Here is a 144,179-nt window from a genome sequence, read left to right on the forward strand (position 1 = left end):
GTTTACAAAAATGAAACTGCAACGTGTAATAAGGCAAAGTGAAATAAAATGAGATATACCTGTATACACCATCCCATTATAAATTAGAAACTTTTCCTGGTCTATTAAAAAAAGAAACTAAACCCAGCAAACTCCCTTCAACCTCACTCCTCCCTGCAGCAAGAGGCTCCCTCCCTCTCAGCCTTCTTTCCTAACACACTTCTTTGTTAGCTGTCTCTAACTCCTCACCTCCTAGTCACTTCTCAACCCACTGGCACTCAGCCTCTGACCCACCCATTGCTTTGAAACTAAAGCCAAGGAAGTGTCTTGGTCATCCCCTACTTTAGCCTGACAGCATTTGTTTAGCTAATCACTTACCTTCTTCTTGAGACCTGAACCGTTGTGATGTAACAGTTTTATGGTTTTCCGCTAAACTCCTTGCTGTTTCTTTTCATGAATATTTTATTTCTATTAGCTTTTTACCACTGTGTAACAAGTTATTGCAAATCTAGTAGTTTAGTAATTAGGTTTAAAACAACACAGCCTTAAGGTCGCTGTTTCTGTGGGTCAGGCGGGCAGGTATAGCTCTCCTGGGTCCTCTGCTTGGATCCCAGAATGCTGGAATCAAAAGACTGGCTGGGTGTGTTCTCATCTGGAGTCCTGACTGGGAAAAATTCAGAACTGCAGTCAGTCAAGCCACTGCCGTTTCCTTGTGACTGTATCCCTGAAGGCCCATGCTTTTTGCAGGGTACCGTTGTAGGCAGCTCTTAGGTCCTAGAGGGCCACTCACAGGTCCTTATCATGTGGCTTTCCCACGGCATGGCAGCTTATTTGTCAAAGCCAGCAAGAGTCTCTCACGCTCATCTTCTAAGGCAGAGTCTTATATAATGTAATGAAATTATAACAGGGACGTCCTATCACCTTTGCCATAAGACATAACCCAACCATGAGAATGGCAATCCGTCCTCTTTACTGTATTCTATAGGTTATAATTAAGTCACAGGTTCTGCTTGAACTCATAGGGAGGGTATCAAATGACTTGACTCACTGAAGTTTACTTTAGGATGTATCTGCCACATTATTATAAAATATGATAAATGCACAGAAAATCAAAGGAAGTAACAGAAAGGATACTCGTCTATATATTATCTTGATAGCTTGCCTTGTTTGTTTCGGAATTTTTTAAAGTAATGAAACAGAGTTTCAGCCCCTGGAAATGTTTGTCCCCTTCTTAATTTCTTTCTTTTATCCAAGTAGTATTCAGTCTCAGAAATTGGTTATTTCCCATCTCGGTTCATGATTTTTTATATAGTTTCTACAATAGTATGTATGTATGCAGAGAAACTTTATATAAATGGAATCATATGGTACATAGGTGTCAACTTTCAACATTCCCTTTTTGAGGCCTATCCTTATTAACACATGTAGCCTTAGTACATCCATTCACTTTGCGGTATAGTATTCTGTTTATCTGTTCTCCTCTTCATGGGCATATAGATTGCCTCTAGTTTGTTGCTAATGCAATAAGGGGAAATAAACATTGCTGTATCCATCTCTTCAAGCTTATATGAGGTTTTTTTCTTTCAGCATACACGTGGAAATAGAATCACTCGGTTGCAAGGTAATGCATCATTTATTTTTCTAAATGGTGCCCAGTTTCTCTTCAAAGTGGCTGTATCCATTTTCACTCTCACCAAAAGCCCTTGTCTTTTCTATATCCACCCAATACTTAAGGTTGTCTATTTCTTTTAATTATTATCAATCTGATAGGTGTGAACATTGTTGATGTCTTAATAGTCATGTTTCTGATTTTTTAAACTGATAAGAACAGATACTACACTTGATCTTAGCCAAAAGGCTGAGAAGCGATGTGTTTCTGATTTTTAGTGAACTAGGGCTTGCTTTTATTATTAGCCATCTGAGTTTCTCCTTTATTAACTGCCTATTCATAGTCAGAACTTTCATATATTTTTTCCCCCAAATATGTGCCTATGTGACTTTTCCAGTAAGAGGGACCATGTCCCACCTCTACTGGGAAGGGGCCCTGTTCCAGCTCCTTGGCGGCCTTTTCACGTGGCCTCTGTCAACAGTGGCTGCAATGAGGTCCCTGAAGTTCTTTATTATTGGGAGACATCAGCATGGAGGACCTGAGGCAAGAGAAGAGGAATGGGTGTGTCGGAGGCTGGGTGGCAGTGGGTTGAGAATGAGGAGGAGGTGAGGAGCTAGAGAGAATTAGCCAGGACCCCACATGGACCTGATCACTGACAGATTGAGAATATGTGAAGTGACTACAGAGGCTCCCAGGATAGTGAAGGAGGCATCTGTGTGAACACAGGCAAGATATAAACATTTTGGAACATTATGATTAGTGCAGCATCTCAGTAGTTTTCTGTGTGTCTGGAAGATGATGAAGCAGGAACATATTTAGATTATTAAACATGTTAGCCTTTTCTGGGCTGTGGATAATATGGCACCCATTAAATCCTTTTATACCCCTAAGAGCATGTGTGTAAACCAAAGGGAGAAGTTAATCTCTCAAAAATACTGCTGCTTCCCCAGGCAGGGAATCTCTTATCATAAAGATCTGATTCTGCTCACTTTCTCTTTGGGAGGGATGGAGGAAGTCTATGGCTGTGTTGGCCTTGTTTGGGAGTATATTCTTGTTTGACATTTCAGTTCAACTGAGACAAGATGGAATATTTAAACAGGGCTTTGCTAAAATCCTGGGATTATAGCAGGAAACTAACCAAGAGAACCACAAGGAGCTGGTCAAGCTTTAAGTAGAGCTGCTGCTCCAAGTATACCTTTTTCATCAATAGGGCCTCAGGATAAATGGCCCATCCCAGTCCTTTTCCTTCTGGCTTCACACCTTATCTTTAACATCTCTGCCCCAGGAAAACTACTGCTGATATCTAAACTGTCCAAGTGAAGACAAAGAGAATCTAAGCCCTTTCTCCTACCTTCCCAGGCACATTTCCTTTCTCCCTGTGTGATGACTTGCTTATTCCCCAGATGACTGATGCTATGATGACCCTGTCCTTTCCCCTCATGGTTGTGGCCTTTCCCTTGCAGATCTCACTGGCACAGCAATGTCAGAACACATCAACATGCCCCAGCAATCAGATACACTAAGAGGCACACACGTATGGCAGTAGGGAGTCATTTCCTTACAAATTTTTAGAAATCAGATATTTACAAGATTAATTTACAATAACAAGAAGCCCTTGTCTCCAGCTGAGGAATATTTGTATCCTCACTCAGAGCCCTAGAGACGTACTTGACATAGTGGGGACATACAGGTCATCTGAACCAACCTCCACCCACCAACAGGAAGGACTATTTCCACTTTTCTCATCATTAGAACCAAGTGATAGCAATTCTAATAAGATGGGCAAGTGGCCTTTATGTAACTGCCATCATATTGTCCCTAAAGGCTGAAGTTCTGCTCTAGAGATTAGCAGTGGATGCAAACTGTCTGAGAGAAGGAATTAAGGTAAAACTAGAGGCTACATTTCATTGAAAATTGGAACTGAGTATGGAATGAGTATGGGCTTCCCTGTTGGCTGAGTTGGTAAAGAATCCACCTGCAGTGCAGGAGAATGCCTACAATGCACCCGGGTTCAATCCCTGGGTCAGGAAGTTCCCCTGGGGAAGGAAATGATAACCCATTCTAGTATTCTTGCCTGGAAAATCCCATGGACAGAGGAACTTGGCAGGTGAAAGTCCATAGGGTCTCAAAGAATCAGACATGATTCTAAACCACCATGGATTAATTGGGGGTTTCCCTGGTGGCTCAGTGGCAAAGAATCCACCTGCGATGCAGAAGACGCAGGAGATGCAGGTTCAATCGCTGAGTCAGGAAGATCCCCTGGAGGAGGGCATGGCACCCCACTCCAGGATTCTTGCCTGGAGAATCCCATGGACAGAGGAGCCTGGTGGGCTGCAGTCCACAGGGTCACAAAGAGTCGGACATGACTGAGTGAGGATGAGCGTGCATGGAGTGATTGATGGCCTGCTTCTAGTCTTCCATATCTTTGATGGTGTATCTTTTTCAGGAACTGTCACTGGATGACTGCAATGAATGATATTCTTGTTCTACATTGGAAAAGAGAGAGAGCTGGAAAATAACACAGCTAAACCCCTTTTTCCTGGGAGAATCCTCATCATTGTAAAGGTAACCAAGCTTCCCAGAGAAGTCCTGGAATATGCCATGTTCTTCTTGTCCTTTTCAAAGGGAACTAAATAATAATGATAATGATACAGTTTATTAATAATACAAATATGTTCTAGACACTTAATAATATTATAAATATTTCAATATTTCTCACTATTGTTATTTCATTTGACACACTATCCAACAGTAGCTCAGAGACTGGGAGTAACTCGTCCGATGTCACTCATCTAGAAAGTGATGGAATCAGGATTTGAATCCAGATCTGCACAATCCATATCCTTGCAAACCAGAAATCTGGCTGTTTGGGGGTTGCAATGTTATGAAGATGTCTGGTATTGACACCATTTTTTCACTCCTAAAAGTGCTATTTGGCATCCTTATTTTAATTAAAGTCAATCAAAATTATTTTTGATTTCAGAGCTTTTAGGTACCTGTGTGCCAGCTCTGAAAGATGGATATACCAGGGTCTGGAATCTCAGACCCTGAAGATTGAATCATGCCTTTGGAAGCACCCAATAGCCCTAATTTGAAGACAGTGAAGCCCTAGGTAGATCAGAAGAATCTTTTCTTGCCTTTTCTCAAAGTATTTTAACAGTACAGCACACCTGATTGTCTGTCTCCTTGAGGGTTGTGAAATTCCCTGAGTCACAGTTGTGAAATTCCCTAGGTCATGAGGAAGTGAGTATAGGGGGAACTGTTTTTTCTAATAGTTCTAGTTGAGCCCACAATTTAGGAATTCTTAATCTTACAGTCAGAAGTATTTGGAATATAACTTCTCTCAACCCTTCTCTTTCCTTCCATCCTTGATGGGGAAGGAAAGCCTTGAATGATTTGTAGGACTGGAAGAAGGAACACAACATACACGAGAAAACCTCCTCCCCTCTATTTCTCAGGTCTCTAGAACGGAGAAATTCTTCCTATGCCATCTCCCATATTGGAACCCTAACTGCATTGTGATCTACGCTTGGCTTCTAGAGGAGGGTGTGGATGTCCATCTTGAATTGTCCCCACTAGTAGGGTTGTACTTGGGGGACAGAAACTCTGCCTGCAATCATCTGGGTAACTGTCTTTTGCACAATTCCAGATTCCCTCAGGGATGTTTGAACCAAGATCTAAACTGGTTGGGTAGGAAATTCATTGACCCTGAATTCAACTGAGGTTTTCCAACCTATGTTCCAGTAATAGAGCTGATAATTGATCTTCACTAGTATATTTCTTTTTTTGTGTGTGTGTGTGTGTGTAATAAAGTTTTATTAAAGTATAAAGGAGATAGAGAAAGCTTCTGACATAGGCATCAGAAGGGGGCAAAGAGTACCCCTTTGCTAGTATTAGCAATGGAGTTATATACTCTCCAATGAATCCAAAGAATGTCTGGAGGTTGTAAAGACCACACCAGACCTACTCCCATAATTTACATTTTAAGATAACAGAGTTGGCCAGAAGGTTTAATCCAAAGATTGTCCTCAGGCAGGATACATCCTTGTAAAGACCAGAGCTACTCCCATAATTTATGTTTTAAGATAACAGAATTAGCCAGAGGGTTTAATCCAAAGACTGTCCTCAGGCAGGATACATTATTGTTATATCTGAGTAAGTAGGTTGGGCCATTTGGCAGAACCAACTTGAAGATAGAGTCATAGCTGAAGACAACATTTCCATAAGAAAAAGAAATGTATTGGTTAACTCAAGGTTTGAGAGTAGTTAGCTTCAGGTGAAACCAGGTGTCATGGCAACACAGCACTTTAAGAGAAACCTCCTTTTAAACTTGTATAGAGAAAAAATATCGCTGGTTTGTTTCCTCCTGCTGCTTAAAAGAGATAAAAATGTCTGGCACTTGCAGCCTCTTTCCTCCGTTTGGAGACCCCTGGCCTTCTTGCCTGTTACCCTCTCATTCCCCCCTTTTCTTTTAGGAGAATTATGTTGCCTAGGGAAAAGGGGCATTGTTCTCATTCCCTAACTGCTTCCGAGCTGACAAGGGGCATTGTCCCTAAATTGGTGAGGCAACATATTCTCCTAATCCTCATAGTGAGGATGTCTGATCCAGGGGCCCCAAATAGTAGTCGGAAGAAGCTGCATTGATAGCAGGAGTTTGAGCAACCATTTGTAACTTAAAAGCTTTCATGCGACTAGAAACAAATCCAGTTACACAGTCACAGATGCAGGGAGCAAACAGCAAAAACAAAACAATCAGAATTATTGTAATTAAGATAGATTTCCACCATGGGGAACTAGTTAATGTCTCCCAAAGTGAGACAATAGAGGCTTCAGGAGTATCCATGGCCCCAATCATCTTGTTCATGTGTTTAGTAAAATGAGTAACATTAGTGCTCGTATCAGGTATATATGTGCAGCACTGAGTATGAATGATGGCACAAGTTCCTCCTTGGGCAGCTGTCAGAATATCTAAAGCCAATCTGTTTTGTAAAACCACCTTTCTAATTTGTGCTTGTTCAGCATTAAGAGCTGAAATAGCTTTTTGAGAATCTTGTAATGCCTGTTGAGTAAAATTAGTCAAAGCATCTACTCATAGCATAACATCTGTAGTCCCCAAAGAGGGGACAAACACTGCAGCCAAATAATCATACCAGTGAAATACAGAACTTGTCCACCAACTTTTAAGGTGGGGTAAATAAGCAGGCTTTTCTGGAAGCTCTGAAAATATAAAGCCGTGGGTAAAGGCTAGACCCCCCCTATCCAGCCAGGGGGAAGCCAAGCCCACAGGTAAGAGCCACATATCCAATAAGTCCCATTTGGAGCAAGCCAGCGTGACTGAGATATCCAGTCCCAATTAGTGCCTGGCCAGACAAAGGGAGATCCTGAACTGGGGTTGGAAAACACGGGAATGATTACGTTACATATTTCCTGAGGCAAAAATCCCAATTGTTTTCAATCATTGTAATTAAGTTGTTGGCTAACTTTGGGGGATGGCTCTGTTTGTTCCCAGCATATAGGGGCAGTAGATATTAGACGTCCTTTTTCAGGAGTTAGCCATATAACCTTATCCCATATTTGATAAACGTCAGGTAAAAAACCATCAGATCTAGACCTATTTGTCTTATGTGCAGCAAAATAGTCATTAAACTGAGACAGTGTATAATCAAAATTAAAAGTTACGTTATGTCCAAAGTTAAGGTACAAAGTATTGCACCAGTCCATTCTAGGGTTGTTAGATGTCATCAGACGAAGAAAAGGCATCACATGTGATTGTTGTCGAAGGTATTCGCAGACCTGGAGAAAGTCTTTTCCTTGAAGTGGAGATGTCCACCATGGGAAGCCTTCCACTGATGAAGAGGGGAGTGCTCCGCAGACCCAGCAGTTAGACCGACTGTGGAATGCAGCATAGGAGTAAGCCCAGAACAGGAAGGCATTGTCTTGAGGATCAAACGGCAGACTCAGGATTTCTGGAGTCAGCAGAAGTAGGCTCACATAGATTATCAGGCCCATCTTGTCCTGAAGGATCCCGGACGAGGCCCCAAGATGAAAGGTTGTTGCTGAACGATGAGATGCGGGATTCTTGGCCTCCGGAGGAGATGAATTCAATCCAGGGCCAGAGACCAGGCTGGATCGCTCAGAGCTTTTGTGTAATAAAGTTTTATTAAAGTATAAAGGAGATAGAGAAAGCTTCTGACATAGGCATCAGAAGGGGGCAAAAAAGTACCCCTAGTATATTTCTTAAATCAATTTCTCAGTTGGTTCCACAATGACAGTGAGGAGGATAGATGGATATGACTTGTCAGCCCCTCATTCTTCAACAGTGAGAAGTGCAAATGCCATGAAACATCAACAAACTGTGGAGAGTTTGAATGAGGGAATTGGCCTGATGACAGATTATTTGGGAATGCTATGTTGTAATTTCTCAGTTCTTACAGTTCTTCAAGTGTTACCAAGTAGACAAGCAGGTTCTCAATTCTGGATGTACATCAGAAGCACCTGGAAGTGTTTTAGAACATTTTGATGCCTTGGGCCCATTCCCAGAGGTTCTGATTTAATGCATATGGGAGTAGAGTCAGGACATAGGCATAAAAAACTCTAGGTGAGTCTAAAGTTCACCTGATATTGGGAATCACTAAAATAAAGAAGCTGCTGCAGACTCCTGTGTTTCTCAAAGTTTAGTGTTCATAAAACAAAGGGTGTGTGAGTGGACTGAGATGGCCATCACACTGAAGCACACTCTGAAAAAAATTCTACCTTTCTATTTCGCTATTAATTCTTCTGCTTAGATTAAAGAAAATTCTCAATATGGTGGTAGTAGGCCCTTAACATCTACCTTTTTTTTTTTTTTAAACAGAGAGTAGATATCAGTTTCTGATAATTATGTAAGGTAAGAATTACTGACAGTCTTTGATCTTTTTATTTAATGGTGGTTATCTATTTACGGCAGGTGATACCAGTTTTAATTTATGATAGTGACATAAAGTTTTCTTTGGAAAGAATCTTCCACTGAGAAAAGGAAACCCTCATACACTGTTGGTGGGAATGTAAATTTGTGCAGCATCTGTTGAAAACAGTATAGAAATTTCTCAAAGAAAAAACAAAACAAAAACAAAAAACTAAAAATATAATGACCATATGATCCAGCAATTCTACTCCTGGGGATATATCCAAAAAACTAACTTAAAAAGATACACACACCTTAATTTTCACAGCAGCATTATTTACAACTGCTAAGATATGGAAGTGTTCATGATGAATGGATAAAGAAGATGTGCCATATATGTATATGCACATACATACACATAGTGGAACATTACTCAGTCTTAAAAAGAATGAAAACATACCATTTGCAGCAATATGGATGACCTTGGAGGATATTGCGCTAAGTGAAATACGTCAGACAGAGAAAGACAAATAATTATGATATCACTCATATGAAAAATCTAAAATATAAAACAAACTAATAAATGTAACAAAAAAGAAATAGACTCACAGGTATAGAGAACGAATTAGTGGCTACCAGTGGAGAGAGGGAAGTGGGTAGGGGTAAGATAGGGGTAGGAGAATAAGAGGTATAACCTATTATGTATAAAATAAACTGCAAGAATACAATACCATATGAGTACAACACAGGGAATATAGCCAATACTTTATAAGTGGAGTGTAAACTTAAAAAATTGTGAATCACTATATTGTATACCTGTAACTTATATAATAATTGTACATCAACTATACTTCAGTAAAGGAAAAAAAAAAAAACAACTCCTTCTTGGCTGAACACTAGAATCATCTGAAGAACTTTAAAAAATACTGCTCTCTGGATTTCATCTTGGGATTGGGATTTTCAAAAGCTTCCCAATAGTGTGAAACCACTGTTTAAAAGTGCAACAGTGCAGTGTTCCCCAAACTTTAATATGTGTGTGAATCACCTGGGGATTGTATTGAAATTCAGATTCTGGTTCAGCAGGCCCATTGAGGTCTGAGATTCTACATTTTTTTTTACATATTCAGCCCATGCAATGCTCCTGTGAAGTAGAAGAGCAAGACCACAGTGGATTTTGTTTCTGTAAGAAATCCGATTTAAAATTGCTTCATAAAGTAAACAATGCTGTCCCAATACCTTTTTTATGAAGGGGGGGCACAAAATCTGAATCTTCATACATAAAATCTTCTTAACATATATTACCTTTAATGCTTAAACCAAATTTGTGGCCCAATAGTGTCAGCACCTTGGACAGAAGCATCGACTTTTTTTTTTTTTTTTTTGGAAAGACCAGTACTTAAACTGGATAAAGATTAAGAGTTGAAATCTGCACACAAAACCACTTACAAAACACTGACATCAAAAATATTACCGAGGGTGGTGCAAGAAAGTTTTAAAAAGTATATACTTAATGCCTTGCTCACTGGTAGTCTGTATCATTTTATCCATAATCTTATTTGGCTGATACTCTGTCAGATTTCATGAGGCAAATGATTCGGATCATAAAATAGAACCACATGATAATATGTGGTTTCTGAATCCTGGTGGTTTCTGAATCCTCATTACTGGAATTAGAGGATGACTTTAGCTGAAATAGCAACCTTGGATGGTGAAAAGGCTGATGGGAACAAACTGCTAATTCAGGAGAGTGTTGGGATGTCAAGAAAAACGTGTCACAGTGGTCTGATGAAGTGTTTCATGGAACCAGACAGGACTGGGCTTAAATAACAATTCATAAGTTACTCACTGTGACCTTGTATTAAAACAAGCTTAATTTAATCCTCATGAGATTTAGCTTTCTCATCTGAAAAATGGAGGTAACAACATTTTCAGAGTTATACTGATTAAATGAAATAAGATCATATCAACTTCTTGATTAAAATTCTCCCTTGTCTTCCCACAAATTCCTCACCAGGGTCCACAAAGCTCTATGTGATTTTGCTCCTGCCCACCCCTCCTTGTCTTGTTCAACACCATTCTCTACTGGATCACTATGCTTCAGCAATACTAGTCTTCTGCTTATTCCTTGGGTATTCAAAGTTATTCCCATTTTAAGGACTCTGTCCTTTCCACCTTAGCCTGGAATGCTCTTTATATGGCTGTTTCCTTTTAATTTGGATTCCAGTTCTGTTACCTTCTCAAAAAGATCTGCCCTGATTAACTTGTCTGCTGTTCTTTCTGTGTGACCCGTCACTTACTTTTATTTATTTCTTAGACTATATCACCATCCCAAATAATTTTATTGGCTTCATTGTGTATTGTCTCCCCTGCTAGGGCAGGGACCCTATCTGTCTTGTTCACTGAATCTGTCTTGAATCACCATGCCTAGAATAGATCTTGGCACACAGTGTATTTCAATAAATATTAGTCAAATAAATCAATGACCATGGGAGTGCCTGGGACACATGGATATTGAATAAATGCTCACTCTCTTGATACTCTTCATTTGCATTCCTAGACATATTCAAGTTGATAGTCTAGTCATTGGAGATGCTGAAGATTAATGAAAGAAATTTCTAATGATGAAGTTTAGAAAGCAAGCTTGTATAGGTCTATAATATATGTTTCTGGGAATGTGCTAGGAAATCATTGGATACTGGGCCTGCCAAACATGTAGGTCATGTAATCTTGAACAAAGGGATATCTTAGCTTTCTTTGTTTTTGATATTTGAATGAAGTAATCTCTAAGATCTCATCCAGCATCCAATGATAGTAAAATAAGAATTTAACATTTGCTGGTTATTCTGTAATTGTTTCCTATCTCACTTTACCTTTGATTGTTCACTGCCTTGTGCCTTGGGATCTGGCCACTATGGACTATATCACCTGCACTTTTCCTGGATGACTTATCTTTGAGTTCAGCCAGTGGAGTCATCTGTATGATATCAGTGGGAAGGAAGAAAGAGGTGGGGGTGTCACTTACTTCCTCTCTGGCATTATATCTCTGGCAGGAGCATGGCACCTGCTTGCTGGAGGTGCCCCTTCTACAAAGCACAGCCTACTTTGAGCTGCAGTAACAACTATTTCCTCTCGTTACCCCATCAGGCCTAGGAAGGTAAGGCTTCCTATTATCTCTAGTTCCTGGGTTCCACAATAGCTCTTTTTAGAGTTCCCAGGATCTTGCTCAGACCATTATTTAATAGTCTCTTTGTTAAAATCTTTTTATTGAAATCATCTGAGTGAGATTTGCTTCTCTCCAAGACTCTAATTATTATACAATTCATTTGGAAATACATCCAGAGAAGCAGATTCTAAGAATCCCCATGGAAAACCATTTGTGGAGTTAATAGACATCACTGCAAAAATTTCTTCTTTGGTTTGATCTGGGTCCCTTGTACTGCAGTTTAGGTCTCATTCCCTCTTGTTCTATCTCCAGTGGAGAAAAATATTACATTTCTGCCATTCACTAGGTAACAAAGCCCCACAGACATGGTAACGCCTCATGCAGAGTTCGTCAGGTGGCATCTTTCTTTCCTGTAGACTTGTTGTGTTCCTTTTTAATCAGAAAAGTTTTCTTTCTCTTTTTCTGGCATGATGGTGACATATTCTCTCAATAAACCCAGGAAATTCACAGTGTCTATTTATCCCATAGACATGAAACTCTTATCCCCCTTGTTGTGTCTGGCAAGTACTCAGATTAATTGCACACCCTCACAGAGGTTGAGCCAGCACAGTTAGCCAAGTGTACTACTAAAAGGATTATTATTTAGCAGTTCAACCTCCTTCAACTCACTTTTATCCTGCCTTCCTGAGTTGGTGAACAAAATTAATGAGAATAATGTGGCCATGCCTACCAGCTTCTGTTTGCAACCTTCTTGGCCAAATCTTTGCTTTTCTGTAGTTCCCTTTCAATTTGTAAGTTACTTTCATTCTCCAAGTTGATGCAAAGATAGGTTATGACAATAGTTTGTTGGTGGCTGTCAGAATTGATAGTGGTATGTGTGGGAAATGCATAGCTAGTTTTAGAGCTGTGGTTAGGATTCCTGATAGAGTCAAAAAAATCCTACCTCACAGGGAAAGGTCAAATCAAGTGTTTTAATTATGATGTTGTTATAATATATCTCATGCTTGGATGACCTGTATCTGAAGAGTTGGAAAACTAGGAAATATACTCTAAAAAGGGTACAAAAATAATGTGAACTTTGGAAGGGAAGAGTCAGAATCTTGCAGAGATGCAGTGAGGTAGAGTGGAAAGGATGTAGTGTTGGGTGACTGGGGTTCTACTCTGGACAAATCATTAACGTCTTTGGGCCTAGCATCCTCACCTGTAAGAGAATGTACAATGGAGGCTCTTTTTAACTGTACTATTAATAATCACCACCCCATGAAGTACGTACTAGAATTACTATTAGCCCTGTTTTATGGAGAGGAAACTGAGACTCCAAAAGATTGCAAACATTGCCCAAGGCTACACAGCTAGAAAGTGGTAGAGCCTGCAAAGTTATAGCCGACCATAACTCACTCCAAACCTTGGTTTCCTGACCTTGAGAGTGTCTGCTTACCTTGCAGTTACCTGGGAAAAGTTAACTTTTACACCACTTTCTACATGAGGATGATATTTCAGAGGTCTTCAAGGACTTGTTCAAGGCCACCCAACTAGTACGTGGTGAAACTAGGACTTGAACTTGTGACCATCTGACTTCAAAGCCTAAATTCTTAGCTGTTATACTAGATTTCCACTATGGTTACAGCCCTCACTATCTCAAAGATGCCTAGAGAATGTAGTCAGAGAGAATTTAGATTTATTCCCTGTAAGCTACGTAATTTAGAATTTTTAAAAAAAAGCTTATTTATTTGGCTGCATCTGGCCTTAGTTGCGACATGGAGAATCTTTCATTGGGTCACACACTGGGTCAGTAGTTGTAGCTCAGTAGTTGCAGGGCTCAGGTTCTGGAGTGTGCAGGCTCAGTATTTGCAGCTTGTGGGCTTATTTGCTTCATGGCACGTGGGGTCTTAGTTCTCTGAACCTGTGTTCCCTGCATTAGAGGTGGATTCTCAACCACTGGACTACCGGGGAAATCCCTAATTTAGGATTCGCGAAAGCAAAGTTCAATAGTCTTCAATTCTGGAATATACCTGGATAACCAGGGGCATGTGGGATGCAGATTTCATTCTAGCACCAGCACAAAGTAGAAGGAAGATACTTATTTAAAAATTTTAATTGGAGTTCTGCCATTTCTTGAGCATATATGCATATACGAAACCCCAATTGTGCACCATGTTAGAATTTATTATAATACAAACAAGTCCAAACACAATATAATATCTAATTAAGAAAATATGAACATTTACTATTTTTTTATGGTAACATTTTCCCCATTCTTTGAACTGGAATAACCAATATTAGAGTCTCTTATTCACTTCAGATAGGCCCCTCAGGTGGGACCAGTAGGCACCAACTGTGCAAAGTAACATTTTCCACTTGCAGAGTGTTTGCAAAATGAAACTTCATGCCTTCTCATGGAATGTCTTTTATGGTTTGCTTGTCATCCTCTTTATTTCCTTCCCATTAGGCAGTTCAGTCCTTGAGTTGTTCAATAGAAAGACACAGTGTGTACGTGTGTAGCATCACTGCACATCCAACCAAGGACACAGATGATACAGGAGGGATGCTAGCTAACAGTCTTTGAAAGGGGCATCACAAAAACCTGATATAAGGCAATTGCTAATGTGCCATCAACAGCAGCTGTTTATGTGACAGGCTTCAAAATTCAAAGCTATATTTTCAAAACTGGCCTGAAAGAAAAGGCTTAAAAGTTTGTTTTCTCTTTAAAAAGCTTTTAAATTTTGTCCACAATTATTACTATAAATAAGAATAAATTAAAAGTCCTTATATTATTTGACATAAATTTTAGGAGATATGTATCAACCTAAGCCAACAGGCATTTGTATGCATTATAACCAGAAGACAACACCTCATGGACTGCCTTCAAAAATCAGAACTCTTTTAAACTTTATTGTATCAAAATATAAAATACAGTCAGAAGGACAAGAGAACAAATACTAATTGGTATAGCCTCTATTATTAAGAGAAGTAATAAACAAGTGTATGAGGAAAACATTCCAAATACACATTCAGCTTTTACTTTTTAAACATCAATAATTAATTTTTACACACTCCTAAAAATGTGGAGCAGAGAGCATTGAGATCCACATACATATTTTTCATCTCACATTCATTCTCAAAAAGGAATTGCTTAACCATTCTAGATATTGCACGGTGACTCATTCATGTATAGCTCAAACTAGCATTTTTCAGACCTATTGTTTAAAAATAAATAATCAAATAAATATTTATATATATTAGGTGTAGGTAGCCTTTGGTTCATTCACAAAGGGGTGTGATGGAGTCATATCATACACACAGTTAATGAACAGGTACCCGACTGCACATGCTTGGCAAAAAAGAAACAGAAATGCAACTTAAGGGGAAATCTGCCCATCCTCCCACACAATGCACATTGACCTGGGAAAAGTGTGACCTGGGAGATGTGAATCTGCTCTTCTCTCATTCGAACTCCCATGAACATCTTTTAGTGGGAGCACCTTTCTGCACCAGTGTGATCCTAATGTTCTAGAATACAATGGAGTCACACAATACAGTCTCTAAATGTAAGTCAATTCTGTCTTGTCTTCAGTGGAAGAAACAGCAAACTGTTCCAATGCTGGGAAAAAAACTTATCTGAGTTAGGAATTTTAAGGGGTAGAACATGGTCTCCAACATGGATCCTTCCTGAGAACTTTGCAGAGGTAACTTTGGCTCTGCCAGATTTTTTCCATTTGCACTGACTTCAGAACTAATCTTTGGATGAGACGAGACTCTTCTGCAATCATTTAAACAGAGTAGGAATTAGGATCTTCAGGGTGAATGTAACCTAAAGTTGTACTGATTTAATGCTGAGGGCATTGACTGAAGTTTTGGAGCCTTTTCTACCCTGCTTGTTTATTGCAAGTTCCCTTTAAAAGGGTAGATGTGTCTTCTAATTTAGGGACAAAAGTGCAGTAAAAATCCAGCCCGAGGAGCCAAGTGTTTCAAGTGGACTCTGCTTTTTGTTGGGTCACCAAACATACCATACAATTTCAAAATCATGTTGTAATACTTCTTTCAGAATAGGGATAACTTCAAATACTGGGAATCTGGGAGAAGGTTAAAAAAAAAAAAAAAAAAACTGAGAAAAACTCCAGCATAGATTTTTCTTTCAAAACACATCATGGGGTACACAGGAGCCTAATGTATTCAAGTCTGTGTGTATGCACACATGAGTGGTAATTCCCAGGGAAACCTCCATTAATTATACCCTAGAACTATTCTTGCCTTCTCCAGGCAAGGGCAGAATAAATAAATTCATATTTTATTATTTTGCAAAGGATCTGGGTTAAATAGCATCATTGAAAACTGGCACCACCCTTTTGAGCCATATGCATCAAAGGGCAGACATGCAGACAACATGGGCACCTTCCCATCACCATTTGTGGCCAAATGGCAAAGCCAGCTGGACTGTGGGGTGGAGCTGAGATTGCCTCCCTTCACACCTGGAGAGCTACAGTTCCTGACCCTCGAAAATTAAATCCAGTTCAAAAGTCACTTCAAATAAAACAGTTTGGTGAGGGCTTCAGCAAGCAGGGTGGCAGGGTTGGCAACTCTACACATAAAGGCTTCTCCAGGAAGCTTGAGTGCCACGGCAACAAGAAGCTATTTCAGTAAAGAGATCATACACAGCTGACTCAAGGGTGGATTGAAACAATGGCAAGAGTGGGCTTATTTTTTGTTTTCTGGGCTCAAGAATTCCTCCTATGGCCCTGCACACCAGGGTTGTTTTGGAGGTGTTAGATAAAACCTATACATCATGGCAAATAGAAAGACTGCATCTTAGACCCTTGAGGGTCCGAGGGTCATGGTTTTGTTGGTTTGGAGCATTTTCACAGAAACTCTGGCCAGATTCAATCATGGGCAGGATTCAATCCTCCCCTGCCCCCTCAGTGTCATTCTGCAGATAAGTATTTCAGGGCCACTTCAAGACCAAAACCCTCCCTAGGACAAAGGGAGCCCTTGGAAAATTCCCGAATTTGTCTGCATTGTTAGCTGCTGGTAACAACACAGGGAAATGATGGATGACCTCAGTTCTTGGAAGAAGAGTGTGGGCTCAGCTATGTGCTACTGTGGCGTGATGTGTCACGTAAAGGAGCAGTTCCCAATGACTGTGGATGATGCTAAGCCTAAGTCCATAGACTATTTCTTTCTGGTGTGTCCTTACAGGCCACAGGAGAACGACACAACCTCCAATGACATCTTCCAACTGGTAGAGACTTTTGCCGTCTACATGACTTGGTGGAAACAAATGCATAAATGAAAACAAGATTCAAGCTTTTGTTGTTTTTCTCCTCCATCTCTTCTCATCTACCAGTCTGAAAGTTGCTCAGTCTGTGGAGACAGGAAATCAGGTTAGCACTCTTAAGGAGAGCTCTTCAGCCACAGGATGGGCCACATTCCCATCTGGAAATGGATTATGCAGAGGCACTAGGTGCCGAACCTACGGGGTCATGGGGATACTTTTATAGGTTTTCCATTTTTGTCATACTGGTATACCAGCATCTTGATACAGTGTGAGTTGGCCGGTGAGATCCAGGGGCTACTTGTTATGGAAAAGTTATGGTTGGTGTAGAACTGGACGGGCTGCTTCTGGCACTTGAAGAAGGCCTTGAGAGTAGCGGCCGCCATGGTGCGGAACCGCTTGCTGATGAAGCAGTAGAGGAAGAAGTTGATGGCCGTGTTCAGAAGGGCCAGCATGTTGGCCACATCGGACATGATGTGCACCAGCCAGGGGTTCTGGATGGGCGCCCCATAAAGGTGGTAGAGGATCATGATGATGCGTGGGGCCCAGAGCGTGGCAAAGATGGAGGTGATGGTAAACAAGATGGCCGTGGTCTTGCCCGTGGAGTAGCCACGGAGGCGAAAATTGCTCTTCCTCCTGAGCTTGTACACAATGATTGAGTTCAAGATGAAGAAGATGGAACAGGGTACCAAGTACACAGTGAAGCAGTGAATCCAGATAAGGACATGATGCACAGAGGTGCTGACGTAGTCTTCAGTCCAGAGGTTGGGCCACCAGTAATAGGGGATGCTGGTCAGGAAGCAGGTGACGTAAACACTTACGATGACTTTCCGGGTGCGGGCTGGGTAGGAGACTGTGTGGTACTTGAGCGGGTGGCATACTGCGATATACCGGTCAATAGTTAATGGAACAGTAATCCAAATGGAAGTGTGGATGGATGAGAATTCCAGCACTTCTATGATCTTGTCGGGTACCTGAGGCATCTGCATGTTCAAGATGAAATCTTCCAATAGGAAGTCCACGAACACAATGAAAAAGAGGACCAAGATGTCAGCAGCAGCAAGTGCCAAAAGATAGTTGTACGAAGACTTCTGTCTCCTAGCCACCAGCTGAGAGAGGATGATCACGGTTAGGATATTTGCTGTGGAGAGAAGAGAATCTGGTTTACATCTGAAGCAAGATGTCTTCATTGGTTACTAGGGGCCCCTTAGGAATAGTGTATTGGGCACTCCCATGGAAATCAAAGGGACTGAACCCATGTTCTTGAGGGAAACTTCTGTACTGCAGTTGCATCTCACACAAACATCTTGATACTATTTTGACAAAATTTCAAGTTCACATTGTGCTTTATCTGTCCTCACACAATCATGACAGTGGTGCTGCTGTTGTCCTCACTTCAGAAATGAAACTGAGGCTCAGAGAACTTAAGGAACTCACTTAGAGTCAAGAGTTAGTAATTCATGGTGACAGGATCCAAACTCATATCCCCTAATCCTTAATTCTGTGCTCTTTCTTTTGTCTGGCTTCAAGGAGGATATGGGGCTGGAATGGCGTTTTCTGTGCTCAGGCAGGAGATTGGACTATATGTCCTCTTAAGAATCTTTAGAACTTAGATTTTAAGACCTTTCCTTTGTAAGTGGGTTTAGAATGGAGAAGGTTATGACCTTTAGATTATTTTTAAAATAAATTATATATATTTTAGAATAAGTAGTCTACACACAGGGTACATAATTAAAGTTAAAAGCAGAGAAATGTAAAATTTCCTTCCACTCTTATTCTCCAACCCAATTACCCTTCCCTCGGGGCAATCATAGTTAAATAATTAGTGCTTTACATGTCTGTGTAATACATATGTATATAGTTTTGCAAAAAGAGTAGCAATACATTTTTCTGGGGATCAGAATTGTTTTGAAACGCATCCACATAATTTCTGATCAATTTTAAGAAGCAAATGTCTCTCTGAATAAGATACATCTGGCAAGTCATTAGGGACTCATTCTAAAAGGATATCCCAATGGATAACATCTGAAAGTCATTCTACACTTTCATTAACTCATAACCAACTCTGAAATTTGAACATGGTTAATCATATTTTGCAAACAAGGGTCTCAGAGAATTTATGTCCCTTGTTTGAAGTGCAGTGGCAAGGCTGGTATCCAGGGCTGCCTTTCTTGCATGCATCTTTAAAGTTATTTCACAATAGTTCACAAGTGAAAATGTCTTTGATATACATACCCTGGCGTATTCATCACTCAGATTAAACAAATGTTAACATCCTGCCACATATGCTTTAGTTTTTTTTTTAAAGAAGAAATGACGCTATAGATGTAGTTGAAGTCTTTGAAATTGTTCCAGCTCATCCTTTCCTTCTCCTGTTCCCTCCCTAGAGACAGCCACAGTGCTGTCGTCTCTAGGGCCACGTTTGCACAATCTTAACTTTCTTTTATGCAGAAGCTGCCACTCTACATGGGGATGTTTTTCACTCAACAAGATGCTTTGAGATCTATTTTTATTGATACATGGAGATCTGTTTCACTCATCTTAATGACTATAGAGCAATTCCATTAATAAATTTGCCACAATTTATTTATTCACTTATACATAGACATATTTATGCATATACAAACATGTCTATACATGTCTCTATGTACATATACACATACTACATAGACATATACATCTAGCTGTCTATAGTGTATATGTATACTGCCATATTATATAGACATTTATATATGTGTATATATATACACACACACACATTTAAACTGGTTTCAGGATTTTGCTCTTTCAATCTGCTATAGTTAATACCTTGACACGACTCTCTGTGAGAGGTAGCTACGTGTGAGAGTTTCTCTCAGGTAGTATACATATTAGAAGTGTGTTTACTACGTTTCAGAGTACTTGCATCAACGTCTTTACCAGATATTGCTACACTGCTCTGTAGAGTGATTTTACTAATCTGTACTCCCAGCAGTAGCGTATGAGAGTTCCGGTGGCTCCATAACCTCTGTACTTGGAACTGTCAGGCTTTTGATTGTTTGTTTAAGTCTGTGCTGTCCTTGTTCTTGTTCAAAACACCTTGAAATAACATTCGGAAGTGGTGGAGAGTTAAGGTACCAGTTATATTAATTATCCAATATTCAAACCCAGGACTAATACCCAAGCTCGAAACCATGTGATAATATCAATACTTCTAAGCAGGGGTGGGAGTAGCATGCAGGTATGTTACACCCTGTATAATAAAGAAAAATTATAAGTAAACTTTAAGTCAACACCTAAGAAAAGAAGCCCATTGCAAAATTCTTTGCATTGTTAATCCTGAAATTTCAAATATTTACTTATCCAGCTTTGTCTGACTTTATGGCATCTCAAGTTCCACTTTGTTTCAAGCCAGAGAAAAGTGATTCCTGTTCTCTAGGCTGCCTCTGACTTAGAAAAGTGCCAATGTTTCTCAGAACCTCTTTTTTCCATTCATTAAATAATGCCCACACACTCTCTCATATCCCTGCTCTGCTCCCGACTTATAAGGGGGGACAGAATGAATAAATGCTGAGGTCTCTCCAGAAAAAAATGTTATACAGTCATCCTTTAGTATCCACAGGGTATTGGTTCCAGAACCCTCCTGTGACACCAAAATCTGTCAGTGCTCAAGTCCTGTATATAAAATTGTAGAGTACAGATGGCTCTCTGACTCTGTGGGTTCCCATTTACAAATACAGAGAGCTGACTGTATATATTCTGCAGAGAGTGACTCTTCACCACCATCTCTTACTTCTTCATCGAAACCTATTTGTTGTGTAGTGCTAAAAATTTTCCATAACCAAACTCTTTAAAATTATTCAAGCTCCATCTAATTAATGCTTTAAGCCAGGCAAGTCATCAGCTCCAAACGAAATTGCCAGCCATTCATATTTGACATTTCCTTAAGTTCCTAGTAATTGCGTCTCTCAAGAAACTAACCCACAGCCATTGAGTTTCCCATTTCTTTCATGCAGGTAGATTTGCCCCTAAGGCAACATCAAGAACACTTAAGACATCCTTGGGATGAGAGAGATGTGTGAGCCACAGAGACCCAGAGGGGAATGGAACAGTGCCTGTGTATTGATTTTCTGAAAAAGAAATGAGGAGGTAGAATTTTCAACTCTTAAGGTTTGACATTTGCTATAATTCCTCACATTGAAAAATCCTTTCATTTCCACTGTGACAGTTTTTTTTCCCCAAAGAAAAGGAGTGGTGTTGACAGGGCCTGTGTGTATTTATAAAGGTTGAATAAGCGAAGGAACCCGAGTCATCACTGCCTGAAATTCCATTTCTCAGTTTTTTTTCTCAAACTAACTGGCCCAAGAATCTGTTGTGTGGAAACCCAACCAAATCCCACCCAAGCAAGTCCCCATGGACTTCATGATCAAAATGTCAATGCTTCTAAAAAACAAATCCTTTCTGTCAATGTTGTCTTTGGACAGGTTTAAGCTCCTGGGTAATATAAAGCCCACGTCTTGTGATTGCAAAGCTTCTTGGTTATATTATTGGGGGAATTCATTTCCTATACTTCGCAGCTTACCATACTCAAATTTGAGAGGATTTGGGGAACAGCTAAAAGAACAACACAGGTCAGACTGTCAGACCCCACCACTGGATGGTTGACTGGAGCAGAGGGGAAGGGTGAAGGTCTTCCTGAGGTATTTTCTATGTCTATGAGGACCAAGAGTACCTTCAGATTCCTCAGAAGAGCCCTGACTGGGAGTTCTGAGTTTACATCTCTGAATTCTGCTACATGTCTCTCTCTTTTTTTTTTTTTTTGGTCTTTGAAAATTATTTTTTTCAGTTATAAAAGCAAAATATACTTGTAAAAATTAAACAAATCAGTGTATAATAATATTATTATCTCACTTTTATTGAGCATTTATTTTTAAGCATCTTACACACAATACTTCAATTTAATCTTTACAACCAGGCTGAGGTCATAACAGTTATCTGAAAGCTTTGAGGCTCAGAGAGGCTATAAGTAACTTGTTTGAGGTCACACAGAAAGTGAGTGGTGAGCCAGGACAGCCAGGCTCTTTGTCTCCTGCGTTTGTACATTTAACTATTACATCAGACACTGGAAAGTGAAAGTCTGTTCAAATCCCATTTTCTAGAAACATTACAATATCTAATTGCTTAGATGACCCTCAGTGAACCACCTCCTGGTATTCATGCCTTTGTGTAGTCTCTTCCTTTTGATTCCGAGTTGGTCCCGTGACTCACTTTTAACCAGTAGACTATTGTGGGAGTGACACTGTACAACCGGACTGCAAGTTTTTCAAAAGAAAACTGGCTTTGGGATGCTCTATCTTGGAGTCCAACTGTGAGAAGTCCATGTCACTTGCAGAGGCCGTGTGAAGGGACTCTGATTGAAAACCCCAGGTGAGCTCATAGCTGACATCCAACATCAGTTGTCACGTGAGTGAGCACTCTTGGATGTCCAGCTCAATGGAACCCCCAATAACTGCAGTCCCAGTTAACTGCCCCTCTGCTGCAACTGCAAGAGACCCCAAGCAAGAGCCTTCCAGCTGAGCCCAGTCAGCCTAAGAACCAGGATAAGTAATCCGAAACTGTTGTGTTAAGGCTCTAAGTACTGGTTTACAATAGTTTACGATGCTGCAACCAGAACAGAGGTTAACCATTTGGCATTTGTTTCTCCAGGATATTTATATGCCTATAATGATAAATATAATTAGTAATATGATCATCACCACAAAATGAGATCATACACTAATACTGTTGTGCAAGCTGGTTTTTTTTTTTTTAAATTAGAAATTAGAATTTTCCTATGTCAACAATATTAATGAAATACTCACCTATGACTCGACAGTCCTTATTTTATTATTTTGGCCACTACAGAGCTTCATTAAACATCTTTGCATATTTCTGTAGAATATGTTCTCCAAAGTAGAAATGCTGGTTTAAAGGATAACACATTTTTTTTCTTCCCCTCTCTTTCCTTCCCTTCCATTCTCCCTTTTCCCTTCCTTCCACCCTCCTTCCCTCCCTGTCTGCCTCCTCTTTTCCTAAAGACAGCTAATAGAATTTGTAAGAAGGAAAGGAGCTCAAGCTGAAGCTACAAAAAGATTTAGGTTAGACATCAAAGAGCACTTTCTGACTGCAGTGGCAGTTATGTGAACTAGAGCAGGCCACTGATACCACAGCTGTTTGGTCCATGCAGGTCTTCCAAAAAGAATAGAGAGTTGTGTATTTGGGCTGATTAAATTCCTGGGATTACCTTCTGCAAATCCTCTCTCTCTGCATCCTAAATCATGTTCTTGCGAATATCCAAAAAGAGAACCATTCAACCCTTTCAGCCACCATCCCCTGTGACTTAAATGAACCCCCCCTTCAGATGTCCATCTTTTGCACTAGAAGAGGCAGTCCTCATGTCCTACAGATACAGAAGGACCCCCTGACATTCTGAGCAATTCCAGTGGTGTTATTTATGTGGCTGCTGGAAGGTACCTCAAGGACAGATTTTTAGGAAAAGCAATTTCCAAGTCCTGCAAGCAAGAAATCAGCACTGTCCTTGTTTAGATCAGCTGTGGGGGCTGAATTGTGTGAATGGACATCGCCTCTTTTGGGCTGTCACTTCCCTTGCTGTTATCTTTTCAATTACAGATCTTGGAGTGGAGAAAGGGGAAACAAAATGATGCTAGCTCTGGAAGCCTGAACCAAGTTGCTGCTACTGCCCCGGATCCCCTGTGGTGGGGACGGCACCAGGTTGCTGCGTCTAGAGGAGCCAGAAGTGGAAGGAGGCATTGTTTCCATTGCAGCTGCCCCACCCACGGTGCAGAGCATCCGGTGTGTAGTGGCGGGTGATGGGGCTCAGAGCTACACAACTGATGCCTCCTCCGAGGAGTACAGCTCCGCAGTGTTTGATGATTACAGTGCTCTGAGGGCATGGTGGGCCCAAACCTGTGGGATGCAGGGCCAGGAGAAGTACGACCCTCTTGCACACTCTCCCACCCTTAGACCAATGTCTTTGTCATCTGTGCCCCCACTGCAGAGAATGTGTGGCATCAGTTGCATCCAGAAGTGTGTTACCACTACCCGGAGGTGCCCAGCCTCCTGGTGGATATCAGGGAAGACCCGAGAGCCCAGCCTGTTACCTGTGGCTCCTCAAGGAGCAGAGCAGACCCACACTGTGTGCTATGAGGAGGGCTCAACTTGGTGGCAGGACAGCACTCAGCTTGGGACACCCCCCGCCTCTAATTAGTTGTGCCTTGAGTGCCCCAGCTGAGCCTAAAGGGCAATTCTGAAACCCCTGGGGGTGTTCCCTGAATGCCTTTAAAAGAGGCCCACAGGGCTTTGGGCTCTGCCCCACTCTGCTTGGGAACACCAGGTATTCTTGAGAGCTCAAGCCCAAGAAGCAGCCCAATGCCCCTCCCCATTTTCCTACACAGACATTGCTTCCTAGGTGCTGTGTCTTCTCAGGTTAAGAGCTCTCAGCTGTCTTATCCTTAACTGCTCCCTCACTGCTCTTCAAACCGTTCCCCACTCAAGATGCTCTCTCCTTTCCCCAAAGAAGGGGCCACAAAACCCAAGGAAAACAAATGCACCCTAACCTACCCCCACATGCCCAGACTGCTTCTGCATCTGCTGACTGACTCTGCCCCCACCCCCTCTGGACCTTTCCTACCCCATCAGTATCAAGAGAATCTCCTGTCTCCAGTGGAGGCGGGGTGGTGGGGAAGATGATGCTGACAAGACTTGGTATTCAGTTTTTTTGACCTCTGTGGATGGTGTCAGGAGGTCTTCAGGAGGTTGTGCCCTCCTGAGGGCTCCTAGGAGAGGAGCAGGGAAGGGTTTCCCAACCCCAGGCACTGCCTGCTGGCCAGTGGCCATCCTTGTTTCCTGTCGTTCCACTTGCTCCAGGGCAGAAGCCAGGGAATGTGGAATGTCCTTCCTGAAGTTGGTTGTTAGAGGCATGAACCTGACTGTGGCTGGTGGAGTGGAGATCAGGCAGTGGGGCCCCACCTCGCAGGAAGGTAATCCCTGAGAGATGCCTTCAAGGTTCCTGGAAGGGCCGTTTGTTCCTTTTGCTCTTTGCAGGCTAAACGTTGCAAATCATAGTGGAAGAAGTTATGAAGTAGAGTGACTAATCTCCCTGAGCCTCAGTTCCTACATCTGTGAATTTGGCATCAATATAAATGGTACCATCATAGACTTGTTAGGTAGTTAGAATAGGAAACAGGAGTCCAGAATGGCAGTGGCTAAAAGACAAGGAAGGGAAAAGCCTGCAAAAATAGAACAAAGGAAGGTCCAAGGACCAGAGTGAGGACCTCAGGTAAAACAAAAAACACTCCTGGCTAGCCCAATTTACGTAGAGCAGGCCCGGGGCAGGGCGGGGGGAAAACATATAAAAAAAGAAGCCAAAGGGCTGGGTGGTCTCTCCCTCTCTCTCCCTCTCTTTCCTGCACACTGGGGCACTCTTCTCTTGGCGTCTTTGGGTCAACATGCCCTCACGCCCCGAGGATGGATTTTCCTGCTATTATCTAAATAAAATAGAGCTGTAACATGGAGCTGTAACACTGATTTGTCTAAGAGCTATAACATGGTCCGTTCGAGACCTGAGAGCTATAACATGGTCTGTCCAAGACCTGAGATCTGTGACACGCCGAGGGCTTTAAGGTCCGTCACTCCAAATCTTGGTTGTGATGAGACAGAACCGAGGAGCATACACTCGCCTGACAGACTGATAGAAAGATAGAGGAAATAAAGTGTGTAAAATGTTCCCAGAACATGGTGAGCACTCTGTAAACATTAGTTGTTACTTTTCATACCTGGCCTGAACACATAGTTCAGTTCAGCAGACAATATTGAACTAGAGGCCAGACCCCATGCTGGAAGTAGAGCTGAATAGGAGAGAATCTGAGCTCTCAGTGAATCCATAGCAGAGTCCCATTTACCTCTATGGATCATTCCAGGCATTACAGTCCTGTCACCTTATCTGAAAATTCTTCATTCCCAATCCCTCTAGCTGCATCTGTATTTCACCTTCAGCCTCCTCTTTGTTTCTCTGTTTGGTGGAGAAAAAACATTGTGCTTTACTACTTGATTCAGTTGTCTCTTCCATTCTCTGAAATAGCCTTTGTTCTTTTTAAATTCTAGTTATTATTTTGATAGCCCTTTAATTTTCTTTGTAACTTTACTATCATGCCCTTCACTGTTATACTATTTGTCGCCACATTTAGCATTTAAATATTCTTTTCAAAGTTGAATCAGTGTTTCCCGCTTTCTTTGAATCCCTCTAGGATCTCATGCCTAGAGTGAGAGCACAGCTTGAGGCAGGGATGACAGAAATATTAAATCTTCAATTGATTGATCGGGGCTGCTGGGCATCATATTGAAAATTTTCCCAAAACCACACCTGTGTTTGGTAGTGCTGTGATGGATTGGTGATGTCTGCCGTCATGGGGGGAAAAAAAACCTGTTGTGCAGATTTGCCGTGAGGAAGTCTTAGGACCTGGATCCATGGTGCAGCTTTCCTTTCCCTCAGAACTTAAGGAAATAGTAGTTCCCGGTGTTGATCAGGACTAGTTGAGACCTAGCAAGACAACCTACTCCAATATTCTTGCCTGGAGAATCTCATGGACAGAGGAGCCTGGCGGACAACAGTCCATGGGGTCACAAGAGTCGGACACAACTTAGCGGCGACTAAGCCACCATCAACCAAGCCTGCCTTTGCGGTTGCCTAGTCAGCAAGAGCTAAGATGGCTGCCGCCCCAGGCCAGCCTGACTCAGGGCAGTGGGGAGAAGGGAGTCAGCATCTAGGCCAAAGGCCAATCAGTTGGCCTTCTCTTGACAGTAACATTGATTCTGGCTTTTTGACCAGAGGCAGCTTCTTTGGGTAACCATGACAACTACTAGATTCTCAACTGGGAAACCACGTTCAAGTTGGCCAAAGACTCAAATGTTTTCAAACCACACTTCTCAGTGCCAAGCTTCATTTTCTTATGACTGCCATATATTGAGCATCTACTATATGCTGGGTGGCTTTGTATAGATGAGATGATTTTATGAGATTTGCTGATGAACATTTTTACTTTCAAAGTTATGCATTTAATTTAAATGGTATTAGAGGACTTCACTTTCACTTTTCACTTTTATGCATTAGAGAAGAAAATGGCAACCCACTCCAGTGTTCTTGCCTGGAGAATCCCAGGGATGGGGTCACACAGAGTCGGACACGACTGAAGTGACTTAGCAGTAGCAGCAGCAGAGGAATGTTATTTTTCCATTTAGGGCAGTGATAAAAGCCTGTGCATAAAATAACTTTATTTAAAAAGTGAGTTGGTTTAGAGAAGTATATAAAATGGCAGTGTGAGCATTCTCTGATCTCCATTTTACAAATGAGGAGAAACTCATATAAAGAAAGGGTGAGCCACCTGCCCAAGTTGGCATAGCTGGGAAGTCTAAGAAGCATTTCGAGAGCACTTGATGGTGCCATTCTGGGTCAAGTTTTGTACCGAGGGAAGGATGCAGCTGTGTTTTCTCAGCTCTGGGGCTTTTGTCACAGAGACACATGTGGGCAGGGCTTGAGGTGACTGGCCAGAAAACACAGAGCAGAAGAGTTATCAGAAAGGATGGGCTTGGGTTAAAGTGAGAGGCATGAATTTTGGAGTCTGGAGGAGCTGGGTTAGCGCTCCAGATCCTCACATTTCTCACTGGCACTCTTGGGCAAGTAAATTAAGGGGGAAATTGATAAATGAGGGTAACAGTGGTGTCTGGTTCAGAGGGCTATTTTGAGGGTTGGAGGGAAGCACACACAGATAAAGCTCTTGGCATGGTGCCTCGAACAGGGAGAGCGTGTGGTAAGTGGTCTCCGTTAGTGTCTTTGAGTGTGATGACCAGTCCTGTGATGGCGACAAACTGAACCAGGCAAAAGCCTGATGCAGAGGCAATAGCACAAACCTAGGTGGGGCTTCTCCCAGCATAGTTCTTGAGGTTTGGAGAACTGGCTCTGGAAGAGACCTCTGACTCACTTTTCATATTCGGTCAGTGAAAATGTCCTTCAGCTGCTGTATGTTACATATGAAAGTTAAGAGGGTAAATCCTAAGAGTTCTCATCACAAGGAAAACTATTTTTGTTTCTTTTTCTGCTTTCTTTTCTTCTTGTATTGCATCTGTATGAGATGACGGATGTCAACTAAACTTATTGGAGTAATCATTTCATAATATACGTAAGTCAGTCATCGTACTGTACACCTTACACTTATGCAGTGATGTATGCCAATGATATCTTGATAAAACTGAAAAAAGAAAGCATCCTTAGCCTTTCCAATTTTGTTAGGAGACCCCTTGGGATTAGACTGAGTTCTCACATAGATGCTTCTATGCTCCTGGACAAGTCACTTCCCTTCTCAGAGCCTCAATTTCCAGATCTGCAAAGTGAGCCAATTAGTAAAGCAAAAATTAGAAAAATAGTATCATAGCTCTCATTTGGTAAAGATGGGCAGAGGTTTCACAGGTACACAGGGAAGGGCTCCCAGAGAGTGTGACCAGTATGTGCCAAGGCAAAGAGAAGGAAAGAGGAAGATCCCTCACCATCCTCTCAGGGCAGCTAACAGTTATTGAGTGTTTACTGTGTGTCGGGCCCTGAACTCAGCTCTTCGTATACATGAAGGATATTTCATGTCTATAACATCAAACATTATCTAATATTAAATATCCAAGAAGGCTTCCTGAGTGGGCTCAGATAGTAAAGAATCTGCCCACAGTGTAGGAAACCTGGGTTCAATTCCTGGGTTGGGAAGATACCCTGGAGAACAGAATGGCAACCCACTCCAGAATTCTTGCCTGGAAAATTTTATGAACAGAGGATCCTGGCAGGCTACAGTCCATGGGATTGCAAAGAGTCAGACATGACTGAGTGACTAACACTTTCACTTTCAAATATCCAATATTTGCTAATAAAGTAGGTACTCTTTTCATCCCTTTATTATAGATGAGAGAGACTGAGGCTCAGAGGGTGAAGAAGTTGACTGAAGTTGGATGCAAAAGGGTCAAATGCCTCTTCCAGTTCTTCCACTCACACAGATCTGTAATACAAGGACTGAGCATGTGCAGTAATAATTGGGACATTTATTAATAGTGATTCCCTTTACCAGGCACTTGCTATTGTGGCTCACTTGTTAGAGTTTTTACTGGAATCAAATTTAATCCTCACACAACATTAGGAGATAGATACTATTTATTGATAGGCCCATTATAGAGTTGAGAACATGGAGGCTCAGTGGGTTAAGAGTCTGGCCCAGATTAGATATCAAATGTGTGCTGGACCTAGAACTCAAAAACAACTTATTAGACTTTAGAGTCCATTTGATGGACCTGTTCATTCAGTTCCTTCCATCATTAGCTCGAGGGAACTGACCATTAAGTAGAAATGGGTCAATTCTTTCTCTGTTTCTTTCTTTCTTTATTTTTTTAACAGTGAGTATCAGCTGGCATGTATATGGCATGAGGTAGCTGAGGGAAAAATTCCCTACAGAGGATTTGTAAGTCCTTCAAGAATACTCACCAACTGGTATAGCCACTATGGGGAATGGTATGGAGGTTCCTTATAAAACTAAAAATTGAGCAGTGCCACTTCTGGGCATATATCCTGAGAAAAACATGATCCAAAAAGGGTACATGCACCCCAATGTTCATTGCAGCACTGTTTACAGTAGCCAAGACATGGAAGCAACCTAAATGTCCATCGACAGAGGGATGGATAAAGAAGATGTAGTACATATATACAATGAGCTATTACTCTGCCATTAGAAAGAATGAAATAGAGCCAACGTGGATGGCCCTAGAGATTAGAGATGGTCATACTAAGTGCTGAGTCACTTCAACCATGTCTGACTCTTTGTGACCCCATGGACTGTAGCCCATGAGGCTCCTCTGCCCATGGGATTTTTCAGGCAACAATACTGGAGTGAGTTGCCATTTCCTCCTCCAGAAGATCTTCCCAACCCAGAGATCGAACCCGGGTCTCTTACATCTCCTGCATTGGCAGGTGGGTTCTTTACACTTAGCGCACCTGGGAAGCCCTGGGATTGTCATACTGAGTGAAGTAAATCAGACAGAGAAGGCAAACTATCATATGACATTCCTTATATGTGGAATCTAAAAAGGAATGATGCAAATGAACTTACAAAATAGAAAGGGACTCATAGACTTAAGGAACAAACATGGCTGCCAGGGGGAAAGATGGGGAGGGAGGGATAGGGAGTTTGGGATGGACATGTACACACTGCTGTATTGAAAATGGATAACCAACAAGGACATACTATACTGCATAGCACATGGAACTCTGCTCAATGATATGTAGTAGCCTGGATGGGACGGGAGCTTGGGGGAGAATGGAAACAGGTATACATATAGCTGAATCCTTTCACTGTTCACCGAACCTATCACAACATTGTTAACTGGCTATATCCCAATACAAAGCAAGAAGTTCTTTTTTTTTTTTTTTAAAGAACACCTACCACTCCCAACCCCTGGGAATAAGCAAGGATAAAGAGACAGGGGGTTCATCTCTGCCTCTGAGGGTCTAATTTCTTCCTCTAAGTATAAGGCATATGACTGGGGCCCTCTCCATGGCTCCTCCAGATATGGAATGGTGCTCACATCAGCTAGTCCTCCCTGGGATTCACCCCAGGTGCTTGCCACTGGTGGCTGCTGTGTGCACAGGATGCTCATTTGCTTGACAGTTTTGTGGACCCAGAGTGATGGTCACTGGGTGTCAGGGGACCAACAGGAAATCAGAGGCTTCTGGGCTCTTCATCTGGAGTTCACTCGGGTGTCAGAGGCTAATTGTGGCTCCGCTCAGGTTGTCACTGCTTGATTAAACATCTTGCGCTAAGCACCATCCATCTGTGTCCCAGTGGCTGCTGGGGGTAGGTATTTGCAGCTATGGGCAAATTTCTTATCAATCATGCATATAAAACACAGCCAGTATGAAAGCTTCATTCCTGTTGCCTGTCTTCTTCCATGCAGTCAAGGACAATGGGACAATTAAAGCAGGCTGGCACTCATTTACTCATTTCACAAACATTTATCTTGCACCAGGCAGTGGGTCACGCATTGCACATGCAATGGTGTGCAAACACACAGGTGGAATGAGTCCACAAGGGGCTTACGATCTATTTTAACCAAGTAGAGGTCTGTTCTGCTACCTACTAGTTCTGAGGCCTTGGGTGAATCACATGTTTCTCTGGATCTTTTCTCATTCAAAAAGCATGTGCTGGGCAGGTGTTATGTGGCATTCTGAGGCTGCTGGAACAGGGAGGCAAGTCTCTCTCCACTGGCAAGGGAGGCAGAAAGGGAAAGAGGTTGCATGACTGAGAAGCGAGTGTGACCCAGGGGGCCCAGGCATTTTCTTGGGCCCACAGGGAGAAAGTGGGAATGAATTCTGACTTTGGGGCCTGGGAAAGCTGCATGAAAGTGTGAAGAGCACTGCATGATCAAAGGAAATGGGGCCATAGGTGACCCAGTCAAGAACGAGGAACATAATAGATAAATTAAACAAATAATTCTTCAGCTAATAACCCAAGCTGTCTTTCTAGCCTGAAGGCTCTCTTCCCAGGGGCCATTTCCTAGGGGCAGCTGGTTGCCTTGCAGCCAAAGCCAAGTATAACCTGCAGCAATCAGCTGTCTACTTCGCACCTCCAGCTGCTTTCTAGTATAAGGTCTGCATCAAATGTCTCCAAGTTAAGAGAAGGAAAAGCAATACCATGCGATGCCAAGAAACAAATCCCACTCACTAGGATAACCAAAGTCCCAGGACATGGTGTAAAGGTTAATCTACTTACCCAGGGTTCCATTGCTATAGATACCACCAACACTGACCACAACTCCTACGACCACTTCTTTGATGATTTGGGAGGCACTTCAGGGACTCTCAGTGTCATCCCAGAATGAAAAGAGGCAAAGAGTAAAGATTCTGGAGCCTTGCTGCTAGGGTGCAAACCTGCTTCTGCCACTTTCTAGCTGTGTGACCTTGGACAATTTACTTAACCTCTCTGAGCTTCGGTTGGCACATCTATGTAAAAGATAATGATGCAGTACAGGCTTTTGTGAGCATTAAATGAATTAATACATGGAGAGTGCATGGTACCATATAGGCCACATAATTTTAACACCATAACTATTAAGTTAGAAGTCCAGAAGGGCAGGAAGTGTATTTGCTTATTACCATTAACATATTGCCAACCTCTTACACAGTCCCAGGTATATGATTGTTGTTTAGTCACTAAGTTGTGTCTGACTCTTTTGATCCCATGTACTGTAACTCAGGCTTCCCAGGTGGCTCAGTGGGTAAAGAACCCGCCTGCCAATGCAGGAGACACAAGAGACCCGGGTTCAGTCCCTCGGTAGGGAAGATGCCCTTGAGGAGGGCATGGCAACCCACTCCAGTATTCTTGCCTAGAGAATCCCCATGGACAGAGGAGCCTGGTGGGCTACAGGCCATTGGGTCACATAGAGTTGGACTCAACGGCAGCGACATAGCACGCATGTACTGTAACCCACTAGGCTCCTCTGTCAATGGGATTTCCCAGGCAAGAATACACAAGTGGGTTACCATTTCCTTTTCCAGGGGATCTTCCCAACCCGGAGATCTAACCTGCATCTCCTGCATTGGCAGGTGGATTCTTTACCACTGATCCATGAAAGAAGCCCTAGGCATGTGGTAGGTGCTCTAAATATCTGTTGAATGAATGCATGAATGAATGATTATGAATGTAGATTAATGTGGCATTGTAGACATGCAGGAAAGGGCTTTGTCATAGTTTTGAACAGACTGGAATGTTGCTAAGTGTTTACTGTGGAAAATAAGTCAGGTTATGTGATCAAGGGTAATTGGAAATTAATTTAGTGTTCAGTGGGAGAGAGATCTTTTAAAGACTATCAGCCTCTCCATGTTTTGTGCCAGAATCTTCCATGTGAATCCAATTTCAGTTCAGTATAAATTTAGTGATGCCTAACTATGTGCCAAGCCTGGATCAGTCTCTCAAGGAGTACAAGACCCTGGGCTCAGGGTGCTGAGATCTTACTGAATAAGTCATCCCAAGGCAGCATGAGGAGTCATTCAAACTCCTTGCTCCCTTCAATGACTATGCCATGGTGTATAAACTCAGATGGCACAAGACACCAGGCAGATGACATCAATGTGTGAGGTGAGCCTGCAGGGGCCTTTAGTCAGCTCCCTGGCTTATATCCCCTTTCAAGAGAGCAGCCACTGTTCAGTTCCACCTAGTGGTTTTCCTGATGCTGGGAAAGATTGCAGGCAGGAGAGTGGGGAGACAGAAGATGAGAGGGTTGGGTGGCATCGTTGACTCGATGGACATTAGTTCGAATAAACTCCAGGAGATAGTAAAGGACAGGGAAGCCTGGCGTGCTGCAGTCCATGGGGTTGCAAAGAGTCAGACACGACTGAGAAACTGAACACCAACAAGTGGTTTCCCGAAGGGAATGCCAGCCAACTGCGGCTGTGCCAGTTGGGATCCTCTGTCCATGGGATTTTCTAGGCAAGAATACTGGAGTGGGCTGCCATTTCTGTTTCCAGGGGATCCTCCTGACCCAGGGATCGAACTGCAGGTGGATTCTTTACCATTCTTTCCCACAGGGAAGCCAACTGTGGCTGAGTCATCCAATATTTCAAGATAGACTTGCAAGTAACACACACATACACAAATACACAGAGTGCCCCATGGGTCTCGGATTTGAGGCCTCTGCTCTATAGCAAAATACCGTGTCTTTGCACAAACAACCAGATATCATTAGCACCCTTCTGCATCCCATGCAAATGCTCTTCACTTTATGAGCTGTTGCCCCAGTGTGCAGTGCTTTTTCCTAGCTTTGTAGCACATGATGGGCTATTTCTTCTGGCTGGAATCCTTTCCCTGCCTATACCACTTTGCCTGGCAGACTTTTTATTTTTAAAGCCTTTCCTGTTCTCAATGCACTGAGGTAAGCACCTTATTGGATAGAGTATTTAGAACCTTTTTATCATGATCTCCTTCAAAGTCTTTATCATCCATTAACTGGGAGTCCCTGGGAGGCAGAGACTGTATTTTTTTTCTGTGAACCTCTGGGGCCTATCACCGGGCAGAAAAGAGTATGCACTCTGTCAATGTTAGAGAAATAAAAGGGTGACAGATGGATGGATGGATGGGTGGATGAATGGGTTCCCCAAGGCACTCTCTGTGGAGCATTCATCAGCTGGCTGTCACTCCTCAGGTACTCCATTCTGTCCAGGATGACATGATCTTATCCCGGTCCTCTGTCTTCTCTCTAAACTCAGTCTCTCTAGGTAGCCTCTTGGAAAAGTTTTCCTGTTTCCTCCTAAGATGGTTGATGGATCTGGGTTCAAATTAGCCATTTAGTTGTCCAGGCATGATCTTAACTCGGTTTCCTCATCTGTGCAATGGGCACAATACTGTTTCCCAAAGGGCTTATTAAGAAGGCTGAGTGGGACTTCCCTGGTGATCCAGTAGATAGGAACCTGGCTGCCAAGGCATGCAACATGGATTTTATTTCTGTTCCAGGAAGATTTCACATGCCATTGGGCAACTGAGCCCATGAGCCACAGTTACTAAGCCTGCACTCTACAGCCCGTGCTCCTAACAAGAGAAGCTACCACAATGAGAAGCCTGTGCACTGCAACTAGAGAGTAGTCCCCACTTGCTGCAACTAGAGAAAACCCATGTGCAGCAACGAAGGCCCAATGCAGCCAAAAATAAATAAATAAAATTTAAAAAAAGAAGACTGAGTAACCTCATACAGTAGAGCATTACTACTATGCCTAGCATTTAGTAGGTGCTCAAAAGTATTCATCCCAGGTGGCACAGTGGTAAAGAATCTGCCTATCAAGGCAGGAGACGCAAGAGACATAGGTTCGATCCCTGGGTGGGAAAGATACCAGGGACGAGGAAATGGCAACCCACTGCAGTATTCTTGCCTAAAAAATTCTGTGGACAGAGGAGCCTGGTGGGGTATAGTCCATGGGTCACAACTGAGCATGCACACACATTTGTACACTGGATGTGACAGCTTCTTAGAGCATCAACTCTTTCCCTTGTTGGAAAGCGGGGAGCACCAATTCGGAAACCAGACTTTGTGGACTTAAATCCCAAGTTTGTCAATTCTAGCTTTGTGATCTTGGCTAAGTTACTTAAATACTCTGTGCCTTAAAGTTCCTCATTTGTAAAATGGGGATAATAATTCCTGTCTCCTGGGGTTCTTGTGGGAATTAAATCAAGGGCTGAGAATCGTGTTTGGCACAGAGTGAGTGCTCAGTAAGTGGTCATTTTGTTGCTCGCCAGCTCAACCCAAAAGACTCAGGGGTGAAGAGGACTTTGTGTGTTCACCAGGACTCCTTACTCAGTCCAACTTCCTGCCCCTTCCTACCTCTGGGTTGGCCAAAAATTTCCTTTAGTTTTTTACGTAAAAATAAAAGACACATTTTCCATTTTCACCAAGAACTTTACTGAACAATATATTTACCATTTTGTTCCACTACCTTCTGCCATTTTTCAGGCAACTTCATAATTCCATCTTCCCAATACTTTTATTTTTTTGAGCAAAGAACTGTTCTAAGTGCCTTTTACAGTCTTCTAGGGAATTGAAATTTTTTCCATTAAGAGAATTTTGTAAAGGCCAAAATAAATGAAAAGCTGAAGATGTAATGTCTGGTGAATACAGCAGATGAATCAGAACTTCCCAGCCAAGCTGTAACAGTTTTTGCCTGGTCATCAAAGAAACATGTGGTCTTGTGTTATCCTGTTGGGAGATTATGTATTTTCTGTTGATTAATTCTGAATGGTGTTCATCAAGTGCTGCCTACAGTTGGTCTAATTGGGAGCAGTACTGTTGGAAGTAATTGTTTGGTTTTCGAGAAGGAGCTCATAATAGACGACTCACTTCCAATCCCACCATATACACAACATCACCTTCATTGAATAAAGACCTGTCTTTGGTGTGGTTGGTGGTGGTTCATTTCACTTGCCCCGTGTTCCATTCCACATTATTGTACAGTACAGTATCCATTTCTCATTGCCTATTACAATTTGCTTTAAAAATAGAACATTTTTGTTATGTTTAAGCAGAGAATTACATGTGGAAATACAGTCAAGGAGGTTTTTTTTTTTTTTCATTTAACTTATGTGGAACCCAAACATCAAAGTGATTAATATAACCAAACTGGTGCAAATGGTTTTCATTTCAATATGAATTTCATATTTTGAGTATATTAGCTATCTCCTGTGAAGTATAATGTTGATCGTTCTCAATTAATATCTCAATTTGATCACTATCAACTTCAACTTTTCTATCAAGGTCTTCAGCAAGAAAGTTCATATACCATTTTTGACACATTCAATCAGTCATAACCCCTTTTCCATACACTGCACAATTTTTTTTTTGTATTTCAGTTGTGTTTTTACCTTTCTCGAAATAATAAAGCATAATATGCTAAAAATGTTGCTTTTTTCCCTTCCATCTTCAGTATTAAAATGGCTACATAAAAATTCACCAATTTTGATACTTGAAAAAAAAGTGCATGCTGATATGACAGCCGTCATGATACTATCTAAGAAAATTGTTCTGAATGAAGTTGAAGACAACTAAGGAAATGGCAACCCACTCCAGTATTCTTGCCTGGAGAATCCCATGGATGGTGGAGCCTGGTAGGCTACAGTCCAAGGGGTTGCAAAGAGTCGGACACGACTGAGCGACTTATTCTATTCTTCTATTCTAAGTTCTGTTAGAGCTATCTTACAGAAAAAAGTGGGCTTTCCTGGTGGCTCAGTGGAAAGAATCCATCTGGAATGCAGGAGCCACAGGAGATGTGGGTTTGATCCCTGGGTGGGGAAGATCCCCTGGAGAAGGAAACGGCAACCCACTCCAGTATTCTTGCCTGGAGACTCCCACGAACAGAGGAGTGTGGTGGGCTACGGTCCATAGCGTCGCAAAGAGTCAGACACGACTGAAGTGACTTTGCATGCAGGCACACATGGGAAAAAACCGAACGAACCTTTTGGCCAACCCTTAGAGATATTGACTTCCTGCTGGATACAGGCACCTTGCTACAGCCATGGACGTCCTAGTAAATCAGAGGAAATGGCTTTTTCCTTCCTGGAGCTCCTAGCCTGGCAGAAGCCAGATCGATCCCCAGAGACAAGCTCCACAACAGCAGGAGGAAGCATGCTTTGGCTGTGCTTAGGAAGGGGTGATGAATTTGACCTAGAGAATCACAGACGGGGGCCCCGAGGGGCCGATTTCAGGCTGCAGGTATGTCTTTGATGTTTTTGAATCAGTCGCCATCTTTACAAATTGGAGTATTTCATGTCCAATCAAGGATTTGAGCTCTTTTTGAAAACTGGAAGGGGAGGCCACACTGGGCCCACAATTCTGCTTGGGGCTAGCCTCCAGCTCAGCAAGTCCCCATGGGCCTCACTCATGTCTGCCATCTGCCTGCCCCAGCCCAGAGCTGGAGTGGGAGCTGGAGGGAGCCCTGGTGGGAGAAGAGGTGGAGAAGTAACAGCACTTGATTCTAATGATTTAAACTGGGTTTGAGTTGAATTTGTCCTGAGGCAATGGAGATGCACTGAAGGGCTTTAAGCACTAAAGGGTTTTACTAAGGAAGATGCCTGTTATTTCTGTACCTAACCACAGACATCCCTGAAGGTAGATGAGGGGGTGGTGTAGAACAGAGTTTCCTTTACATACCTTGTTGAAACTTTCAAACACGGGTTGGCACTGTAGCTTCCTCCTATATACAAGTTCTTTTTTCTTCCCATGTCCCCCTCCCTCCTGAACCTCTCTTCCATCTCCCTCCCCACCCCACCCCTCTAGACTGTCACAGAGCCCCCGTTTGAGTTCCCTGAGTCATATAGCAAATTTCCACTGGCTATCTATTTTACATATGGTGTTGTAAGTTTCCATGTTACTCTCTTCATATATGCAATAACTCTCCTCCTATATACAATTTGACAGCAGCAGCAGAAATGCTTAGAGGTACCACCTTCCTGCATAATGTGTCCCCTTCTCCTCTTAGGCTGGCAGGGGAAACTTCCACAGGATCTGGATGTTCAAGAACATCGGAAATTCTCTGATGCACACCCCCTGCATGCTGCACGCTCTTCAAGGCCACTGTCCTGGTGGATGTTCTGTTCCACGATGGGACCTGCATCCCCCCAGCAGATGCGGGGTGGAAGAGGCAGCACCTGTGCCAGGGGACGTGGACGGACAGGGAACAGGCCATGCCCGGAAGACAATGTCTAATTACCCGGGGGCCTCAGGAAGCAATTTTCTCTGCTTGGAGAAATTGGTTTTTGTGCCTCCAGCCCATGCACACAGCTGAATGACATGTAGGTCAAGGAGCTATAATTATATGGAAATGGATTTATGTTTGGGAACTTCTAAAGACCCACCTCTGCACACTGGGAGGCGGCAGAGAGAGATTAGCTACCATTCTGCCCAAGCTGGGTTCAGCAGGTGAAGGACAGTTTGCTTCTTTGTGATTTTGAGGAGGCCTGTATCTTTTTTGGTTTGGGGACACCTGCCTGAACATCACAGGAGAAAAGAAACCAGCAGTGCCCTTACTAGTGCTGTGATGATGAGCTTGGGCACGGGATCCAGATCTGACTCCTACTTGCTGTGTGACCCTGGGCAGGTTACTTAACTTCTCTGTGCCTCCACGTGCGCATCTTGAAATGGAGACAATTGTGAGGACTAAATAAGTTAATGCATTGAAAGTGCTTAGAAAAGTTAGGATTGCATAGTAGACATCATTGGAATTACGACCTCAGCTCCCTTGTCCATCCCATTTCACTCACCACTCCTTCCTTCCCTGTTTTCCGGTTTAGAGGAAACTTGGCACCTGCAGCACCCCAAACAAGCCCACTGTCTCCAGCTTTGAGCCTTTGCCTGTGGAGTTCTCCCTTCCTGTAATACTCCTCATCCATTTCAATAGGATGACCCTTGTCCTTGACCCTTCAGAGCCGGCTGGTTTAGTCCACCCCTCCCCCCATTGATGCCCCTATGGTCTTCCTATGACAAAATAATCTGCCTCTGCCTCTCTTTCTTTTCTTAGCAGAAATACCATTTCCAAGAGAGGATAGGGAAAATGTCAGTAAAAAAAGCAAGTGTTTTTTTTTCCCTTTTAGAAACAAGAGAAAATGTAAGTAATAATAGCAGTAGTAGTAGTAATAGTGATGATGATGATGACAATGAGTGATTCTATACATTTTTCTGTCATGAAGGAAGTGGTCTTTTTAAAAAATATTACTTTATTTCTCCAGGTTTCCACACTGTTTCCGTTTTTTTTTTTCTTTCTTTTTTCTTTTTGGTTGGCCACATCACATGGCTTGTGGGATCTTAGTTCTCTGACCAGGGATTGAACCCAGGTCCTTGGTGGTGAAAGTGCAGAGTCTTAACCACTGGACTGCCAGGGAATGCCTAGAATGGGCATGGGATAATAAAAAGGATAACTTCTACTTAGCAATCTTATGGTAAGGGTTTTACACTCAATTTTCATTGCTAGTTCCCTCACTTTATAGGTGGGTGTTATCAGATCTATCCTATAGAGGAGGGTATTTGGACTGGATTTAGAGACTTGCCCAAGTTTACACAGCTAGTAAGTCACAAAGCCAGGATTTGAACTCAGGTCTGTCCAACTGCAAAGTGTTAACTGATATACTCTTTAAGAAGTCAGAGGGCCTTGGGACCATTGCTTCTACTGACACCAAATTAGCTGCAGGACAGACTCTGTGCTCACTAGTCTGCTGGTCTGCCACTGACATGGGCACCATCCTGGGGTGCTCCCAACACCAAGGTACTGGACCTTCCTTGCTGCCCCAGGGTAAAAGGTCTTTCCCTACCTGCCCAGGGTTTCCCAGAATGTAGAGAACCCTCCTTGGTTGGACAGAGAAGGGATGGGCTTCTTTCTTGGCAGAGGGAACCACAAGTACAAAATCAAGCAAGTGTGAAACCATGCTGTGTTTGCAGAACTGTAAAATGACAGGCTTGGCTAGCATATGGACCATGGGGAAATGAGGTTTGAGAATTCAAGACTGCAGAGTGATAACCTCAGTGAAATTGCTTTGCAAACTCCCAAGGTTGTTGTGGGGATTGAAGGAGACAATGCATGGGAAGCAGCTTTGCAAACTGGAAAAGCACTAGGCAAATGTTAATTATCACAAGATATTTCAGAGGAGCCTCATTGGTATCAGGAATGAGATAGCAGAAAATTAAAATACCTGTTAATTTCTTTTGAATCCACATTTTCAAAAGCATTCATAAATGAAAAATTCCCATTTCCCTGTTCTCAAATCCTTTTTTTTTTTTTCAGGTGAATAGATTGTAATAGATTTTGGAAGCTAATAAAAATATCAGTTGATTTCCTAGTGATTATCAATTGTACTACCAGGTTTTGAGACTTGAAATAATTTTTGTTGCTCACCCATAAGACCACATCCAGCTACTACTTTATCTAAATACTTCCTAGAAGCACCCTGTCTTTTCTCTTTCCTCAGGCAGCCTGACACTGGGAGCTCTGGGGTAGGGGACAAGTGTGTGTCTGCCTCATTTTGTGTCTCTAGCACAATTTCTGGCAGATAGTAGACACTTGACAAATATTCGTTTAGTGCAGCATCCACGTCTAGATGGCATCATATTATACCTGAGTTACTGCAGGACTTCTCAGTTCCACCCTGGCTCCTGCCCCTCTGTTCCTGAAGCCATTTGTCTACATTTGCTCAAAACCTTAATCCATTTTCCTCTGTCTAATGAAATTGGTAAAACTAACTTAACTAATGTTACATACTAATACTACTACTATAGAATCCAAATCTACAGTTTAAACAAAATGCTAAGGTAGGAAACTAAACAAAGAGGTGAAACTATTCAAGAAAGCATAACTGTTCCTATTCTTATTTGCAGATGATATAATAGTATGCTTAGAGATCTCAACAAAGTAGTCAGAACATTATTGGGACCAGCAGCTGAGACCTCAAGAGGACCAAAGTCAAATGTAATAACAATAGTTGATTAGAAAATGGAACAGAAAGAAGATTCTATCCACAGCATTCTAAGCTCCCAAAGGTGGGGAGAATGGTCTCCTTTCCAACTCTTGTTTGTACTTTGTCTTTTGGGTCCCCAAGCAGCCCTGCTTGTGTCTGAAATCTCCTTAAATCTCTCACAAAACTGATGGAAAGTACCATGGAAATCTCCATTCTTGCTGCAACTGACAGATGGGCAAACAGGCTCTGGCTTGTGGTGTCTGGGTCAGAGGTCTGTCTTTGCAGTAGCAGTAACTGCGTGACCCTGAGCCATTTAATCACTTACCTCGGGCCTCAGTTTCCTTATCTGTACAATGAAGGGTAATAACAGTGCCTACTTTACTAGGATTAAATTAATTAATTCATGGAAAGTGCTGGAAACAGTGTCCAACAGGTAGCAGGCACTCAAAGTTCGTTATGATTCTACCATCAAGGTTTCAGTGGTCCTGCTTTCCAAGCTGCAGCTGTGGATTCTGCCACAGGGGGATGGTGGAGGAAGAAGTGTGCTGAGGGTTTGGGATTTTCACGTCACCCTGAGCTTTTCTTTAGTACAGCAAGTTATTACATTATTGGGTAATCGATTGAACCATACAGAATGGACTTTTTAAAAAGTAAGAAGTTGCCAAATATTGACAATTTCACATGATACAACCTAATCATTTTCAATTTACTTGTTTTGTGTACTGGACAGTGTAGTTTACATCTTGAAAGCATGGGAAAAGTTCATTTTCCTTTCTTATCCCCAGTCCTTGGCAGTGGTTCTGATGCTGAAGGAGATGCTCAGTGTGTTTGTGATGAAGAAACAGACTAGTGATCAGAACACACATAGCGTGTCAGGTCCCAGAGGGAAAGAGGGGGTTTCCAGATAGTAGTGGTAAATTTCTGCCCTGACAGCCCCACCCCATCCTCACCATGGCCATCCCCCATCCCAGGACTGCAGTTGATACCTTCCTCTGTGTCCCGTGGTATACCACACCCCACAGATGTATACCATAGAGATGTACCTGCTTTTTCATCTCTTCAACTAGACTCTGCTCTCCCCAAGGACAGGAGCCCAGATCTATTTGTGGCACCAGTAGGGAGCACTCTGTTTTCAAATGAATGAATACTGGACAGTCCTAGCAAGATTCAGAGGGGTGGCTCCACCTTGGGTAGGGGTCATTCCTGTCTTTCATAGCTTTGTGCATTTAGTGGAACACAGAGCCCTGGGTTTGAGGTCCAGGATGTAGTTTTATTTTTTCAAACCTGCCTATTGGGAGTAACTTGGGAAAGCTGTTTGACTCCTCCTAACTCCAGTTTCATAATGGATGAGCAAGCCCTTTGTAAATTTTAATTCACTTTGTATATTGGCCAACACTATATTAACATTAATGGCTATTACTGATGACTTTTTTTAAGCATTAGGAACAGAGCCTGGCACATAATAGGTGGTCAATAAACATTCACCACATGAACTGGGTTTGGAATTCTGAGCACTTGACTGAAGTGAGTTTGCTTCTGGCTGATAAAGGACACCTTGGAAGTCTCTGAAAGGTGGCAGAGTTTTTCAGGGAGTCGTTTCATCACAATATGCTACTTAAAAAAAAGCAGCTCAATTTCCATTTTGTAGGTTAGGTGTGGGGTGGAGAGGGAATTCACCTTCCCGTCCTTGCTTAAAAATAATTTCAAGTAATTAAAGCATCTGCTTGGGGAAAGGGCAATAGGGACACCAGGAAGTGTCCTCAATCAGAAAGGAAGACTTAGTCCCTCAAAATGCCTGCAAAGACCAGGCTGGGAGGGTGAACCAAGGCAGAGGTCTGTAGACACAGCGTTTTTCCTCTTATTCTCTGAATACCAATGTCCACGGCAGGCCCAGTGGCGGCTCAGGCACAAGCAGGGGTGCACAGGATTGTCACAGCTCAGATCTGCTGCTCAGTGGCTGAATTCTCTTGGGTGGCTCACTGTATTTCTCAGAGCCTCAGTTTCCCCACCTGCCACAGAAGTTCCAACCTCAGAGCCATTGCTGTGAGGATTAAATGAGGCATTGTGGAGCAAAGTGTTTGATCTGGTGTTTGTCTCAGAGTAAGTGCTCAGTAATGGCAGTGGTGGTTATGACGATGTTACGGTCAAGATGTATTTTCAGTCTCTTCAAGATTATTAAGGAAGTTACACTTATGGAATTGAGAAGGCAGTCATCTGTTTATTCATCCATCCATCTGTCTATCCATCCACCCATCCAATACTTACCAAACCCATTGGCATGTGCCAATACCAGAGGGCACTGGAATCAAAGAGAGGATTCAGACTCTGTGCCTGCTGTCAAGGGCACATTGCCTAACTCAGTATCTTTTTGCTGCTTCCAGGCAGAGGTAAGTTTGGGTTCCTACATGAATTTCAATGCCTCGCCCTCACTTCTGTTAAAGAATGTGTCACATTGTATTATGATTATTAATTTGCTTTTTTACCTAACTAGAGTGTGAGTGCTTTAAGGAACCATTTCACCTTTTCTTTCCCTCCATCGTTATCCCCTATAACCTTCGGCACAAATTAGGGCCTCATGAAATGGAGCGGGATACTTTATGCAGCCTAAGAGCCCAAGTGGGGATCAGATAGGAAATCCTTGTCAGCCTTATTCATTAAGCACCCGCTACACCCTTGATGTACGATGTCATGTATTCTCAGCAAGGTGGGTACTCTTAACCTTACGTAGTAGATCTGGAAATAGAGGCTCAGAGAAGTTAACTGCATACACCTAGAAAGTCCAGTGGGTCTCAAATCCAGGTCTTAGCAACTTCTTTTCTTGCAATAAAGCATTTAGAATGGTTGGAAAGTGGCTATGAGGTAAAAAGTGTGAGGGCGTAAATGGATATGGGGTGTGTGTGTAGCATGTACATAGCTACATTTGAGGAAAGGCATTAACACAGAAAATTCAAAATCCTAGAGGGGCCAGACAGAGGACATAAGTGAGGGACGCAGGCCAGGTAAAAGAAAAAAATCTTTGCATTGGGCGTGAGTAAGGAGAGGTGGGGCTGAGGTGAACTGACAGCACCAGCTCCCTGCAAAGGTGGTCGCGGCTTCCTGGTTCTGGCCGCTTGACGACAGTCAGAGAGAGCTCAGTTTGGGCAGACTTTAAAATTTCTCAAGAGTCCTGAGAAATGTGAATTGTTATGAGCTTCTCTCTGAAAGTTACTAGGGAAGGTGTTGCTTTTTAAGAAAACCTCGAATAGGCTTCTCTCCTATTCTGAAAGGTCTGAGTTTCCAGTCGGCCGCCGGAAGCTGTGACCCCCGGTCTAGACCTCTTCCGGAAGTGAAACGAGGAAGTGAAACGAGGGCTTTGAGAAGGGTGTTGTTAATCAGCAAGCATCTGACCAGCATTCAGTGCTGGCAGTGATTAAGAAAAAAAAAGTCATTTCATTTCTCAGAGTCCACCTCTTCTGGCCAGAAGCTCTCCCCTGAGAAGATCCAAGAGCCCTTTCTTCCCTCTTCCACACACCTCTCCGTCCATGGTCAAGATGTCTTCAGCGTCTCCACCACAGTCTTGGGGACACTATTCCCTTCCTCCTACTGGACCCTAGTCCTCAGAGCTGAGTGCAGTCACGGTGATGACGTCCTGCTGCAGCGCCGGCCACAACTCGCTCCCGTTCCTTTTTGTCAAGCGACAGAGCTGAAGGTGACTTAACTGCTCTCGCCCAGGCACTCGCCTCCTCTCTGATCAGAACTCTCCGCAACTGACAGCTGGGTCATCAGTGGGACTTGCCAGGGGCCACGACCCCGATCAGGGCTCTTCCAGCGCAGGGTCTCCCATCGCCCCGGAGCAGGCACATGTCTGAGGACATCCTCAGTTGGCTCACTTCTCTTGGCTGCCTGTTTTACTTGGAGACGGAGGACATGGTGGATGGGGCAGGAGTGGGGAGTGGGGTGGGCTGTACACGTGACCTTCGACCCACACTCCCACCGCGTGCCCTGCCCTGTGCCAGCCCCCGGAGGCCCTTCACACCCCTTTCCACGGCAGCCACCTCCTCAGCCTCTCCCCTCCCACCACCTTCCCTCGATTCTTCTCACGGCAGCCAGACAGGTCTTTGAAAAACTCAAATTAGGTCGTGTCACCTGCTTAATGTGTCTTGCGACACTTAAGAGTAAAACCCAAGCTCCTCATTGGCCCCAAAGGCCCACACCTTCCAGCCTGCAACTCCCTGGTCCCACCTCTCCGCGTCACATCCCAGCCCCCAGCCCTGCCTTCCTGCTCCAGCAGCGCACCCTCTCCCCCGCTTTCACACTCTGCCCGCCCCTTCCTTCCCCGCCGCCATGCCCCTCCTTCTTGTCATTCCAGCCTCCGCCCAGACATCACATCAGTTCTCCAGGGAACCCTGTCCTGCCCCCTTCCCTCCCCCACGTCTTCTTACCCTCTCAGACTGTATCAGCATCGAACGTGACTTTGCGGCTGCACTGTTTTCTCGCTCACTGCTGTCTGCCTCCTGGAGGGCCTGCTGCCTCCCTCAGTGCCCACAGGGGTGCCTGGCACCTGATAGGGTGTCCACAGACACATGCGCAGTGGGAGACTGAGGCTTGAAGATGGGGAGAGACCTCATGGCTGGCAAAATGGCACTTAATTCCGAAACCATTGTTACTTCCGTGATCCCTCCGCCCATGAGTAGTGCAGTTCTGGAAGGATCCTGGGTGTGGAGGGCGGACATGTGTGGGAACCGTGCTCTGTGAAGGTCAAGAGCTCGTGCGGCCTGTGATTCCTTTGAGACACATCCATCCCCTCTTTGGAGAAGGCAATGGCACCCCACTCCAGTACTCTTGCTTGGGAAATCCCATGAATGGAGGAACCTGGTAGGCTGCAGTCCATGGGGTTGCGAAGAGTCAGACACGACTGAGCAACTTCACTTTCACTTTTCACTTTCATGCATTGGAGAAAGAAATGGCAACCCACTACAATGTTCTTGCCTGGGGAATCCGGGTGACAGAGGAGCCTGGTGGGCTGCCATCTATGGGGTTGCACAGAGTCGGACACGACTGAAGCGACTTAGCAGCAGCAGCAGCACCCCCTCCTCACAGCACTGGCCCCTGCAATCACCGATCTGTTCTATCACCTTCCAGGGACGCCGCTGCTTTTCTTCCAAGAGGCAGATGATGGCCCTTGTCAGCAGGTTCTGTGGAGCTGAACCATGGGGTGAGGCCAGGAATGCTAACAGCAAGGGTTGCAGTCAGAAGAGAATAACGGGCCATTCTCTTCCTTTGACTATGGAGTATGTGTCTGTGTGGGGGTGTGTGTATGTGTGCATGTCTGTATGTGTGTGTCTATGTGTCTGTTTGTGAGTGTCTGTGTGTGTGCGTACAGGCCCTCAGTTGAAGAGATATGGCTGATAGCTTGCTCTGCATGTAGCTGAAAATGATAAGAAATGTCTGTGGCAGAAAAGCAACTCCCTGGGCTCTAGCAAGAGCAAACGATGGGGAAGGATATAAGTTACTGGTGGACACATTAGTGCTCACACTGCAGAGTGTGTTGTCCCAGCTCAGGATCGGTGTGCATGGTTTTAATGAAACTCTGGCTTTCTGTTCCCTTCTGCTTGCATCTCATGCTGTGCTCTCCCCCTGCCCCAGCTACCTTACTCCCAGACTTGGGTGTGTTTTCTGTTCAGCTGTGTGGGCACCGGGTCCCCTTCTGAAGGGTGGCTTCACAGCCCGCTCCCATTGCCCTCATCCTTCCAGCCTTTCTTTCCTCAGCATCAGGTTTTGGCTGTTCCCCTTGAGGCTCCCTATATGTGCAGGTCTCCATGTGCCCTTCTCTGCTTCATGATCTTTTCACAGGTGACTGCTTACATTTATTAGGGTTTCTGATCATGCTGGTTTCCCCCATCTCTCTCTCTCTCTCTCTCTCTGTCTGTGTGTGTGGTTGTGTGTACATGTGCACAAAGGCAAGGCAGGGATCTCTTTTGGTTTACTGCATGCCAGTACAGTGCCTGGCACTTGGCACTGCCAGTTACATGGACAGGTGGATGGATGGAGGGATGGGTGGATTAGTGAATCAATGAGTGCAGATGCTCTCTGAATGGAACTGTGTTCTCTGGTTTCTCATCTCATTCTTCTTTGTCATGGGGCAATTTGAATACATATCTATGGGATAAAAGCCTACCTTCCCCTAAATGTAGTTCAGCTGGTCATGCCTTTCCTCAAGAGGAGTCCCAGTTATTCTGCTTTCACTTGGTAGGAAGGCCAAGTTCCTAAGTCATCCATACAGAGAGGTTCCTTCCCTTTGAATTCCACTGGGACCCAGGGTAGCCACCTCCTCCCCACATGGTGCTCCTACTTTCCTTATGTTTCCTTTGGTGGAGGTGGACATGGCAGGGTTATTCTCCTTGCTGTGGCCAGAGCTTAATTTGGAATCTGGAAAGTTTGGGGTCAAGTCACCCCTAATTAGCTATGAAACTTTGGGGGAACTTGCCCTTTCTGGGTTTCAGTTTCTTCATCAAGAGCATTCTATTAGATCAGTGTTCCCCAGATTTTAGTAACTGACCCATTAATGTTGTGACTTTTGCCATATTCTGTGTCCTGTGTACTATTATTTATTTAACATCTTGTTTTAAAGTGATATGCCTTTTTTCTTGAATTTATACTTTATACAATACTACTCTCCAATATAAATGTAATGTGAACCACATATGCACTCTCGTTTCTAGAAGCCACATTAGAAAAAAATAAGAAACAGGTGACATTAATTTTAACAATATATTTTATTTAACCTTGTTCATCCAAAATGTAATCAATAGAAATTATCCAGATATTTAACTCTTTTTTCATACTAAATGTCCAAAGTCTGCTATATTTTTTAATACTTCCTGCACATGGAATGCTATGGATGCTAAATTTTCACTGAAAAACCTTGATCTCTGTTTAGATGTCATGAAATGTACAGTTGAAAGAACAGACTCACATACTCATGTTGTTCCAAACAAACAGTTATTTTCTAATAACTGAGTCGAGTATCAGATTTTAATTGTAAATTAATTGAAATGAAATGAAATAAAAAAACTCAGTTCTGCAAGTTGTACTAGCTAAATGTCAAGTGCTCAATAGCCACATGTGGCTGGCGGTGACTATACTCGAGAGCATGGACATGTGACAATCGTACATGTCACAAACAAACCCACCTCCCTGTTGTAAACAGAAGGTAGCCTTAAAAATAAATACAATGACAATACAAGAGTGACATTAAATTCTCGCTAGATACCACTTCCTGCCGAGGTGCTGAGCTCTAGATCTGCTCTGTGTCTGCTAGAAAGGGAGATTTTTAGCACATGTGAAAAGGTGTTAAAGACACACTGGCACCTAGCTGACACTCTCCACTCTCCCTTTGATGGAATTAGAAGGATTAAGAAAACTGAAAAGGGATTTTGATGCTGCAGCCTTGTACCACCTAAAATAATCCTACGTAAAACAACAACAAGACCTCCCCCCCTCCCCCCCACCGCATCTAGATGATCACTCTTCACTCTAAAAGTAGCCTTTTGCTCCTTTACTTTTACCACTTTGTTTCCTCTTCAGAGACCACTAGCATGCGATCTTGTAAAAAGTGAACTAAGCAAGACTTGGAAAAACTAAGTTCTGGTTCAGACTCGGCCATTTCCAGCTCTGTGATTTTGGGTGAGGTCTCAGCTTCCTCATTTTGGGAAATGGGAGTGTTTAGAGTCACCAAAACCCAGCAACCGTGGAGTGGCAGGCTCTGGGCCCTGGCTAATCTCCAATTATCTCATTTTGTCCATACCATCAACCCTGTGAGAAAGGAACTGTTCCCCTCTCTCTGCAGAGAGGAATGTGGAGGTTCAGAGGGCTTTGAGCAACCTGTTAGAGCCCCACCAATAGAAGCCACAAATTTAGAACCTGAATCCATGTCTGGGGGCCACTGAATGATCATTGTCAGATTTGCAGGGCAATTCCCTTCCCCCTAAATGGTAGGCTTTCAAGACACTGTCAGCATAAAGTTTGTGGATTTCTTGGAACATTTCCTTCCAGTTTATGCCAAGTCCCTGGTTTTCTGAGTTGGTATGCTTTTCTGTGGGTATGATTTACCCACACTTTCTTTTGGTCTCCTTCTCTATTATTTTTTGCTCCTCCCTTCAGCTTGTTTTTATTCTCGACTCACTGCGACCTGCTTGACGTTTCTTGGGCCTTCTTGAAGTTCTGCCCACTTTGGAGTTTGTGAATTGGCAGCCTGGTGGGCTGCATCAAACTTGCAGACATGTTTGATTTGGCTCAGGTGGGGCTGGCTCACATAGTGATTTAAAAATTTTTGAATTTCAGTGCCAACATTGAAACACTGGGCATTTCATGTAAATATCTGGATTTCTAGAGTTTTTAGAACAATTTATAACACTGGGCAATTGGCTGGAAAGCTGAGTGGTGGTAGCACTTTCTAATCCCCCAGATCCTCCTGCTCCCTATGGTCTATCACCCCCATCTCTCAGTCCAGACTGAATGTCAGTTGTCAGCTGTCATTGCCCACGTGCTTCCATTTTCTTATAATAAAGCTGGACAGCAGTTCCAAATACTTCTCTGTCATTTTCTACTTGTGTGACCTTGGGTAAGTTACTCATTGTTCTCATCTGAAAATGGGCATAATAATTGTCCATGCCTCAAAGGGTTGTCATGAGAATTAAATAAGCTAGACTGGCTCCAAATCAGGAAAGGAGTACGTCAAGGCTGTATATTGTCACCCTGCTTATTTAACTTCTATGCAGAGTACATCACGAGAGATGCTGGACTGGATGAAGCACAAGCTGGAATCAAGATTGGCAGGAGAAATATCAATAACCTCAGATGACACCACCCTTATGGGAGAAAGTGAAGAAGAACAAAGAGCCTCTTGATGAAAGTGCAAAAGGAGAGTGAAAAAGTTGGCTTAAAACTCAACATTCAGAAAACTTAAGATCATGGCATGTGGTCCCATCACTTCATGGCAAATAGATGGGGAAACAATGAAAACAGTGACAGACTTTATTTCTGGGGGGCTCCAAAATCACTGCGGATGGTGACTGCACCCATGAAATTAAAAGATGCTTGCTCCTTGGAAAAAAATTAAGACCAACCTAGACAGTATATTAAAAAGCAGAGACATTACTTTGACAACAAAGGTCCATCTAGTCAAAGCTTTAGTTTTTCCAGTAGTCATGTATGAATGTGAGAGTTGGACTATAAAGAAAGCTGAGCACCAAAGACTTGATGCTTTTGAACTGTGTGTTGGAGAAGATACTTGAGAGTCCCTTGGACAGCAAGGAGATCCAACTAGTCCATCCTAAAGGAAGTCAGTCCTGAATATTCATTGGAAGGACTGATGCTGAAGCTGAAACTCCAATACTTGGCCACCTGATGTGAAGAACTGACTCATTTGAAAAGACTCTGATGCTGGGAAAGATTTAAGGCGGGAAGAGAAGGGGATGACAGAGGATGAGATGGTTGGATGGCATCACTGACTCAATGGGCATGAGTTTGAGTAAGCTCTGGGAGCTGGTGATGGAGAGGGAGGCCGGGTGTGCTGCAGTCCATGGAGTTGCAAAGAGTCGGATACGACTGAGCAACTGAACTGAACTGAATGTATGTAAAGTGCTTTGGAGAATCTCCAGCACATAGTAAGTGCTACATAAGTGTTAGCAATCATTAAGAGGAAAGGGCAATGTTTTTGGTACATGTGTCTCTATCATTGAGGAAAAATGAAATAGACTGAAAGAGTCACGTGTTTTCAGCAAAACAGCAGGGAAGCACAATTCTTTGGATAAGCGAAACAGTTCTTAAAATGGGCCCATTTTGTTTATTTACACTGTCGGGCTGCCCCATGCAGGTATCTGAATTCAAGACTGCCCCACCCCTAGCACTGCAGAGCCGCATCTCCTATAAACATCATCCACGTATTTCAGATCCACATAGAGGCTCAGTGGCAGGATCTGTGTTCACCTCCCTTCCCTCTTCTGTTCACCATCCTAGCTGCAGCACGCAGTGTGAACTTGCTGGTGGCGCTTGTCATTCTCTTCACTAGTTTTAGCTGAAGACCATTTCATGACCTGGACTGATATTATTTCTGGAGGCTTCACTGAGCCACAGGCAACTCTCTTAGGGGTACAAATTCCCTAGGCTTATGATGGTACTGATTGCTTAATCCATTGGATCATTCTCTCCTAGTTTGCCAGGACACGGAGCTTCATGTTTGGTGGGTACACTTGGAGTGGAATTGTGCATTTATGGAAAAGACCTATGTACAAAGCAGTCTGTGGCTTAGGGGATTTACAATGCTTGAACACGCTGACATGTTTGGCAATAAAAACAATGGGAGCTACTATTTATTGAGCTTCTACAATGTGTGAGGGATCATGCAAAGCCTTTTCATGTTTTACTTCAAATTGCTACGAAACATGCAGGGAATAGAAGGTTAATAACATTTATTGAACTCTTAGTCAGAGGCAAGGATTACAAAGCTACTGCTCTGGACTCCAGCCCAAGGCCAGCCCAGCATAGCTACCTCATTGGCCTGTACTAAAATCCCATCAATGGGCTGTGTCTCCAACTGGCAACACAAGCTGAGTTCAGCTCTCCTGGGCCTTTAACAAACTCATTAAGAATGATTTGTCCAAGGTCACACAGTGGGTTATTACCAGAACCAAGCCTGGAATTCAGGACTCCTCATGCAATGCTCTTTCTCCCACCGTTATAACAAGGATTCCAAGGCCAAACGAGAATTAAGAGGGACCAGACAGGTTACAGAGAATTAGGTGCACCACATAGGGACTCTCTCAAACTGGGGTGCATGTGTTCTTTTGAAGGGGTAACCATTAAATAGATTGGACAAATATACAATGGAATCCTATCGCTTCATTAAAGAAGGAAAAAACATTATATATACTGTTTTGGGTTATTGATATATGAAGTGAGAAAACAGCAAGATATAGGATGGTGTGTATTATGTGCTCAAGAGAATAAAAAAAAAAAGGGAGACTTGAAATCCCCTATTCATATTTGCTTGTATATATACACTAAAAAACCCCGAAATGAATTGGAAACTAGACACTTTTTTTTTTAAATTAAAAAAGCAGACACATCACTTTGCTGACAAAGGTCCGTAGAGTCAAAGCTACGGTTTTTCCAGCAGTCATGTACAGATATAAGAGTTGGACCATAAAGTAGGCTGAGCACTGCAGAATTGATGCTTTTGAATCATGGTGCTAGAGAAGACTCTTGAGAGTTCCTTGGACAGCAAGATCAAACCAGTCACTCCTAAAGGAAATCAATCCTGAATATTCATTGGAAGGACTGAGGCTGAAGCTGAAGCTCCAATACTTTGGCCACCTGATGTGAAGAGCCAACTCACTGAGAAAGACCCTGAGGCTGGAAAAGATTGAGGGCAAGAGGAGAAGGGAGTGACAGAGGATGAGATGGTTGGATGGCATCGCGGACTCAGTGGACATGAGTTTGAGAAAGCTCCAGGAGACAGCGAAACACAGGGAGGCCTGGTGTGCTGCAGTTCATGGGGTCGCAAAGAGTCAGGACGTAGTGACTGAATGACAACAAAGAGATTACTTTGTGTGGTGATGATGTGGCGATGATGATGGGATGGTTTTGGGTGTTGATCAGCAGGGGAAAGGAATGGGAGGGAGACTCTGCAATGTGTGCCTTTTCTATACTATTAGGTTTTCAAGTACTATGAATGTTATTACCTGTTAATGTGCGTGTATACACACACACACACAGTTACATAGGAAAGGCAAAGCAGCCTATTCCTCAGCTCTAGCTGACTGCTACTTTCTGGGAACGTGAGTCTAATGTTTTCAGTTTTGTTTTTTTAAGGGAAACTGGAAATATATTTTTTTAATCCACCCTTCCCACTGCTTTTTTTTTTTTTACAACGTGAGAGTCGAAATTAAGTGGGCTTTTTTTTTTTTTTTCCAGTTTTATTTATTTTTTATTTTTGGCTGTACTAGGTCTCCGCTGCTGTGAGAGAGCTTTCCCCAGTTGCGGTGAGCCGGGGCTCCTCTCTAGTTGCAGTTCATGGGCTTCTCACTGCGGTGGCTTCTCTTGTTGCAGAGCACAGGCTCTAGGCGTGTGGGCTTCAGCAGCTGCAGCGCGGGCTCAGTAGCTGCGGCTCCTGCACTCCACAGCACAGGCTCCATAGTTGTGGTGCGCAGGCTGAGTTGCTCTGCCAGATGTGGGATCTTCCTGGACCAGGGATTGGACCCGTGTCTCCTGCATTGGCCTGTGGATTCTTTACCACTGAGCCACCAAGGAAGCCCTGAATTCTGATTTTTAATTTAAAATTGTCCATTGCTAATATGTAGAAATACAGTTGGGTTTTTGCATATTAACAGCGTGCAAACATTTTGAACTCATTAATTTTTGTCCTTAGGAGCTTCTATTGTGGAGTCTTTGTAACTTTCTCTGAAGGCAATTATATCATCTGTGAATAGAAACAATTTAATTTCTTCCTCCATGTACACCTTTTTCTCCATTTTTCTTGCCTTATTGCACTGGCTAGAACATCCAGTATTATGCTGAATAGGAGTGATGAGAACATCCTTTCCTTGTTCTAGATCTTAAGGGGAAGGCATTCCATCTTTCTTCATTAAATGTGATGCTAGCTGTAGGTAATAGATGCTCTTTATCAGATTAAAGAAGTTTTCTCTCTGTTCGTAGTTCAATAAGTTTTTTATCAAATGGATGGATACTGAATTTTGTCAAATATTTCCTGCATCTATTAAAATGATAATATAGAATTTCTTTTTTAGTTTGTCAGTATGGTAAATCACATTGTTAACATGGTGAATGGTTTTCAATTATTGAACCATATTATAACTATATTATATTCCTGGGATAAGTCCAATTTAGTCTTGTGTATTATGTTGGCTAATATGTTCATTTGGGTTTCTATAAGGTGTAATGGAAAAACCTGGACAAACTTTTTGGCCAACTCAATATTATATTATATATATAATAATATATATTATATTATTATATATTTCTGGATTAGAGTTGCTAATATTTTGTTAAGGATTTTTATGTCTATGTTCATGAGGACTATTGCTTGCTAGTTTTTTTATAATGTTTTTGTCTGGTTTTGGTATTAGGGTAAAGTTGATGTCATAAAAGAAGTCAGGAATTTTCCCTTGATTTCCCTAATTTTTAAATGATGAAAAAATGACTTATAGAGTGCTTGCTGTGTGCCAGGCATTGTATAAAGTGCTTAACTTATTTAATCCTTACAGGAACCCTATGACTCCATTATTGTCATCATCCTCACATTACAAATGGGGAAACTGAGGCACAGAGGAGTTAAAGTCACTTGCCTAAAGTCACACAGCTTCTAAGTACCAAAGCCAAGACTCAAACTCCAGAAGTCCAGCTTCAGACTGGGTACTCTTTAATCTGTTTACTACACTTTCTCCAAAGATGTTTACAGGCAAAAAAGAACACATCTAGAGGGCTCAGACCAGTTTAGCAGCCACTATTCTTCTACCTATGGTTTAATAACAGTAACTAGCACATGTCAAAGCACTTACTACCTGATAAGCTACAGCCTCATCTCCTCCGTTTCACCCTGCACCAACCCTCAGAGGCAGACAGACAACTGGGCAAATGCTCCCTTCTGCTGGGTGGCACGTGGTTTCAGGCTTCATCTCCCTCACTTTGTCTCCCTTAACATTCATTGTGCCTTTTAGAAGGAAAAGTTTTAATAATATCTCTTTCAAATCTCAGTATAATTTTGCGCTGCTCCTTCCTTATCAGGCAGGCTCACCGGTCTTCTCTCCTGCTCTCTTTCCTCAAGCATTCAGGCTCTTTTCCTCCTGCACTGCCTTCTGCTTTGCACTGTCTTGTCCCAGCTGGCCCAATCAGGGTCCCCAACTCGATTTTGTTGGCTTATTGTATGTGTTTTGAAAAGTTGGAAACATCTTGCTTATTTTAAAAGGAGGAGGAAAGAGACGGAGTTTTAGGAACAGCTGGGACACCAATTTTCTCCACTGAGCACACAGCAAGAAGGACTGAAGTTAGTTAAGTAACGTCTCAACAGTAATGAAGGTACTGGATGCAATGGAAAGGACAGGTGTTTGCATGCTGGTTGGACTGCTCAACTATAGACAAGATGCTCCACTTCTCAGAATCTCAGTTTGCTCCTCCGTAAAATGTGTTCAGGATATGTACACATCATGGGGGGACTCAGTGCCACAATATAAGCATTTAATACAGGAAAAAAAAATCCAATGTGGAGAAGGCATTGAGTAACAGAGCTTTCCACAGTCTGGGCACTGTGGTAAGCCATTTTAACATAGGTTATCTTACTTAACCTAAACTGCCTGGGTGCTCCACCCATTTTATGGGTGAGGAAAACTGTGGTGCAGAGAGTAAGAATTCTCAAGTGACAGAGCTTTGCCTATACACCATGTGAGAAACCCCTGTATTTCCCACCAGACCAGTTAAATTAGACTGTCTGGGGCAATTCCTAGAGGCAGGGGATTGGACCAAATGGCCTTTCCCAAGCTCTTCCTCTCAATCTAGAGGCTGAAGGGGCTAAGAAACAGCCTTGCTTTCCCCTAGTTACTGGCTCGCCTCTTGCCAACACTCAGCCACTCCCTAGCCCTCTACCACCACAGTGAGAATTTGAAATTGGGGTGAGTCCACTGCCAGGAAAAGTGATTCAATTAAAATCTCAGTTTTCAACAATATTACCAAGCTCTTCGGTCTGTTACTTCACACCCAGCATAGCTGAGCCTCGGAAGCAGGGTAGTGAGGGTTTGCTAATTGTTGGGGGCTGGGGGCAGGGCGGGGAATACTGAACTGAGCTCTGCCTGAGAAGCCGGCACTGAGCCCAGTGCTCTTCTCAGCATGCTTCCAAGTCCTTCCCCTGGCTCAGGCAGGGCTAAGCAGCCCCCGTCCTCCCTACAATTGAATCAGCTTCATGATAACCACAACTGCAGCAGCACACACAGCAATCAATGTGTGGTGTGTTGGGCGCTGAGCTGAGCGCTTGACTTGCACCCTCATCTCCATCAACATCTTTACTTCTCATTACAATTTCAAGGGTAGCTACTCTCATTATGCCCATTTCACAGAAGGGGAAACTGAGGCACAGAGACATTAAAAAGTTCATAGATTAACAGCCAACTCTGCTTCATTCTACAGTCTGCCCTCTTAGTCACTAGGACGTATTTTTTGTCCTTATGGTTTTAAGAGAATGACTTAAGGATGTCACCCTTCAACTACCTTGCAAGCCATTAACCAAGCTGTTACCAGCCCATGATCTTCCTGCAAGCCTGGCCTCTCCAGTGGTCCTTCTCCAGGATGTTTGGTCCCTCTGCATCCATCCCTGAGCTCCCTGATCTCAGAGACTGTGTCTTAAGGGTCTCTGAGTCACCTCTTCATACCTCCTCAGCTCTTGGCACAACAGTAGGTGGTCATAACTCTGAATGTATGAACACATCAATGTCCTCCAAGTTCTAATCAAAATTCCTCACTCTTAAATCTCCAAGCCCTGGGCTCAGCCCTGAAGAGTCTGTGGCTGGCATAAGACAGGTGCCAATGCCAATGGGCCAGGAAGGTCCTAGCAGGCATGGGGGTTAATCTGTAAATGTGTGCAGCATCTTGACTCCCACCCTGAGGGGTGTGAAGATATGAGCTGTCCCTCCTTCTCCCCATCCTCATTTCCCTGCTCTGGACCCTTAGAGCCTTTCCTTGTCTCTATGGTTCTGCGCCTCAAGGGGTTTTCAGAAGAAAAGCCTGAGAGAGTGGTAACTTCAGTCTAAAGAGGAAATGGAAGGGTGACTGGTGGGAGTCAGATATACTCTGATATGAGGGCTAAAAGGAAAGGGGGCTCTGCCATTTCTGTGGTTCAGCAAATAAGCAACTGTCTCAAAAATACTCCCCAAAGGAGAGTTCTGGAGAGGTTCAGGAGGGCCATGGGGTGGGGGCGGGGAGGTGGGAGCTGGGCCCAAATCGATCCCAGCTTGGGGTAATTATAGGACGCGTGCCAGCCACCCCAGCAGGCGAATAAGGCTAGCTCTCTGCCAGGGCAGCCAGAACAATTAGTTAGTAATAAAAGCCTCATCACTCATCGGCAGAGAGGCTCAGTCTTAGCAAACTTAACGCTTTCTCCTACCTGCCAGATTTGGAAGAGGAGGGATTTATTTAAATAAGGCAGAGGCCGTGGCTACCAAGTTGAATGTTTTGGAAAGGAAATCTCAGCCAGGCTCTCAGAAATCCAGCTCCCAAGTTCCCAGGATCCTGAAGGCAGCAGGGTGGATGATGCTATGATACTAGCCTTTAGGTAGGACTGGATTTTTTTTTTTTTTTTCTATTTCTTTCTGTCCCTCTCTCCCATCTGCCCGCAAGTGATCTTCAGGAATATATCTGCCACAGAGATTCAGGGGACTGTCGCAGGGACTATCTCCAGCTGGAGCCCCCCCAAACCCTTCCTTGCCTCAGGGGCCCTGGCAAACACCAACTCCCCACTTCCTCGCGTCGGCAACACCCCCAGCCACCCCACCCCCCCCACCCCCCCACCAAGCTCTCTTCAGGAATTCAGTATAGGTCTCAGCTACACTTCGGACAGCAGGCTAAGATGTGGGACCAGACAGACATCTGCAGCGGCAGTGAGCTGCCCAGGGTGGGTGAACTGGGAGGCAAAGCCAAGGGGTGAGGCAGGTCCTCAAGGAGACCGTGACCCCCTGCGGTGGCGGCCTCGGTAGCCCGCGTGTCCCTCCGCACCCTTGCCCTGTCCAGGGCATGGTCCTGGAGCCACCCTGACTCTTCCTAGCCGGCCTCGCCTTCCTCAGGGTGGCAGCGGGGGGCTCATCCCTTGCTCCATCCCAGCAACCCCCGGAACAAAAGAGTGCCCAGGATCAGGGTTTCCAGCGTCCTCTGGGGTCAGGCGGCGCGGGGGCAGAGATGCCCCTAGTCTGGGTGGACGTCGGGGGCGACGGGAGAGAGGAGGCCCCCATGACACCATCTGTCCCGACTTGCAGTCGAGTCACACACACACACAGCCCTCCCCGGAGCCCCTCGCGGACGCCCGGCCGAGCCCTTCAGTCGCGCACACAAATACACACCGAGGAGCTCGAACCCCACTCGCTCGCACCGACCCCACACACACCCTGGCCCTTTGCCCGCCGCGCACACTCTTGAGACGCACACACACTCTTGCACCGTCCCCGCCAGGCCACCGCAACTTCCTCTCAGCCCCCAGAGTCTGGAAATGTCCGCAGTTGCCCGGAAAGGCGTAAACTTTTTGCAGAGGGGGCGCCAGGGATCTCACTCAGAAGGTGGCCAGGCCCGGCGGCCCCGGGCAGGGCTCGCCCCGCACTCTCCGGGCTCCCGGCTTCCCTCCCTCTCCCCCACGCCCCTCACCTGGTAAACCGAGGCACAGCAAGAGGCTGTAGTAGACCACGGGCACGAAGCCCAAGCCGCAGGCCGAGCCGGGGGACCAGGACTGCGAGCTGTTGGCTGCGAGGTGGGCGTGCGTGTGCTCCATGAGCGCGCCCCTCGCTCCCCGCAGCTCGGCGCCCGGCCTGCCAGCCCCACTCCGGACGCCGGCTCGGTGGTGGCGACCGCCTAGGCAGCAGCCGGAGCAGCAGCGCCTCTCTCCCCGCAGGACTTGCTTCTACCCTTGGCCGCGGTCCCCTCCGCTCCCTCCGCACCTGCCCGCCTGGAATCCCGGCTCAGCCCTCCCGCAGGGCGCAGGGCGCTGGGCGCTGGGACTCGGGAGGGGCTCCCGGAGCCCATTAGTGCGCCTCCCACCTCGGGCTCGCTCGGCTCCCGCCTCGGAGCCGGGGGGCTGGGACGCCGGTCCCCGCAGCCAATCAGCAACTGCCTGGACCCGGTGGAAGGAAGGGGTGGAGGGGTGGGGTGAGATGCTCTGGAGGAAGGGGGTCCCAGCTGCCCCTCTCTGCCCCAGATTCTGGACGAGACGTGAACTTAGACCTGAGAACCCCAAAGGAAGACTGGGTGGAAACAGGCTACCTTCATCTCCAACCCTCCGTCCCCCGCCCTGAGTGGGAGGGGCGTGGTGTGGGTGGGACCTTCTTCTCCAGCAAAGGTTCTGTACTTGGCGGCGTGTCCTCGGTTAGCCTTTCTCGACCTTCCCCGCATCCAGCTCTCTTCTCCCCCTTTACCTCCCGCTCCCCTCCCCCTTCCGCCAGTGCTTCAAGTCCATCTCCTACAGAAGACTCGCCGCTCAGGGCAGGGGGTGAGAAGAGGAGGCTGTAAGAGCAAGGATGCTCACAGTTCAGTTCAGTTCAGTCGCCCAGTCGTGTCCGACTCTTTGCGACCCCATGAACTGCAGCACGCCAGACTTCCCTGTCCATAACCAACTCCCGGAGTTTGCTCCAACTCATGTCCATTGACTCGGTGATGCCATCCAATCTTATCCTCTGTCATCCACTTCTCCTCCTGCCTTCAATCTTTCCCAGCATCAGGGTCTTTTCCAATGAGTCAGTTCTTCCCATCAGGTGGCCAAAGCATTGGAGCTTCAGCTCCAGCATCAGTCCTTCCAATGAATATTCAGGACTGATTTCCTTTAGGATGGATTGGTTTGATCTCCTTGCAGTCCAAAGGATTCTCAAGAGTCTTCTCCAACACCGCAGTTCAAAAGCATCAATTGTTTGGTGTTCAACTTTCTTTATAGTCCAACTCTCACATCCATACATGAGGATGCTCTAGGGTTCTCTGTTTTCCTGGTCCAGAGGGCCCGAGTTTAAAAGGAAGCATGTGTGCAGTTGAGTGTGTGTGCTGACTCTGGGGGAGGCCGGAGGTGGGCTGTACCTTAGCTGAGTGCCTTTGAATGGGATGTGGGCAGGGTAGCAAAAGCCCTCCACACAGGAGCCCTCCTGCCAGTGATAGGATGGCAGCCACACAGGCAGAATCATCTACACTCACAAACGTAGTACCCCATCATGGGGGTGCACTCATACACTCAGGCCAGCACGTGGAAGCCCTTTCATCCCACATCTAGAACGTGAAAACGGAGGGGCACCCTCATCAACATGCACACTCACAGGGCACACACACAGATGCACGTGGGAACTATCTGGGGGGAGGACTAATGTTTGAAGGTTGAGTGAAGGATAAAAGAAATGAAGCTGATGGGGATATCCACAATCTTGGAGAGTTGGGGTGAACGGGCACTCCCTTCTCACAGTAGGCAGAGGGAGAATTCTCCATGTGGCTCTTCTGTGGGCCACAACAGAGTTGATAAAGGAGATATCAACTGCCTGTCCCTGGCTCAAGACAGTGTGTATGAGAGAGTTAGAGATTCTATAGAAATCCCGAGGAGATGGGGAGGGAGGTGGGGGGTGGGTTCAGGATGGGGAACACATGTACACCCATGGCTGATTCATGTCAATGTATGGCAAAAACCACTACAATATTGTAAAGTAATTAGCCTCCAATTAAAAAAAAAAAAAAAAGAAATCCCAAGGAGAGGTGGGGATGAGCAGCTGCCATGGCGGGAGCATATGATGAGCTGAGAGAAGTCTTAGTCTCCCCTCTGTGTCCTACCCTCCTTTAACATTCATTGCAAGGGGGAAGGGAATTGGGTGGGTTCCAGGTCGCCCAAGATAGAGAGGCCCCTGGCCCCTCTATCTTGCCCTTCTCCTGCCCAACAAGGGACCTATGTCCAGTTCCCATTATTAGAATTGTTAGATCATTACATGTCATTGTTAGATTATTACAGTCATGTGGGACCGGTGAGGCCAGATCTGATAACTCAAGCCAACTTGGATAGTGAAACTTTTCTGTGAACTCTCCCATTTAAATATGATTACCCCAAATAAAAACAAAACAACCCCCCCCCAGGTTGTTAATAAATAAAACAGTGCCATCATAGAGGTTTGGCAAATAATTGTTCAAGAATCTATAGATTAGATTTGTCTGCAGGCGACCAGACTGAGATGAGAACCTGGGGTTGGGGAAGGGCAGGTGTGTGTGATTTGACAAAGCTTCCAGGCTACTTAGAGATTTCCTTACCTTGTGACCCGTAGATAATGCCTCAGGGCTTTTGCACTGGCTCTTTCCTCAGCTTGTAGTGCTCTTTTTCCAGAAAACAGCGTTAACCTGCTTCTTTACCTTCTTTAGGTCTGCTTATATGTGTCCTTCTCACAGAAGCCTTCCCTAACAATCCTATTTAAAATTGAGATCTTCACCCAACTCCTGGCCAAAATGCTTACTTCCTCTGTCCCTCCCCTGCTTGATTCTCTCTATAAGCTTGGCACCATGGACATACTGGATACAATTTGTTTTTTAGTTTGCTTCTTATCTGTTCTTCTACACCTGCTTGCGTTTTGCAGGTTCTCAACAAACACTGAAAGAATGGAGGGCGGGGACAGCACTGACCTGGGACTTGCGGGTTATAGGGAAATGGGTTTGTCTTTGTGGAATAGAGGGTCAGAAAATTGGATGTCGGTAGGGTTGGGGGAGGGCACAAGCTCAGGTTTAGCATGTGATTATCATATATGATTGCTACTTTAAAAATAACTTATGTGGTTTGATTCTGGGGCTCTATTTCAGTTCAGTTCAGTCGCTTAGTCGTGTCCAACTCTTTGCAACCCCATGAACCGCAGCACGCCAGGCCTCCCTGTCCATCACAAACTCCCGGAGTCCACCCAAACCCATGTCCATCGAGTCGGTGATGCCATCCAGCCATCTCATCCTCTGTTATCCCCTTCTCCTCCTGCCCCCAATCCCTCCCAGCATCAGGGTCTTTTCAAATGAGTCAGCTCTTTGCATCAGGTGGCCCAAGTATTGGAGTTTCAGCTTCAACATCAGTCCTTCCAATGAACACCCAGGATTGATCTCCTTTAGGATGGACTGGTTGGATCTCCTTGCAGTTCAAGGGACTCTCAAGAGTCTTCTCCAACACCACAGTTCAAAAGCATCAGTTCTTTGGCTATCAGCTTTCTTTATAGTTCAACTCTTACATCCATACATGGCCACTGGGAAAACTGAAGTCTTGACTAGAAGGACTAGGACTCTAGTTCGAGACTCTTTATAAAACTAGAAACTTGACTGGGCGGAGGAACTGGGCTATGTGGGGAATTTTAATGGGCTTTGTTTCTGAGCCTGCATCTCTTATCTATAAAATGGGGATGAAGGAACCCAGGTATGCCTCACTCTAAGGATGCTGAGGAGGGAGAGAGGGTGTGGAACAGCAGAGACAGTGCAGTCCACAATTTAGGAGAACAGAGAATTGGACTGGGTTCTCTGCACCTCTATCAAGAGCCTTGGCAGCTTTTCAAGATCCAAATTTCCTGGGAAATGGGTGGGTTGGATGAAAAAACCTTTAAGTCCCAGGTCAAGCCTTGGGTATTCTTGGTTCTGGGAGAGGGACGTGATGAGTCAACAACAAAGTCTGACCCACTTTGTTCAAGTGCTGACCCACTTGACTGCTTCTCTAAGACAGTGGTGTATGTGAGCTGACAACTGTGGTTGGTGAAAATCATATACTTATTCACTTTTCAACAGACTTTTGCTGGACATTTGATGTATGTCGACCAGGACTGGCCACATAATTGCACAGCCTGATGCAAAAATGAATATGTAGGGCCCTTGTTCAAAAATTAAGAATTTTAGGGTTATTAAAAGGTTTTAATTTTAATTGAAGACTGCAGAACATTAAACCAAATAAGGAGCTCTTCTAAGCAAGGGGCCTATGTGACGACGCGCCTGTGAGGCTGATGCTGCTTAGGATACAGAGGTGAGTAATGAAAATTAACATTGCCTGGGGGTTTATGAAACAGCTATGTCAATTCATTTTATCCTCATGATAACACTGGAAGGAAGGTACAACTATTAGCCCCATTTCACAGGTGAGAAAACCAAGGCACAGAGAAGTTAGTAATTTGCCAAGGCCACCTGGCTGGGATTAGGTTTAAGGTAGTCTGGCTTCAGAGCCTGTGCTGTAACCACTGGGAGGAGCTTAGTTTAGTGGAAGGAAAAGTATCTAACAGAAAACTGTCACACGATGTAATGTGGGCTCCACGTGACACCAGGGCAGTGATTTCATCTGTCTTGTCCTCTGCTATATCACAGCGCACAGTGCCAGGGAGGTGTCCAGCAGCAAATCTTAAATGATAGAACAGAAATATATGGAGACTGTTAGGGGAGAGAGTTGTAAACTCAAATGCCTATAAGTCTGGGCAGGTAATAAACATGAGTGGTGCAGAGCTATGGTTTATTCTTCACTTCCATAAGGAAATGTGCTATTTCCCATTTTCCTGGTGACGTCTGGCCCTCTTGGTCTAGCTTTCATTTCTCCTCCCTTTTACAGGGACAGGAGTATGAAGTAATGATTCTTTACTCTGAGAAAAACAGTTGCAAAAATATAATACAAATTGTAGCTAACACTTTTTCAGTGTTGGGAATGCAATAAGAAGAGGTGGGCACTGTAAAAAACTAAAGGTATGATGCTGGGAGGGATTGGGGGCAGGAGGAGAAGGGGATGACAGAGGATGAGATGGATGGATGGCATCACCGACTCAATGGACATGAGTTTGAGTAAACTCCGGGAGTTGGTGATGGACTGGGAGGCCTGGTGTGCTGCGATTCATGGGGTCGCAAAGAGTCGGACACGACTGAGTGACTGAACTGAACTGAACAGATGGGCCAGCCACTGTACTGAGTTCAGGGTATACAGTTGTTTTAAAAAGTTGGTCTCTGCTTTCCTGGTTCTTAAGTGCAAAAGATAGGCATGAATTAATCTATCTGGTACCATAAAGAAACAGATACATGCGCACTCACACACATAATAATAAACTTGGATAAATGCTTTAAAGAAAAAGTCAGAGGAGTGAGAGAACATATAACAGTGGTATCTGATGTGGCTTGGCAATCAGGGAAGGCTTCTCTGAGGAAGTGATGTTTGGACCTGAAAGAAGATGTAAAGGATGAATAATAGCTAATTAGGGAAGAGATGGTGGGTTGGGAGTGAGGAGAGCATTTCAAGGGAGAAAGAAGAACAAGAGCAAACATCCTGGGGTGGGAGTGAGACGGACCCTTTGAGAAGAGGTGGGAGCCTGGGGTGCAGTGAGCCAGGGTGCATGGACCTGGCTGCGCTTGGAGAGTGGGAAGGGCCTTGTAGCCTGTGCTGAGAAGTTCCGGTCTTTATCCCTGGTTGTAAGCAGGGGAGTGCCAGAGTTAGCTTTGCACTTTAAAACATTTGCTTTGTCAGGGAGGTGGAGGATTGATGGAAGGGAGGCAAGAATGAGGGCCGGAAGACAAGTTATGAGGCTGTCGAGTTGGACACGTGAGAAATGATGCTCGGTTGGACTCCAGTGGTGTTAGTGATGGTTCCCACTGCCTCCCAGAAGTGAGGAGAGAGTGGGTGAAGGAGAGGGAGGAGGAGGAAGGGGAGGGAGAGGGGGCCACACCAGACAGCGAGGGAGAGGGAGGGAGAGGCTGCAAGGAAAAGAAGGAAGAGACGGCGAGGGAGAGACAAAGATGCAGAGAGAGACATTGAGAGGCAAGGAATGGATGTATAGAAAGACAGACAGACAGAGAGAGAGACCCACAGTGATTATGGCAGAGATTGTTCGGGCTGGGAGGGTTGGTGAAAGGGGGCTTGGGGCGCCTGAGACCCCACCTGCTCTCCCCCACTGCCCATAAGAGTGTAACTTGTCCGCTGGTCCCTCCTGACTTTTCTAGACTCTTCATCCCCAAAGTCTTTCCTGCTCAGCACACCCCCTGCAGCTCCCTGACCAACACGCCTCTGCAACATCTGCCATGTTGTTCTGCCGCTCAGGCATTATCTGTCACCTGCAGTTCTGGACTTGGATTACCTCATGGGCAGGGTCAGTTTTCTTCCTCACAGAGGAAGAGGAAGGAAGTCTTAATCTTTCATTAAGACCTCACTGCAGGCTGTGTAGTGGGTCCTTGAACCCAGACCTGGATGCATATCACAGATCAGCTCACTACTGTGTATTCATCAGGAATCTTTTTATTGAAATCAATATAAAAAAGCTCAAACTAGCTTAATTTTTAAAATTTTATTTATTTTTAATTGAATGATAATTGCTTTTCAATATTATGTTGGTTTCGGCCGTACGTCAACATGAATCAATCATAGGCACACAGATGTCCCCTCAGTCTTGAGCCTCCCTCCCACCTTCCACCCCTTCCTACCCCTCTAAGTTGTTACAGAGCCCTGTCAAACCAGCTTAATTTTTTTTTGAAGGAATGTATTGAGTCATAAGTGGAAAGTATGGGAGTTTGCTGAACTTTAGGCCTGGCTGGATCCAGGAGCAAAAAGTACCCATCCCTTTCCACCAATGGACTCTGCTTTGCTTTGGATTAGCTGCATTCTCTTACAGGATTTTACAGCATCATAAAAAGATGGGCATCCTTGGATGTATCCTAACAGGTTATTAACTTGAGCTAAAAAAGAAGTTTGGCTCTTGTTGGACCAGCCCTTCTTGTGTACCCATCTCAACCAAACTCACCAGTTTGCACTGGATTTTTGAAGTCAGCCAAAAATGTACCCATTGGTCAACTGAGGCTCAGGGTCCAGCGATGGAGCCAAGAGGAGGAGTCAATTCCTCCCTAACCACTTGGACTGTGAAATAAGGTAGACCATTTACCTAAAGGAAAGCTGAGATTCTGTAGCAGGAGGAACGGGAATAGATGCTGGGCAGGTAAAGCCAGCACATCTGGAAGCTGAATTCAGCCCATGGGATGCCAGTCTGTTAGTCCTCTCTTAGAGCTAAGTCATATGTTTTGTTTCATTTTAAAATTGTTTATGTAATTTAAAAACCAGACTTAATTTTTTTTAGAGCAGTTTTTGATTCACAGAAAAATTGTGCATAAAGTAGGGAGATTTCCCATATCTTTTCTGCCCTTACCTGAGTAGATCCTCCCCCATTCCTCACCAGAGTGGTACATTTGTTACAACTGATGAACATGCACACACATTATCATCATCCAAAGTTCATATTTTTCATTAGCCTTCGCTCTTGGTGGTGTACATTCTATGGGTTTATACAAATATTTAAGGACATTATCTATCACTATAGCATCATAAAGAGTATTTTCTTTGCCCTAAAAATTCTCTGTGCTTCACCTATTCATCCTTTCCTTTTCCTAGCCCCACTTTTTAAAGATTTTATTTATTTTTAATTGGAGGATAATTGCTTTACACTATTTTGTTGGTTTCTGCCATATAGCAGCATGAATCAGCCATAGGTACATGCATGTCCCCTTCCTCTTAAACCTCACTCCCACCTGCCACCCTGTCCACCCCTGTAGGTCATCACAGAGCACTGGATTTGAGGTCCCTGTGTGATACAGCAAATTTCCACCAGCTATCAAGTATTAAATATGGTTATGTATATGTTTTAATGCGACTCTCGCAATTCATCCCTCCTCTCCTTCCCCCCATGCCCACAAGTCCGTTCTCTGTTGCTGCTCTGTAGACAGGTTTGTCAGTATTCTCTTTCTAGAGTCCATGTATGTAAATGTGTTAATATAAAATATTTGTCTTTCTCTGACTTATCTCACTCTGCAGAATAGGCTCTCGGCTCAGCCACCTCATTAGAACTGAGTCAAACGAATTCCTTTTTATGGCTGAGTAATATTCCTTTGTATTATAATGTAGGACAACTTCTTTATCCATTCATTTGTCAATGGACATCTAGGTTGCTTCCATGTCCCAGATATTGTAAACAGTGATGCAATGAACATGGGACCATACGTGTCTTTTTCAATTTTGCTTAACCACCCCCCTTTTAATGTCAAAAGCACCTTGTGTATGAACCATGAACAAACACTGAACTCTAGTTAGCGACATGCCCGCTGAAGTTCTGGAGTGAGTGACGCTGAGAATGTCACTGTGACATGCATCAAAAATTGAAATGCGTTGATGACTAGAGAGAAGGATGGATAGATATGTGTTTAAGCAAGGAGATATAAATAGTGGAGTCTAGGTCATGGGTATATGAGTTTTCACTGTGCAACTCTTTCAATTTTATGTATCCTTGAAAATTCTTGTAGTGATCCATAGGAAAAAATACCTTGTGTAAAGTCTCTTGGCCAGGCAGGTTATTACAAGCTATTGTTGAAATCAACACCTCCTGGTGGTGTTGCAGCACTTTAGACATCCAGCCTTCAGACAAGGTACAGAAGACCATTCCTTCCCTGCTATTAGGCTGTCAGAGTGGTACCTGAGTTTCCCCCTGGTTATCCTGGTTCTCTGCTGCCCTTGGCCAGCTCTGATAGGTCCCTTACCAGTCTGTCTTTGTCTGAAGCCTCTTGTTTGCTTTCCTTGAGGTTCTAAGCAGTGGTGGTTTTACTCCACAGGCACGGCTTACGGTTGAGGACATCTTGGTGAGCTGCTGAGGATTCATTAAGGCACTGCTTATAATAGCCATGCGCTCAGTTCCTTGAGGGGCATGTCAATTCTCATGGAATTTGGATAAAGTCTTTTATTTCTTGCCATTGACCTGTCAAGTGGTCAGGGGCTGCCAAAGAGCAGGGAGAGAATATTTCTACAATTGTGTGCCTTTCTCTCCCCTATGGCTCTGTGGGGGAAAAAGGTAAATTTCATCAACAGGAGACGAGTGGCTGTGGATGAGGGAAAGGAAATGGGACTTTGTCTGAGAGGAAGGGAGGTGAGAGTTAGGGGTATGTGTGCGTGTGTGTGTGTATTTGTCCTTGTGTGCATGAACATGGATATATAAGCACAAGCATTTGTATGTGCGTGCATGTGTGTGCATGCCTATGTGATGTACCTGCACATGTGTATTTGTGTATTTCTTCATATATGTGTGTGTTCACGGGTGTATGTGTGCACACATAGGTGTACATTAGATTGTGCTTGTTAGATTGAGGGAGGGCATGTGCATGTGTGTTTGTGGTAGAATGAGGGAGGTTGTAATTGATCAGGATGTTGAAACAGGAGAACAGTCTTTTCTGTTGTTCAGAGAGACCTACACGACTACTAAATAGCCTTTACGGCTCATTTTGCTTCTGACACCTTATCTGACAGAAGTGAGGTGAGGGAGAGAGAGAAAAGAGGAGGGGAAGGACAGGAAGCGAGGGGAGGAGTGAGGAGAGGAGAAAAGAGAGAGGAGATGGAGGTAAGAAACAACCAATCTGTCTCATCAAATGACCTCTTTCTTATCAGGTGGGGAAACAGCGACAGCAAAAGGTAAAATAAGAAATCGTATTGGAGGGTGACATGTTGTGATTGTCAACACTTAAGCATTTAGGTGATCTCTGGGGAGTGGCTGTTTCATACTCAGAGGCTGCACAGGATCTTATTCCCCTTCCTAACAGATCCTGATTCCTTTCGAAGAGCGATCCTCCCCACCTGATGTGTTCTCAGAAGGAGAGTGAATTCAGGAACTGGTCACCCCTTTACAGAAGCAGAAGGGGCCAAATCCTTTGAATTGGGACAGTGGGGGCCGGTCAGCTCCCCTAAAGTTGGTCAGTTAGATTCTGTCTGCTGCGGCTTAGAATCTTGAATGAGTGGAACATGGGCAGGAGAGATGGATTTTACTCATCTCTGTGGGGCCAGCCCAGCAGGACTCATCTGCTCTGGGGACATTTCTGTGATTCATGTTTCCTGCCCATTCCAGATCTATGACTTCTTGCTTCCCCGTGAACACTTTAGTATCTCCTCACTCTCATCTTGTGGCAGCATTATTTACAATCTCCAAGATGTGGCCACAACCTAATGTTCATTGATGGATAAATGGACAAGGAAAATGTTATATATATATATATGTACATACATATATAATAATGGAATGTTATTCAGCTTTTAAAAAAGAAGAAATTCCTGTCATTGTGATAACATGGATGAATCTGGAGGACATTAGGCTGAATGAAATAAGCCAGTCACGGACAGACAAACTGCACGGTTCTCCTTACATAAACAGAGCAAACTCATTAAAGCAGAAGTAGAATGGTTGTTGCCAGGGGCTGGGGAGTGGATGGGAAGGGAGAGTTGCTACTGAAAGGGCATAAACTTTTAGTAATGCCAGACAAATAAATCCTGGAGGTCTTCTCTTTAACATCGTGCCTATAGTTAACAATATTGTATTATACACTTAAAATTTGTTAAAGGGCAGATCTTATGTTAAATGTTCTCATGTGCGAAGTCACTTCTGTTTCCGACTCTTTGAGACCCTATGGACTGTCGCTTGCCAGGCTGCTCTGTCCACAGGATTCTCCAGGCAAAAATATTGGAGTGGGTTGCCATGCCCTCCTCCAAGGGATCTTCCCAACCCAGGGATCAAACCCGTGTCTCTTATGTCTCCTGCATTGGTAGAGGGGTTCTTTACCACTAGTGCCACCTGGGAAGCCCAAATGTTCTTCCTACAATTTAAAAATAATCTCCTAGAGATAAAGATGGTCTAGATGAAGCTCTGTAATGATGTGAGGGGTACTTCTCAAAAACACCCCTAAGACTCTCCCTTTCATTTAAAAGATACACATTGATCAGCCAAAGATCTTTGTTCTCATTACAGTAACACTTCACAATTGATAGGACTTTTAACAAAGTACAAGCATATCTTGTTTTATCTGCTTTGCAGATACTGCATTTTTAACAAATTGAAAATTCGTGGCAACTCTGCATTAAGCAAGTCCATCAGGGCACTATCTTTCCAAATGCATTTTGTCACTTTATGTCTCTGTGTCGCATTGTGGTAATTCTCAAAATATTTCAAATTCTCCACCAAGCAAAAAGATTATGACTAGTTGAAGGCTCAGGCAATGGCTGGCATCTTTTAGCTAAAGTATCTTTTACTTAATGTGTTTTTTTAGACATAATGCTATTGCACACCTGATGGATTGCAGTATATTGTAAACATAACTTTCATGTACACTGGGAAATAAAAACATTCGAGTGACTCACTTTATTGTGATATTTACTTTATTGCTATAGTCTGAAACCAAATCCACAATATCTTCAAGGTATGCCTGTATAGCCACATAAATCATTCTATTTTAATCATCATTATTCTGTGAAGTGACCAGGGCTTAATTAGCTCATTTTGCATATGGGAAATCTGTGGCTCAGAGAGAGGAAGCAATGTGCCCACAATGACCTAGTGTTTGAGAGCTGTGGGGCCCACAGAGAGAATTCTGTCCAATTGCCCCACTTTACAGATGAGAGAATTGAGATCCAGAGAAGTTAAGTCCATGATCACACTCTGCATTAGTGTCAGAGCTGGAACATAAACACAGCTTGTACAACTCAAAGCTGAAGCCATCCTCAGCACAATTGAGAATTGGCTCCAAAAGAGACAGTAACAGTAGAGTTACCATCATGTCTGTGTGCTGTATGAACAAAAAGTTACCAGATGTCATTTTCCTTTGATCTGTGAAGTTTCAGAGACAAAGAATTCTCACACACTGTGTAACACCTAGAACATTCTAGGTACTTAAGCTGTGAAACTAAAAGAGGAGAGATGGTTTGAATATTCTTTCCAGCCAGCTAATCATGAGACCACCACCCCCCCACCCCCCAATCCTTGAGCTTTTTCCATTCCCAATCATTGCCAAAAAGTTCAATTTTCTTTAAGAGCCTTAGAAATAGTCCTAAGAGGGAGACATGGGGTATTAAGAGCAGTGAGAGTGAAGATACTTACCAGAATCTTCCCCGCAGGGATAAAACATTGAAATGTACAGAAGCATGACTCATCAATGTCTAGATAAGGCCAGTACCGCTAGGCAGCAATGGGGACAGAAGAAGAACAGCTAGAAAGGACAGCAGGCGGGCCATCTAATGGCTGGACCAGGCTAGGACCAGAAGAATGATCTGTCCTGTTTAGGAAAATTTCATAGTGTCCTGAATACCTGAGCACTGAAGGCTGCTTTCTCCGGAACAAGGTTGTCATCCCAGGGACTCTGCATTACTGAAATAAGAGGTCAATTCATAATGTAACATCTGGTTCTAGTGTTGCTCTGCCTTTCTGTTTAGTGGTGCTATGGGAGGAGAAGCTGCTGGAGACTTGAAGAGAGAATCAAGTGCTTTGCCCAGGCTTCCCAGGTGAGAGTTACCCAGACACCTGGCTGCTAATTTCTAAAGACAGCAGGTCCCTTAACTTCCTTAAGAGATACATATGAGGCTTTCCCAAATTGATAACTTCTGATTCTGGAAACAAACACCATAATCTATCAGTGTGGTGAGATTTCAAACTCTGAAGTCAGATGGAACTGGGTTGCAGAGGCTTATGTGACCTTGGCTGAATCATTTCCCCTTTTTGTGTCCCAGTTTCCTATAGGTAAAGCAGAGATCAATACGGCGTCTGCCTCATGAGGATGCCATTGAGATAAAGGAAAGAATCTAGTATTTCCTGTGCGTGTATACCATGTGCATGACTCTTGCTGCTTGTACTATTATTAACATAGAATTTCTTTTTAAGCAGATTCAATTAGAAATACTTCTATTTAAAAATTAGATATTTAAAATTAATTTTTATCACATGTAGTCATACTAGTCTTTCTTGCTTTGTAAAGAAGGAAATCATTTAAGAAATCAAGGGGAAACACCAATAGCATTAGAATTCTAGCTAGTATTTTAGCCTGCCGAGGATCTGAGTCCTCTTTGTTGAAAGGGGAGGTTAGCGTTAGAGAGACATTGAAGGAATGCTAGTGCCCACTTGGGACTTTTTCTTGCTGCAGTTGGAATGATGGGAAAGGGATTGATTCTCCCTTCAGGTGATTCAATGTCGTTTAATATTGGGTCTAGGGATCTCTAAAATTATCTTTTCCATTGTGCCTTGGTTTGTAAGGCTGCTATAATAGAACACAACAGAGTGGGTGGCTTATAAACCACAGAAATTTATTTCTCATAGTTCTGGAGGCTGAGAAGCCTAAGATCATGGTGCCAGCAGATTTGGTGTGGTGGCTGATGAGACCTCACTTCTGGTTCATGACAGAGCCCTCTCATTGTGTCTTTATCCAATGGAAAGCGGCTAGGAAGCTCTGTGGGGCCTTTTTTATAAGGGCACTAATTTCATTCATGAGGTTTCCACCCTTGACCTAATCAATGTCAAAGCTTCTACCTTCTAACTCCTTCATCTTTTAAGGTTAGTATTTCAGCACAAGGTTTGAAGTATGGGTACAATGGTCAGACCATAGCATCTTTTCTGACTGTATTTGGGGAAACATTGTGATGATGGACATCTTACACAGTGCTTGACCTCGCCTATAACATACACTCAACAAATGTTTATTCTCTTTCCCTTGCCTTTTTATTCTCACTACTTAAAAAAAATTATTTATTTTAATTGGAGGCTAATTACTTTACAATATTGTGGTGGTTTTTGCCATACACTGACATGAATCAGTCATGGGGGCACATGTGTCCTCCATCCTGAAATCCCCCTCCCACTTCCCTCCCCATCCCATCCCTCTGGGTTGTACCAATGCACTGGCTTTGAGTGCCCTGTTTCATGCATCAAACTTGGACTGGTCATCTATTTCACATATGGTAATATACTTGTCTCAATGCTATTCTCTCAAATCATCCCACCCTCTTTTTAAGTAACTGTCAGAGGTTCGAATATGGTGGCAATAACTAATAATGAATACATTAAAAAAATCATGTGTCAGGGCTGATTTGGTATGTGGAAGGTGAAACTTTGTTATCAGTTTAAAATGCTGGTCAGAACCCATCTGCTATAGGGTATTTTCTGGTCTAAATACATCATTAGAGGTCAAAATGTGTTGTAGCAGGAGAGGGAAAGAAATAAAAAATTTTGAGTGCTTCCTATGTGTTAGGTTCTTTGCATACATTGTATAATAATTGCTCACAATTTTTCAAAATGGGAGGCATTGCCCTCATCTCTATTAGATAATACTAATGGATATCAATTATGAAAAACTTATTATATGATAATGTATTGGATATATCTTCCTTATTTTCTGTATTCTTGATGTTCTGACATCTAGGGCCTTGATGCTAGAGAGATGGCCCTTCTCAGGGCTAGCTAATTCCTAGAAATGGCCAACAGCTCTCTTTGAGTGTGCTTTTGATATACAAACCAACTAGTAAAGATCCCACACTCTCCAATCATTTCCTTTATCAAACTCCCACACACGGAACCAATGTTTCCCCTGCCTTAAATCACCCCAGGGCCAGGAACTAGACAGCTAGGGACTGCCGCTAGAGTCCAGAGCCCATCAAAACTATTCAAACCATCCAGCTTTAAAGTTACTCAACGCATACCCTGCCTCATCCTTTCTTTCCTGCTAGCACCCCAGTAGAGGCTCTGGGCCACACTCTGCCCACCTCTACCTCCTGGCTGAACCTGGTACTTCACTGTGTTGGCCTGGCTCCTGTGAAGGACCCCTCCTTCTAGGGATCTGTGAGTATGAACTTCTTCCCTCATGATAGTTGCTTCCATGTCTGTGTGTCTAACCATACCTCATTCAAACAAATCCTGGGAATGAACTTTAGAATAGATGGCACTCTGCTAAGGATTGTTTTGTTTTAAAACCTCCACCAATGTCTTCCTTTTTCAAGTAAACCCCAAAATAAGAGCAACAAGGTTTCCCAGGGTCCAACCCTTGGCCACCTCTTGCCCCCCACCTTCCCTTTGCTCCATCCAGACACTCTGGTCCTTACTTTCTTCCATGATTGTGCCAAACTGCTTTGTCTCTGGGCCTTTGTACCTGCTGTTGCCCCTGATCAACCAATATTCAACTTTGGTTCAGGCCTCCCTTTCTGTGTCCAGAGCAGCTCTACTTTGATCGCTGCTTAATGTTATTTTCTTATTTCAATTATCTCTGTATCATCTCTTCATTCTCACTCCAATGCACTGGCTTTGTTTCCAAAGCTCCAGTGTGAGCTCCACAAAAACAGGGATCTTGCCTATCTTGTCACCACCAGACCCTGACAGGTGTTTAGAAGGTTCTCAGCAACAACTCATTGAATATATGACTTACATAATTTCATCTAAACCTCTCTAACAGGTAGGTAAAATTATCTTACCCATTTTACAGATGAGGAAACAGCTTGAGAGAGCTTATCAATAATTTATTTGAGGTTACACAGCCAGTAGGTGGCAACCCAAGATTTGAATGCAGATAGTCTGACTCTCGAACCATTATACTGAGGGTCCAAGAGGTGAGCATTGTGCTTAAGATCAGTAAGAAGGATTCCAGACAAGCTCTGCCTGGCCCCAAACTTCCTACTGTAGCTACTTGATCATGTTTTTTTGTTTTATCTTTTTAGAATAAGATAGTTTGAGACATAAAACACCCTCTTCCAACAACACAAGAGATAACTCTACACTTGGACATCACTAGATGGTCAATATCAAAATCAGATTGATTATATTCTTTGTACCTGAAGATGGAGAAACTCTATACAGTCAGCAAAAAGAAGACCAGGAGCTGACTGTGGCTCAGATCATGAACCGTTTATTGCCAAATTCAGACTTAAATTGAATAAAGTAGGGAAAACCACTAGACCATTCAGGTATGAAATAAATCAAATTCCTTATGATTATACAGTAGAAGTGACAAATAGATTCAAAGGATTAGATTTGATAGACAGAATTCCTGAAGAACCATGGATGGAGTTCCATAACATCATATAGGAGGCAGAGATCAAAACCATCTCTAAGAAAAAGAAATGCAAAAAGGCAAAATGGTTGTCTGAGGGGGACTTACAAGCAGCTGAGAAAACAACAAGTGAAAGGCAAAGGAAAAATATACCCATCTGAATGCAGAGCTCCAGAGACCAGCAAGGAGAGATAAGAAAGCCTTCCTAAGTGAACAATGCAAAGAAATAGAGAAAAACAATAGAATGAGGAAGACTAGAGATCTCTTCAAGAAAATTAGAGTTACCAAGGGAACTTTTAATGCAAAGATGGGCATGACAAAGGACAGAACTGGTATGGACCTAACAGAAGCAGAAGATACTAAGAAGAGGTGGCAAGGATTCACAGAAGAACCGTATGAAAATGATCTTACTAACCCAGATAACCATAATGGTGTGATCACTCACTTAGAGCCAGACATCCTGGAGTGAAGCCAAGTGGGCCTTAGGAAGCATCACTAAAAACAAAGCTAGTAGAGGTGATGGAACTCCAGCTGAGCTACTTCTAATCCTAAAAGATGATGTGAAAGTGCTGCATTCACTATGCCAGCAAGTTTGGAAAACTCAGCAGTGGCCACTGGAAAAGGTCAGTTTTCATTCCAATCCCAAAGAAAGGCAATGCCAAAGAATGTGCAAATTACTGCACAATTGTACTCATTTTACATGCTAGCAAGATCATGCTCAAAATCCTCCAAGCTAGGCTTCAACAGTACATGAACCAAAAACTTCCAGATGTACAAGCTGGATTCAGAAAAGGCAGAAGAATCAAAGATAAAATTGCCAACATCTGTTGGATCATAGAAAAACCAAGCGAATTTCAGAAAAACATCTACTTCTTCTTGATTGCCTATGCTAAAGCCTTTGACAATGTGGATCACAACAAACTGTGGAAAATTCTTCAAGAGATGGGAATACCAGACCACCTGATCTGCCTCCTGAGAAATCTGTATGCAGGTCAGGAAGCAACAGTTAGAAGCAGACATGAAACAATGGACTGATTAAAATTGGGAAAGGAGGGTGTCAAGGCTGTATGTTGTCACCCTGCTTATTTAACTTGTATGCAGAGTACATCATGTGAAATGCCTGGCTGGATGAAGCACAAGCTGGAGTCAAGATTTCTGGGAGAAATATCAATAACCTCAGATATACAGATGACAACACCCTTATGGCAAAACAGAAGAACTAAAGAGCCTCTTGATGAAAGTGAAAGAGGAGAATGAAAAAGCTTGCTTAAAACTCAGCATTCAAGAGACTAAGATAATGGCATATGGTTCCATCACTTCATGGCAAATAAATGGGGAAACAGTGACAGACTTTATTTTCTTGGGCTCCAAGATCACTGCAGATAGTGGCTGCAGCCATGAAATTAAAAGACCCTTGTTCCTTGAAAGGAAAGCTATGACCCGCCTAGACAGCATATTAAAACGCAGAGACATTACTTTGCCAACAAAGGTCTGTATAGTCAAAGCTATGGTTTTTCCAGTAGTCATGGAAAAATGTGATGTGAGAGGTAGACCATAAAGAAGGCTGAGTGCTGAAGAACTGATGCTTTAGAGAATTGATGCTTTCAAACTGATGCTTTCCTCCAACTGGTGTTGGAGGAGACTTTTTGAGAGTCCCTTGGACTGCAAGGAGATCAAACCAGTCAGTCCTAAAGGAGATCAACTCCAAATATTCTTTGGAAGGACTGATGTTGAAGCTGAAACTCCAATACTTTGGCCACCTGATGTGGAGAACTGACTCATTGGAAAAGACCCTGATGCTGGGAAAGATTGAAGGCAGGAGCAGAAGGGGACGACAGAGAATGAGATGGCTGAATGGCATCACCGACTGAATGGACATGAGTCTGAGCAAGCTGTGGGAGAAGGGAAGCCTGGCGTGCTGCAGTCCATGGGGTCACAAAGAGTCAGACAGGACTGAGCAACTGAACAACAAGTCTGAGACTTCATAGCCCTGATTGCCCAAATGCTTGAGGTGAGTCTGTGTCCATGTTGGCTGATGCAGAGGTGACTGAACTGTAACCGTCGGCAACATCTCAAGGATTTTTGGCAACAAAAGTGCATAATATTCTGACACTGTTCCAATATGTGAGTTTTTTTCTCCACACCAAGCAATTCTATAATACCAGTTGAGTGTCCTACAATTCAACTCAATTCTGATACCATCTACTTGGAGACAATGTCAGGTCCCACAGGTTGTGGGCTCAGTCCCACAAGGATGTCCCCCACTCCTATTCTGTCCTACCTCAGATGTCTGTTGCTCATCCAGGTTGTTACCAGTGCTTCTGACCAACTGACTATAGATCAGAGGTTCCGACAACCCCCTCTTCAGACTCAATTAATTTGCTAGGGTGACTCACAAAAATAAGAGAAACATTTTACTTACTAGATTATCAGTTTATTATAAAAGAATATAACTCAGGAATATCCAGGTAGAAGAAATACAAAGAGCAAGGTATTGGGAGAGGGGAGATGGAGCTCAGTACCTCCACATGTTTGTGAACATGGCAGCACTCTGGACACTGTTCTTTTGGGTTTTTATTGGAGGCTTCATTACATAATCATGATTAGTTAAGCCATTGGCCATTGGCTATTGATTCAGTCTCTAGCACCTCTCTCCTCCTACTGTGGGACTGAAAGTTCCAGCCCTCTAATCATGGGGTTGGTTCCTTGGACAACCAGCCCTCATCTGGGTGTGGTCCCAAACTCACCTCATTTACATAACAGAAGTCACTGAAATCACTCCCAACTCTTAGGAAATTCTAAGCATTTTAGGAGCTTTGTGCCAGAAATAGGACAGAAACAAATATGTAAGTCTTATTAAAATTCACAATATCATAATGCACAAGGCAAATCTAATAATGAATGAAGTGATCCCATAGCCATCCTTGGAGAGTGTATCCCCAGAGACTGGCTGCACATTTGTAGATGGGGGGGTCACCCATCTGGCAGTGCTTACCTTCTCCTGCTCTGCACTGCCAGATCTAGACCTTGCTGCCTCCTTCTTCTCACAGTCCCACAGCCTCAGTTCACCAATGTGTTCCCCACTTTCCTCGAAAAAGCACAAAGAGTTCTTCACAACCTGTGTTTAGTTCATCCCCCCTCTCTCTGTCCAAACCTTGGACACAAACAACCTTTGTCATGTAACTATACCCATTTCTTTGAAACTAAAAGAAACCTAATTGGATTTGGATCCCAGCACCCTGCTTATTAACAGTATAGAGTTTGACAAATAATTTTACCTCTTTAAACCTGTTTCCTCATTTACATAAATGGAGGTAGTATTTTCCCACCTTGCAAAATTAAGAGAAATATTAAATCATACACACAGTATTTGTTGATTCAATGAACTTCATTTCATCCAACAACACTTTCAGATGGATGCAATTATCATGTACATTTTAAGGATGAGAAAACAGGCTCAAAGAGAATATTTTGTAAGTACATGCCCAAGATCACAGGGCTGCTAAGAGATTAAAAACTGTATTTGAACATATATGGTATGACTCAGGGGTCTGCACTCTGAGCCATCTTCCCAATGTCCCAAGAGGTTCTGTAGGTATGTTTGTAACCTACAAATGTTAGTTTTTTTTCTTCTATGTTATTACATATCTGCAAAATGGAACTAATAATAGTATCTACTTTGTGAATTTGTTTTAAGAATGAAACATGAAATATTTCAAAGGAAATACCTAAAACATTTACTACAGTATCTGAAATGTAGTAAGTGTACAATAAATCATATTAGTAGTAATAAGACATCAGTTATCATAATAAGATATAAATATCATTATGGCTAATTTTATTAGGCATTTCACTGCAAATAACAGAAAATCTGATTCAAATGGTTAAAACAAAATAGTAATTAATTTTCTCTCATGAAAACAAAGCTGATATAGAGCTCCCAGCTGTGTTAAGTCAGTGCTTACTTGAGTGATATCATCAATGGCCCAGATGTCTTTGTCATCTGCTCTGCTGTCTTTGATGTTTCATCTTTCCTCTCTGATTTGTTCTTCTCATGCTTGCAAGATGGTGGCAGCTATTCATTCTGCGCATATCACACAAAAAAGGGCCATTTCTTCCTCTATGCATCTTTATTCTTTTTTATGAAGAAAGCTTTCTTAAAAGGTCCCCTAGTCTCTGAGACTTTTCAGATTTTCATGGGAGGGATTGTGTTGCCATTCCACACTTCAATCAGTCACTAGAACTGCAAAAGAATGAGTGGTAGTGCTTCACACTGTTAGGGAAAAAGAAAGTTCAGTCGCTTAGTTGTGTCTGACTCTTTGCGACCCCATGGACTGCAGCACGCCAGGCTTCCCTGTCTATCACCAACTCCTGGAGCTTAACCAAACTCATGTCTATCGAGTTGGTGATGGCATCCAATCGTCTCATCCTCTGTCATCCCCTTCTCCTCCTGCCTTCAATCTTTCCCAGCATCAGGGTCTTTCCCAATGAGTCAGTTCTTCACATCAGTTAGCCAAGTATTGGAGTTTCAGCTTCAGCATCAGTCCTCTCAATGAATATTCAGGACTGATTTCCTTTAGGATTGGCTGGTTTGATCTCCTTGCTGTCCAAGGGACTGTTAGGGAACTGTTGATCAAAACCACCCACCTTGACCAAGCCCGCTTGCTTGAGTTGCCTGAGTTATAAGGAGCATAGTGCTGCCACCAAAAGCTAACTGGGAGAATTCGGGAGGGATCAAAAGAGAGAGGAAATGACCAACCTCCCAGAGTCCTTCTTGCTGGATATCAAATTCTAATTCTGTTTTTTGGTGTCTCTATTTACTGACTCACTTCCCAGGTAGTTCTTTGTTGTTAGGTTACATTGTTGTAAAGTTTAATAGAATTATTAAAAGGGCACTCTAAATTTGTTTCTGAAGTTTAACTCAGTAATCTGTTTTTGGATGAAGATCAGATGCTTCATGATCTGCAACCAGGAGATTAACATTAGGCTATGGTCATTTATTGGCCACTTCACGCGAAGAGTTGACTCATTGGAAAAGACCCTGATGCTGGGAGGGATTGGGGGCAGGAGGAGAAGGGGACGACAGAGGATGAGAAGGCTGGATGGCATCACCAACTCGATGGGCATGAGTTTGAGTAAACTCCGGGAGTTTGTGATGGACAGGGAGGCCTGGCGTGCTGCGATTCATGGGGTCGCAAAGAGTCGGTCACGACTGAGCGACTGAACTGAACTGAATGGTCATTTAACGGAGAAGGCAATGGCAACCCACTCCAGTACTCTTGTCTGGAAAATCCCGTGGACAGAGGAGCCTGGTAGGCTGCAGTCCATGGGATCGCGAAGAGTCTGACATGACTGAAGCGATTTAGCAGCAGCATGGTCATTTAAATTTAAAGGCTCCCTTATGTTGGGAACAATCAAACTGTACTAGGAATAGCCAGGCTAGTAGCACTAGGAAATTGGGCTGGGTGCTTTATGGACAATACCAATATGTAATTTTCCTTAAATACAAAAATTGGTACGAAACAGACTGTCAGATGACTTGGAATATAGTGGGCTATAGCCATGAAGTTCCTGACCTAAATTCTTGCTTATGACCTTACTAACACTCCTAACTGTGCTGTTTTTTAGATTGCCTGTTTTACAAAATTGTTGTTTCTTGCATTACCAAGTGTGTGACTGAGACTCCAAAAAACTGATGACATACAGTTCTATATGAGATCAATAACTGTAATAGTGTAACTCTAGATACAGGAATAAGCAACAAGAGGGAATCTTTCCTAGACTCATAAGACAGATGAGTTTCTGGACAGTGGTCCAGAAACTTCTGGCCTCTTGAATTCTCCCAGTCAATTTTCAGTGTCAGCACCATGTTCCTTACAGGAACCTCCTGTTGTGAGCCAACTCAGGTAAACCAGCCTGGCCAAGGCAAATAGTTTTGGTCAACAGTTCCCTAAGAACTGCCCTCCTCCCCCCAACCCCGAGAGACTTCACTCAAGACACATCTTGGGAATTGTGGTAGACATCTCTTTCTTCTGTAACTACTTTCTTCTCGGAGTGGGTGCTGTCCTGTCTAATAGAGTAGAAGACTCTCCCCACCTGATCTAAATCAAGGTATTAGATTTACGTTCTGAAAGGTAAGCACTGAAAGGAAAGTACTTCTTGCAACAGTACTACAAAACTGATAATCCAACCCTACTCTCAACCTGGGTGACAGGGGCAAGTTATTTCTCTAAATCTCAAATTTTGTTTCCTGTGAAATGCAGATACCATTGACTGATTCTCTAACACAGTGAGTTACATAAGGTAATGTAAATAGTGAATAATCAGTCTTTATCCCCTTACTCAATCTCAGTTATCACAGAATATTAAAATGATACCAGACATTCAAAAGTTGATTTTAAGGACATGACCTATCCTTTACAGGCTGTGAGACTCTGGTTATATTGCTAAATTTTAATTTTTCTTGAAATTTCAGTGAGGATATTGATAACTATGATAATAATACCTACTATCTTTTATTATGTGCTTACTAGGTGTCAGGTACCATAGTAGGTACTTTATCTGCATTAATCAACCTAGTTCTCATGACAACCTGTATTACCTAGGCATTGACTATATTTTACAGATGAAGTATTAAGTAACATGACAAGATCAAATAACTAGTAAGTTGTGGAACCAAGAATTGAAGTCTGATTTGCCTGTATTAAAAGTCTCTATTTCCTATATAATAGATATCAGTTTTCTCATATGAAAATGGGCGTAACAAGATATTACCTTGCCCACTTCAAGGGTTTAGAGGAGAATCAAAGAAGACTGGGTCTGAAAAGCCCAATGAAAACTCTGAATTAAAAGTGATCTCTTTTGTTAGTATGGGTAACAATTGGTAGTAGACACAAGAAAAAAATCCAGTACCTTCGCAAGAAACACAGTCCAGGACCCTCAGGTTGTGGTCACTGATGCTGAATTATCACCATGTACTTAATTAAGGAGTCTGAATCCTTAGTCCATTCTTTCCCCTCATACCCCCAGGTTGAAGTATTTATATGCTTCATTCTGTTTCATAAGCCCTGGGATCCTAGCTCTTCTTCCAAGGTGACAGCTAGATGACATGATAAATTAATTGGTTCCCAGGGGCTAATGGGAAAATGGAAAATGAAATGGAAGGTGTTGGAAGCACTGCCATCTCAATCCTTCCTCCTTGCCTTCTTCCATGTTATTCTCCTTATCTTCCCCTCACCCCTCAAGAGGCACATTTTGGTAATAGCTTCTGGGAAAAGGCCCTGTGTTCTCCCATGTCACAGTCCTTTACCACAGTGAATGTGCTGGGAGCAGTTTTGTTTCCCAGGGTACACAATATCTGGAGATATTTTTGGTTGTTGCAAATGGGAGATGGAGCACTGTTCCTGGCATCTAGTGGGTAGAGAGACCAGGGATGCTGTCTGACATCCTACCGTGCACAGGAGAGTCCCCTACAACAAAGGCTTATTTGGCAACTAACATCAGTAGAGCTGAGGCATAGAAACCCTGCCTTGCTATGATCAGATTCCTTAAGGATTCCTAACTAGGGAAGATACATTTAGAGGGAGGAGAATAGTCAAGCCTTGCTTTGATTCAATGTTTTTTCAGTGTTTCACAAGCATCAAAACTCTCTTTTGGTAAAAGATCCCACCCTCTAGGCATAGGTTTAAGAAATTGGTCAAAAGGGAAGAAAATTCTCAGGAATCACAAGAGTTCTTCCCTAAGACTTTGCTTTTTCACTTTTTGGCCATGCTGGGCAGCTTGGAAGATCTTAGTTCCTTGACCATCGATCGAATCTGGGCCCTGACAGTGAAAGCATTGAGTCCTTCCTAATCACTGGGCTGCAAGAGATTTCCCAAGATATTTTTTCTCAAATGAGAGGCAGAGGAAAAAATATTTTTCGACTCTGGTCCAGGGCTCTTAGGATGTAAACTCAGAGAAAGCTCAGAGAGGAGATCATGAAATTGGTATGCAGGAAGAAATGCAAGAGACAGAGATGGCAGGTAAGTTGATGGCATTGGAGACACCTATTCTAGTTATTTTTTAGCACCAGGCCTGACCTTCTTATTGTTTGATTTAAAAAAGTTCAAACTGAGTTTGTTTGTTATTTGCAATCAAAGAGTTCTAGTTTAGCCATGCTTAAGGAAAGATTTTAGAGAGACAAAGGAGAATTTTCTGGGTGCTAGGCACACTGTGCTTTACCTGGGTGGTATTTGATTAGGGTGAAGTGAAGTATGATGGATCTTCTTTGCATTTGGAGTTTTTAGAGGGAAAATGCAAAATGAAGTTTTGGGATATTCTAAATAATGCACATATTAAGAAGATATTATATTTAAAAATTTCCAAAATTTTTATTAGTTCCAAGTATTTTTTTCTCTTCTTATAATGATGATTTGTCTATTTTTCTCCAACCATTAAACATTGTTTAGAAAACACAATAGGAAAAGGAAAAACTATTCTATTTATTTATATTTTATTTATTGTGTTCTTTCTTCCTTCTTGATGGTCCAAGGTAATGATTTAAAAATTAAAAAAAAAAAAAAGTATTTCTTTTCTGTTCAGAGAGCCTTCTTTAGCCACTCTTTAGGCTTCTGGTGACAAATTCTTTTATATTTTTCACCTGAGGATATGCTGATTTCCTCTTTGTTCCTAAAGGATGTTTTCACTGAGTATAGGATTCTGGATTGACAGTTCTTTCTTTCAGCACAATATATTGTGCCGTTTCCTTTCAACTTCCATGGTTTCTGGTAGTAAACCTGATGCTATCTGAACTTTTTCTTCCCTATTGGTAAGGTGTCATTTTTCTTTTACTGGCTGTTTTCAAAATTTTTTATTTGTTTTTCTTTAGTTTCCAGAAGGTTGTTCATTGATGTGTGATTCTCTTTGGGTTTGGGAGTAGTTTAACTTCTTGAATCTGAAGGTCTCTTTCTTTTGCCAAATTTGGGAAGTTTTGGCCATCATTTCTGTGAGTATTTTTTCAGACTCAACCTTTCTCTTCTTTTTGGACTCGAATGACTTGAGTCTTAGACATTTTAGAGTCCCATAGGTCCATGAGGATTTTTTCACTTTTCTCTTCTTCAGCATATTTTCTCTATTATTTAGATTGAGTAATTGCTATTATTCTATCTTTCAGTCCACTGATTATTTCCTCTCTCCCATCCATTATGTTACTGATCACATTGACTGACTTTTAAAATTTCTGTTATTGTATTTTTCATTTTTTAAAATATCATTTGGTTCTTTTTCATACCTTCTACCTGTTTCTGACAGTTTCTATCATATTTCTATAAACAGTTTCTACTTATTAATGGAGATTTTCAATCTTTTCATTTGTCTCATGTATTTGTAGTTGCTCATTAAAGCAATTTTACAGTGGTTGCTTTAAATATATTGTCAGATCATTTTAGCATCTCTGATGTCTTGATGTTGGCATCTATTAATTGCATTTTTCATTTAAGATATTCTCAGTTGTATTTTTCCCTAATTTTAATTTTTAAAATTTTTGATTGGAAGATAATTGCTTTACAGTGTTTTAGTTTTTGCTGAACAACATGAATCAGCTATAAGTGTGTGTGTATATATATATATATACACACATACATATATATATATCTCCCTTCCCTCTGGCACTTCCCTCGCACCCCCTCATCCCATTCCTCTATGCTATCACAGAGTACCAAGCTGAGCTCCCTGTGTTATATAGCAGCTTCCCACTAGCTATCTACTTTACACATGGTGGTGTATATATGTCAATACTACTCTCTCAATTTGTCCCACTATCTCCTGTAAATATGTTCACTACATCTGTGTCTCTATTCTTGCCCTGCAAATAAGTTCACCAGTACCATTTTCTAGATTCCATATATATGCATTACTATACAATATTTATTTTTCTTTTTCTGAATTACTTCACTCTGTGTGATAGACTCTAGATTTATCCAACTCACTACAACTGAATCCATTTCATTCCTTTTTATGGCTAATATTTCATTGTATATATGTACCAAAACTTCTTTATTTGTTCATCTGTTGATGAATGAATGTCCCTTTCCCAACTGGGACTCCAGATGTGCTGTGACACGGGACTTCCCAGCGCTGTTTATGTCTGGATGTTGGTCAAAACCCAATTTGGTGATGTACTCTCTGTTCTATTTCTCTTTTCTTTTAATATTAGTATATTGAAAGTGAAATAGGAAATTCTTTAATAAATATTTGTATTATTTATTTGTTTATAACAAATGCCTTATTTTGTTAACAAATCCTTTGAACCTGAGACGAAAGTGAAAACTTTAGACAAAACGGTTACTTCCATGTTCTGACTATTGTAAATAGTGCTGCTATGAACATTAGGGTACATGTGTTGTTTTGCATTATGGTTTCCGCGGTGTGTATGCCCCAGTAGTGGGATTGCTGGGTCATAGGTAGTTTTATTCCTAGTCCCTTAAGGAATCTCCATACCATTCTGCATAGTGACTGTATCAATTTACATTCCCGCCAACAGTGCAAGAGGGTTCACCTTTCTCCATATCCTCTCCAGCATTTATTGTTTCTAGATTTTTTGATAATGGCCATTCTGACTGGTGTGAGGTGATAACTCATTCTAGTTTTGATTTGCATTTCTGTAATAATCTGGTCCCATCACTTCATGGGAAATGGATGGGGAAAAAGTGGAAACAGTGTCAGACTTTATTTTTTGGGACTCCAAAATCACTGCAGATGGTGACTGCAGCCATGAAATTAAAAGACGTTTACTCCTTGGAAGGAAAGTTATGACCAACCTAGATAGCATATTAAAAAGCAGAGACATTACTTTGCCAACAAAGGTCTGTCTAGTGAAAGCTATGGTTTTTCCAGTGGTCATGTATGGATGTGAGAGTTGGACTGTGAAGAAAGCTGAGCGCCAAAGAATTGATGCTTTTGAACTGTGGTGTTGGAGAAGACTCTTGAAAGTCCCTTGGACTGCAAGGAGATCCAACCAGTCCATCCTAAAGGAGATCAGTCCTGGGTGTTCATTGGAAGGACTGATGCTGGAGCTGAAACTCCAGTACTTTGGCTACCTGATGTGAAGAGTTGACTCATTGGAAAAGACCCTGATGCTGGGAGGGATTGGGGGCAGGAGGAGAAGGGGATGACAGAGGATGAGATGGCTGGATGGCATCACTGACTTGATGGACATGAGTCTGAGTAAACTCCAGGAGTTTGTGATGGACAGGGAGGCCTGACATGCTGTGATTCATGGGGTCGCAAAGAGTTGGACACAACTGAGTGAATGAATTGACCGACTGAATAATGAGCAATGCTGAATATCTTTTCATGTGTTTGTTTGCCATCTGTATGTCATCTTCTTTGGAGAAATGTCTGGTCTGCTCTTTTTTTTGGATTGCGTTGCTTGTTTTTTTGATATTGAGTTGAATGAGCTGCTTGTATATTTTGGAGATTAATCTTTTGTCAGTTGCTTTGTTTGCAATTATTTTCTCCCATTCTGAGAGTTATCTTTTCATCTTGTTTATAGTTTCCTTTGCTGTATAAAAGCCTTTAAGTTTGATTAGGGCCCATTTGCTTATTTTTGCTTTTATTTCCATTCTCTAGAAGGTGAGTCAAAGAGGATCTTGTTGGATATATGTCAAAGAGCGTTCTGCCTATGTTTTCCTCTAAAACTGCAGATGGTGACTGCAGCCATGAAATTAAAAGACGTTTGCTCCTTGGAAGAAAAGTTATGACCAACCTAGACAGCATATTAAAAAGCAGAGGCAACAAGGTCTGTCTAGGCAAAGCTGTGGTTTTTCTAGCAGTCATGTATGGATGTGAGAGTTGGACTATAAAGAAAGCTGAGCACCGAAGAATTGATGCTTTTGAACTGTGGTGTTAGAGAAGACCCTTGGACAGCAAGGAGATCCAACCAGTCCATCCTAAAGGAAATGAGTCCTGAATATTCATTGGAAGGACTGATGCTGAAGCTGAAACTCCAATACTTTGGCCACCTGATGTGAAGAACTGACTCATTTGAAAAGACCCTGATGCTGGGAAAGAATGAAGGCAGGAGAAGGGGACGACAGAGAATGAGATGATTGGATGACATCACTGACTCAATGGACATGAGTTTAAGTAAACTCCATGAGTTGGTGATGGACAGGGAGGCCTGGCGTGCTGCAGTCCATGGGGTCACAAAGAGTCAGACATGACTGAGTGACTGAACTGAACTAACTGAATCATTAGTACAGAGCTTAAGGAAAAACATACCCTTTAGCCATTAGCTCTGGGCTTACAGAAAGTTAGTCTTAAAGATTGTTGTCATAACAACTCAGAGGTTAAGAAAAAATGCCTTATGTGACTAAAACAAAGGAATGTAGAAAAAAACGATTGTCCCTTTCTCCTCCTCGAGAGCTCTGGACCCCTTAGTCCTTGAGAGCCCTGGACTCCTTATCAACCTACCTAAGAATTAACTCTCTCTCTATCCCCATGTTCTTCCCAATCCCCACATGCACCAGCGGACACAAATCCCAGTCTGGAGCACTTAGGGCCATGGCTTGGATTGTCTGTGTTTCTCACTCTATCCAAACTGTCACAGGTCAGCCGCTTCACCCTTCTCTGATACCTTCAAATGCTTCCCTTCTGTCTCAACCAATTTCCTCAGATGCAGGAATCTCTCCCTTGGTTAAGCTCCCTCACCCCAGGGTGTGGATTGGTCCTGCTTGCTCCCCTCCTTCCTTCTTTCTTTCATCATAACCAGTTATGCATGGATCCATATGGTCCTTTCTGGTGATCAGGACTCCTGCTAGTATTCAGTCAATGTGCTGTGAGAACTGTAGATGTATTCCTGATGCATCAGTGGGGAGAGCAGAACTCTATATCCACCCACTCCTCCGCCATCTTGAAAAAACCCTGGTTTTTGGTTTTATGAGTGATTTTTAATTTAAGTGTGTACATTTTTGTATTATGTTGTGAGACCCTGGATCTTCCTGAAGCCTTTGGGTTGAGCTTTTATTATTATTATTTTTTTTTTTCTGACACTGTTCTGGCAGGGGAGAGGAGTGGTGCTGCCTTGCTACTTTCAGGTAGAAGTAGAAGTTGTACTTGCATTTGTTTTATATATAATGTCCAGGGATTTTAGTTGGACTTATCAGGAGGACTAGAGAAAAGTACATCTACTTGACCTTCTTGGAAGATAATTTATTTGTTAATCATCCACTGAGTGTCAGAAATGTAGTGCAAAGCACATATACATTGCCATCAGATCCAGCTAAGTCTGAGTCCTGATTCTACCACTTATAGACTGTCCTGAAAATCAAAGGCAATGTATAGCATTTCTTGAAGTACTTTCGCTTAAATTCTCTCTTTTGGTCTTTACATCAAATCCATGAAGTTGGCTTTTTCAAGATAATTTACAGTTGGGTAAACAGACTCAGTGAAGCAAGGCAAAGTAGTTTTCTCAAATAATTTGGCCCTCAACTTGCCAACCCACGATGGGTGAGGAAGAGATAAAGTAACACACAGAAAGAGAACTAAAGTGTGGCAGTTTGGTGTTAGGTGGCTTAAGAAATTACAGGAGTAGGTGTCATGGTAGGCTGGAGGTAAGCTTGGAGTAGACTTTGCAATACCTTGGGTTAGATCTCAGTTGAGGCACAAGGCTAGTTGTGTGATCTCAGACAACTCACTTAACCTCTCTGGGCCTTTTCTTCTAGTGAGTGTAGAAGTGTAGGGTAGATGGTACCTAAGGTACTTTTCACTGCTGTAATTTTATGATGTATCTAAGCTATATTAAGATCCAAGTATGTTCTAAATGCAGTATATGGAAGAATGAAGCTCTGTTAAGCTCAAAAACAGACACAGGATATAAGCACAGAACCAGGGTGTTGAAAATACTTTGGCAGAGACCGTGGTCAAGGGGAGGAGAGAGGTGATTACTCGTAAAGTCATTTTAAATGCCTCAAGGTCATCAAGTAATTCAGGATGTATCTTCTCTTGGAAGAGGTGCCTTTTTATTAGAAAAAAAGCTGGGATCTTTCTCTTTCTTGATGCCTTAATGCCTCAGGCTGACTTTATTTACTTCCCGCCACTTGGTCTCTTATCACAAGTCTTAACTTATTTACCAGTGTGCCTTCCTGTGAGTTCCTCTAGGGCAGGAACTGGCTTTATAATAACAGTGCCAGCTGAGGGTGTTTGTGCACTCACTGTGTGCTTCATCTTGTCTTCTCCTCACAAATAACTTTAGGTATCATGAACTACCTCCCCCCATTTTATTTAAGTGGAAGCTGAGATTCAGAGAGGCTCAGACAATTGTAACTGTCACTTACAAGTCAGATTGTAAGTGACAGAGCCCAGATGCTAACTCAGTTCTCTCTCTTTGCTGACCCCTTTCTTGACTACCATACTAGGTCACGTGTGTGTCTTATCTTTGTAAACCTAGAGCCCAGTACAATGTTGGGAACACAGTAGTGGGCCAATTACGTGTGGGTGAAAAATGTTACCTGCCACATCAGTAATCAAAGGATGTTGTGGTCATCAAGCTGTCAGCCGCTGCACCTGCCCCGTACTGCACCCTGAAGAGGTTTAGGATGGGCAACAGCAGGATACTGGTCCTAGATAGTTAAGGTATATATCAATCCAATGAGCCCAGATTCTTGTATTTTCCCATACACAGAAAAATGCTAAATTCATTAACTTAAGATATCTGGTTTTATTTAATTAACAGCAATGTTTCGATGTTTTGACTACCTGGACGTATTTTTTTTTGCCAAGCTTCTTATATATACTAGCTCTTCTCTTACCTCTTCAGAAAAGTCCCTCAGAGGTATCTGAGAGGCTTCCCCCAGGCTTTAGTCTTCAGTCTGTTTGCTGAGTAAGAGATAGTTCTCAACTTTTAGGTTGTGCACTTTTGTTTTCAGTTGACAATTGTTCATTGAGTAGATGGATTGAAGGAAGAAAGGAAGCAATGAATGAAGGAAGAAGGAAAGATGATGGAATGGTACATTGTTAAAAGGATGGATAAAAGAAAGTAAAGGATACAAGCTTGATGGATTGATTGATAGATTTAAAAAGGAATGGGTGCATAAATGAATGGATGGATGGATGGAGCACCTTGAAATATGCAGTCAGGATATAAGATGTGTTAAGGATCCCAGACCACACTAAATAGAGAAATAACAGCCTGTAATAAGTTCTTTCTTTCTTCTAACTACTTATGCCGCTAGAAAGCAGCAGAGCATAGGAACGTGGTCTGCCTGGTACAGAAGCTCATGCTACTGGCCCCTATGGTATATTTCTGAGAAGTGTTTTTCTTATCTAAGGGGCTTCCTTTGGAGGTGGAGATCCATCTCAGCTCCATCTGAGCAGTAGGGTTCTTATAGTCAACTGTGGGGAGTCATGGTTTGGAAGGATTCAATCAGCTTGGAACAATTACAGAGACTGGGTCCAACTCTCAGAAAAGTAAGGTGTGAAGTGTTAAGTCACCCAGATATGACAAACTAAGTCCTTGATTTTAGTTAGCTGGGTGATCTTGGGCAAGTTATTTAATCTCATTGAGCCTCTCTTTCAAAATGAGGGTATTCCGAGAGCCAATAAGTTTTAGAGCAAGACATACCACGCAAATTCTCCAGCAACGCAGGAACATAGCCCTGAACGTCAACATACAGGCTGCTCAAGGTCACACCTAACACATAGACCCATCTCAAAACTCATTACTGGGCACTCCATTGCACTGCAGAGAGAAGAAATCTAGTTCCACACACCAGAACACCGACACAAGCGTCCCTAAACAGGAAACCTTGACAAACCAACCATCCAACCCAACCCACTGGGTAAAACCTCCACAATAAAAAGGAACCACAGACCTCCAAAATACAGAAAGCCCACTCCAGACACAGCAATCTAAACAAGATGAAAAGGCAGAGAAATACCCAACAGGTAAAGGAACATGAAAAATGCCCACCAAGTCAAACAAAAGAGGAGGAGATAGGGAATCTACCTGAAAAAGAATTTAGAATAATGATAATAAAAATGATCCAAAATCTTGAAAACAAAATGGAGTTACAGATAAATAGCCTGGAGACAAAGATTGAGAAGATGCAAGAAATGTTTAATAAAGACCTAGAAGAAATAAAAAAGAGTCAATTAAAAATGAATAATGCAACAAATGAGATCAAAAACACTCTGGAGGGAACCAAGAGTAGAATAACGGAGGCAGAAGATAGGATAAGTGAGGTAGAAGATAAAATGGTGGAAATAAATGAAGCAGAGAGGAAAAAAGAAAAAAGGATCAAAAGAAATGAGGACAACCTCAGGGACCTCTGGGACAATGTGAAACGCCCCAACATTCGAATCATAGGAGTCCCAGAAGAAGAAGACAAAAAGAAAGGCCATGAGAAAATACTCGAGGAGATAATAGCTGAAAACTTCCCTAAAATGGGGAAGGAAATAGCCACCCAAGTCCAAGAAACCCAGAGAGTCCCAAACAGGATAAACCCAAGGCAAAACACCCCAAGACACATATTAATCAAATTAACAAAGATCAAACACAAAGAACAAATATTAAAAGCAGCAAGGGAGAAACATCAAATAACACACAAAGGGATTCCCATAAGGATAACAGCTGATCTATCAATAGAAACCCTCCAGGCCAGAAGGGAATGGCAGGACATACTGAAAGTAATGAAAGAGAATAACCTACAACCTAGATTACTGTACCCAGCAAGGATCTCATTCAGATATGAAGGAGAATTCAAAAGCTTTACAGACAAGCAAAAGCTGAGAGAATTCAGCACCACCAAACCAGCTCTTCAACAAATGCTAAAGGATCTTCTCTAGACAGGAAATGCAGAAAGGTTGTATAAACGTGAACCCAAAACAACAAAGTAAATGGCAACAGGACCACACCTACCAATAATTACCTTAAATGTAAATGGGTTGAATGCCCCAACCAAAAGACAAAGATTGGCTGAATGGATACAAAAACAAGACCCCTATATATGCTGTCTACAAGAGACCCACCTCAAAACAAGAGACACATACAGACTAAAAGTGAAGGGCTGGAAAAAAATATTTCATGCAAATGGAGACCAAAAGAAAGCAGGAGTCTCAATACTCACATCAGATAAAATAGACTTTCAAATAAAGGCTGTGAAAAGAGACAAAGAAGGACACTACATAATGATCAAAGGATCAATCCAAGAAGAAGATATAACAATTATAAATATATATGCACCCAACATAGGAGCACCGCAATATGTACAGCAAATGCTAACGAGTATGAAAGAGGAAATTAATAGTAACACAATAATAGTGGGAGACTTTAATACCCCACTCACAACTATGGATAGATCAACTAAACAGAAAATTAACAAGGAAACACAAACCTTAAATGACACAATGGACCAGCTAGACCTAACTGATATCTACAGAGTACATTTCACCCCAAAACAATCAACTTCACCTTTTTCTCAAGTGCACATGGAACCTTCTCCAGAATAGATCACATCCTGGGCCATAAATCTGGTCTTGGACAATTCAAAAAAACTGAAATCATTCCAGTCATATTTTCTGACTACAGTGCAGTAAGATTAGATCTCAACTACAGGAAAAAAAATTGTTAAAAATTCAAACATATGGAGGCTAAATAACACGCTTCTGAATAACCAACAAGTCATAGAAGAAATCAAAAAAGAAATCAAAATATGCATAGAAATGAATGAAAATGAAAACACAACAACCCAAAACCTATGGGACACTGTAAAAGCAGTGCTAAGGGGAAGGTTCATAGCATTACAGGCTTACATCAAGAAACAAGAAAAAAGCCAAATAAATAACCTAACTCTACACCTAAAGCAATTAGAGAAGGAAGAAATGAAGAACCCCAGGGTTAGTAGAAGGAAACAAATCTTAAAAATTAGGGCAGAAATAAATGCAAAAGAAACTAAAGAGACCATAGCAAAAATCAACAAAGCTAAAAGCTGGTTTTTTGAAAAAATAAACAAAATTGACAAACCATTAGCAAGACTCATTAAGAAACAAAGAGAGAAGAAGCAAATTAACAAAATTAGAAATGAAAATGGAGAGATCACAACAGACAACACTGAAATACAAAGGATCATAAGAGACTACTACCAGCAGCTGTATGCCAATAAAATGGACAACTTGGATGAAACGGACAAATTCTTAGAAAAGTATAACTTTCCAAAACTGAACCAGGAAGAAATAGAAGATCTTAACAGACCCATCACAAGCAAGGAAATCAAAACTGTAATCAGAAATCTTCCAGCAAACAAAAGCCCAGGACCAGATGGCTTCACAGCTGAATTCTACCAAAAATTTAGAGAAGAGCTAACACCTATCTTACTCAAACTCTTCCAGAAAATTGCAGAAGGTAAACTTCCAAACTCATTCCATGAGACCACCATCACCCTAATTCCACAACCAGACAAAGATGCCACAAAAAAAGAAAACTACAGGCCAATATTACTGATGAACATAGATGCCAAAATCCTTAACAAAATTCTAGCAAACAGAATCCAACAACATATTAAAAAGATCATACACCATGACCAAGTGGGCTTTATCCCAGGAATGCAAGGATTCTTTAATATCTGCAAATCAATCAATGTAATACACCACATTAACAAATTGAAAGATAAAAACCATATGATTATCTCAATAGATGCAGAGAAAGCCTTTGACAAAACTCAACACCCATTTATGATTAAAACTCTCCAGAAAGCAGGAATAGAAGGAACATACCTCAACATAATAAAAGCCATATATGACAAACCCACAGCAAGCATTACCCTCAATGGTGAAAAATTGAAAGCATTTCCCCTGAAATCAGGAACAAGACAAGGGTGCCCACTCTCACCACTACTATTCAACATAGTTTTGGAAGTTTTGGCCACAGCAATCAGAGCAGAAAAAGAAGTAAAAGGAATCCAGATAGGAAAAGAAGAAGTGAAACTCTCACTGTTTGCAGATGACATGATCCTCTACATAGAAAACCCTAAAGACTCTAACAGAAAATTACTAGAGCTAATCAACAAATATAGTAAAGTTGCAGGATATAAAATTAACACACAGAAATCCCTTGCATTCCTATACACTAACAATGAGAAAACAGAAAGAGAAATTAAGGAAACAATACCATTCACCATTGCAACAAAAAGAATAAAATACTTAGGAGTATATCTACCTAAAGAAACAAAAGACCTATACATAGAAAACTATAAAACACTGATGAAAGAAATCAAAGAGGACACAAACAGATGGAGAAACATACCGTGTTCATGGATTGGAAGAATCAATATTGTCAAAATGGCTATACTACCCAAAGCAATCTATAGATTCAATGCAATCCCTATCAAGCTACCAACGGTATTTTTCACAGAACTAGAACAAATAATTTCTCAATTTGTATGGAAATACAAAAGACCTCGAATAGCCCAAGCAATCTTGAGAAAGAAGAATGGAACTGGAGGAATCAATCTGCCTGACTTCAGACTCTACTACAAAGCCACAGTCATCAAGACAGTATGGCACTGGCCAAAGACAGAAATATAGATCAATGGAACAGAATAGAAAGCCCAGAGATAAATCCACAAACCTATGGACACCTTATCTTCTACAAAGGAAGCAAGGATATACAGTGGGAAAAAGACAACCTCTTTAACAAGTGGTGCTGGGAAAACTGGTCAACCACTTGCAAAAGAATGAAACTAGAACACTTTCTAACACCATACACAAAAATAAACTCAAAATGGATTAAAGATCTAAATGTAAGACCAGAAACGATAAAACTCCTAGAGGAGAACATAGGCAAAACACTCTCCGACATGAATCACAGCAGGATCCTCTATGACCCACCTCCCAGAATATTGGAAATAAAAGCAAAAATAAACAAATGGGACCTAATGAAACTTAAAAGCTTTTGCACAACAAAGGAAACTATAAGTAAGGTGAAAAGACAGCCCTCAGATTGGGAGAAAATAATTGCAAATGAAGCAACAGACAAAGGATTAATCTCAAAAATATACAAGCAACTCCTGCAGCTCAATTCCAGAAAAATAAATGACCCAATCAAAAAATGGGCCAAAGAACTAAACAGACATTTCTCCAAAGAAGACATACAGATAGCTAACAAACACATGAAAAGATGCTCAACATCACTCATTATCAGAGAAATGTAAATCAAAACCACAATGAGGTACCATTACACTCCAGTCAGGATGGCTGCTATCCAAAAGTCTACAAGCAATAAATGCTGGAGAGGGTGTGGAGAAAAGGGAACCCTCTTACACTGTTGGTGGGAATGCAAACTAGTACAACCACTATGGAGAACAGTGTGGAGATTTCTTAGAAAACTGGAAATAGAACTGCCATATGACCCAGCAATCCCACTTCTGGGCATATACACTGAGGAAACCAGATCTGAAAGAGACACGTGCACCCCAATGTTCATCGCAGCACTGTTTATAATAGCCAGGACATGGAAGCAACCTAGATGCCCATCAGCAGACGAATGGATAAGGAAGCTGTGGTACATATACACCATGGAATATTACTCAGCCGTTAAAAAGAATTCATTTGAATCAGTTCTAATGAGATGGATGAAACTGGAGCCCATTATACAGAGTGAAGTAAGCCAGAAAAATAAAGAACATTATAGCATACTAACACATATATATGGAATTTAGAAAGATGGTAATGATAACCCTATATGCAAAACAGAAAAAGAGACACAGATGTACAGAACAGACGTTTGGACTCTGTGGGAGAAGGCGAGGGTGGGATGTTTCGAGAGAACAGCATGAACATTATCTATAGTGAAACAGATCACCAGCCCAGGTGGGATGCATGAGACAAGTGCCCGGGCCTGGTGCACTGGGAAGACCCAGAGGAATTGGGTGGAGAAGGAGGTGGGAGGGGGGATCGGGATGGGGAATACATGTAACTCCATGGCTGATTCAAGTCAATGTATGAGAAAACCCACTGCAATGTTGTGAAATGGTTGGCCTCCAACTAATAAAAATAAATGAAAAAAAAAACAAAAACAAAAACAAAATGAGGGTATTATTACACCCATTTCACAAGGCTATTTCAATAATTAAATGAAACAGTGTAGGCATAAAAATGCTTGATGTGAGTTCTCAATAAACGACAGCTGTTATTATTGTTATTCCTATTACTATTATTGAAAAGTTTTGGGATTCAAAACTCTGAATCTCAAGTCAGGGAGCTACTGGGTCTGTGACTGTGGACAGTCATTTAAAGTCTCATTCACTCTTCCTTTTGGGTGTGTTATCCATCACATATGTTGGAAGTGTCAGGCATGGTGCTTGCTGGGAAAAGTGTTATTGCTCGGTCTTTGCCTAAAGGAGCTCATAATCTAGTAGAGAAGATAGACATATGCATAACAAAAATAACTCAATTACTGCTCAAGTTCTACTAAGCTTAGGGATATATAGCACCTTAGAGTCAGACAGACAGGGGTTCAATTTGTGGCTTTAAGTCTTACTATCTTATGGGTCAGAGCAAGTCACTTCATCTTTTTAGGCCTCAGAGTCCTCAGTAGTAAAATAGACACAATGGTAATAGAAAATGCCTCAGAGTTGTTTTGATCTTTGAGTGAAATAATGCATACAAAGTTCATAGCATAGTGCCTGGCATAAATAAAGCGAAGATTTGAAAACTGTTTACATCTGTGTAATGCATTTACCCCTATCTAGCCTGCATATTATCACATGGGTATTTCAATATCAAATGGGATTTTCAAGCTGTGATCTAAAATACGAGTTGTTGACATTCACAGTTCCTGGACAAGAAGGCATACACAGAAATTGCTCAGCATCCACTATTATCTAAGCTGGTCACGTAATAAATATTTGGTGATGCATGATTTTGAAGGTAGATTTTGTTCTGTTCTTCCTCTTGCCAATGGAACTCTGTTTCCAGGGCATTCTGCAACCAAGAAAAGGAAGCAGAAGCAGGGACTACAAGAGCAGTTTCCAGGTGATATTTGAGTAGGAGTAGCAGTTGGTTCCATGTAGTTTATTTTCCAAGCAGCTTCTTCAACTGTGTGCCTATCTCTTTCTGACAATTCCACATGTCACTTTCTACTGTCCTTTGCACAGGTATGGGCCATGAGAGCACGGGAGATAAGAGAGGTCTGAGAGCAACTGGAGAGGGTATTGTAGGAGAAAGCTGGACTGCAAGGCTAGGAATTGGTGATAGGTAGGGCTGGTGCTGCCATTAAGAGTGTGGTGGGGTAGAGCTGGTCTGTCTCAGCTCTGCTTGCAGTTTACATGGATTTTTTTCTATTCCTGTAATTCATTCATGAGCAAACATGCTCAAAACATGTTTTGAGCATCCACCATGGGCCCAGCACTATGGTAGGCCCTGCAGGTAAAGGAGTGAGCAAGATATCATCTCTGTTTTCCAAAAGCTTATGCACAGATGTGTATGCATATGTGTGTGTTAGTCACTCAGTTGTGTCCAACTCTGGGATCCCATGGACTGTAGCCCACCAGGCTCCCCTGACTATGGAATTCTCCAGGCAAGAGTACTGGAGTCAGTATTCGTTCTCTTCTCCAGGGGATCTTCCTGACTCAGGGATTGAACCTGGGTCTCCAGCAATGCAGGTGGATTCTTTATCATCTGAGCTACCAGGGAAGCCCTATGCAGGGATACCAAATTCAAATGCCTTATGGAGGCTGTGTTAGAGTAACATTAACTGCTGTGAAAAATAAAACCCAACATTTCAGTGGCTTTCACACAATAAGAATGTTTTACTCTCTCATGAAACAGTCCCAAACGGATGTTCCTGGTGGGCAGCAGTTAGGTGGGGAAGTTTCTACCCAATCTTCAGGAAGCTAGGCTGATGAGGTTTTTCTGTCTTTAACATGTGCCTTCCAGAATTTCCTTGAATATCAATATTCAGCTGATAGATGAGGGAAGAGAGAGAAAACCTTGCATGGGAGTTTTTATTTTTATTTTTAGTTATTTTATTTTTTTTTCACTTTATTTATTTTTTTTTTTTATGGGCTGGGACCAGAGTGATCCTCATCACATGTTATCAGAATTCATTGGCTAGTACTCAGTCACGTGGTCACACCTACCTGCAAAGTAGGCAGCAAAATGTAATACAGCTCTGAGCTCAGGGAGAAGAGGAGAAACGTTTGGTGATGGAATGTTACTCTCAGCCACAGGCATGTAATGGAAGGAGTGAGATAGAGTAGATCAGGATGGTGGCGGGCAGAACAACTGAGCACTCTCTAGGAGCAGATGCATCTCAGCGCAGAGGAGCATTGTCATGTGAACATGTTATCAGATCTTTAGTTTTTTCAGGACAAGACAAAAACCTGGATTTTTAAAGTGTAATTTCCCAGTTTGTAAACATTGGCAGTTAATTCAAAAATTTAAAGACATGGTGTTGGCAGTATTTTGCAGGACAAATGAATCAAACTGCAGGCCACTTGTAGCCCAGGGTTTGCCAGTTTTTGGCTTCAGGCTTATGATATGACTGGAAAGACCTAAATGAGAAATTCCAATTCAGTTTGATTGGAGCTGGCGCTCTGTTCAGTTATTGGTTTAGTCACATGACATTTACTGAGAATCTGATGTATACTGTGTTCTCTTCCAGGTGCTAGAGAGAAAGGTGTGAACGAGACAAACCCAGTCTCTACCTTCAAGGAGCTACTGGGGAAGGCAGATTTTGAACCAAAACATACAAAAGAGAAGAAGAGGTGATGGGTATACACGGTAAGGGAAAACAGCCAGGGGGCCCAAGGAGGCTTCTTAGAGAGTGAGAAGTTTAAGGTGACATATAAAGTGTGAGGGGCTTCCCTCGTGGCTCAGATGGTAAGGAGTCTGCCTGAAATGGAGCAGACCCGGGTTCAGTCCCTGAGTCAGAAAGATCCCCTGGAGAAGGGAATGCCTAACCACTCCAGTATTTTTGCCTGCAGAATTCCATGGACAGAGAAGCCTGCAGGGTTACAGTCCATGGGGTCACAAAGAGTGGGACATGACTGAGCGACTTTCACCCACTCGCTCATAAACTGTGAGAGGAGTTGTCCAGACTCACTCACTCATAAATCATGAGAGGAGTTGTCCAGAAGCGTACTGAGGGGGAATATGACCCAAGTGAGGGAAGCTACATGTGCAAAGGCCCTGAGGTAAGAAAGAGGACATGGCATTTGAAGAACTCAAGGAATTCTACTGAGATTGATACTATATGAATATCAAAATACAAATCAAAATGATTTAAATAAAGCAAATCAAGGCTTTAAGAGCTTAAATAGAAAGGCTTCCCTGGTGGCTGAGCAGTAAAGAATTTGCCTGCCAATGCAGGAGACAAGGGTTCAGTCCCTGGTCTGGGAAGATCCCACATGCTGTGGAGTAAGTAAGCCCATGCACCACAACTATTGACTGTGCTCTAGAGCCCAGGAACTGCAACTCCTGAGCAGTTTCACACCTACTGAAGCCCATGTGCCCTGGAGCCCGTGCTCCACAGCAAGAGAAGCCACCACAATGAGTAGCCTGCACACCATAATAAAAAGTTGTCCCCATTAGACACCCCTAGAGAAAGGCCTGTGCAGCAATGAAGATACAGCACAGCTAAGAAAGTAAAATAAATAAGATTGTTTAAAAAGAACTTAAATTCAAACTCACGAACTAATTTTAGCATTCAAGGTTCAGCTAGTTATCGATGAAAAGATTAGATATCACGCTTTATGCTTGCCTTGAGTAGAATCTAGACCTACATATAAACTTCAAGGTGATATAAATCATTTAATATTGCAAAATATTTCTGAGCTATCATGTCCAACCATTACAAATACCGTGCTAATCTGTGAGTACCTCTGGATTCATGAATTGAAACATGAAGGGAAGCAAGAAAATGCTGCTTGACATTATTAGGAAACACTGCTTCATTTTGTAAGAATGTATTGCATTTGTGTTATCTGAGAGGAAGGATGTGACGAGTCAGTTAATTCGTATTTTCTCTTACCTAAGTGTAATGCTGAAAGCTCTGACTTCCAAGCAGTGTTTGTTTCCAAAATCAGCAGGGGCATCAGAGACAATCCTTCAAGGCATTTGGAAGCAGTTGCCTCTTTAAAGATACAGAGCAAAAGATGAAGGGAGCATTTCCTTGGGGCTTGAATGGTGTTAGTCATAAGAGCGCATCTTTAGGGGTATAGTGCTGAAATTGAATGACAGATCTCAAGTGGTTTTAAGAGTTGTCCTAGTGTCCTTTAAAATTTTATTTTGTGTTTGTGGGCTGTGTACTTTGTGAGGAACTAGGATGAGGGCTCCTCTTTTTCCAGATCTAAGGGTGATACTTACAAAGAAGCATCAGAGAATATGTAAGAAGTAGGCAGGGACCCAATCATGTGGAACTTCACAGGCCATGTTAACAAGTTTGGAATTAATCATAATGCAATGGGAGGTCATTGAAAGCTTTAAGCAGAATAATGAGATAATCCAATTTGGATTTTTTAAAAACATCACTCTAAAGGATGTGTGGAAGATCAGTTTGAATGAGTAGAGAGTAGATGTGAATTCTCAATCAATAGAGAATTGAATGAGCAGTTAGGAGGCCATCACCACAGTTTCTTGCATTCAAGATTCTGCTTTTCTGTAGATGCATCAACTTTGATTGGGGTTCTATACATGAGAGGACATGTTAACATTCATTCTGTATTTGTTTTCTGTTGGGAAATAGGCTTAGCAGTTTTACATGAGAGAAAAGCCCCTCCTTAAAATTCAAATGTTTGGTTCAAAGGGTCTCCTGCTTTAGAGGAGAGAGGGAGTTGAGGTGGGAGGAATTGTGTTATGCCCTAAGGAGAATGGTCAATTTCATGAGATGAAATGGAAGTAAAGATGGTGAGATGAAAAGAGAGTGTGTGTGGATGTCAGGTGAGTCATAGCTTTCAGGGAATGGGCTGGGAGTGGGGTGTGTTTCCCAGGCCTCTCCAGTGGGTAAAAGATGTTGCAGGCTCTTTTGGCCAAGTCTTCCCATGGACATGGGATATTTTATTTGGAGGTGGTTGCCTCTGATCTCACTTATATTCCTTCTGAAAATTATTGTAAGCATCAGGGAGAAGGACATGGAGGATGAGGATGCTCTGTAATTGAACAGGATCCCCTGTGATTGAAAGTGTTCTTTCTTGAACCCTTGGAAATTCAATGCTAAACAATTAACTTTGACAAAGATGATGAGTCACTTGACCATGTTTAACAGTGGTCAACTTTAAATTTCAGAATGACCTTTAATATTGCCTTTGCTGAAGAAAGACCCAGACTGGCAGATTCTCCTTCTGTGAAGTCTCCTCTATTTATCTCCTTTCTCGTTTCTTTTGCTGTTCTCATAGTTCAGGACATTATCATCTTTTGTGTCATATTGTAAGATGGGCTTGGGTTCTGCTGTTGTACCAGAGGGGATCTGAGTCTCAGCTGTCATTGGGGAATTGATATCACCTCGATCCCCCGGAGAAGGGAAGGGCTACCCAGTCCAGTATTCTGGCCTGCAGAATTCCATGGACTGTATAGTCTATGGGGTCGTAAAGAGTCAGACACGACTGAGTGACTTTCATTTTCACTTTACAAACCACACTTTACTCATGTGTATAGTGAAAACAATGACAGGACCTATCGGAGGAAGAAGTGAGATCACGTGGTTCAAGCACCGAGCAAAGTCAGTTCCCTTCCTTCCTGTGCTATCATGAGGACAGACAATAGATCAGAACTAGCACTTGGGTGCCCAGGCACTAGCAAAGGAATCACTTCCTGCTTTAGACGCTCCCTTCTTTGAGGCCACGACTGCTCTTTCTTGAGACACATGGCCCTCATTTCACAAGCGTCAGGGCTTTGTGAATAAAGTCTACCCTTCCAGTGCACATGTGGCTGACACTGATGGTGTCCTATCCAAGAACCATTTCCATCTTCCTTGATGATAAAGCCTATGGCCATGTGCTCTGGGAAAGTGAGCCATATCCCCTGGTCTGGGGATAAACCAGAATTGGCCCCACTATGTCACTTACCAGACGGATAACCTTGTGTAAGTTGCATTACCTCTCTGAGTCTCAGGGCTGAATCTGAACAGTGGGAGAAGAGAAGTGGAAGGTGTTTGGCCTGCCAGGGGCCCTTGATAAATGGTTGCTGTCCTGATTCTTTCATAAATGTATGACTGCTTTGCCTTTAGTTAAATTTAGAGTGATGTGTTTCCAGCTATGCACGTGAGTTCAGAGGCTGTGATTCACTCCAAACCATGCCTCTCACATTGCGATGTGCCCAAGAATCACCTGGGATCTTGTTATAATACAGATTTTGATTCAGCAAGGCTGGGAGAAAGCCTAAGATTCTGCATTTCTAACAGGTTCCTAGATGATGCTACCACTGCTTGTTCATGGACCATGATTTGAACAACCAAGGTCTATAACAACTGCAATAAGTGGAAATCCCATTGACAGAAGAGGGAGGAGGAAGCATGAGACTCAATGTGTCTTCTCCTGGCTTTTTGATTCTTATGCTGGCTTCTCTGGTTCCTAGCCCCAGTGGATGGGGTCTTTGTTAACAAAAATGTTATTAGACCCTGAATCTTGGAAGCCCTATGTCTCAAGGTCATCCAATCTAAGTAGAGCAACACAGGAGCCACGGGTGATGGCCTTGATTCTTCAAACCCGGTCAGTGCATTTCTGAGTGATAGCTCCTTATGAGTGGCAAATTGTTCTCTGAATTTGGGTCTCTGCTCAACTGCTTCAGGTAAACCTAACACTTCAACCACAATCGGTGTCTGTCTGCATGTACTGAGGCACTCAAGGTCCTGGGAGGATGTTACTTCAATCAAGGGAGTTGCATTTAAGATGACACTTCTGATTGGTCCCTGCAAATAGCACCAATGCCAAAATGGATGTGGAGGATGTGGCTGGAAATTCAGTTTTGTCGTGTGTGCCATTCAATGTCCCTGAGTAAAGTCATCTGGGCTGTAATAACAGACTTGCTGAAAAATGGCTGTAGGCTGTAGGGGCTAAGCTGCTGGGCCTTGGGTTGGCAGGGGCTGCCTCTTCATCTGCCTGTCTGGTGCTCTCCTCTCCCTGGTATCTAACACATGCTTGGCAAAGAGTGGATTCCAAAGTTAATGTCTGTGTCTTTTGGAGTACTATCCTCCCTGCTGCCCCTGCCCAATTTGGGGAATAATCTCTTCTCTGACCTTGTATCCCTCTCTATCTCCAAAACCCATCTTAGAAGTCCCTTCTTCCTAGAAGGGACTCCTCTTCCCCACCTCCACCCCCTCCTCCTCCTCCTTCCTCGTCACTGGTATCATCAACATCATTATCATAACTGCCTTTCTAGTTACTGCTTTTATTATTATGATTAACACCATTTATTGCCATTACACCAGGTCCTATGAAACAGCAGAGGTTGTAACATTTGTCTCTCTCCACAATTGATTGTCACCTCTATCTTACTGGGTCCCAGAAGAACAAAGTCACTTGACTGAGATCACAGAGTTAGAAAGTGTTGGAGCTGGGATTTGGGGTTAAATTTTTCTCTCCCCAGAGCTCTTGCTCTTAACCTTCATGTTACCTGTTTCTCAGTCTTAGAAAGAAAAAGTGAGGTCCTATTGTACCAATTCCTAGGATTGTTCCTTCACTCTCTATCCCATCCACACACCAGGTAATAACACTACCTAAACACTTGGCCTGTGGAGCCAGACATACTGAGTTTAAATGCTGACTTTGCCACTTCCTAGGCAAGTAACAGAGCAAATGTCTGAACTTTTCTGGCTTTGGCTTTTTCATCTGTAAAACAGAGAGAATATATCTCTTAGGGTTGTTTGGGGATTAGATGTGTCTAGTCCTAAAATAATTTTGGCACATGCCAGCTATTATTGTTAACCAGTTTTATTTCAATTGGATTTTACTGAGAAGTTACCTATTTTGTTCATTCAGTCATCAGTTCAACACATATGTATTAACCACCTACCCTATGTCAAATATATAGTTGGTGCAATAAATATTCTTTAACCATTTCTCACTGTGATCTAAAACAATTTGTTGTAATCTTGTAGCCTCAGTTTCTTTCTCTGTTAGGTGGAAGTATTGAAGCCTGTCTCATAGGGTGATTTGGACAATTCGGTGCCTGATTAACGTTTGCTAGACAGAATATGAGTGAATATGTTTAGCAAAGCCTTACCTATAAATGGCATTCAGATTCAAGAAATATATAATTATTATTATTGCCACAAATCAAATTGATCCTCAAGGCTCATCTATTTGGTTGGTGGAGTTCAGTCTGTCTTCCCACTGGGATTTTAAAAGAACCCCACAGGCTAAAGAAAATTGGAGAAAGGCTCATCCTTGGTCCTCAGAGATCTCCATCTGAGGTTGCTGTTGTGGGTACCCTAGCTGAGAGTTGGTCCTCTGATCGCTGGAGGCACTCGGGAATTGGCTGTGCTCACCTAGCCTGCCCAGGCTCAAAGGAGGAGACTCCGGAAGTTGTTTTTTTCTGGGTGGGGTCTTGATTCCTTAGGGTGGAGTGACTTGATTCCTTAGGGTCCAGGACTCTTCTCTTGAGGATAGCCTCCCCGCCCCTCACCGGGTGCTCCCAGTCTTAGGATACTTCCCTCTGCTTTTAGTGCTCCCTTCACTCTCATTAAACCTCTCTAAAATCACTTCAGCTTGATTCCTTGATGGGGCTGCATTTTTTTTCCCCAACAAAGTCCTTTTATTTCAGCATGGGTGGAGGCAGGGAAAGTACCTTTTTTTTCTTTTTTTGCTATAACAATAACAACGTGAAGAACACGATAAATCAGTATGCAAATTCCAGTCCATTGTAAACATAATACAAATGGCTTCTCTGTGTATCTTATTTTCTCTCCTAGAAAATCAGCTCCCACCTGTGGGCAGAGGAGTTCTAACATTGTTCTTAACTAAATTCTAGATATTTTCAGACGTTATCTCATTGAATCTTCAAAATCATACTGTTAGATAGGGACAATTTTCATTTTCTTGATGAGATTAGATAACCTGCCCAAAGTCACACATTCAAAAAGTAGTAGAGCTGGGGGGAAAAAAAGTCATAGAGCTGGGCTTTGAATTCACACTGATCACTACATTTCCTCATCTTCTGTCTCTTCTATTTCTTTTGTGATCTGTACAGCACCTAGTGTAATAGATTATAATAAATGCTGACAGAAAGAAGCATTTCACAACAAAAGAAGTTTAAAACTCACCTACTTGAAGTCTTGCATTCTTTAAAGCAAACAGGCTATGAGACAGCCTCTTTTATAGACCCCCTTAGACACAGCTTATGTGTTTATCAACCTCCTCTTCAGTGACTTAACACCTAAGTCATGGGGGGCATTTTCAATAAAGGAATAATATTGAGATTTTAAAATTATTTATTACTACTTGGGAGCCTGTCAAATGGTAGCCCCAGTGCTAAAATTCTTTGTATTTTCTCAAACCATTATTCTCTGGGAAGAAGGGCTGTTATTATTCCCAGCACATAGATTATGAAACTTAAGTTCAGAGATGTTAAAAGAGATATGCTCAGAGCCACTCAGCTAGAAAGTGATAGTGATGGGATGTATACCCCGGTCTATCCGAACCCAAGGACTGCAAGGAGATTAAACCAGTCAATCCTAAAGGAAATCAGTCCTAAATATTCATTGGAAGGTTTTAGTCTGGGTTCTGTCCATCTGAAGCCGAAGCTCCAATACTTTGGTTACCTGATGCGAAGAGGGGACTCATGGGAAAAGACCCTGATGCTGGGGAAGATTGAAGGCAGGAGGAGAAGGGGATGAGAGAGGATGAGATAGTTGGATGGCATCACTGACTTGATGGACATGTTTGAGCAGACTCCAGGAGTCGGTGATGGACAGGGAAGCCTGGTGTTCTGCAGTCCATGGGGTTGCAAAGAGCTGGACACGACTGAGCGACTGAACTGACCTGAACTGATCCAAACCCCAAAGCTGAGTTCTTATTTTATTATGCTAACCCTCTGGATGAAGACATCCAGCATGAAAACATCAAATTTTCGATATTCAGTGGTGCAACCTAAGAATCACTCCACTCATTTGGAATCCAAACATGAGGAAGTGAGGAGGATTGAACTTGTGGGATATGTCTCTACAGAAACTTCATTATGAAATGTATAATATAAGGTCTCAGACTAATATACTGTTGCTGGACACTTGGAATATAGGGGAAATAGCTTCTATGATACTTAATTTTATGTGTCAACTTGACTGAGCCATGGGGGTGCCCAGACACTAGGTTAAACATTTCTGGGTGAGTCTGTGAAGGTGTTTTTTATGAGATTAGCATTTGAATAATAAGACAGTAGAGCAGAATGCCCTCCCCAAAGTAGGTGGGCCTCATTCAATCTGCTGAAAGCCGGAATAAATAGTTGAGTAAGAAAGAAACCATCCTTTCTACTGGGCTGTCTTTGAGCTGGGACACCAGTCTTCTGCCTCTGGATTCAGATTAAAAATTATACCATCAACCCTCAGACTTGGACTGGAACTTAAATCACTGAGTCTTATGGATCTCCAGTTTGCCAGTGACTTATCTTAAAATTTTTATCTTTCATAATCATGTGAGCCAGTTCTTTATCATAAATATCTATATCCATATCTATCTCCTATTGATTCTATTTCTCTGAGAACCCAGACCAATACAGCTACCTCTACATTTGCAATATGCATTGCACTTCCTGTCACTCACAGTTGTTATGGTGAGTTCTCATCTGCCTGTCCATTTAAGGAAACATCCCAGTTTGTTAAATGTTATTTAGAAGAACTTGGCCATGGTGTCTCTTTGCAGTTAATATTGGGCAAGATGGAAAATGGCTTGGGTCTGAGTGGTTTCTAATCAGTGCCAACAGATGTTCACAGAAAGCTGAATTTTCTTTGAATTGGTGTTTTGATAATAACATTAAACCCAAACCCTAAGGTAGAAAGAGGAGCTTTAGTTTGGGCAATAAGTGTTGTTATGGAGAGATTCTGCACAAATGGATGGTGGAGCTTCTGACAGTATCTGAAGAATTAGAGCTGGTTACCCTGAGGTCACTGGAGCTATCTGCTTCTACCTGAGCCCTAGGCATTAGAGGAAGGAAGGGTTCTCCTCTTCTTCCTTTGGAGGATCTAGTGGTATGATGAAGTCAGCTCTGACTTGCTTAAGAGAACACACTATTAAATATTAGGGGATTTTAGAAGGAGTTGTTAAACTGTTGGTAGCTTAAAATTAGCCACAGTGAGATTATTTACATCAATGACATCTTCAAATGTTATAAATCAGGGTCTGTTTGTTTTCCTGAGAGCCAGTTTACCTGCATACTGGTCATAACGCCTACAGTTGCTGTTTGTGGGTTTTGTCTGTTCCTTTGCCTCCCCTGGTAACAGCAGATTTCCTTTGAGGAATTACTCCTCCCTCAACTCAGGCCAGTGGTTTGAGAGGGACTGATCATATTCCCCAGGTCCAAGAGTGAAAATGTGTTCTAATCTGGCCAGTCAGAGCATTTCATTCTGCTTGCCACAAAGATTGGTTCCTAAATGAGCACATGACTCATAACCAATCAGAGCTAATTATGAAGCTCTTGGCAGCATCTCTAGGGAAGGGAGGTCTTCCAGGTGGTGCAGCGGTAAAAAATCCACCTGTGTTGTAGAAGACCCAAGAGACACGCGTTTGATTCCTGGGTTGGGAAGATTTCTTGGAGTAGGAAATGGCAACCTCTCCAGTACTCTTGTCTGGAAAATCCTGTGGACAGAGGAACCTGGAGGTCACAGAGTCAGACACTACTGAGCACACACCCGGCAACAGCTAGGGAAGGGAAATCTTCCTGCTATGAAGGATAGAAGCTGTAGGATCTTAGAGCATAGGGGAGAGAATCCGTAGAACAAGATGCCAAGAAATGGATAGATAACCAGGGCCTGATGACATGGGTTGAACTACTACAAGCTATGCTGGAAGCCAAATATCCATAAACTTTGTAATTGCTGAGCCAATAATTCTGACTCTGTCTCCATCTTTGTTTGGCTTAAATCAGAGTTTGTTGGATTTTCCATCCCTTGTAAGTTACAAGTTGTAAGGGAAAAGGTCCCCAAAGTCAGGATTCTTACAGATTTCATGCTCTGTATCAAATTCCAACAGAGAGGGCAAGAAAATCTAATGGAGTGTCCAATAGAGGGAAAGGAAGAAGAGTTTTTTTATCCAATTCTACCTTGGTTTAATGACATGTGCTGCAGTTTTTATCCCCCCTCTCCTCCAGACCTGTACAGACCTTTCTTCAAGAACCAGTTTTAGTATTTTATAGCTGTGTGAACTTGGACAATTGCTAAACTTCTTTGAACGTCAGTTCCTTTATCTGAAAAGCCAATACATTAATGATGAACTCTTATGGTTGATTTGAAAATTAAATGAGACAACTCCTAAAAATGTACAGTGTTTACAGAATAATAATATATTACTGTAATTATCAAATAAATAAATAAATATATGAATAGTCCAGGGCTTTATATTTCAAGTTTTATAATGGAGCCTCTATGGAGAAACATCTCTCAAGTTCCAAGACTCTGACTTCTTCACGTTTGGACCACAAGTGGAGGAATCCTAGATTGTGCAACTGAAAATTGAAGATTTGAGGTGACATGAATATTTCAGAAATGGAAGAGATCATAAAGTTCCTCTTGATCCAACCCTGAGGGTGGGTGGGTTCTATGTCATTTCATTCATCCGTATATCCCTAGTACCAGCTGTATTGTGAAGTTCCAGAACTGTTTGTCAAATGAACAACCCCCTCTTACTTTATCACTGGGAAAATAAACCACAAGAAGATGAACTTTTGTGTTATATTGTCTTCACTGTATAGTGTATGAAGGGAAGAAAGATATTAAACATCATTTTAAAACCTGGCACTGGAATTTCTCCTGAGAAAACAGCTGCCATTGGTGAGCCCAGTGGTTTAGATAAGTGTTGTCTAATAGAAATACAACTTAAATTACATACAAAGTTTTAAATTTTCTAGTAACCACATCAAAAGTTAAAAAGACACAAGTGAAATAATTTAATTTAATATATCTAAATATTATCATATTAAAATTATCAATGATATTTTTGCATTCTTTTTGTATATGAAGTTTTTGAAATTTAGTGTGTATTCTACATTTATGGCAAATCTTCATTTGGACCAGCTACATTTCAAGTGTTCAGTAGTTGTATGCGGCTACTGGCTACCATATTGGATGAGGGATTTGTTAGGCAGTTTTGCAAGATATAAGGAGGGGGAGTGTGAAGGGCATCTAAATGGAGAATATTCCAGAAAAGTGGCAGAAGGCTATGTGCTTCTACACAGCATCTTGAAATATCTTTCTTAGTATGTGTGTTAGTTACTCAGTTGTGTCTGACTCTTTGTGAACCCATGGACTGTAGCCTGCAAGGCTCCTCAGTCCATGGAATTATCCAGGCAAGAATAATGGTGTGAGTTGTCATTTTCTTCTCCAGAGGATCTTCCTGACCTAGGGATCGAACCCGGGTCTCCTGCACTGCAGGCAGATTCTTTACCATCTGAACCACACCATTCCCTCTCTGGGAATCTCCAAATATTAAAAGACAGTCAAAAAATCCCTTTTGTATCAGTGAGACTGGTTTTCTAATGTGACAACTGGAGAAAAGCTTGAGTTTCCCAGTGGGCACAATGTCGTCTGTCAGAGGAACCTATGAAATTCTATTGCCCTGGAATTCACAGGGTGTTTGGAAGTGCTTTGGGAAGGAGTAAAATTCACTGGGAAATAGTGGCTCAATGCAACCTTATTAGCTCTCACAGCTGGTGATGGAACATGTAAATAATAACAAATGTTGAACGCATGAATAAGGGGATTGCAAGAACAAGGGAGAGTTACTTGAGTCTGAGATATTTGTGATGAGTCTTGGATAATAAGATGATATAGAAGGGAGGCAGGTCTTGGGGAACAGAAGGATATGGAGAGGAGGAGAAAATGTGTGTGAAGGCTCAGAGGTAAGAGAGGACAGGGAGCACTCTAAAAATTTCAAGGACTTCTCCGTGGTGGGAATGTAAGTATGAGAGGCTGGTAGTCAGAGAGGAAGTCAGGAGGACAGAGGGCAGATCTTGAAGGGCCAGTGGGTCATGTGAAGAGTTTGGATTCTCTCCAAGGCTATGAGAAAAGTTTGTATTCTATCTCAAGGTGATTAAACAGATAATATATATTTAAAAGAACAATGAGAACATGGGGAATTGTCAGAGTGACTAGGATGGAAGAAAAGTGATCAGTCAGAAAATTGAAGTCATCCAGATAGGAAGTGATTGTGGTCTCATCTACTGCAGGAATGGTTGAGATGGACAAAAAGGTTCTAGAGATGACCTAGAGGAAGAATGGGCAATATTTGGTGACTGGTTTGTGAATGCACATGCCAGAGTGGAATAGTGTGTGGGGTATGGACTGGAGGGGCATAAGACACAAGGAGGAACCCAGGATAACTTCCAGATTTCTAGATTGGACAATGGTGTAGAAGATGATGCCATTTACTTACCTCTTAAAGTAGAGCAAATATCCAATGGAATGAACACTGAGGAACACTGACAATGATGGCATTTTGCCAGATCTCTAAATCAAGATACCATATTTCTGTGGAAGGGAAAGAATAACTGAAATAAAGTTTCTTCTAGAAATTCCAGATAGGCCATTGGCTTGCAGAATTGGAAAAATTGAATTTCCTTTCTCAGCCTCAATTTTTTTCCATTTGCAAAATGAAAATAATAACTCTTTGTTTTATAAGGGTGCTGACAGAATAAAATGCAATGATAAATGTTAAGGCCTTTTCAAAGTAAAGCATTCAATTATTATTATTGTTATGTTTATTGGAAAGTGTTGGAAGGTCCTCATCATCGTTATCGAAAACCAAGCTAGTGGCCCTGGGCCAGTGGATTATACAGATAATTATTCCAAAAGAAATTTGCATCAGAGACAAAAACCCTGAGTTCTGGAAACTTAAAATAGTCCCAGACATGCAACCCATTCATTCATACATTTGTTCATTCATTCGGTTGTTCAGCATTTATTGAGTACCTACTATGTGCCAGTCATTGTGTTGGGTACTGGGGGACTACTAACAAAGCAAACTCTGTTTCCTGTTAATAAGAAGAATAGAGACATGTCCCCAAATAACTCTAATTACATACATTTTAAAAGTTTATTGCCATCTGTAGAGTATTTTTATACATTATTCTGTGCTTTTAGAAAAATCCTCTGCAGAGACCGCCATTATCCCCATGTTGTTGACTAAGGCATAGTTTAGCTGCCCTGGCTGAGGCTGCTACCCAGGAGATCCAGAACTCAAACTAGGAACTTCTTCATCCCTGTTCAATGCCGATGGTGGGTGACTTGAAATAATAATAACAGCTAAGATTATTTGAAAGTTTTCTTTGTGCAAGGTACTATCCTGACTGGAAGTATGTTATTTTAGTCAATTCTCTTGGTACTGAAGGAGTTAATATTATCTCTATTTTAGGTAGGCACACAGCATATTTGTGCACGCATATACATACATGCATATACTGAACTGATTGAGCATATGCCAAGGCAAGCACTTTACATGTATCACATTGTTTAATCTTTACAAGATTAAAGGGAGTTGGCACTATTATTATCTTTATACTTTGGATGGGAGCACTGATGCTAGGAGAGGTTAAACAACTTGCCTGAGTTCACACAGTGAGAGATAAAAATGAAGTGCAGTAAAAGGTCAAAAGGCAGTCATTTAGTGGTTGACTTAAAAAAGTAGAGGAAGGCTTTCAAACCCACAGATGAGAATATGCATCAGGTGGATATGGATAATAAATAAATAAAATATCTCAGTCAAGCATGAGACACTGGGCAGGGCTGACCTGTAGTATTTCAAAGTCTGAACATTGGTTTTCCCCTGCCATCTGGAAAGGATAGCACTCTCTCCTTTCTGTACTCAGAAAGGAGTACAGGGACTCCTGTCCCCTGTCAGCTCCCAGAGGACCCTAGGGCATACTTATTTCTCCCCCATCTCTGGACAAAATGGAGCCATCAGTGTCTCATGACATAGAGTCAGTTCTCTGCTGTGAAAATGAGAAAATGTTCCTTAATTTCACTGATCTCAGTTCCCTTCATGGTAAGATGGGTTTACTAATATTTATTGTGTATGGCTATTATGAGGGGTATCTGAGATAAGGCATGAGCAAAGCTTAGCACAGTATGTGGCACAAGAAAGCTCTCAGAAATGGTGAATATTATAATGGACAGTACCTCCTAGGTTAATTCCCCACAAGCTTTTCCTTTATGGCAATTTTGAAGTCATGGTAATTCATTTGCAGGTGGAATATCTCTCTCTCAAATCCCTGGAGCAGCCAAGTTCATTTTATTCATTTGGTCCACTTTATCATAGGAATTGGATTCTTCAGATGCTGAAACAAATCCTCAAATCCAGTAGATTAATACTACAAAAGTATATTTCTTGCTCATATATTGGTCCAACATAGGTATTCCTGGTCACCGGGATGATTGTTCATGGGATGATTCCTGGCCCATGTTCTTTTCATCTTTAGGCTCTTTTCTCTCATCTAGGGCCTTGGACTCTCCTGTATCCACTCAGAGGATGGGGGAGAGAGTATGAAGCAGAAGTGGATATTTTTCTGGAACTCTCTTTGTCTATGATCCAATGCATGTTGGCAATTTGATTTCTGGTTCCCCTACTTTTCCTAAATCCAACTTGTGCATCTGGAAGTTCTCAATTCACATACTGCTGAAGCCTCGCTTGGAGGATTTTGGGCATTACCTTGCTAGCATGTGAAATAAGTGCAATTGTACAGTAGTTTGAACATTCTTTGGCATTGCCCTTCTTTGGGATTGGAATGGCTGACATTTTCCCGTCCTGTGACCACTGCTGAGTTTTCCAAATTTGCTGACAAATGTAGCACTGTAACAGCATCATCATTTAGGATTTTAAATAGCTCAGCTTGAATTCCTCTGTCCATGGAATTCGTTAGGCAAGAAAACTGGAGTGGTTAGTCACTCCTTTCTCCAGGAGATCTTCCTGACCCAGGGATCGAACCCAGGTCTCCTGCATTGCAGGTGGATTCTTTATCATCTGAGCTACCAGAGGAGCCTGATAAATATCTAGCAGCTGTTTATTGAGGGCCTACTGTGTGCTATGTACCTTGCTTTACATGCTGATTTTGTTTTAGCCTCACAAAATCCTGCCAGGTAGGCATCAGTTTGCACCATTTTATGTTGAGAAAATTAAGGCCTAGATGTGTAAGGTGACTTTCCCAAGGGCACACAGCTGGCCTGTGGCTGAACTGGGGCTTGGGATTTACTTCTGTTTTTGACCCCAGGGTTCTAGTTCTTTGCACTGGTGTTTGGGAAGAAGCCCTTATCTAAGATTCCTTTAAACACAGGACAGATTTCATCTTGGACACCCTAGCCCCAACTGCCTTCCCCTGAAGAGGGGACAGTTCTGGAGCAAGTGGGGATTTCTAGCAACCAGGGAAAGATGGAATAGTTGGGGTTTTTTTTTTCGGACCAGGCTCTGCTTCTGGGTTCAGTTTCTCTCCTAATCTAACCTCTGTTGCATGCCAAACAGTGACTAAGCCATTGACTCATTTCTATTATGGCCTGAGGAGTCAGGCTCTGATGAAATCTGCAGTGCCTGGAAGTCAGCCACCTGCTCACATCTGGGCCCAATGTTCTGGTCCACCTTTGGGTGTGTGAGGTGGAGATACCTGGGAGTATCATTTGGAGTGATTTTCCATGCCTTGCACAGTCAACATTCAATGATACCCTTTGCAGGTCATTGTATTGGCAGGTTTTTGTTTTTGTTTTAAATCTTATTTCAAATCTCTGTTTAGTCTTTAAACAGTTTATGTCTCCTGCATTGGCAGGTGGGTTCTTTGCCACCCCTGCCACCTGGTAATCCCCAACAGTTTACTTTAGGTAACAGAAATGTTTACAGCTTTTTTTTTTTTTCCCAGTTAGCCTTATACTACTAATTCTAACAATAACACTAATACTGCAACAGTCAATGTTTATTATGTACTTATTATGTACCAGGCTCTTAAGCTAGTCATTATTCTGTTTCATCTGTACAACTCTCTGAGGGGAGTTCTAATATTATCCCTGTTTTGAAGAAGTGGAGACTGAGTCTCAGAAGGTTTAAATAATATATTCGAGGTCATGGGATTTGAGTTGGTTTACAGACCTGAACAGACTGGCTCCAGATACTATTCTTGACTGAAAGGTCTAAACTGAGGAACATTTTGGATTTTAATAATGTATCCTTTTATTGTCTGCTTCTTGAAAAAAAAAAAATCATGAGGAAGCTGAGGGTCAGAGAGCCTCAGAGATGGACTTGACTTGAACTCTAAGAATAGTTACTAGATGTATTGGTTATCTATTGCTGTGTAACAAGTTACCCCAAAACTTGGCAACTTAAAACAACAGCCTCACAGTTTTGATGTGTCAGGAATTGGGGGTCAGCTAGTCAGTCAGTGGTTCTGGCTCAGGGTCTCCTGTGTGCCTGGGGCTGCACTCAGCTGAAGGCTTAAGTAGAGAGGCTCTGCTTCCCTGCTCAGTCCTGTGGCTGTTGGCAGCCTCAGTTCCCGGCTGGCTATTGAATGGGAATCTCACTCCTTTGCCACATGGACCTCTCTATAGGGTACCTGAGTGTCCTCATAGTACAGCACCCAGACTCTTCAGAGCGGGCGACCCAAGAGAAAGAGCAAGCCCAGACAAAAGTCAAGGTATCTTCTATAATCTAATCTGGGAAGTGATCAGGTTACCATCACTTACCGTCAATCACTCTGTCATTATTCTGTCATTATATGGGCCACACAAAACCAACACTGGTACATTATCAGAGGGGACCATAGAGGGTGTGAATACCTGGAGGTGAGGATCATTGAATGCCATCTTGGAAGTTAGCTATCACCCCAGGGATTGAACTTCTATCATGTACCAGACACGTTGTGCCAGATACTTTATCAGATGTACTTTTCTTGGAGGTCAGAAGAAAATGATTTAGGTTCTGAGTCCTTCACTCTGGGTGAGTCATGGCTCATTCTGGCTCTCTGTTTTTCTCCTTGAGCCCTACCTGGGCAGCATGGTGAAGAGACTATGACCACAGGCATTGGTGTTCACCTGTATGCAAATCCTGGTTCTACCCTCATTATTTCTGTGACCCTCTAAGTATTAGGTATTAAAGTAGGTATTTAACCCTGTAAGTGTCAATTTCCCCTTCCTTAAAACCGAGATAATCAGAGTAGCTCCCAGGGGTGTTGTGAGGATTAAATGAGGTAATAATAGAAAAGATAATGTATGAAAAGAATGTGCTTTTTCTTAACATAGGTGTCCATAACAAGTTTGAGCTGTTACATTTTAAATGAGAGTGTCAAACTCAGATCTCTCTGGCCATAATCTGAGCCTCATGATCACCCAGAATTGTTCTATCACTAAAATCATAAATGTGAACACCACCTCGCACTCAGGTCACACCCTCTTGTCCTTCAATTTTTTACTCAGTTACTCCTACTAAAGCTGGCTGTTGGCTCTTGGATATTTTTAGGCTTATCAACTTCCACTTGTCTTCACTTCCTCCCCTGTCAAGTCTAGGAAGCATAGTCCATGATTTGAGCTACTTTCTTAAAGATTAATTTATTTAACTGTGTTGGGTCTTAGTCGTGGCATGAGGGATCTTCTTTGTGACCTGTGGGCTTCTCTCTAGCTGTGGTATGCAGGCTTAGTCACCCCACAGCATGTGAGAGCTTAGTTCCCTGACCAGGGATCAAACCTGCATCCTCTGCATTAGAAGGCATATTCTTAACCACTGGATCACCCGGGAAGTCCCTGAGCTACTTTCTTAGCAATATCTTCAACTTCTTGCTTCATTTTCTCTCTCGTACCATTGGTGAATTCCCCATCTTTCTGACTACCTGCATTTACATCTGTTCTGGTGAGCTGTCTTCGATTAAATCCTATAAAGCTTTTTGTTGGCATCACTATAATTCAAGAGATCCACTTTCAGCATAGCCTAGAATTCCTTTTCTGTTACTATAGTCAACACTCTTATTTCCAACTTTTTAAACTTGCCTTAAACCTCCTTCCCCACCACCATTTTCCCACTTCTTTTTCCTTTTGTCCTTTCTGTCACCAAATACTTACTGAGCATCTAGTATGTGGCAGATATAGTTACAGAGAATTCCATGGACAGAGGCGTTTCTAGAGCTACAGTGCATGGGGTTGCAAAGAAGTGGACACTACTGAAGCAACTTAGCATGCACGGAGAATCAGCAGTGACTAAAACAAGAGGGGTATGGCTTCTGCATTCGAGAATTTTCACAGAGAAAATACAAGCCATCAGATGGGCACTACATATCTTTACTTCCTGTTTTAACAGGAAGTTGTGATTATAGCCACCTTTAGATTTATATGGTTATAGACACCATCCTCTTCATCTTCTTCCTTCTCTTCTTCTTCATCCTCAATATCATCATCACAATCTCGTTTATTAATGCCAAATATGTGCCAGAGACTGTTTTAAATAATTTACATTCATTAACCCATTTAATACATTACATATATTAACTCACAGCAGGTGCTCATATCATCTCCTTTTTACACATGAGGAAATAAAGCCCAGACAGAGATTAAGTAACTTGCACAAGGCACACTGCATTTAGTATGAAAAAAACCACCACAAAATTGTAAAGTAATTAGCCTCCAATTAAAATTAATTAATTAATTAAAAAAAAAAAGAAAACTCATCCTCTACTCTTACAATGGGAAGACATGTTATATCCCCCGTTGAAGGTTAATCTATTCATACTTGTGGATCAAGGGTTGCCAGATTTAGCAAGTAAAAATATAGAATGTCCATTTAAATTTCAATTTCGTATGTCCCATGTAAAATTTGGGGCAGACTTATATTAAAAATGATGTATTGCTTATCTGAAATTCAAAGTTACCTGGGCTATATTTTATCTGGAAACCCTATCTGGACCCCAGGACCTCTCCTCAAGGGATTTCACTACATCAGTTACTTACCACTCCCATCCCCCTGAGAGTGTCTTGGTTGTTTTGCACCTCTGTGTAGGGTGGGTGATAGTTCTCTGGGAGTGATGTGATGGAACATAAACAAAACACTTTGAGGCTGCCCTTTGGGAGAGTGTGCCTGAGGAGGGAAGAGTTTGGACGCAAAGAGATCAGGTATGGTAATGATTCGTGTACCTGACAATCCTATTATACAGAATCAAGGTTTGTCTACCCCAGGACCCCAGAAGCTGTAGGAGAGAGGAACCTGAAGTCTTCCTTATCAACTAGGTGCAAACAGGGGTTTCCATCTCCTCTTTAGTGCTTCTGGGCAGAGAGAGAGCAGTGTCTTCAATGAGAAACGAGGTCAGCAGGGTGGAGGGAAACTCTCCCTGGCTCTTTATTGAATCCAATCATTTACATCTCATTGAATCCAATCAAATTAGCCACTTATGACATTAAAATGGCAAAAGAGGGATTGTGTCAAGTAGTGCTAATTCAATAGGAAAGGGGCTGACTGAGAGCACTGTGTCATAAGACTCTGACACCCACTTTCAAGAGGTAGAAGTCTGATGGCCTCCCATGCCCACAGGGATCATGATGACCTTCCTCAGACGGTTTTGCTGGATGCCAGGCATTGGTAAAGAGGAGGAAAATGGAAGTCCTGAGCCCTACAGAAATACAGGCTGGGGAGCCCTGCAGAGATACAGGATGGGGAGATACAAAAGGGGAATGGTGAGATGGTGCCTTCAGGGAGAAATAATTTCAAGATAGAGTGTTGGCTGGGACTTGGAGTGAGACTCTAGAGCTTACCAACTCTGTGACTTTGGGCAAGTTACTTGACTTTTCTGATGCTTAGTTTCCTTATTTGTTAAGTGGAGGTTGGTAATTTTTGCCAGGGCAATGGTTCCCACATTTAATCCTTTTCCTTACATTGAAGAGAACTACTTCATTTGGCTGTCTTTAACACCTCCTTAATACTTGCAAGAACTCTCTTATTCTTTCTTGGGAGGTAGAGTGTTAAGGTATGGTTGAAAGTTGGAATCACCCAGGCTTGCATTCGAATCTCCCTGCCATCCTTCATAGCTGTGTGATCTTGAATAAAGAGGCTTAACCATTTTGTGCATCAGTTTCCTCAAATGTAAAACAGCAATAACCATACCCACCTAATAAGTTTGTTATTGAACATAAACAATTTCATGAATGTAAAATGCTTAGTACAGAGCCTGGCTCATGTGAAACTTTACATACTAGTGATTCCCCTCCTCCTTCTCCTTTTCCTCTTCCCTCCTCCTCCTCCTTCTCTTCTTCATTTCACTCTTTTCTCTGCCACTTCCTCTCCCAGAACTTAATGCCCTCTGCACTCTGACAATTTGTCCACCCCAAATATACCATGTTTTCTCTTGCCTCAGGGCCTTTGCACATGTTTTCTCTTTGATTGGAATATTCTTCATCCAGGCTCTTTGCTGAACAACTCTTAATCAGCTGATATTTTTCTTCTTCCAAGAAGCCTGCATTGACTTGTATTCTCCCTTCCCATGGTTCTTTCCTATTGTAATATTTTAGAATTTGTTTCTTTTCTCTCCTGGGAAGCCTAAAAGTCTCATACAAGCAGGATTCAAGACCCCATCTGTCTTATGTTCTCTTGTACTCCCAGTACCTAGCACAGAACCTGACACCTACCAATGGTTGCCTGAGAGCTTGCTGGGGGCCTAATATGGTTCTATGTACTTCACATGTATCAACTTGTTTAATTCTCACAACTTTCTGAGATAATTTTTCTTTATTTTTAATGGCTTTATTGAACTATGTTTGACATACAATAAAGTACACCTATTTACAGTGTACACTTTGATAAATTTTGACATGTATACACCTGTGAGAACAAAACCACAATCAAGATAATGAATATTGCCATCAACCCTGAACTTCCCTTGTTCCCCTTTATAATCCTTCCATTCCAGCCCTCTTGGCAATGCCCCCTCACTAGACAAATGTTGTATGCTCTCTGCCCCTATAGATATGTCTGCATTTTAAAAAATTTTATGTAAGTGAAATCATATAATATCAATTCCTGGCTAATTTAAAGACTGTAATTATTTTGAGATTCATTCATTTTGTTACATGTATCAATGTCCATTCCTCTTTATTACTGAGTAGTATTCCATTGTGGCACTTCCCTGGTGGTTCAGTGGTAAAGAATTGCCTGCCAATATAGGAGACACAGGTCCAATCCCTGGGTCGGGAAGATCCCCTGGAGAAGGAAATGGCAACCCACTCTAGCATTCTTGCCTGGGAAATCCCATGGACAGAGGAGCCTGGCAGGCTATGGAGTCCATGGAGTCACAAAGAGTTGGATATGACTTAGCGACTAAACAAAAACACAAGTATTCCATTATATAGGTGCATCACAATTTATTTATTTATTTACCTGTTGATGGGCATATGATTGTCTCTGGTTTTGAGCTATTAAAAGAAAGATGGTATGGACAAATTTTATTTTATCCTATTTTTTACAGATGAGGAAACTGAGGAAGGGGGTATGTCAATTGCTTAAGGCCACAGAGCTAATAAATGGCAAAGCCACATGCAGACAAAAGTACTATCAGTCCAGAGTCCAAGCTCTTCCTCCCACCTCTGTATTAAGGAGAATTCCAAACATAAACAAAATAGGAAGAGTAGAATAGAATAACATACAACCATGGCTCCATCGGTTAACTCCAGAAATTGTCATGGCCATATCATTTAATCTTTCCTCTATTTTATATCTTTTTCCTTGAAAGTTTTAAAGTGAATCCCAGACATAAAGTTATTTCACATTTATGTTAGTTTGTATCCCTAACTTATGCAAGCATAAGAAAACCCTATTGTGGGACATTTCAAACCCAGGCAAAAGTAGAGGTCATAATACACTAACTTCCCTCATGTACATCACAGGTTTTGACAGTTATCAAATATTGGTTGGTCTTGTTGCATTACATCCTCATTCATATTTTGCTTTCTCTCTCCTGTCAATTATTTTGAAGCAAGTCTTGGATATTTTATCATTTCATCTGTAAATATTTCAGCATGTGTCTATAAAAGATAAGGTCTCTTAAAAATAGCCATAATATGATTATCACACCTAAGCATTTTACAATCATTTTATTTATATCATCAAACATTCAGTCAATACTCACATATCTCTGATTCTCTCATACTATTTTATTGTTTTTCTTCTCTCTACCTCTCTTTCTGCATCCTTGTCTCCCTCTTTCTTCGCCTTTTCTCTTTTTACAGTCTGTCTGAGTCAGTGTAGCAGCAAGGACCATATGTTGCAGTTGATCTGTTTTAACCAATGGCGTCTCTCTTTCTCTTTCTTTTTCTCCCTTGCAGTTTATTTGTTGGAGAAACCAGGCCATCAAAGCCACATTTTACATACCAGGATCACTCTCACTAAATTAACACTAATCCTCAGTATCATCTATACCCTCCTGCATTCACATTCCCCATTGTCTTGAACAAGTCTTTGAGATTTTTCAAATCAGGATCCATTTGCATCTCCCATTGCATTTGGTGGGGATGGTTCTGAGATCTCCTCTGCCCCAAGAACCCCTCTTCTGTTCATCAGGCTGTTGCTGTCTCCTGCAGACTGCTCCCTGGGGTGTACTCCCATCCGACCCTGTGGAAATTGTTGAATGAGTGAATGAATGAACAACTGAATGAGTATCTAGGAAGAAGCAGCTGAGAGAGCAAGGGATCCTAATACTTCTTGAACATTGTCTGAAGTAGTTTCTTCTCTTATAGACTAGATCCATGATTTCCATGTGTGTTTATGTTGAGTACACGCATGCCTGTGTGTATGTGTGCCTTCGAGTGTGTGCACACAGATGTCAATAAAATGGAATGTCACACAGAAATCTGCACAAATAAAGATAAAACCTGAGTGTTTAAGAGCCCACACTGGGTGTGGTGGAGTCCTGGACTTGCTGCTTACAAGCTGGGTGACCTTGGACTCAGCTTGCTACCTAACCTCTCTGAGCCTTGGTTCCCTTTTCTTTGAAAAGGGATTTATGATAGCACCCACCCCTGGGAGCTCTTGTAGGGATGCAACGCCTCAGTCTGTGCAAAGTGCTTAGAATTATGTTCGGCACAGTGTGAGTCCTCAGTAAACTGGCCCTGATCGTGATGATAACTGATGCTATTAAAAGGGAGGGGGAGCTGACAGGGCCCATGGACCTCCTTCCAGAGCGCTGTGGAGCAGTTTGATAACCTCTGCCCCTAATGACACCCGAGGCTTCTCCCTTTGCTCTCACTTTATTTGGGGCTCTTTGTAGCCACCAGAGCCCTTCCTCTTCCATTCTGCGGTCTGTGTCTAGGTCACTAGGTGGGTAGGACACCAAGGGATCACTCCCCTAGGCATGTTCTAATTAATCCAGAAAATGCCATAACCGTCTCCCACCTCTCATCCCCAACCCTGCTCCTATTGCTCCCAGAGACCGTCTTGTAAACACGAAACAACTCTGTGCCAATGTTGTGTTTTGAAACCTAAAACCTGAAACCAATCTCCTGCAACTTGGCTGGCAAACCAAGTACATCTGCTTTAGAGCAATTAAGAAATTGCAGCCCAAGAAAGGAAAACATGCTGTTGGAACAGGCGTCTGTGTTCCATTAAATATTCACAGCCCACTGATGGGATGTGACAACAGACCAGGAGGGAAGCTTGGTGGTGAGTCTGGGGACAGAGCCATCTATACCCCCAGGACTTCTTATAAGTAGTGACAGGGCTGTAACCAACCTCTATTGAGGTCCTACTCTATGCCCAGCATTGTGCTAAGCTGAAGTTGGCTTTCCATTATTTGATTTCCACAGCTCCTTTATGCGTTAGAGTAGAATTGTGCCCATTTTACAGATAATGAGGCTTAGATAGGTTAGTCCTTTTTAAGATTTCCACAGGGACAGTGTTGGGATTTCAGCTCAGTTCTGTTTAGAGTTTTCAACCACACCACTAAGCTTCCTCTTAGCCAGGAAGTACATCAGATGATAGAACATCTTATGCATCAAGCTCAGAATCTTTGGTCAACTGTGGTTAGAAGACATTATTTTTCTTTCTGTGATAGGACTTGCCTATGTCTATCAAAATGCATTGCTTCCAAAGATAAATTCAATATACTGTGAAACAACATTGCACATCTATAGGGGGAGAAATCTATTCCAGATTGATGGTTAATGGGCTAACATCTAAAGATGTTTTCCTAGAGACAAGTGTTTAAGGTGTGTGTTTGTGTATTAGCAGATTTGAGATAGATGTTTTTGTTTTAAATTCCTCTTTCTCAGTACCCAACTACTTGTTAATTTGCTGTCTTAAATCCATAGGTCTAACCACTTTCATCCTAGCTCTGCTTTTCTTTCTATTCCACAGTTTTCTCCTAATTTCAGCATACTCTGAGAACTGTACAATATACACAGACATACATCCACATACAATCCTAGCCTGTAGTACCTGTGTGCATTTACAAACCTTTAACTAATGGACTGACAGTATTTAAGCAGTATATTGGAATTTTGCCTGGGACAGTGAGCCAGAAATTTTTATTTTTATTTGAAATTGGCTCTCAGGAAAATAACACCTTTGTGTGCCTGGGACAGGGGCTGGGCAGGCAGTGAGGGATCTTATTAGTGATCTGAAAATCCAGCAGGCATCTTTTAGGGAGGAGATGCACTATTTTGACTTGCAAAGATCCTTTGGGGTTTTAAAGTTATAAACAAATTGACTTCAAGCTGGCCTTGTTAAAGAAAAAAGAAAATATATAATGGGAAAGAACAACTTCTCTTCAGGTTGGCGGACTGGCCAGCTTCAAGGTGACTTGAGCTGCACTGTCTCACTTGGAAGTTTTAAAGTTCAGAGGGTGTGAACTTCAGGCCATGCCTGGGAGCTGCCTGGACACTTCTCTCTCTCTTACATGCCACATCAATTTCGTTGCTTCTACTTTTAGGAGGAAGGAAGAGAAATATATCCATCTCCTCTGCCACCATCCAGGTTCAAACCACAGCAGCTGCTACTGGATTATTGCAGCAGCCTACTAGCTCTTTCCGGGCTTCCTTGCTGGGAGTCTCTTTGCTGCACCATAGCCAGAATGTTGCTGTGAAGACGTATTCAGATCATGTCACTCTTCTACTGCCTTCAGCCTCACCCAGCGTAAAGGCCAAAAGTCTTCACCTTGGCGATCAAGGCCTTACAGGACTGACTCAGGGCTCTCCTACCTCCACTGTTCTTCCTCTCCTCCACTCACCTTCCTGGCAATGGTCTTCTCATTGGGACCTCAGCATCCTGTAGTCAGGCTCCTACCTTAGTTTCTTTCCTTGTGCTGTTCCTTCTGCCTGGAATGTTGTTCCTCAAGGAGGGACATACTACTTCACTTCCTTTTGTACTTTATTCAAATGACTCTTATATGGATCTCCTCCTACCCAGTCTAAAATTTTGACTCCTTGCCATCAACATTTTGAAGAATTGATGCTTTAGAATTATGGTTCTGAAGAAGACTTTTGAGAGTCCCTTGGACAGCAAGGAGATCAAGTCAGTCCTAAAGGAAATCAACACTGAATGTTTACTGGAAAGACTGATGCTGAAGCTGAAGCTCGAATACTTTGGCCACCTGATACAAAGAGCTGACTCATTGGAAAGGACCCTGATGCTGGGAAAGATTGAGGGTAGGAGGAGAAGGGGGTAGCAGAGGATGAGACGGTTGTGTAGTATCACCAACCCAGTGGACACAAGTTGGAGCAAACTTCAGGAGATAGTGAAGCACAGGGAAGCCTGCATGCTGTAGTCCATGGGAAAACGAAGCGTCAGACATGACTTAGCAACTGAACAATGATAACAACTTTTACATTCATCATCTCTTTTAATTTTTTTCCCCAAAGAACTTTACTTGTCTTTCTTGTTTCCTGCCTGTCTCACTTCCCCGTTCTGCCTCCAGAATTTTATTTGATTCTCTGTTCTGTTAACCACGTCACCCCTATGGCCTAAAACCCAGTTCTCAGCTCAGTTGCTCAGTCGTGTCCTACTCTTTGCCTAAAATATTTCTGATGTTTTTGCCTGAAACAGTTCTTAGCAAATATTTCTCACATGATCAGATGAGTACCTTGGCCAATTTTGGTTTCTATAACAGAACGCTATTAACAGCATAGCTTATAAACATCAGAACTTTATTTCTTACATTTCTGAAGGCTAGGAAGTCCAAGATCTAGGCGCTGGCAGTTTCAGTGTCTGGTGAGGACCCTCTTCTTTGTTCATAGATTTCTTTCTTGCTGTACCTCACATGGAAGAGTGGATGAAAGAGTTCTCTGGGGTCTCCTTTATAAGGCACTAATCCCATTCATGAGAAGTCCACCCTCCTGACCTAATCGCCTCCCAAAGGGCTCACCACCTAACAATATCACACTGGGGATTAGGTTTCAGCATGTAAGTTTGTACTTTTTTGATAGTCTGTAAAAATCCACATTATCTATACCAATGGATACAAGTTTTACTATGAGGCTTTCTTTGTTTGTTATGATAACTAGACTCTTACATGGGACCACAATAGACAGTTTGGCTCTTGAATTCTATTTTGTGGTTGGTGCGTGGGTGCTGATTTTAAAATCAGGCAGCTCACTAAGAGATAACTGCAGATGGGAGATACATAGATGAAACTAAAGAGATAGTCACCTTCATGAGACTCTATGGCTACAGGACAGGGGAAGACTCAAATGCCTGCAGATGCTGATGAGGCAAGATGGTGTCCAATTGAAGAGCATAGGCTCCTGCTTTAAACCTTCTGCATTCAAATCTTGGCTCCACCTCTAACTAGTGGTGTGTTGAAATTAATGTCTCCAAATCATAGTTTCTCCATTGTTCTCCATCAGAACAATGAAGTCAATGACAGTAGTGCCCACCACAAGAAGCTTCAAAGATTCAGAGAAACGAGGCATATATGATGGGTAGCAGGCTGACAGGCCTGCAATGACAATTCTGTAAGTGTGCGCTGTGATTGTTAGCTGAAGAAAGAGGGATCACTAACTGGTGTTAGTGAGACAAGAGGTGAGGTAGGCTTATAGAGGACTTAGTGTGTGATCCTTGGAGCCTCACATACAGAACTGTAGAAAGGGCTAAAAAGATCTTAATGACCCACATGACCACAATGGTGTGATCACTCATCTAGAGCCAGACATGCTGGAGTCCAAAGTCACGTGGGCCTTAGAAAGCCTCACTATGAACAAAGCTAGTGGATGTGATGGAATTTCAGCTTAGCTATTTCAAGTCCTAAAAGCTAATGCTGTTAAAGTTCTGCATTCAATTTGTCAACAAATTTGGAAAACTCAGCAGTGGCCACAGGACTGGAAAATTTCAGTTTTGATTCCAATCCCAAAGAAAGGCAATGCCAAAGAATGTTCAAACTAGAGCACAATTGCACTCATCTCACATGCTAACAAAGTAATACTCAAAATTCTCCAAGCAAGGCTTCAACAGTACATGAACCAAGAACTTCCAGATGTTCAAATTGGATTTAGAAAAGGCAGAGGAACCAGAGATCAAATTGCCAACATCTGTTGGATCATAGAAAAAGAGAGAGTTCCAGGAAAACATCTACTTCTACTTCATTGACTACACCAAAGCCTTTGAGTGTGTGGATCACAACGGACTGTGGAAAATTCTTAAAGAGATGGGAATACCAGACCACCTTAGCTGTCCCCTGGGAAATCTGTATGCAGGTCAAGAAGCAACAGTTAGAACTGGACATGGAACAACAGACTGGTTCCAAATAGGAAAAGAATACGCCAAGACTATATACTGTCACCTTGCTTATTTAACCCCTATGCAGAGTACATCATGTGAAATGCCGGGCTGGATGAATCACCGGTTGAAATCAAGATTGCTGGGAGAAATATCAATAACCTCGGATATGCAGATGACACCACCCTTATGGCAGAAGGTGAAGAAGAACTGAAGGGCCTCTTGATGAAAGTGAAAGAAGGGAGTGAAAAAGTTGGCTTAAAACTCAGCATTCAAAAAATGAAGATCATGGCATCCAGTCCCATCACTTCATGGGAATTAGATGAGAAAACAATGGAAACAGTGACAGACTTTATTTTCTTGGGTTCCAAAATCACTGCAGATGGTGACTGCAGCCATGAAATTAAAAGACGCTTGCTCCTTGGAAGAAAAACTATGACCAACCTAGACAGCATATTAAAAAGCAGAGACATTACTTTGCCAACAAAGGTCCATCTAATCAAAGCTATGGTTTTTCCAGTAGTCATGCATGGATGTGAGAGTTGGACCATAAAGAAAGCTGAGCCCCGAAAAATTGATGCTTTTGAACTGTGGTGTTGGAGAAGACTCTTGAGAGTCCCTTAGACTTCAGGGAAATCAAACCAGTCAGTCCTAAAGGAAATCAGTCCTGAATATTCATTAGAAGGGCTGGTGCTGAAGCTGAAGCTCCAATATTTTGGCCCCCTGATGTGAAGAACTGACTCACTGGGAAAGACCCTGATGCTGGGAAAGATTGAAGGCAGGAGGAGAAGGGATGAGATGGTTGAATGGCATCACCAACTTGATGGACTTGAGTTTGGGTAAACTCTGGGAGTTGGTGATGGACAGGGAGGCCTGGCATGCTGCAGTCCATGGGGTCACAAAGAGTCGGACACGACTGAGCCACTGAATTGAATTGATGATTCCAGAACGCAGAACCTCCAAAGTCTGAATCATTATCAAGTTCTCAACTCTGGTTCTAGGCAGGGATATGTTTTTGGGGTGCTGGCTCAGGCAACTCTCCCTTTCTTGAGACTTATTTTCTCTCTTCAGTGGGGAGGCCCTATGGACAGGTGTGAATTGCCTGATCCTGCCCTTCGGCTAAAGCTGATTATACTTGACCCTGATTGAAGCAATCAGATGAAAGCTTCTGGCAATTTAGAATCAATATCTACTTCTCTTGAGCTGGGAGGATGTGTGAAATCAGGGGCTGTTGGACAACCATATTGGGCTTTGTATAACGAGAAAGTCTAGAGAAGGAGAGAGATGGGGTGCTTGTGGCATTTGGGGGCTGTCTATTGTCTCACCATCTTCCCCATGTCTGGGGAGCCTCCCTTCCTGTCAACTTGGTGGGAGCAAAGAAACACATTACAGAAGTTCTCAAGGCCACATCATTGGCTCCATGACTTCCTGGCTGCTGGTGCACAGGCAAGTGGTGCTCGGCCAGATGGGATCAGCAGCTCCAGTCTGGGCTGGAGTCTGGAGCCAGGGTTGTCATGAAGTGGGGACACATTAGAAGGAACTAAGGATCTGTTGAGAAATGACTGATTCCTGGTCAGGGGCAGGAAATGTACACGATGAATCTGCAAGTTTTGTTGTTTTTTTTTTTTTCATATCAAGATCAAGGGAGCTGCCCAGGACTGGAGTCTGCCAAAGGACTTGGGAGCCAACGGGGCTCCCATTGGCCAGAGTTGGAACAATTGAGCATCAAAAGGAATATAACTGCAAGGGACTGAAAACATTTCTATTTTGTTATATCTCATGAATTCAAGATTGTATCAACAACAAAGCTCACAGTTTTCCTTCGGAGGATGCTGATTTCCAAATGAATTATTTTGAAAACTGATAAATAAAGGAAACAAACCAAGCATTCTGCTTTCCCTTTAGAAAGTGCCAAGGTAACCCTACAATTGAAAGGCAAGTTTATCTTTTTAGTATGCCAGCTAATAAATGAAGAAGGAATGATAGAAGTTCACTGCTGTTAATACCTAATGAAATAAAGGATTTAGGAAGGGATTGCCTACTGCTACTGGTATCTAGCAAAAGGGGCAAGTGGTCATCAGGGCTTTCAAATAGAAGTGTGCTCCATGACCTTGAGGCAGGGAATGATAGAGCCTGCATCAGATCAAGCCTCTAGATCTAACAACTGATTTGCAGGATGTACAGGAAACAGAGGAACATGGTAAGTTAAACCATGGGGGAAGAATCAGTAAAATTCAGTCTGAGGGAAATTCTGTAGGAACTGATGTCTTAACAAACAGGTTGAAAAGGGAAAAAAAGAGAAAAGGGAAATAGAAACTTATAGTTGAAAGAGGCTTGTGAGACTCTTTTATTATATATTATAATATTATTAATATATTATATATTAATCAACTGCAAGATATCATCCTTATTTCAACCCTGCATTTAACAAATAAATATTGTAAAAATATTTACGAGACTATCAGACAACTTTGAAATCTGACTTGATACTTAATGATATTGAGGAATTGTTTTCACACTTTGAAGTGTGATAATAGTTTTGTGGATGTATGTATACATTTCTCAATCAAGGGCAGTTTTGCTCTCTAGGAGACATTTGTCAGTGTCTGGGGGGTGATAGAGGATGAGATGATTGGATGGCATCATTGACTCAATGGACATAAGTTTGGGTAAATTTTGGGTGATAGTGAAGGACAGGGAAGCCTGGTGTGCTACAGTCCATGGCGTCACAAAGAGTTGGATACAACTGAGCAACTAAACAACAAGAGACATATTTAGGGGTGAGGAGGGTACTGACACTCGGTGTGGAGAGACCAGGGATGCTGCTAAACATCCTTTTACACACAAGACAGTGGCAACAAAGAATGATCTGGTTGAGAACGTTGATAATGCTGATGTTGTAAAAGCTTCTTCTGGAGATACACGTTAACATAGTTATACCTTGATCCTGTAGTTTTATAAGATCGAGGTGTTTGCTTCAAGATATCATTGGCAGAAGAGGGCAGAAAGAGGTATATAGGGTGCAGATAAAACAAGATGGGCCACAAGTTGAGAATTGTTTAAGTTGTTAAGGAGAATTCATTATACTAGTCTCTCTACTTGCGAGTATGTCTATATCTACCTATCATCTATCTATGCACATGTGTATACCACATATATAGCGTGTATATATTTTCATAACAAAAGCTTACACACATGATCCAAGCGTAGTGACTGTGTTCCGGCAGCAGTGCTCCGGCAGCAGGTAATGCCCAGGCCAGTGGGGGAGGGATGCCCGCCGAGAATTTGGTTTTTCTCCAAAGCCTCAGCAGTGAGGACGTACATCCTCACCCTGCATGGGCTGTAGCATGATCTTGGCTGGGTCTGGCTGTCTAACCCTTCCTTGTTTTTTCTTTTCTTTTTTCTTGTTCTTTGGGCTTCCTAGAGATTCTGAGTCTTCTGATATCCTTTCAATATATTCTCTTTCTGTTTAGATTAACCAGAGTCAGTTACTGTGCAGCAAATATTTCTGACTGATACAAGAAAAGAATGAAGCTGATGTACAGAGAGAAGCTGGGATGACAGGATGACAGACTATGGGTGCAAAGAGACAGAGAGCAGGAAAGAGAGAAACATACCACACACGCGCACGCGTGCACGCACATACACACACGGAGTATTTCTATCCCCCTCTGGAGACCAAAGTTTAATTCCTGCCCTTGGATTCCATGAGACACTCCTATATTTGGGGGGAGGAGGGGAATTAACTGCTCCTTCCGTTTAAGCAAATGTAAGTGGCCTTCTCTTACCTACAGCCCAAAGAATCTGTGTCAGTTTGCTGATTACATGTGCACCAACCAAACCTTCTTTTTGCTATGTCTGATTCTGCTCACCCCAGTGCATCTGTTTCATAAATATTTGTTTAATGAATAAATGATTACAATTTGGCTCCAGTCGAGGAATGAATGTTCTGTTAATGCCAGCAGATGCATTCTGGTCCTCTTGGCAATTCTAATAATCATTATAAATGAAGACATTTACTATATGTTCATTTTAGTATATATATCTGTCTCTTGTGAGTTTTGCCAGCATGTTTCAGTCTCCCTGAATGTCACTGACTCTAGGGTGCTGAGTCCTTGTGCCTTGCCAAGAATAAATGACCAAGATAAGGTCATCCCATGCGGCCCCTTGAGAGACAGCTCTATATCCTCTCCCAGTGATAGTCTTATATTGATAGACACAGTCCATTCAAGCTTCATCGTTTAATATTGCCTGTAGGAAGCCTGCAAGGGCAGGGTAGCCTAGGTTTACAGAGAACAAAGTTTGAGTCAAGCAGATTAACTCTGTCACTTGCTATTGTGTTATCTCAGCTAGCTTGTTTAACCTCTCTGTGCCTCAGTTTCCTCATCTCTAAAATGGACCGTTTTAAGGATTAACTTTAAAAAATGTAGCCATTCTTTTCTCCAGGGGATTTTCCCTACCTAGGGACTGAACCCAGGTCTCCTGCATTTCAGGCAGATTCTTTACCGTCTGAGCCACCAGGGAAACCCCATACACACACACACACACACACACACACAAACAGAAGATGGTACATAAGGAGCACTCCATAAACAGTACCTTTATTATTATCAGTTTTATTACCATAAGGAAGTTCTACTGGAATAGAGACCATCACCCAGGAATTATAAGTATAGGATGGTAAAGCTTGGGCCACTTCAAGAGCCCATGGTTCCCATTATGCCTTTTACGCAGTGACCTCAGATTTGGTTGAGCCAGTTTGGGTCACCACACTAATTATGCAGCCCTGGCAATGCCAAGGGCCTGGTCTGGTGGGGAGGGTTGTGTGTGTGGGCTCTGGGGTCCTGCCTACTTGGACTCCACCATCTCCTGCCTGTGTGAAATCAGGCACAGCATCTAACTGCTCTGAGGAGCAGTATATTCGCTTGTGAAGGGAAGGCAATACTGATCATGCCATGGAGTTGCTGGTGAGAATTAGATGCAATAAAACATGTAAAACGCCTGGCTCATGATGAGAGGTGTGTCGATGAATGTTTCCCTTAATTCCACTTATTTTTTTCCCAGCTCTCACAACTGGTGACTAATCATTTCTACCAAAGAGGTCTTTAATCTGGTACTCGTTGTTTCCTGTTCTCAGGAGGGGAGCTCAAAAGTTCCTTCAAGGTCACCCAGTCTGAAGGAATGAGGGGCAGACTTCTTGCTCTGTTATCACAAAGCACTTCACATTAATTTATCAAAAGTCAATGCATGAAAAAAATCCACAGGTCTTTCCCATTTTTGTTCATACAGTGTTTTTAAAATTGGGCAACTGCTAAAAATTCTACATTTCACTTGAGCTAAATTATGGATGGTCCTTTCAGACAGAGAAAAGGCTCTATTGCCCTATGGTTCCCATCACTCCAGTTAAGCACTCACTCACATCTGCCTCACTTATTTCTTAGACTTGGCTAGTCGCTACCACCATCTGAGATTATGTCTGTGGAAGCTTTAAAACATGGTCTCAAATTCTTTAATGCTCCTCCCTTCAAGAGACAAGATCCATGTCTCCCCTTGTACCTGGGTGGGCAGGTGACTACTTCGACTAACAGAGTATGGCAGAAGTGACCCTGTGTGACTTTACATCAATAAAAGGCAAAGCTTCTGCCTTGTCACCTTGGGACCCTTGCTTTGGGGGAAGCCAACTGCCATGTAAGAGATCTGACTACCCTTGAGACTGCCATGCTGGAGAGGTCACGGTAGTTATGCCTGGGGTCAGCCCCAGCTGAGCTCCTAGCTGAAGCCAGCATCAGCTGTCAGCCATGTGTGTGAGTCATCTTGGAACTGGATCTCCAGCCCTAGTTGAGCCTTCAGATGATTGCAGCGCAGCCAACATCTGATGGTAACTGCTTGTGACACCAGAATTTCTGTCTGGAAAAGTCATGAGAAAAACAAGATGGGGTTTTCCTGGTCGCTCAGGTGGTAGAGAATCTGTCTGCAATGCAGGAAACCCAGGTTTGATCCCTGGGTTGGGAATATTCCCTGGAGAAGGGAATGGCTACCCATTCCAGTATTCTTGCCTGGAAAATCCCATTGACAGCAGAGCCTGGCAGACTACAGCCCACAAGGTCACAAACAGTCGGACATGACTGAGCAACTAATATTGCATCCTTCAAGCTTAGGGTCATTAAATTTGAGATGGTTTATTTCACAGCAAAAACACATCTATAATCAATATTCTGGTTTAGCCTACTTTGACAGTCATTGAGTTTGCAGAGGGTACACAAGAAGATGTGATTCTTCCTTTTCTGATGGCTAGAGTGAGAACTAGAGATCAGAGTATAACATGGACTCATTTATTTATCCATCCAGAAAATATTTATTGAGTATCTGCTCTGTGCCATGCATTTGATAAGCGCTGGAATTTTGGCGATGAGACAAAGTAGACCTAGATTTTTGCCCCCAGGAGTTTACATTCCCCATGAGGAAAGGTGACAACTACAAATACAGAAAATTTTTTTACATCACGTCCTGATAAGGGCTACAGAGAAAAACCAAGCAAGAGAGGGAAATGACAGGGCTGAGGCACAGACAGGGGTTTAGGACTCTTACTGGTGGCTACTGGAGTATTTCAAGTATGTTCAAGTGTAATAACAGCAGCAGCAACAGTATCAGCCATTGGTTGCGTGCCTACCACACATTCCCTTGTCATACGTATGCCTCCATTTAAATTTCCCAACAATCCTGAGTGGTAGGCAGATTATAACCATTTTACAAATGAGGAGGCTGTGGCTTGGAAAGGTTAATATCTTGCCAGAGAACACATCGCTGGAGACTTGGTTGGAGTGGGAATGGGCACTGGCTGCTTCTCCTATCTCTGCTTTCCTTGAATCTCTTTGTCCCTCTTCTCCATTATCAGGGTGTTGAATCAGAAATCAAACTGGTGATCTCTGACTCTTCCATGCAGTGTTACACAGGAAAGAAAAGAGAAAATGGTTCCCTTCAGAGAAGAAACAGTCAGGAAATGAAGGGACACACTTGAATGATTATGAATTTAATGTTCACACCTCTTCCTCTTGTCTCTCAAGTTCAGTTTAACATTCAACTGTTGAAGCCGACGATTTATGAGAATCTTGGGCTGGTAACTGCTCAAAACCTCCCTGTGGCTCTAGCCATGGCAGACAATTCATCCAGATGACTGCAGGGCTTCTAGGGTAAAATACTTCTGTAATATTTTTTTCCCTTCTGCTCGTGCTTTTCCCAAAGGGTGACAAATACTAGTAGTTTGCCAAGAAAGTGCAGTCTATGGTCTTGAATGAGACTGTCCTTATGCCTCAAGTCACTCTCAAAGAGAAAGCGATGTGATCAGTCTCCTGTCACCCATCCTCCAGCTTGAGCCTGAGTCTCTAGCATTCCAGGGACCAGCCCCAAATTCTCTCCTCCTGGGCTCTCTGTCCCTCCCCCTCCCTTCTCCCTTGTCCACAGAGAGAAAAAATGTACCATTTTACTTTGTTCCCTATAAATCATCAGGGTTAGCTTTTCTGGGGGGAAAAGCCCTCAGTAGAGGTAACAATGATGTGAGAAGCTTCCTTGGAGAAGTATATAATTTTCTAGGAGATATTGGCAAGGAGGATTTTGACCAAGAAACAGACTCCTCCCATCATAGCTAGATGGGATGCTAATGGCTGTCAGGTCCTTTTTGGGGCATTCACCCATCTTGCTTTCCTGAATGGTCTAACCACTTGTGAGGGAGGCATGACTATTAGCTCACCATAGTGAGGTGTCAGTTGAATTTCAGAGAAGGGAGGTGACTTGCTGAAAACCACACTGCTAAGTTGGTATGTTGAGGAGAGTATCATCCAGGAAACAGCATAAGTAAAAGCGAGGAAGTGAGGAACAACATGTGATTGCTGCAAGTAACTGGATGTGGCTGGAGAGTGGCTGTGGGTGAAGGAGGGGAGGAGATGAGTTGGGAAAGAGTTTAGATGCTCTGACCCAGAAGACAGTGGGAGACCCTGAGGGACAGTTAAGCTGAGTGATATCACTTAAATTTCCAAAATTCTCCAAGCCAGGCTTCAACAGTACATGAACCGTGAATTTCCAGATGTTCAAGCAGGATTTAGAAAGGCAGAGGAACCAGAGATCAAATTGCCAATATCCACTGGATTATTGAAAAAGCAAGAGAGTTCCAGAAAAACATCTACTTCTGCTTTATTGACTATGCCAAAGCGTTTGACTGTGTGGACCACAACAAACTCTGGAAAATTCCTCAAGAGATGGGAATACCAGACCACCTGACTTGCCTGTTGAGAAATCTGTATGCAGGTCAGGAAGCAACAGTTAGAACTGGACATGGAACAACAGACTGGTTCCAAATAGGAAAAGAAGTATGTCAAGGCTGTATATTGTTACCCTGTTTATTTAACTTATATGCAGAGTACATCATAAGAAATGTTGGGCTGGATGAAGCACAAGCTGGAATCAAGATTGCTGGGAGAAATATCAATAACCTCAGATATGCAGATGACACCACCCTTTTGGGAGAAGGCGAAGAACTAAGGAGTCTCTTGATAAAAGTGAAAGAGGAGAGTGAAAAAGTTGGCTTAAAACTCAACATTCAGAAAACTAAGATCATGGCATCCAGTCCCATCACTTCATGGCAAGTAGATGGGGAAACGGTGGAAACAGTGACAGACTTTATTTTTTGGGGCTCCAAAATCACTGCAGATGGTGATTGCAGCCATGAAATTAAAAGATGCTTGCTCCTTGGAAGAAAAGTTATGACCAACCTAGATAGCACATTAAAAAGCAGAGACATTACTTTGCCAACAAAGGTCCATCTAGTCAAGGCTATGGTTTTTTCCAGTGGTCATGTATGTATGTGAGAGTTGGACTATAAAGAAAGCTGAGCACTTAAGAGTTGATGCTTTTGAACTGTGGTGTTGGAGAAGACTCTTGAGAGTCCATTGGAGTGCAAGGAGATCCAATCAGTCCATCCTAAAGGAAATCAGTCCTGAATATTCCTTGGAAGGACTGATGCTGAACCTGAAACTCCAAGACTTTGGCCACCTGCTGTGAAGAACTGACTCACTGGAAAAGACCCTGATGCTGGGAAAGATTGAAGGCAGGAGGGGAAGGGGATGACAGAGGATGAGATGGTTGGATGGCATCACCGACTCAATGGACATGAGTTTAAGTAAACTCTGTGAGTTGGTGATGGATAGGGAGGCCTGGCATGCTGCAGTCCATGGGGTTGCAAAGAGTCAGACGTGACTGAGCGACTGAACTGAACTGATTGTACTAATTAATCAATTGCATAAATTAATTTCAGAGGTCATTGCAGTGGGTAGGCTGAAGGAGTCCAGTGCAGAGTGACCACAGAGAGAGGATCTTGTTTCATGGACTCTGAGGAGGTCTGGGTCCTCAAGGAAGACACCACCCAGTGGGGAAGAGGAACCCACACAGGAGGGAAGATGGTACCAAGCCTCATCTGTATAGAGCATCCAGCTGGAGCACCTGGTCATCAAGTATCCGGTGCAAGCATCACATGCATGGAGCAGTGATTAAGATTAGATCCACAATTCCCTCCAATTCTGCCTTGGTCAATAGCTCACACGAGTCAGCTTCCTAAATTCCTGCTTCTTTCATACTGCTCTCACTTTCCCAAGATGTGTGTGCATATGAATGTGTGTGTTTGAACTGAACCATGGAAGAAAGCTTGTTTAATTGTGAGATGATATCCTCCTCTGACCCCGGTCAGACTCTGTCAAGTCTTAAAATTCATTTCAGCACAGTCTTTGTCATTAAGCAGATCTGAATTCAAGTTGGAGCCTTACTACTTGACTGTGTGACCTTCAGCAGACACCTGATCTCTGTGTACCTCAGTTTCTTTATCTGTAAAGTAAGGATAATTATGCCACCTTTTTCCAAGGGCTATTGTAAGGATGAGATAACGCACATTTATACATTTATCTTAGAACATAGCATGGAGCAAGTGCATAATGAGCATTAACCATTGTTTCTTACCTTGTTATCTATAGCATTATTTCCAGGTATGACAGCTTTGGTTCACGTCTTGACATAATCCCAAAGTCTTTAGAGCCATTTTTTTCCTACACAGGTCTCAATGAACACAAGAAAGTCCAAGAATATGACCAAACAGATTTGAATTGTCCTCAGTAGTCAAGAGCATTTGATTCCCAAGCATGGTCGAAGGACTGCCCCCCTCCCCCAATGTGGGGGCCAGCCCAAGTAGAACCAGCTCAGAAACCTTCTGGGACTCAGTGCTTCATGACTCTTCTTATTGTCTGAAGCCCTCAGTAGAGTTTCCCAGCTGCTGCTGCTAAGTCGCTTCAGTCGTGTCTGACTCATAGACGCAGCCTACCAGGCTCCTCCTTCCATGGGATTTTCCAGGCAAGAGTACTGGAGTGGGTTGCCATTGCTTTCTCCAGAATTTCCCAGCAAGAGTCATCAATCATGCCAGCCACTGACACTACAAACCGTGTGACTGCTGCTACATGCCAGGCATCTGATACAAATATGGTTCTTGATTCTATACTTGGTTCTAACCCACTGGGGGAGAAGGAGAAGCAAAGTCCTAACTTTCTATGGAGCAGAAAGAGGCAGACCATGAGCTAGCTTCAAACCTCAATTAACTCAGAAGCTCAGTCCTTCCTTGCTTCCATCTAGCCGATGCTTACACTAAATGGCAGAAAATGCTGACCTTGCACGGGAGTGTTTGATGAGGCTGAGAAGGAGGCATATTTCCCATGACTTCTCACATAATCATCATCAGTTAACTCCAGGTTTATTTCACCGAATGTTCACACTCTACAACATAGGTATTAGCATTCCCACTCCCACTGTAATTTTAAGTGAAGAAACTAAAGCTCAGTGATGGGAAGTGTCTTAAGACATACAGCTAGTGAGAGACTCAAAGAGACTCAAATGCTGCTATATTGTACTTCTTGCTATTGGTTGTCACAATTGTCCCATGATTCCATTTTAACAGATGGGAAAGCTGAGGCTAGAGGGTGTTAGATAGTTTACTCGAGGACCTACAAAAAAGTGATAGAAAAGGGTTTTGAATTTAGGTATGCTACTCCACTGTATAATCTACATCCTTGCTACCCAAACTGTGATCCATGAATCAGCAACCTCCTGAAAATGTGGCCTCTTAGGACTCACTTAGATTTACTGAATCAGAATCTGCAGGGAATTATGGGAACCCTGAGGTTTGAGAAGCACAGGTCTGCATAGCCCATCTTTGCTGTGGAAAGACACTCTTGCAGAGGCACTATGGCAGCTACCCCCCAAAGAGGTGTCCAAGAATCCATCCCCTCCCTTAATGCATACACCACTCCTTCCATTCAGGGGTGAAACTTGTTTTCCTTGAAACTGTGTGGTTCTTATGACTGGCTTTAACCACTAAAATGCACCAGAAATGATGTTCTGGGATTTCCAAGCAGCTTCTACTACTTCTTGCCTCTTGGAATCCAGCGGCCCTGCTTGAGCTACACAAAGAAGACACATGGGTAAGAATTGAGGTCTGGTCGATAGCCTCATCTGAGCATATAGAAGACCCCAACTGCCAGTCAAATAAGTAAACCAGCTTGGATGTCACATCCTCATTGAGACAAGTGTATCCCCAGCCAACACCACATTGAGCAGAAGAGTCACCCAGCTGAACCCTGTCAACCCACAAAATTAGGAAGGAGAGTAAAACAGGTGTTGATTTAAGTCACTCAGGTAGTTAGTTATGCAGCAGTACATAACTCAAAGAGAACTCAGTAGCCAGAAGTAGGGTGCTGCTGAAACATAAATCTAAAATGCATGGCGATGACCTTGGAACCAGGCAGCTGGTAGAGGCCTGAAGCACCTTTAGGAGACTGTTAATGGAGCCTGGAAGGGTGAGTTTGGAGGATATTGGAGGCCGGAGAAAATGAGACTTAAATAATGAACTGCCAGAACAATTAGCAAAATGTCACCTGCAGTAACATGGAAACAGAAATAGTACTGAATGAACCTGTCAATCTGGTTAAGGAAATTTCCAGGCAGAATGTTGAGCGTGCCAGCTGACTTTTATTAGTTCAGAGCTAATTATCTTTATTAATTAAAACTCAATAAATTAAAAATCCAGTTCGTCAGTGCACTTGGTGCATTTCAAGGGCTTGTAAGCCACATGTAGCTACCCCATTGGAGAGTGAAGAATATTATAGAGCATTTTCGCCATCGGAAAAACTTCTGTTGAACTGCCCTCATCAAGTATTGGTAGGAGTTTTCAGGAAGTAAAAGATTTACCCAAAGGGTTAACCAAGAGACTTCCTCTTAAAATGTGGTCTCTGTACTGGCAACATAAGCAACCCCTGAGACCTGAGAGCTTGTTAGAAATGAAACTTCTCAGGCTCCACCCCAGACCTACTGAATCAGACTCTAGGAGTGGGAGTGGGGGTGCAGGGGTGGGCAGAAACCTGTGTTTTAACTAGCTCTGCAGGGGACTCTTGTGCCCATTAAACTTTGACTAGTACTAAAAAGAGTTTAAAAAAGAGACTTGTACTATAGAGCTGAGGGCAGGGTTAAGAGAAGCAGCAAAGGACTGCAAAACAGCAGGAACTAGCAGAGGGGAACTGAACAGCATAAATGGGACCCAAGTGCCTGGGGCCCTGGAAGAGAACCTGTCTGACAGACCCTCAGGCACTGGGGGACACAGCTTTTCCCGGGTTGGGGCGAGGCCAGAAGCGTTAGGGGGAGGGCAGCAAATACTGTCACCCCTCTCTCCTCTGCCCTCTATATTTTAACTGAAGTCCCTGTTGGCCCCAACCAACCCAAAGCCAGAGGACAAAGGAGCCTTCTCTGAACAGAGCAGGGCAGAGGCAGTGGGCGAATGGATCAGGGCAAATGAAATTGAACCAGCACATATAGTTTTAATACATTAGTTATATTTTAAAAAATACACATTTGAACTATGAATGCATAGCTGTTAACACTAAATGCCTTTGAAAACAATCTTATTTACAGCATCTTGGGGAAAATTTTGCTGTTAGCAATGAGATCTCTCCGTACAGTTTTGAGAAGGGGAATAACTATTGCTAACACTTCCTTCCACTTTATTTTTCCCTCCTGTCCCCTCTTGTCCCCTATTTTGTCTCCTTCTCTCTCAATCTCTCTCTTCCTTCTCCCCTTCCCCATCCATCTTTATATTATGCAACGATATTATAGTAAATAAAGTGTCTTGTCTGGTCTTTTTCATTTAAAGTTACATTTTGAGAATTTCCTTGTGCCATTAAGAATTCTCTGAAAACATGATTGTTTTGTGGCTGTGTAGATGGTTTAAAGATGATTGTTATTGTAAAACTGTCTCAAATCCTTTTGGGAAGTACGTGGTGTATAACGCATAAATTTTAGATGAAAAGCAAGTTGTTCTTAATTTTACCCTGACCTCTAAAGTGCAGTAGCTCTTTGTGGATCTACTTCTCCAAAACCACAGACTGAAGGGATAATGACAATAACTTCCAAATTTTATACCACGTGCAAAAAAGTAAAATTATTTTTTGGCAAAAAAGTAAATTTTACACATATATATTTATATACTTTTCCACCTCATGGCTCCTTTATATATATATAAAGTGTTGAACTGGGGGTTCATACCAGGATCTGTTCAGTTTCTACCTTTGCAGCCTTGGAGAAATCTCATCTTGGAACCAGAGTGCTTGGACCAGCTATGATGTCACTCTCTCTGTCACTCATCTTTCCATTCCCTTAAGTCACCTCCTAAAGACTCCTCCCTGTATCTCCTCCAACGCTTTGCCTAAGTTCTTATTTTCCTCTTGCTCATCCCTGTCCCACCCAGTGGTCTCAGATTCCCTCTGCATCTCACAGACTGTGGCAATACTATCTTTCCTGTTTTCACAGCATTTAATGGCTTATAATGCATTCTACTGCATGCAATCTCCTTAATTCCACAATAGTTCCTGGAGGTAGGCGCTAATGTCTTCATTTAGTCATTTGCTCACGCCACGCAATTTATTGAGCACCCACCCTGGTGGGGACTTGGGGAGAGTGATGAACAGGCAGAGATAGTTCCTACTGTCATCCGTCTCAAAATCCAGCAGGGGAGACAGACAGGAGACACAAAATAGGATAAATATATCCTAAAATTACAATTATCCTAAGTGCTATGAAGGGGAAACAGGTATCACATCTTGAGTATCTCCACATCTTAGGAGAGTTAGTCTTGCTTTATCTTGACATCAGTCCCCCTGATGTGAGGGGTATAAATGTCTATACATGCATATACATAATATATAGACATATGGCTTTATGCACATTGTATATATGTGTACAGATATATAGACATGTATGGTTGTCCCTCAGTGTCCGTGAGGGATTGGTTCCAGGACCCCTGTGGATACCAAAAATCTACAGATATTGAAGTCCTTTAGTCAGCCCTCCATACCCACAGATTCTGCATAAGCAGCCACAAAGGGCCAACTGTATACATACACAATTACATATACACTTTATATGTAATATAAATATTATACATAGTATAATATATAGTATATAATATATATGTCATATAAAATAGTTATTATTTCTATACAGATGAGAGTGCAAAGGCTATGGCCCAGGATAATGGGGTGATTTGTCCAAGGTCTTGCAGCTTGTGTATGAATGCATTTGGGATTAGAGCCCAGGTTTCTGGCTCCAGAGCTGGTGCTGCTTCCAGCCCTGACATCTCCAGCCCCTGCCCTCACGTCCAGAAGAGGAGAAAATCCTTCTCAGGATTAATGGGGGAAGAGCTGCCTTGTTCTGTCACAAGGCACCGCAGTGCACACGTTGTCCCTGCGTTACAAGCATTAATTCGTTAATTGAAACAAACTCGACCCCAGAGCACCTGGCGGTCTGGTCGGCATTATTGCACCCATCACTCAACACTCCGTACAGAGCTTGCCTCCTCCCAGATCCCCGCCTGAACGCTGGGCAGGAGGAGGAAGCTCTAGCTTCCCGTTCTGTGACAACCCCTGCTATTATCCGTGCCTAGTCGGGTCCACCTTCAGCTCTGTTATTCACCGTCCACACTCTGGGCTGAGCCTGGCCTCTCTCCCTCAGATCGATCTGATTGGAATTGCCAGCAGAGTTGATCATCCAGAACTCCGTGGAGCCTCCATCAGAGGCTGTGCTATCCTGAGGGTGGAATTCAGAACCTGACTGCTAGGCTGGGAGCCAGAGAGGAAGGGTCTAGTGTCTTGAGAGTCCACTGTGAATCAGAAAGTGAGGAGCGTTGAGCCCAATGAGCCAAGGTGGTAGATAACGCACTTTGATTTTCACACAATCCTCCAGACTCGTAGACAGTGGATGGCATATTTTATTATTTTATCTTATAATACCATGCATACTATATTTTCATATATATACATATATAATATAGTTTTTATACACACACATATACAGATATAACCATATAGATTTTTTCTAGGGTGATTATGGTATTAAAGTAATATGCAATGAATGTGCATAAAAGGCGTGATGAACTGGCAAGAGGATTTAGCATTTGAAGACTAGTCATAGAATCCTGGCTCTGCTTTGTACCTCTATATTTAAGATGTGTAAGTCTTCTGGACATCTGTTTTCCCTTCTACAAAGTGGGAATTATACAAGCAATATAATACAGCAATACAATATAATATTACAATACAATATAATGCAATACAAGCTGTTGCTCTTTGGGTATGTATCATTAGATACAAGGGCTTCCCAGATGGCTCAGTGGTAAAGAATCCACCTGTCCTTGCAGGAGATGCAAGTTCAATCCCTGGGTCAAGAAGATGCTGGAGGAAGCACTGGCAACCCACTCCACTATTCTTGCCTGGAGAATCTCACGGTCTATAGGGTCATGGAGAGTAGGACACAAGTGAGCATGAACACAAGAATTAAATGCAAATAACTGGATCCATACTCTTATCTCTGCTTTCCTGCATATGGTCATCATACAATGTACCTTTACACACACTGAACAGAAGTCAGTTGGGAGGAAGAGAGTTGGGTAGAAGTGAGTCACAGAACACTGCATGGAAGGGAATGGTGAGCCTACCTTCCACACTGGGTGCAGGAAGGCTAACTTTGACTTGGCCTGTTGGCTGTCTATATGGAGGCACAGGGAAAAAGAAAATGAGAAAAGAATAGGGAATGCCTCTGCTTTGCTATTTGTTGAGGCTAGCATATAGTTCAGCCTACCCTGAGAAGTAACACCCTTCATCTGCCTTGCAGAGTGAGCTGAAGAAAATGCAAAGGTAGAGCTACTAGGACCAGCCATACTGAATCTGTCACATACAGTGGAAGAAAACGGTTTTCCTTTCAGCGTTGTGATCTGCAGCAAAACTTGGCTCAGAGATTGTTAGACTGGTGATTTCTCCCCCTGTGGGACTGGATGACAGGCAGATAATAGGATGCAGGACAAGAATTCTCTGTTCCTTTGAAGAAGAGTCTAGAAATGTGAGCAGAGAGGAAGAAATACACCTCTGAAATGTTGTCTAGTTTTGAAAGGCTTCTCTACTCTTGGTTTAAAAAGCTTAGTCAATGGACAACTGGAGTAGAGTTTTCCTCCTTGGGGGAGGACTGGAAACATAAGTAGGCAATTCTGCTTCTACTGCTAGAGAATTCCCTCCTAACAGAACCTGGGGTGTTTTCCTGGAAACTGAGGAATAGATGGTTCAACTCTAGCCCAGCAGAATTCTTTGATGTAAATTCTGACAATTCATTCATTAAGTGAAGCCTCTTTACACCACAGAGGATAAAGATTAATTCTCTTTTTCAATGACCATCTCAAATTATACCCAGTGATGTTTCTAGCATAGCTTCCTAGTGATCATGCCTGTCCCTTTCTCCTTCCAAATTAGAGCTCAAAGAAGTTAAAGTCTGCAGTTCTCCCCCTTCCCAATTTTAACTCTGATTTGTCTTAGTCTGAGTAGTTTCATTCAACTGTGTTAATATTAATAATGAAAGTGGTAGTAGTAGTCAAAGGAATAGTGATCATTGCTACCAATGTGCTGATCACTTACTATGAGTCAAGAACTCTTCTAAGCACTTTCAATATTAATTTGATATTCACAACCACCCTTTGAGGGTTACGTGATTTAGCCAGGATCACATGACAGGCATTTCCTGATCATTAAATTACATATCTCTGTATCTTTGGGGGGTCAATTAAAGTCTTATCTGGGGAAGGTGGAGACAGAAAATAGGAGGAAAGTGAAGACAACTTCCATAGCTTATGCTTCACTTGGGTGCTGGACTCTTTATACCAGTTGTGTGGAATTTAAGAACCATGAATTTAAGTTCAGTTGGGAAAAACCTCCCATGTAGAGGTTGTGAACCTCTGCTTTCCTTATTCTGGGGGAGAATCTGCCTCTGTGTTGTAGCCCACCTCCTCTTTCAGAGTGTGGGACTTATCTAATTCACACTGGTTTTCCTGTCACATTCGGATGGTTTCTGAGATGGCGTCCAGTCTCCAGCTTTTGCTTGAGGATTTCTTCCTCCCTTAAGAATTATTCTTAAATATTTAAAGCCTGTGATAGCCAGTTCCCTTTGGGCCTATTGAGGACAAATCCCCCCCTCCACTGCCTCTCAATCACAGGTACCTCTTATTGAACAACTCTCTAAGCAATACTTGATGGCTCATGGTCTCCAAGGGCCCCATTGCCTGCACTTGTCTCTATCTTTCTTATCTTCAGCTATACCTCAAAGATTTCAGTAAATTCAAGGAAAGTCAATTGCTGAGTGGGAAATTTCAAAAATTAGCATTCAGGGAATTGGCTGTTGTGGAATTGGTATTTGGTGTACCAATTTGTCTGTATGTTGACTTGAGCTGTATCTTATGGTTCATTAACCCTTGGTCTTTCTTTCATGAAAAGAAGGAAAGAAGTAGAGAATGAAGGAAAGAAACGAGGGAGAGAGGAAAAGGGGGATGAGGTAGAAAGGAAGGATGGAAAGACATCAATCCCGAAGCAAAACTAATTAACTGACATTGACTAACTCCTAGCTCCAATTAAAAATTAAAGAGTGTAGTATGAACACATCTCATCCCCCAAACACATCAAAAAGTTCAGCTTTGTGCTCGGGATGACCTCCTCTCAGTTCATTCTTTCTGCTTTGCTTGGCCATCCTCCATAACCAACTGCAAGACCAAAATCTTTTAAAAGTGGTGTCTGAGATTCTGAGGAAAATTGGTGCCTGACACATCCCTTAGATCTTTGAATTTTTCCCTTCACCATAACCCAAGACACTCAAGTGTCTGTAAACTGCTTTGCAAAGAACTGGACACTGTAAAGGCTCAGCAATGTTGTTGCTGATGATGATGAAGACAATGCCGATGATGTCAAATTCTAGTAAACAACTATTTATTGAATTCCAGTCATGTCCTGGGCTATATACTCAGCTCATTGGATGCAGAAGTGAATAATACTAACTACAATTAATTTTTATGGAGTACTTAGTACATGCTAATCCCTACTCCACATGCTCTCCATGACTTAACTCACTCGATGTCACAAGCAACCTGTGAGAAGTCCCTGTGAGTGTCACTCCATCTGCCTGTGGTCACATGCCTAGCAGGTGGAAGAATGACTTTCCCCATGGTCCCTGTCACCCTTTCTCAGCTCCACCAAAGCCTGTGGTCTAGCCCAGGGTAGCAGTAGAGGGCAGTAGGGCTGAGTAGAAAGGGGTGTGGGGATCCACAGCAAAGGGGAACTATTCACATCTTCTTCTCTAAATCACTGTGGCTGAGAAAGTTCTTGAGACATCACTAAAGTGAATTGTGCCTCCCCAGGTTCCACTTACTCAGCCTCCATCAATAATTTACCATCCAAACAGCCAAGCTGGGAAGAG

At 42.6% G+C, this 144,179-nt stretch overlaps 1 protein-coding gene and 1 pseudogene across 1 annotated transcript; both read right to left on the minus strand.

Annotated features, from left to right (window-relative positions):
• Nucleotides 1-1,729: 1,729 nt before the first annotated feature.
• LOC122702371 lies at nt 1,730-1,849 on the minus strand (annotated as a pseudogene).
• A 14,705-nt stretch (nt 1,850-16,554) lies between these two features.
• GPR139 (G protein-coupled receptor 139) lies at nt 16,555-58,744 on the minus strand. Its single transcript, XM_043915609.1, has 2 exons — nt 58,342-58,744; nt 16,555-18,044 (listed from the first exon to the last, which is right to left on the minus strand). The coding sequence occupies exons 1-2, from the start codon at nt 58,463-58,465 to the stop codon at nt 17,110-17,112; spliced, it is 1,059 nt and encodes a 352-aa protein (XP_043771544.1). The 5' UTR covers nt 58,466-58,744; the 3' UTR covers nt 16,555-17,109.
• Between the last annotated feature and the right edge of the window lie 85,435 nt (nt 58,745-144,179).

Source organism: Cervus elaphus, chromosome 10, assembly GCF_910594005.1.
Source record: "Cervus elaphus chromosome 10, mCerEla1.1, whole genome shotgun sequence".
Taxonomy (NCBI): Eukaryota; Metazoa; Chordata; class Mammalia; order Artiodactyla; family Cervidae; genus Cervus; species Cervus elaphus.

Bases quoted from the DNA above. Each gene is read 5' to 3' on its own strand.
- GPR139 (XM_043915609.1), bottom strand. From the start codon at position 58,465: ATGGAGCACACGCACGCCCACCTCGCAGCCAACAGCTCGCAGTCCTGG. The intron at 18,045-58,341 runs GTGAGGGGCGTG...TTCTCTCCACAG, and splicing joins GCTGTGCCTCGGTTTACCAG to CAAATATCCTAACCGTGATC.